The 102,304-nt window shown below is 40.7% G+C and overlaps 10 protein-coding genes and 2 long non-coding RNA genes across 36 annotated transcripts; 7 read left to right on the forward strand and 5 right to left on the reverse strand.

Annotated features, from left to right (window-relative positions):
* Positions 1–2,564: 2,564 nt before the first annotated feature.
* Positions 2,565–13,178, forward strand: LOC142965714 (uncharacterized). 2 transcript variants are annotated; one of them, XR_012957728.1, is made up of 3 exons: positions 2,565–2,629; positions 7,334–7,464; positions 7,598–13,178. It is a non-coding gene; the product is annotated as an uncharacterized LOC142965714 (long non-coding RNA). The 2 variants fall into 2 exon arrangements; XR_012957726.1 differs by lacking the exon at positions 2,565–2,629 and adding an exon at positions 2,999–3,437.
* A 666-nt stretch (positions 13,179–13,844) lies between these two features.
* On the reverse strand, positions 13,845–20,588 carry jam2b (junctional adhesion molecule 2b). The gene is made up of 10 exons (XM_076103168.1): positions 20,355–20,588; positions 17,756–17,821; positions 17,040–17,150; positions 16,723–16,872; positions 15,793–15,974; positions 15,580–15,688; positions 15,379–15,486; positions 14,175–14,193; positions 14,026–14,074; positions 13,845–13,883 (listed from the first exon to the last, which is right to left on the reverse strand). The coding sequence occupies exons 1-10, from the start codon at positions 20,404–20,406 to the stop codon at positions 13,845–13,847; spliced, it is 885 nt and encodes a 294-aa protein (XP_075959283.1). The 5' UTR covers positions 20,407–20,588.
* Positions 20,589–21,191: 603 nt separating this feature from the next.
* LOC142962597 (uncharacterized) lies at positions 21,192–26,483 on the forward strand. Its single transcript, XM_076103179.1, has 5 exons — positions 21,192–23,024; positions 23,845–25,548; positions 25,664–25,804; positions 25,978–26,089; positions 26,205–26,483. The coding sequence occupies exons 1-2, from the start codon at positions 22,988–22,990 to the stop codon at positions 25,317–25,319; spliced, it is 1,512 nt and encodes a 503-aa protein (XP_075959294.1). The 5' UTR covers positions 21,192–22,987; the 3' UTR covers positions 25,320–25,548; positions 25,664–25,804; positions 25,978–26,089; positions 26,205–26,483.
* On the forward strand, positions 25,327–26,272 carry LOC142971161 (lectin). The gene is made up of 5 exons (XM_076111801.1): positions 25,327–25,348; positions 25,466–25,548; positions 25,664–25,825; positions 25,978–26,089; positions 26,205–26,272. Exons 1-5 carry the CDS (start codon positions 25,327–25,329, stop codon positions 26,270–26,272), a joined length of 447 nt encoding a protein of 148 aa, XP_075967916.1.
* A 4,256-nt stretch (positions 26,484–30,739) lies between the features above and the next one.
* mettl21cb (methyltransferase 21C, AARS1 lysine b) lies at positions 30,740–33,248 on the forward strand. The gene is made up of 4 exons (XM_076106852.1): positions 30,740–30,860; positions 31,032–31,195; positions 31,273–31,390; positions 32,330–33,248. Exons 1-4 carry the CDS (start codon positions 30,740–30,742, stop codon positions 32,725–32,727), a joined length of 801 nt encoding a protein of 266 aa, XP_075962967.1. The 3' UTR covers positions 32,728–33,248.
* LOC142965722 (rhodopsin kinase GRK1-like) lies at positions 33,146–39,656 on the reverse strand. Its single transcript, XM_076106794.1, has 7 exons — positions 36,540–39,656; positions 35,647–35,774; positions 35,028–35,185; positions 34,851–34,934; positions 34,635–34,759; positions 34,326–34,527; positions 33,146–34,145 (listed from the first exon to the last, which is right to left on the reverse strand). Exons 1-7 carry the CDS (start codon positions 37,236–37,238, stop codon positions 33,856–33,858), a joined length of 1,686 nt encoding a protein of 561 aa, XP_075962909.1. The 5' UTR covers positions 37,239–39,656; the 3' UTR covers positions 33,146–33,855.
* A 143-nt stretch (positions 39,657–39,799) lies between these two features.
* Positions 39,800–53,338, reverse strand: tfdp1a (transcription factor Dp-1, a). Of its 3 annotated transcripts, none has more exons than XM_076106823.1 (12): positions 53,198–53,338; positions 48,116–48,202; positions 47,844–47,910; positions 47,296–47,417; positions 46,223–46,344; positions 45,899–46,064; positions 45,646–45,792; positions 45,465–45,533; positions 44,076–44,227; positions 42,044–42,210; positions 41,114–41,192; positions 39,800–41,017 (listed from the first exon to the last, which is right to left on the reverse strand). In XM_076106823.1, the coding sequence occupies exons 2-12, from the start codon at positions 48,125–48,127 to the stop codon at positions 40,879–40,881; spliced, it is 1,242 nt and encodes a 413-aa protein (XP_075962938.1). In that variant the 5' UTR covers positions 48,128–48,202; positions 53,198–53,338; the 3' UTR covers positions 39,800–40,878. The 3 variants fall into 3 exon arrangements, with proteins under 3 accessions (XP_075962938.1, XP_075962922.1, XP_075962931.1); XM_076106807.1 differs by lacking the exon at positions 53,198–53,338 and adding an exon at positions 50,209–50,362; XM_076106816.1 differs by lacking the exon at positions 53,198–53,338 and adding an exon at positions 48,996–49,052.
* Positions 52,614–57,578, forward strand: dcun1d2a (DCN1, defective in cullin neddylation 1, domain containing 2a). Of its 2 annotated transcripts, XM_076106841.1 has the most exons (7): positions 52,614–52,724; positions 54,170–54,386; positions 54,466–54,634; positions 54,978–55,108; positions 55,209–55,291; positions 55,778–55,874; positions 55,982–57,578. In XM_076106841.1, exons 1-7 carry the CDS (start codon positions 52,722–52,724, stop codon positions 56,059–56,061), a joined length of 780 nt encoding a protein of 259 aa, XP_075962956.1. In that variant the 5' UTR covers positions 52,614–52,721; the 3' UTR covers positions 56,062–57,578. The 2 variants fall into 2 exon arrangements, with proteins under 2 accessions (XP_075962956.1, XP_075962949.1); XM_076106834.1 differs by lacking the exon at positions 52,614–52,724 and having other exon boundaries at positions 53,881–54,386.
* A 1,268-nt stretch (positions 57,579–58,846) lies between these two features.
* LOC142965776 (growth hormone-regulated TBC protein 1-A-like) lies at positions 58,847–63,466 on the forward strand. The gene is made up of 8 exons (XM_076106862.1): positions 58,847–59,042; positions 59,478–59,623; positions 59,713–59,871; positions 60,218–60,342; positions 60,797–60,893; positions 61,949–62,121; positions 62,210–62,395; positions 63,010–63,466. Exons 1-8 carry the CDS (start codon positions 58,987–58,989, stop codon positions 63,109–63,111), a joined length of 1,044 nt encoding a protein of 347 aa, XP_075962977.1. The 5' UTR covers positions 58,847–58,986; the 3' UTR covers positions 63,112–63,466.
* A 592-nt stretch (positions 63,467–64,058) lies between these two features.
* Positions 64,059–70,995, reverse strand: lamp1b (lysosomal associated membrane protein 1b). 3 transcript variants are annotated; one of them, XM_076106874.1, is made up of 7 exons: positions 70,257–70,993; positions 69,988–70,069; positions 68,166–68,359; positions 67,929–68,057; positions 67,103–67,169; positions 66,081–66,248; positions 64,059–65,993 (listed from the first exon to the last, which is right to left on the reverse strand). In XM_076106874.1, exons 2-7 carry the CDS (start codon positions 70,046–70,048, stop codon positions 65,854–65,856), a joined length of 759 nt encoding a protein of 252 aa, XP_075962989.1. In that variant the 5' UTR covers positions 70,049–70,069; positions 70,257–70,993; the 3' UTR covers positions 64,059–65,853. The 3 variants fall into 3 exon arrangements, with proteins under 3 accessions (XP_075962989.1, XP_075962998.1, XP_075963002.1); XM_076106883.1 differs by lacking the exon at positions 70,257–70,993 and having other exon boundaries at positions 69,988–70,246; XM_076106887.1 differs by having other exon boundaries at positions 65,852–66,248; positions 70,257–70,995.
* Positions 70,996–78,339: 7,344 nt separating this feature from the next.
* LOC142965897 (uncharacterized) lies at positions 78,340–80,218 on the forward strand. The gene is made up of 3 exons (XR_012957815.1): positions 78,340–78,403; positions 78,488–78,520; positions 79,668–80,218. It is a non-coding gene; the product is annotated as an uncharacterized LOC142965897 (long non-coding RNA).
* Positions 80,219–86,202: 5,984 nt separating this feature from the next.
* LOC142965908 (POU domain, class 2, transcription factor 1-like) lies at positions 86,203–100,494 on the reverse strand. 19 transcript variants are annotated; one of them, XM_076106899.1, is made up of 17 exons: positions 100,426–100,494; positions 93,689–93,754; positions 92,953–93,044; positions 92,473–92,571; positions 92,132–92,227; positions 90,872–91,045; positions 90,417–90,479; positions 90,086–90,203; positions 89,895–89,983; positions 89,594–89,767; positions 89,329–89,470; positions 89,041–89,192; positions 88,702–88,887; positions 88,351–88,465; positions 87,942–88,239; positions 87,732–87,829; positions 86,203–86,858 (listed from the first exon to the last, which is right to left on the reverse strand). In XM_076106899.1, exons 1-17 carry the CDS (start codon positions 100,469–100,471, stop codon positions 86,614–86,616), a joined length of 2,253 nt encoding a protein of 750 aa, XP_075963014.1. In that variant the 5' UTR covers positions 100,472–100,494; the 3' UTR covers positions 86,203–86,613. The 19 variants fall into 19 exon arrangements, with proteins under 19 accessions (XP_075963014.1, XP_075963009.1, XP_075963016.1 ...); XM_076106894.1 differs by having other exon boundaries at positions 89,895–89,998; XM_076106901.1 differs by having other exon boundaries at positions 87,744–87,829; positions 89,041–89,183; positions 90,086–90,206.
* Positions 100,495–102,304: the final 1,810 nt, after the last annotated feature.

The raw sequence follows: 102,304 nt of genomic DNA on the forward strand, positions 1-102,304 counted from the left end.
CACGTTTTCTGGACGACGCTGTGGGTGGGAACAGCGCCATCAGCTGTAACCGCCATATGAGAGCAGTGCAGAGCGGCGGCCATTAACTAGCCAGTGGGGCACAACAGAGAGACTTGCAATAAAATGTACGTGCAACTGGCCCTGCTATGTCGTCAAAGCACAGAGAGGCTCAGATAACAACACACACAGAGATGGAGAGCGACTTCAATCTCTGCTCAGGTAGACATTACTCCACTAAATCTTTACATAGCAAAGAAGTGTTTGCTGCTATATTGATGCTCTGTATTATTTCAAATTTAGCGAAAACTTATTGAAACGTTTTATGCTGCCGTCCTGTCCCGGGCTCCCTTGCAAATTAGAATTTGAATCTCAATGGGAAAATATCCTGGTCAAGTAAAGATAGAAATAAACGAAAATGCAGCTGCATTTGACTTCACTTGAAGGTAACTTCTGCTCAGTTTTACGGATACAAAACCACATGGCCAACCATAAACTACTTTAAGTTACTCACTAATTGTACATGTTTTTGGTTGTGATAAAGCAATCAATCTGCTCACAGACAAAGGCCTCGACCAGAAGACACCGTCTCCTGTATTACATAAGTTCTCCTCAGCTTTTCCTTTGGCTTATAGATGTAACTGAAACACTTAAGAAAGACCTGGATACTCTGCTGCGTTTTGTGTCTGTGTTCTTTAACCTCAATGAAAAAAAAACTGTAGAACTCTGTAGGGATTCAGAGGTTGTAGCTGCTGAGATGAGTTAAGTCACATGAAAGAGCAGCTGGATGAAATGAACATTCCCTCAAGGCCTGGCTGCCGCTTCTGATACTTCTACAGACGCACCACAGGGAGACGGCTGAATAAGCATTATAGTGTGGTGAAAAACATGACCTTAAGGTCCAGCTCATCTGCAGCAGTGACCCCACCCAACCACAAGGCAGTGCACCACTGCCTGTGTGTGCTTTCTAACTCTAAAGCAGAGGTCCCCAACCTTTTTTGCGTCAAGGACCGGTTTCATGTAAGACAATATTTTCACGGACCGGCATTCAAGGTGTGGCGGATAAACACAACGAAATAAAATGATCTGACCGGCATGAAAACAAATATAAAATGCATAAAAAATACAACTCACAATAACGCTGAATCAGTGGGAGCCCTGAGCTTGTTTCTCTGCAACGGGACGGTCCCATCTGGGGGTAATGGGAGACAATGACACCCAAAGTCTGTTCCTTATGTCCAGTCTACTTCGTAATTTTGTTTTGATTGCTGTCACTGCAGAACATCCTGCTTCACAAAGATAGGATGTTGGAAATGGAAGCAGGGTTTTCAGTGCTTTAGTGGCGATCTCAGGATATTCAGCCTTGATTTTAATCCAAAACACCAGCAGAGTTGTTGTCTCAAACATACTTTTAAGGCCACCGTCATTTACAATCTCCAGCAGCTGATCTTCCTCTGTCGCCACATATTATGCAGAGCGGGCTTGGCGAGTGAGAATTACTCCTGATTTTTAATTAGACTCCTGATATTGTCTGTTAAATGAAGATTTCTTTTTCTTGGAAGTTGTAGGCTCTTCTTCTGTCTCCTTAGTGGGCCTTTGCAAAGAAGCTCTCCAAAAGTTTTTTACTCATTTTACTCATGTGAGCTTGCGGGCTTAATTTTTGAGGTAACGTATCACGTGACCGAGATAAGCGTCTTGACATGTGTCAAGAGCCACAGCGGATGAAATTGGGAGAGAATCCGGTCATTTTTCAAAATAAAACATCTTTCAGACTCTGATAATCAATAAAACGGAAATAATATAAGTTATTTATTCTTTCTGTGTGGCATCAAATGACCCACGGACCGGTACCGGTCCGCAGCCCGGTGGTTGGGGACCGCTGCTCTAAAGCATTTCCCTTTGGTCATTATCCCTACCACTCCAGTACATGTGTTTTTCTCTGTTTGCATGTAACCACGTTTTCACAGTCCATTAAGATTAAGATAACCCACTTTCAGTATTTTTCGAATCATTTCCTCGGCAGTATCACGTTCTCAATCTGAGAAGAATGTTTTTCATAACAAAAGATATGGAACTTCCTGTTCGGATAGGACACCGATCAGCAGAAAGTTTGCATAGCTCATCAAAAAAACTGCACGAGTGTGTGTTTGTGTCGGACTGCATCTTTTCACATGAACCAACACACAAGAGCTTTACTTTCTTACTTACTTAAAAGTACCATCGTGACAACAAAAATATTTGCTCAATTTCTCACTATAAAATAATTTTTGTTTAAAAAAATATTTTTCTCATAATAATGAGAAATTCATCATATGACTATTACCAACTATTTTACTTTTAGTGTGAAACTTACTTTTCTGGTAACAACGAATCAGGCAGTATAACTGTGATTTTAACCATTCATGTCATGTTTGCATATGTTGGCTCATATGGGGCATCTCCTCCAACCCAAAAATCACGTTGCTCTTTGCGGTTTCCTGTTTGAAGCATCTGTAAATGCACTTCCTGTGTGACTTCCTGTCATGAGAATCATTGACAAGGATTACAAATCTGTCCTGACTCCATGCCCTGAAGGCCGGAAGGGGGGCAGAACATGGTAAATGGCCTGGGGTGGCCGACTTGTGATGTATAGGTGAGTAAAAACTACCAAGTGGTTGCCAGAGGTCGCCAGACAAAGATCTGAATGTGTGGTGGAGTGATGGGTGAGAGGAGGGGGGGTGGAGCAGACTCAAAGGGAGCCGTGGAGCAAGTGAAAAGAGGGGACAGAGGGGGGTGTCACAGTCCTAAACGAAATGACAACAAAAAGGGAGAATGTTGGGGTGGTAAAGTGAGGAGAGGATGTGTGTGTGTGTGTGTGTGTGTGTGTGTGTGTGTGTGTGTGTGTGTGTGTGTGTGTGTGTGTGTGTGTGTGTGTGTGTGTGTGTGTGTGTGTGTGTGTGTGTGTGTGTGGCATGTTTACCTGTCTTGAGGGGACATAAATATGTTTACACTGTCACATTGTGGGGACTTGCCTTTCTTGTGGGGACAAAATGCGTTGCCATGAGGTAAATCATTATATTATAGGGTGAATACTTGGTTTAAGTTTTGGGTAAAGATAGGGTTAGGTTGAGGTGAGGATGTAATGTAACCAAGTGGAACTGACGGGGTGAAACTATTGGGTCCGGCGGACCAGTAATGAGGTGCACGGGCCTGATTAGGTGAAAGGATGCACCTGCTGGCAATTCGCGGCCGTTGTCTTTCTCTCCGCCGTCACGAGCGGCTGTGTGTGAATCTGCTCTGTCTCCGCCGCCACAAGCGGGGGTGCCGAGTCCAACTACTTCCTCTCCCACAACAAACATAGACGTAGCGTGACGCCGCATGAGAAGTTGCGTTGTTGGCGCAGTGCTGGGAGGCATCCGTTACGGAGGGGACAGCGTGTGTTCGGGGGATGGCTGACTCGGGTAAATATATTTAGAGTGGAAGGGTTTTTCTTTATGTATGTCGTATGCTGGGAAATTGGGTATAATTAAGAAAGATGTAATGTTGTGTGTTTTTTAGAGCTTCCTGAGCAGCTTCCAATGGTAGCTGGGGGGGAATCCAAGTGGGGGTGGTTGGGTTGCTGAACATTCGGTGGGTTGAATTACAATCTTTTTGGGTTTGTTTTCTGTTTATTGGCAGTTGTTTGTGATTACTTATGTTTTCGTTTTCATTTCTTTTCTAGTTAGTGGGACGCTGCCTTGGTTTGTTGTTTTGTTTGTTTTGCTTTAAATTGTTTGAGTCCGATCTTAGTGCACGGTCTGTGAACTCCTCCTGCCCGCTAAACCAGCTGTCACTGGTTGCTTCACACAGTTAGATTTGTACTAATAAAAGATTTATATTTTTATAACACTGCTTCCTGTGTGTACGTGCCTTTACGGTGTTTTGAACCGGATTTCTGTGGTAACGGGGTGCTACAGTAATGTCCCCAAAAGTCATGAAAAGATGTGTGTGTGAAGTCCAGGGGAGTATTGTCGTTGGCATGGTGGTAATAACAAACTGAAAATAGTATTATAGTATGGCCGTAGACTCTCAGTGTTGTTCACCATTTTATCACATTTTATAGATTAAAGATTGATTGATTAATCAAAAGTAAAGAATGATCATTGCAGGTCTCTCTGCACCACATGGAAATCTGTCCGTCATGAGAAGGACCACATTTATCCAAAACTGTCTTAGCATCAAAGTATTTTGTAAAACAATGCTGAAAACACAGATGAGTAACAATAACAATACAGAGAGAGCTCACACTAAAATGTGAAGGGAAAAGTGGGACAGCAGATACTGTACATGTGGAGTCAGAAGCAGTGAATGATAAATGTAGCGAGAAGGATATGACAGATGGAGAGAGGAGAAGAAGGAGAGTGTTTGATGACTTATACCCATCCGCAATGAAAGGAAGATAAATTGCTTCCATTTACAGTGGGAGCAAGACTTCCTTTTGAATGGCTTCCCTGTGGGTCTGAACATCTGCGGCCATTGCTTCTGTCCTCCCATAATCTCTATCCCTCTATCAGTCCTGTTCTTTTCCAATGTGTTAAAGGACAATATCAGTGGATATTGATATTGGACTAAGAACAAAAGGTATGTACTTTGCATTACAGACAAGCATTTCTAAAATGGATAATATTAGATTAGATTAGCCTCTATTATCTCCCTCATGAGAAATGTGTCTTGGGCATTTGAGAGAACACAAGTAAGGTAGCAGCATACAGCCTCTTCCTATACACAATACATCTGTGCGTGTAGAATCAAATTAAAGTTTACATTAAAACAGAACGGGACTTTCATTCAACTGTTTGTTTCCCGTGTGAAACAAAAGTAAACATTGGCATCTTGTTTCATCAGTCGTTAGTGTCGTTAGTCACTTCACTTACATGCGTGAGTCACTTACGTAGTCAAGTTAATGTTAACCGCGATCTTTTCCTAAACCTAACTAAGTGGTTTTGTGAAGGCGAAAGTTTATTTTGAAAAGATGCTATGCATGTAACGAGCCGTCACTGAGACGTGCAAATCTGACGCTAGAGGGGTACGAAGAGCGTCAAATTTGAAGCGTATTGCCACCGACCAAGCTGCATTATTCGACGTATTGGTGTGAGAATGCGTTGACTATCAACAGAAGGTTGTTGGTTGTTAAAAGGATATTCCAGGAAACAACCAATCAATGATCCGCGCTTTCCCCTCTACTAACTCAACAACCTGTAGACACACATTACAGCGTACTCTACATACACATCCTCTCTTTAAATAATATTCACTCACACATTGTTTTTGGTTATGTTTTTTTTTTTTTTTAAATCAGTCAGTCACAGTTCATCTGCAGCTTGCAGCTTGTGCACCGTGCAGCTGACAACATCGTACATGCGGTGATTCAGTGTCATATTCTCTGGGTAAATAGCAGGTACAGTGAGAGGGAAACAATGTATTTCCTCAGGGCAAACATTCATTTTCTCGCTCTCCTTTCTGCCTGTATCACGGTTTGTAGACATAACACACAGTTCTGATATTGTCCTCGGTTCGATGGATTCCTGCTTGTGCTGCAGAAGAATCATAAGTCTGGAAGTGCAATCAGCGAGACGGGCATGAGAGAGATGGGGGAAGAGAGGCACCAAATCTCCCTGAGATTCTTGGAGACAGTACCAAATGTTCAACTCAAGGGCTAGCTATCTATTCTCTACCCGTATGCTCTTATATTATGAGTGTGGGATAAGGGCTGCAAGCATGCACGGCAAGCTGAAAATAATATTAAATGCAGTCCCAAGGAGCACAAACCCCACATAAACAAAAAGACTATTGCCTGAAGAAATTCAGGTCTGGCATTGTACATGTAGCGTCAAGGTTTAGTACTTTGACAGGAAAGAATTTGCTTACTGTATTGATCTTTTTAAAAAGAACTGTACACTTTATAGTAAGGGTACAAAACACATGCATGAATCTCAATCAGATTCAGTTATTGCAGATTTAACTGTGAGGTCATTAATTGAATCATTAAGTGTTAACTAATCACATATACTCAGTGACTTTAGCATTTCTTAATAGTGAGCAACAAGAATTCATGATACTTTCTGAATTCATTCATGCATTCAATCATCATGAGTACCCAATCGTGTTGATACCTTATTATGAAGGTGTTTCTTAAAGGATCATAATAAACACATAGCTTTGAAACTTCTTCAGTTTTCATCTGCAACCAGATAACAACTGAACCATCTCACTATCTCTGGCTCTGTTGTTGTGCCAAGGTCACTCTGGCTGATGGGGAGGGAGAGGAAGACAACACCATTCACCGAGACAAGAGGTCGTAATCAGAGAAAGCGAAGCCATAATCAAACATAGGCCACTAGCAGAAAACAGACAAAGCGTGACAAAAGAAAAGCAAAAGAAAATCAAAGCGAGGGAGCGAGGAATTTCACAGAAATACATCTGAAGGAAACCTTTAATCATACAGGGAGAAAGGGACAAAAAGGGGAGCTATGCGGATGAGAATTTTAAATAAAAAAATAAGAGTACGGACAGACAGAAGGCAGGATGGTGGTGGTATTTCCAACATGCTCTAATCAGGGACAGCACATCAAACATGGCCTGTTTATCAGAGTGAAGAAATACCGAGAAAAGCTGGTGGATGCCAGAACAATTCTGTGGAAAGCCAGACTCAAATATGCTGTAGAGAGAAGGGGATTTGGTTTGTACAGCATACGGAAATTAGGACAGAATTGAGTAAATTCCTCCTTACGAAAATCTTTTCCGCATGAAAGGTTCTTCCTGTAGACTCGGAGGGTTTAATAAGCTCGGGGGGGGGGGATTGTTTCTCCCATCCTGTCTTCAGCCATCTCACTGGGCTGAGGAAAAAGGAAGAGATGAGTTGTTTCTGAAGGGCAGGGTGAGGACTAAGGGAGGATAATATCAGACCGTCTCTCTTCTTATATTTGCTTGTATTCTGGGAAGGTTCTGCAGGCCACTCTCCACTTTAAAATACTAGTGGCTGGGACTGTCAAACCTGTCTGTTATAATGAATCCCAGCACATTAGCAGAGACAATTATTCTAATCCAGGCGACACTCAACTAAAGCTGATGTTCTTTTTATTCACCAATCAGCTGCAGCATATGATGAAAGTGTGTCCTACCAGGGAGCGTTTCCAAACGACTTCATATCATTACAGTCCCCTGGTAGGCCGTGTGTTTGAATTACAGCATTGTTTTGAAAATGTGTCCAGGAGAGTTTTGCCATTTTGCCCGTTTTCTGTGATGAGCAAATTATTCCCTGCCTCTTTTCATGGCTTTGATAAATATTCATCTAGCTGACGCCTGCGTCCTGCTGCAGTGCAGTGTGTTACAGAGCTGAGCTGCGAGGGATGTTGATGAGCTGTGGGTCTGAGGATGCTCAAAGTGCACAGCTATCAGGCCTCATCATGTCTCCTCTGGCCGGGCAATCAGTGCAGGATTAACACTCAGGTACATCTTGCCTCCTTTTTTCTTTTTAAATAGGGCATGACATTATCCAGCCATTAGACAGGTAAAGCCACCGTTGTTTGGCATTTCACATACTGATGGGATGCATTGTGATGTTTTCTATGCTCTGTTCAAGGGACTGAAGTCTAATCCAACACAGAGGCGTTCAGTGGCATCCGGCAAGTGATGGGACAGTGGAGCCGCTTGTATGCAGTAACACACTTCCAGCCAGAGAAATCAGATGGGAGTGGGATTGAGCAAGCCTTTAAATGTGTCTTGGGGGCTGGATAGTGGCGGTGATTATCCAAAGAATCCTGACAGGAATTCAATAACAGGCTTTTGTCCTGTGAAATTTCACTCTTCCCATAAGGATCCTTCTGCTTTTGCCTCACTTTCCGCTCCCTCCTCTCTTCTCTATCCCTCTGCTCCTCTGGGGGGAATGAGTTAAAAGCATAATACTGAGAGTACTTGAGTGCTGAGGATACCTCTTGAATGCTAAACAGTCTTATCAAATAGCACACTGCAGCACAGGATCTTAGGTACTGATGGGCAGTGAGGAGCAGAGCAGTCATCTGACAAGTCTGCATACTTTATGTTATGCGTGGTCCATTGAAACTCAATCTACAGAAGGCTTCAAAACATTGAAATCATGAGCAAAGTGAGTTTCCTCTCTATGCAGAAGATAGATATTCTTGTATGTGAATTCTTATTGCTTGTAAATGTAAACCTATAAGATATTTGTCACATTAACATAACATCAAGTAACTATACAGAGAAACGTTCACTCATGGAGCTTAAAACAGCTCTGCAAAGCTTTTAGCAATTTAATATCTCACTGTTTTGGTTCTCTGGCTGCACATATAACTGTGGATGAGTGTGATGGCTTTCACATACCACATTATAAAGAATCCACAGTAGCTTAAAGACAGATCTAGTGAAAAGCTACATGTCAGTGGTAAAATGGGTGAAGGTAAACAAGTGTTCGTTAACACTTATTTTGCTGCTTTGCAACATAAAGGTTACATAGGATGGGAATCATGTGCAAATTATCAATCTGATAATTAGACTGAAATGCCGTTCTACTTCGATTCAAGCCTGAGGTGTGAAACCAGGCTCTAATGCAGCAGAAAAATGCAACATAATTCCTTGCAGACTCAACTGGTAAATGTATATCAGGCCGCAGTCTTTCTGCCCCCTAGTGGTTGGTATGTTTGTCCTGTAGCTTTAAACAAACAGAGAGGTTTGAGAATGTTGTTGGGTGCTGTGTTGCTTATTTGTCTCTTAAAATGAAAAACATTCTTAGTTTTTTTTACCAAGAGCACAGAAATATATGCATAGTTCATGAATTGTAAAAACAAAAATGTATTAAATGTATAAAATGTGTAAAGCGAAATGTTTGAAAAGCTATAAGTAAATGACAAAATGCACATTATGCTTATACATGGTGCTTGAGTTAGAAGGTACAGCTGTATCTCCAAAGCTTTCTTTGGCATCAATGGTAAATTGATGCCAAAGAAATGACTGATTATTATATTATATATTAGTAATTGTTTTAGCAAAAACGCCTACAAATCTCTCATTCCAGCCTCTAAAATGTTAATGTGTGCTTGTTTCATTAGTCTTCTGTCATAGAAAACTGAATTCCTTTTGGTTTTGGACTGTCGGTCTGACAAAACAAGAGATTTAGAGAGGAAACCTTCAATCATGATGTATCTACATCTTTCCCTATTTTCTAACATTTTTCTAAGATAAAATAGATTTATTGAGAAAATAAACTGGATTCTTTTCGATAATGAAAATAATAGATGACTGCAGCCCCAGTCAATGGAGTCCTCAATTCCTGTCAGAGACTTTGTGAGTTGAAGTGTATGTTTACAAATGTTTTTAATTGGGTATCGGATAAAAATCTGATCTGTTGATTCACCTGTTTGTTAATCATACTGTGTGAATACATCTACTATTAACACACCCACTTGGCATTCAGGGCACAGAAATCGTGAAATGCTTTGAAATTACAGTCCCTCTCACACATACACTCCCACATACACAGACACAACATTTCATCTGTATAACACTCTGCCTACACTGTTCCTTTTTGGGCTCAGATGAGAAGCACAGTGCGGCTGTGGGATGCTTGTGCAGGAGGATAGGACACTATGTGTGTGTGTGCGTGTGTGCGTACTGACAAAACCATTCCAATCCTCCAACTCTGCTGTAATTACACATAACAGTCTTTTCAGTGAGCAATGATAAATAACAGTTCAGACAGAAACAGAAGACAGAGAGCAGAAATAGCAAACTTTCTCTCGTGACTTCTCGCACACACACTCGCAAAAACACACACACACACACACACAGCATTGTAAGAGAACCTCAATATAAAGATTTAATGAAACTGTAGGGGATGTCGTCTGGTGGGCCTTAAATGTTTAAATGTTGCTATTTCTTACTACCGTGGGAAGAGAGAGTTTCCTGTGGTAATCCCTATGGCAGTGGTCTTCTTCCTGCTCCTTTTGCCACAACAATTCCCCTGAGGCATAAATACAAACATGTCTGTATAGTGTAAGCTGTGCATAACCCAAGAGCTACTAATGTGCAGAGCTATGGGAGCTGTAAATGTGCCAAAAACTGAGAGCGACGCATGAGCAACACCAGCAACCGGGGAAAAACACACCTCACAAATAAAAACTGGCAGAGACATATTTTTGTTGTTGTAACATATTGCAAAGACAACTTAAAGGGTGTTGTGCCATGTGCTGTGAGCATTGTGCCACCTGTTCAAAGATGAGTAGTGCTCCTGGGGGTTTGGGGGAGCTCAATGCACAGAGAGCATTTTAGGTATAGGGCTCCGTTGCAGCCAATTTGGTAAAAGGCAGCATGAGGAAGGAGACGTCTTGGACAAAACCTGGCTTGAAGCTTAATTTAACATTAATGGACAAAAATATTTAAATTAAAATCTCTCTCTCTCTCTCTCTCTCCTCTGTCGCTATCTGACAGATACACACACATTAACAAAACGTGATGTTCAAACCTGCAAGTGTGCATAAATAAAAAAAGACCCATTAAGAAGGTCAAAAGAAACCGCAAAAAATGACTGTAGCTGGCGGTCAAGCTGCACCATTAGCCAGCCACCAGATCTGTATGTTACAGAGTGTTCGTGGCACTCTGTGCGCCTGCAGGCCCATCTAACCGTTGAAAAGTACAACCAGGAACTCCAGTTGGCTGATTTGCATGTGTGACGTTTCTTGATGCATTCATACGGGTCGAAATAAACTCCCACGCTGTGTCCAGAGTTGTTCACTATTTACTGTGCTGTCAGTCTATAATGTGTTCCAGGGTCAGTACCAACAGGTGCTCACTGGAGAGAAATTAAGTACATTTACTTAAGTGCTTTACTGACAATGTTGAGGTAGTTCAACTTTACTGCTATTTAACGTTATTTTACTAATACTAACTACATATCAGAGGCAACTATTACTCCAACACATATATCTGACAGCTACCGTTACTTTGACTTCACATTGAAACACATTATCTACTTATAGAATATGATGCATTGTTATCGATTGAAGGCCCTGCATACCCATAAAGGTGTTTTCAGTTATTGTTGCTGAAAAGACCAGCTCAGGTGGGAGCTGTACAAAGTTACACTATATTAATAAGAATGATAAAGATGTAACTTGTCCTGCAACAAAGCAACAATAGACTGAGAGAGATCGCCCACACAGTCCTGACAAAAAGGCAAATAATAGAAAATACATTTGGACAACAGTACAAAACATTGTCTGCACAAACCATGCAGGATGAAATAAATGATCCGATTAGTGTCCCATTTTGGTTATGTTTCGTTTTATATTGTCAGATACACAGAAATGTCTAAGAGAGAGTACTGAGTAATAAATAAATCATGCTTTTTGTATTCAGTCATGATGGCTTATGAATACATCCCAAAAAACATTCTTCAAATTCAACTTGCATCGTCACTATGCTCAAAGTAACCAATGCAGCTCCCATTGAGGGTGCAGTTTTTACCACAGACTGTTGAAGAGCATTTGCATATTTTAGAGCTCGACTGATGTCCTTTCTGAGTGGTTGATCAGAAAGGTTTGAGCTACCAAACAGCCAGATCAATAAAAGGCTCTTAATGCAATCATTAGAGAGGGTTATGACCATGTACGAGAATAGATTTCTGTTACTGGTTCCTGACACTGTCTGTATTGTTGCAGTTACACATCATGCACAAGCCAGATGTAACAAAATTCAAATGTGTGGTCATTAACATGAACATGACAATGCATCTTTTTTTAAACCGCATGGAAGCTGCAGGATATCCGTGCTTTTCAAAAAATTTAATTTATGAGCGGCAGAATAAGGAAAACAACGAGAACAAAAGGAGGAAGGACAATAGTGCTACTGTTCATAGACAAATAATGGCTGGCATCGTGTAGCTGGAGGCCTGTGGACTGAGCTGGTATGAGCTGAGACAGTCAGTGCTTTGGTGCCATCTAGTGGTCAACAAAGAAACATCGATCACAACCAACTACATTGTTGTCTGGTCAAAGGGAAGCACTACATCTTTGTACATCCCAAAACTCTGCTTGATAGAAAGAAACAGACACAATTCAAAGGGAGTTAGATAAATAGGAGTGATGTCACTATCTTCTAGTAAAAGCTTCTTTCTCCAACACAGCTGTCTGTAACTGCCGCTAACAAAAGAAAACACCCACCATTTGTACATCTGTCGGTAAGAGCGGCATATATTCCATTAATAACATCCACTACTCCAACGTACTACTTTTTATAGTACAGTACTATATATGTATTTATAATTAACACTTAGCAATCGTATGCCCCTTAAGATGGAAACAGGAGAGCATAGTGAAGAATTTCTGTTGCTTTAACTATACACAAAAATGAAGAATGTATTGAGTAAATGTAATATGAATAAGCAATGAACAAGACCAAGAGTCGGTAGCCATGCTCAAGGCTCTGGTGGAGTTTACTTAGGCACAACAGTTTTGAGCTAGCATCAAATGCTAACATTGGCCTGCTAACATGCACGAGATATATATGTTTTATGCATGTAGATATCTATATAGGCCTATGTATCATCTCATAATACTTACATGGCTCACAAAGCACACATCCTTCAATCAGAGGATCGGTGGTTCGATCCCCGGCTCCGCTAGTCCACGTTGATGTGTCCTTGAGCAAGACACTTAACCCTAAATTGCTCCCACAGGCTGTTCCATCAGTGTATGAATGGGTGTGAATGGATCAATGACATGTAGTGTTAAAGCGCTATACGAGTACAAGTTCATTTACCCTGTTTACTATTTTCGTTCAGCATGTTAGCATGCTAACATTTGCTAATTAGTACTAAACATAAACAGCTGATGCTGATGGGAATGTTTTTGGTTTTGTAGGCTTCTAGTCATAAACCAAAATATTGGACTTATTCAAATGTTCACCAGATTAAAACTCTAGAACCAAGTTGCTAGTGTGGTTGCTAAAAATATGTTTTGATCAAGATTAAAGGACATGTAAAATACTGAGGAGGCTATGACACAAGCTAGGCCATGTATCCAAACAATGTATTTTTCATCTTGTGGATGGTTGTTGCTGTTTTTAATGACATTGATCAAATCCACATTACACTTCCTACTCCCTCTGCCTGGCTTTGTACCACCAATAAGCCAATAAACTCTGTTCTGGGATATTTTTGTTTCATCTTTCTTTACTGAACAAGACATAGACTCATCAAAAGAGTATAACATATTTTAAAAGCTTCCAAAGCACCGTTCAGTGTGTGCAGACACCCGTTCATCTGTCGCTCAAACAATTATGAGATCAACACAACAAGTATACAACAAAAATGACAAAGAGAAAAAACATGTCCTCATGTAAATCAACAACTCTGCATCTAAATATAAACGAAAGGCAATAAAAAGGATACAATCTATACAGTAGCTCAGTATTTGTCAAGTGTGGATGAATAACTGTTACTTGCATATAGGTGGCGTAAGAGAGCTAAAACGTATACTGAAGTGTTGAACTTGGCTCTGAAAGTCTGAGATAAGTTGAAAAAATACTCTAAAAAAAAGTTTTAAAAAGATTCTTAACATGTAATAGCATTAGAAAGAGCTGAGTAAACCCCATATTTACAGGACTGTAAGTTTGTAGTAGATATAAAAGTAGGAACCGTCTTCCAAACTATAAACCCATAAATGCCAGTGTTTAGGAAGCATCAATGTTTTAACAAAATTCAGTTTAACTCTTTGTTTTAGCTTAATATCTGAAGATCTGTCCGTCCCGGAAGGCAGCGAGCCGCCGTCCAAATGGTTCTGGGTGGTTTGAAGTCAAAGTGAGAGAGTGTTTCACCCTCAGATCATGAAGGAGTGAGTTTGTTTGTAGTGCTTGATCTGCAGAGAGTAGAAAGAAATACATTGAATCATTTCCTTTAATTAGCTAGGGACCAGCGTTATCATCAACTTAACAGAAGTCAATGGCAACCCAGTGAACAAAACAAGCCCCGGCACGATAATGATTCCTCTGATCACTCACATTGCGGATGGGAGGAGGAGGAGGAGGAGGAGGGTTGTAGGACTTGGTGCTGAAAGACAAAGGGAAGCGGTTCAGTCTGAGCTCATTACCAGCCAATAACACACAGCTGCAGGCAAAACAAGAATCAGACTGACAAGTGAAACCCTCACCTTTTTATTTTCTTGTCTTCTATTCAGAGAAACAACAAAGAAGAAAAGGTAACATTAATGATCACTATCATACTTGCCCAAAGAAGTTGTACATGTGTCTCTTAATCTGTTGCCAGTGGTGGATAGTAATTAGATCATTTACGCAAGTATGCATTAAGACTCTTGTTTCTGTCCACCTGACTAATGTAAGTCCAATACTCACTCTCTTGTATCTCTCCGGAATGTATTTGTTTAATGTCTGCTGTTTGGTGCTGAGCAGGTATTTGTACAGTGAATGTATCAGAGCTTTTTCACTGAAAACAAGGCTGACACGAGCAGTTAGACCACAACAGTAAAGTTCTCGTCAAACCAAAACGAGGAGAAACTAGAACACTCGCTGAAGCTGGAAACTGCACTGACGATTGAAACTTATCTGTGAGTTTGACCATTGTTTGTTATAAAAATACTGGTCAGTGCATTTTATACTCTTTTTTTTTTAAGAGTAAGATTTTGAATGTTAGACCTTAATTCGCATTGTATTATATTTACATTTTGGTATTTATACTTTTTTCTACTTTTGCTTCAGTAAATGATCTGAATACTTCCACCGTCTGCAGATTAGCACAGAGGTTCACAAACTGTTTTCCTTGAAGCGAACCATACTTTTCCCCCTTGAGGGGGCCCCGGGCCCCAGGTTGGGAACTACTGGCACACATTTAGTTGCAACCTCACTCATTCTTTGACTTTCAGTTAATAGTTTTACATTTAATATTTTTGACGAAAACCGTAGCAAAAAAACAGCATGCTGTGTTACTGAGGACATGTCTGTAATCCTCAAAGACAATCAACATCAAACTGATTACTAAATATTTTCGCTGCCGTAAAATGACCGAGCAGTTTTCCTTGTTTCACAAGATGCATCTTCAGACCTTGACTCAAACAAAGACGGAAGATTAAAAAAATTGAAATCATAACTTCGTAAGGGAATAAAAAGGGAATATTTAATGCAACTGCGCGACAGAGTTTTAGATTCCTGGATATGCTGTCCATTATTTTTATTAAATGACCTGCCAGGTTTTTACCTCTATTTTGTGAATATAATGCAAAAACGCTTCAAATGTAAAAGCAATGATTGCAAGACAGGCACAAACCGCTACCTCACACGCACATCCAAACATCTATACCGTCTATGAAACGGCCACACACGCAGCATCACACTACTCACTCCTGCAGCAGCCTCGGCGTCGGCAGACGCACACACAGATGCAGCAGAAAAGGACGAGCGTCACAAAACCTGCAGCAGCTGCTATCAAAATCGTCATATTCAAAGGATCTAGAAGGAGCGGAGAGAGAGAATTGCATCAGTCTGTGTTGAGTGGAGCGAAACATGGAAACTTCAAAGAGGAGTTCTACCAAAACCATTTACATTCAATAACTTTCAGTTGTTGGGCCACACAGCTCTTGGGCGCCCCAACGCTGTTGGAGGATTCACAGCGGTACATCCCTGTGTCTGTCTTGGACACACTCTTGAACTTCTGCTCCAAACAAACACAAGATGGGAGAGCAAGAGCATAATATAACATAACTTTTTTTGTATATGGGTGCATTTAAGTGTCTGTATAATTTAGTGTGTACTCACCAGTGTGCCCTTGTTTGTGTCGACGCTGTATAGAGAATCTTCCGTGGCCGTCAGAGCCTTGTTGTCTTTGTACCAGCAGTAGGTGGCAGGTGGCACGCTGAGTTTGTCCTTACAGAGAAGCTCCAGGCCTGAGCCCACAAACACAGAGCTCGGCACCTCGCAGGACGGGACGTGAGGAGGCACTAAGGAGGCAGGGAGGTAAAGCACCTTGATTTACAGAAAAAAGATATACAAAATATAGGATTTTTCATTTCTGTCCACCTTAAAACACTTAAAATATTACTTTTGTTGATGCATTTTGTTGTTTGGTTGATGTAGAGGGGTCTAATGATGAATTTGCTGCATCAAAGCTACAATTACAGCAATAATCAATCTACCAAAATTTAACTGGATTGAAATTACCCCCTCTGCCAGGACTGAGAGGTTGAACCTGGTACTGCCACTTTATTGTCACTACTGTTTTCCCATTCAAATGAAACAGTGGTTGAATATGTAGTGGAATTTCTGAAATTTGTCACATTTTAAATTAATTGTCAACTTAAAGTAGGAGTGAGCAATAAATCCTCCATATCTGAATAGATCATTTTAGGTTGTATAATCAATATATTTCATGATATTGCTCTTTGAAAAGCTATAACCAAATGGGGATTCGGCTAATCTAGCGAATTCTCTTCCCTCATTCATAAGCATGACACTGAAGTGCAGAAAACAAAAAAACAATTACCAGTTTTGAAAGGGTACCGTGGTGGTATGCAAGCTAGCAGAGCTATACGTTCATAATGAGGATTTCAGGCAGCAAAAACGTTGTTTACATTTCCAAGGGATGCCGTTGACGTCTGCTTCAGTCATTTAACCCTCATTTGTCTCACAGAAGTACACATACATTCACCCTAATACCTGCATAAAACGCATGCCTGTTTCCCGTCCTACCGAGCACATTGAGGGTTACAGTGGCTTCCCCGAGGTTGACGTGGTCCTCGCTGGCAGTCACCTCACAGCGGTATTCCCCCGAGTCTTTCTGAGTAACAGAGTGTATCGTCAGCGTCGCTCCTTCCATCTTTGCCCGTTCTGCATAAGACCCTATAGTGGAAGGTGATGGATGATGGACAAAGCTTAACTAATGGCTAAAAAAAAAATGATAAATCAAAAGGTAATAATGAAAGGATGATGGGGGAAAGCAGCAAAATATCAGCCATTTCAGCTCAGAGCAGTGAAAGGAATTCGTGCAGAAGAGGTCTTTCACTAACCCGTAAATTTGTGATTAAAGTACACAAATGTCACTTCCTTTCCTTTCTTCTTCCACTCAATTCGAGGGTTCGGATCTTTCTCTGTCCTGAACTCACAGGCGAGCACAGCATCTGAGGACAGAAAGCACAGCAGGAAAATGACTTTATGAATACAGTAGAGATACTTTTGCTTGAATTTCTTGTAATTTGTTGCCTTTTTGTCACAACTGTGCGCTCATGAATACTGGTCAGCATGAAGTACTGGATGTGTTCGGGTTTAAATGGCAGCTCAAATGTGCGTTGAAGGCTGTTTTTTTCCTGCTTTTTGTCGCATGAAATGAGATATCTTCTGTTTCCCCTTTATCTTAGCTACTTTTCCAAATTATTCTGAAACATATGATGTATCTGGTATTCTCACTAAAGAAGATAAGAGTAATTTAAGTTGCACCATTAACATAATTTATATTCACACCAATACTCCACTTCCACTCCCACTCATCTGATATTACAGTTCGGATACCTAAAACTTAAAGTGAACTTTTCTCTCGTTGTTGTTTTTTATTCCTATCATTTGGAATTGGGCGGCAAAATCCATTGGAAAATATGGTGAATTTGGTAAAACGGGGTCTTGTATTCCTATTTTAAAACATTAAAGAAAAGACAAATGTTTAATTATATTATGTTGTTCTTTAGAGTTATGGTCATTTTGAAGGATAAATAATACTGCACAGTCTCACCTGTGTGCTCGTGGACCTCCACTTTGGGTCTACTGCTGCTTACTGTCACTGACACGAAGACAGGACCTGCAGAGGAGAGAGGACCAACCAGTTGTTGTAAATAGTTGTTTTTATCATTTTTCTTCTGCTCACATAATTGACAAACAATTACATCTCGCTGTGTTTGTCAAGCTAAACATATCTGTAGATCCAGAAAGTGTTGGAGCTTTTTTGGACTGCAGTGCAATCAGACCTGAGACGTAAACAGGATAAAAAGCCCATGAGAATGAGTATCAGCCTACACATACCAGTCATGGAATCATATACAAAAAGTAATATAACCCACAATGCATATCTGCTCTCTCTTTGTGTGGATGCACACATGAACTCCCAGACACAGTAGTGTTTAGCTACATCCTGGTGGTACCAGGAGCGGTGGTGTGTAGGAATGCAGGTGATGGATGACTCTCTGACAAGCTGCTCTATCCCGACCTGATAACCTCTTTTAGTGAACTGTCCCTCCAGCACACACACACACACACACACACACACACACACACACACACACACACACACACACACGCACACACACACACACACCCTACATAACATTCCCCCACAAACATGCTGAAAAAGCCCAAAATCTTTAGAGTTCAGCAGCTGTAGTCAGCTTGAATTCCTTGATGATGGATTTCTATGGCAACAAGTTTTCACAGCAGCAAAAACTAAAACCCAGCTTTACCAAAATATAGTTAAATATGAATATATTTCAATTGATGTGAACGTTTTTTATGTATAGCAAACTTAAATCCAGCTGTTGCTCACTGTGAAGGACAAAACAACTTGTAACCAGACGACAAGGGAGAAAATGACTACGATAAATTATCATTTTTATTTGCAAAATATTAAAGCATACGTCTGGTTTGGCATTATGAAGTGAACATTTGGGGGTGGTGTGTGTGTGTGTGTGTGTGTGTGTGTGTGTGTGTGTGTGTGTGTGTGTGTGTGTGTGTGTGTGTGTGTGTGTGCGCCACACACATGGAAAGCATGCTTTTCTTTCGCAGACAAAGAAGCTCTTTGTGACAGTAACCTTACCCTTCTCAGCTGGCACAATAACACACACACCCAGATATCTCCGCAACACACTTGTGAGGCTCTTCACGGATTGAACCTTTAACCCTGACCCTCAGCCTGACCTAAACCTGCTTTAACCATTGAACTGAATTTTTGCCATGAACTAATGTTAAGCTACGGTATATCTAGTTCATGTTAAAGACATGAAGTCCATATTGACATTGAAGTTTTAAAAGGAATTCATCTGAAATGTCAACTGTTTACATGTTTTATGATTTTAAATTCAGCATTACCAATCATAATACCATGTATTAGCATTGACACTAAAAGAAAGAAAAAAAAATACAATTCTTCACCAGCCTTGTCCTAACTGAGGATGTCTGAATCTTTTAATCTCTGTGAGGAAATTTGATCCTCATGAGTAAATACAAGAAAGATCAAAACACGCGTCAAAGCTGCAACTTAAAGCGTGTTGTTTGGAAAGCAGCCTCTGCCCCGTAGAAATCCCACAACAACTTCAAATGCATTTGTCCAGATAGCGAGTGGTCGTTTTCATCTCAGTGCAATCAGCGACAGGGTCAGTCGGCGGCTATCTTCAAACTGAAACGTTGGGATCTCAGACTCCTCCGCGGGGCCACGAGATTTGTTTCATCACCCTGTGGATCTCGAGATTGATGTAAACAGGGAGCCCAACAGCAACCACTCCCTGCACAATGTCACCCTCTGATGCAGTCCCTGAACACATCACAGCTCCTCCACTGAACATGCACAAACTACATCTCACGAATTAAGGATCAATAAAACATAAACCAAAACAACAAACCAATCAGTCTGCTTCATGTTGAAATCATTAGTTGTCACAATATAAATCTAGCTAATCTGTTGCACACGGCCAAACATGCATCGCCTGAAGAAAATATTTCTTATCAAAACATTTTTCTTCAATTAAATAGTACATATTTTTTTTTAAATCACATAATAATCCCGCAATTCTGATGGACTACACAAAATATTTAGAAAGAAATGGAGGCCAGAAATGGAAGAGGGTTATCCCTTTTTCTTTGTGATGATTTTGATGATTTCTTTTAATTTTCCTTTGCAGATTTTTTAAAAAGTCAAACAAAACAATGATACCATTTTCATATTACGGTGAATTTGAAAAGTTATGGTACGCCATCATATTTGAGCTTTGCCTCTAATAAATGGTGAACTGAGTTGTATAGAGATATTGGGGTGATAGTATACCAGTCCAAAATACATTTTTAACAGTTTCTTCTATGCACATCTTTATAAATGTTTACCATTTTGAGATGATAATCTGAGCATCCTATTAAAAACACACCACAGACTAGCAGAAGCTCCTAAAACGTGCCTGCTAACATCATAAATTGGCCAACACTTAATCTGTTGAACAACCTAATTAATGCACTTCTTCCACTGAAAACTTCTAGCAATATATCTATTAGCCTATTGCAGCCTATTGTTATGTGATTAATAAGGCGTTATTGTTGAATAAATTGTTTATTAAAACCAGAAATAAACTCACTATTCATTAAAGTGACGAGAAGAGGCAGCGCCAGGATCTTCATGGTGTTCATGTCTAGTCACGGTGAGTTACAGATCCGTATGTGTCTGTTCAGTCTGGAGATGAGTTTTACTCCAAACTCTTGGCAGCTTCTTCAAGTTTCATCTGCAGCACGCGCGCATTCTCGCGGATCCAGGACAACTGACGGGGAGCGCGCACAGAAAGGGAGCGCTGCTGCTGCTGTCCTGAGACGTTCAGGGACACCACTGGTCTCTTAGCAGGCGGAGCCAGCGGGGGAATATGAGCTGCTTTTATTTTGGCAAGGGTCTGTTAACTTCAGAGAAAATCAGAGAATCCATTGAAAAATATTTGCTGTTTTTTTTCTGAATAAATAAGATCCCTCAAACCTGAAAGCTGGAGTTTTCTGTACGATGTGAGGGAGCAATTGCCTGATTGTCTCTTGAGTCACCACATGTCTTGAATGCACAAACTAGCAACAATATATTGCGTAAAGACACGAGTCCCCCTGATGTCCCAAACCAAAATAAATCTGGATTAAACTAAACTGGCAGGACATTATTTGCTTCCATGGAATTGAGCTTTAAAAAAAATGATCTTGGGATCTTGAGGTATCTGTTAACTCAGAAAAACAGAGCAGATTTTTTTTTCCATGAAAACTTTTCTCACAATTACCAAGATAATAATCTCGTTAATTCAGAAAAAAAACAGGGGAAATATTTTGTTCTCAAGTGAAAGCTTTACACCTAAATAGATCTTTGAACTGCCCTGTCAGTGACATAATTTCTTTAAAACAAGTAATTGTCCATCTGAACTTATTAACTTAACTTAGCATCACATGGTTAGAGTTGTGGGTGTAATAGGAGGTGCAGAGATGGGACAGCTGCTGGCTGAGCTACTGTGCCCTTGGCTATTAGGTTTCTCTCCACCAGCAGCCACACAACAGCTCATTGTCGCTCATTCTCGTTAATGTGCACACATGCTTACATTTGTGGCCATATGCACACACAAAGACTCACACACAAAGAGGCCATCCATGCAGACACGTGTGCATACGCATACGAGAGGAATACAAAGTCACAAAATCTCTGCTGCAGCACCTGTTCACAATCAGCAATCCCAGCTGCTCTGCTGTGAGCAGGATCCACTGCTGTCATGTTACACATGTCATCCATAACAACCCAGCTCAGCACCCGCTGCTCACTTTACACAAACATGGTTTACATCAACAAATCTGATAGTGAATCTTATATGAACAAAGGGGTGGCTGTAAATGTATTGTGATCGTTGGTAACAACCAGTGAGAGGAGCCATTTAAACAGCTGTCCTCCTCACACTCTACTGCACAAAGTTCAACCAAACACTGTGTACCTGGATTGATTCAAGGTCCCATTTGTATTCATCATTATCACATATATGTTTCTAATCAAAGTCTGCCAAACCAAGATGTTTAAATGTATAAGTAGTTTTGTTGTCTAACCAAAATTGTGTTTAGTTTCAGCTACAGTTTTGTTGCCGATCCACAATCCTCTGCGCACGAATGAGCAAGAGGGTCAACGTTCAAGGTGACGTGTTATAATGAAGTATTATATCCCAATTGAATGCATACTTCCTGCAACAGCGTGTACTTTGTAAGGGCAGCTGCAGTGCTAACAGTTAAAAGATAAAGAAGGAGATTAGGAACGCAGCTAGAGAAACACACAGGAAGCAGAAAACACAAGAAACACAATGATTAGAAACATTATGATAAACTATATTTATGTGGCAACTTTCATATACTTTACAATAAAGTGAAGACACGACAGAATGAGATGAAGGGTGACAGTTAGTTAAAATCAATGAAGAATGAATACGTTTTCAATTATCATTTTAAAATGTTCACGGAAACACAAGGAACCACTGGAGGCACGGCCATGGCCGAGGCAAATCCAGAGAATCTAATTTAAAGGTGGGAGCAACACCAAAACCTGAAGATGATGGTGAGGAAATATTAATTCTGATTTAGTGAACCCCTGAGAGGAAATACATTGACACACACTAAACCCATTAATAATCATGCTCATGCTCACAGTGTTCATGTTTTCATTGACAGACATGAAATGTATTACTAATAATACCACTGAATCACAGTTAATTATTGAACAGGTCATAGTCCAGATCTAGTGGACGGTTGTTGTGAGAATTACGTGTCAACTATTTCAACTTTGTGGCTGGTTTGTCAGCTAAATTGTCAAAATAGTTTGTTTTGTCAATCATTTCTTTGGTTGTTTTTACATGAGGTAACAGTTTAACTTTTGGCTCGAACCAACCTTCTCATGTAGCCATTTTCAGTTGAAGAATCAATAAATGACTTTCTACTTTTATGATGGACTGCATGCCAAGAGGAAACAAAAGAGAAAAAATAAGATCTTTTGATAAGATAAGGTAACGGGAAGGCCCTGGTTTATGGCTTACTGACAGAAGGTGGAATAAAAGAGGGCAGGACTAATAGCGTACATAAAGATTAACCAAACACAGATAAATAGCAGTCGCAAAGAGAAGAGCACATGAACAGCTGGTAATAACTTACGAGTACAAGGCACATTTATAAATCAAAGTCTTCAATCCTCAATACAGATTTGGCCAAACAGGTCAAGATGAAGACGCTGGCATTATTCTCACTGAGCCTAGCAGGTAAGAGATTTCATTTCAACATTGTTCTACAAGTGTGTTCTCTAAAAAAAGACTGATTTTATTGAAATTTACATTTTGCAATTTTGCGTTTGGGTTCTGTTAACATTTCTCAGTCACTAAAGCCTTTACGTTTAGTCTCAGTAAAGTTTCAGTCACTTCATTTCTGTGAAGACTGAAGTTAAAATGTATCTGCCTGTGATTTTTTGTCACGTCGTTAAAGCGAGTCTAATCATCTACGCCCTGTTTATCTCATCATATCGTACATATTGTACAAATCATTCTTGTGATTGGTTATTGGTTATTGTTCAGGATTTACAATGTAAACGCTTTATACGGCACATTCACCCATTCACACTTTAACTGCTTTTGGGAGAAATAAAACTATATATAAAAGTAAATACTATGAAAATATGAGGCAATGGTATTTTGGTTTGAATAAAAAGTAATTGGTTTTATATGTTATTCATGCTGTGTTCCACATGAACTGCATAACAGCATGTCTCTAGTCCTGCTTTATGTGATGATGAGTACATGGATGTAGAGCCTTGAAGTGATTCTTGATATTTCTTGCTGGAAAGTCCATCAAATTACTACAAAAATATGCAAAACGACCAAAGATAGACACAAAATCAATACAAGAAGATTATAAAAACTATAAAACTTCAAAACGACTACATGGAAACGCAACATGTCTAAACATGACTCAGCAGTTTGTCTCTTACAGTCTGAGGGGTCCATTGTCTTATAATTCCTCCATTGGGGCAGGTAAGGGAATCTGCCTTATTTCACCAGCAATTTAACTTTTATTTCGTCCTTGCAGTGACTCTGGGAATGCCGTTTGCTCCTGGTGTGGAACAAACCCCAGTGTTGACTGAACGAGAACAGAGCCCTCTGCTGGGAGACTGGGTTCCTGTGCAGGGTCATGTGGTGGTGGAAGATCCTGCGCCTCAAGTCAGGCCAAGATTGGAGGAGTTGAAGAAAGAATTGTCTCCGGTGCCAGTGGACATGAAGCAGAGCATAGTGGAACCAGAGATCAAGGTAAAGCCACAAGTTAGAGAGGAGCAAGAGGGGGAAGTAAAGACAGAGATTAAGAAGGAACCAGATGTTAAAGCAGAGCCAGATGTTAAGGAGGATCTAGAGGTTGATGTGGAGCAAGAAGTAAATCTGAATCCAGAAGTTACGGCTGAAGTAACTACGCCTGATGTGGAGCCAGAGGTTGAGATGAAGCCAGAGCTCAACGATGACCCAGAATTAAAGGTGAAATCAGAGGTTAAGGTAGAGCCAGATGTTCAAGAACAGTTTCAGGTGCAAACGAACCTCAAGGCAGAGATTGAAACGGGCCGAGAGATCGAAGAGAGGCACATCGACATGGAGGGAAAATATGAAATGGTGGGTGAGCCAATCATGGAGCTGGAGCCACTGGAGGACAACAACGCAGAGCTGTCAGAAGTGGAAAAGTCTTTGAGGGCCGCATTTCAGAATCATAATCCTGTCAATCAACCTCTGCCAGAGGAGGAGGAGGGGCTTATGAGTGAGAGGGACAATGGTTTAGATGAAGAACCAATCATGGAGCTGGAGCCACTGGAGGACGACAACACAGAGCTGTCAGAAGTGGAAAAGTCTTTGAGGGCGGCATTTCAGAATCAAAATCCAGTCAATCAACCTCTGCCAGAGGAGGAGGAGGGGCTTATGAGTGAGAGGGACAATGGTTTAGATGAAGAACCAATCATGGAGCTGGAGCCACTGGAGGACGACAACACAGAGCTGTCAGAAGTGGAAAAGTCTTTGAGGGCGGCATTTCAGAATCAAAATCCTGTCAATCAACCTCTGCCAGAGGAGGAGGAGGGGCTTATGAGTGAGATGGACAATGTTTCAGATGAAGAACCAATCATGGAGCTGGAGCCTGAAGACGAAGAATCTTTTTATCATCAGCAGGTCATGCCAGAGGCTGCTATCATGGAAGAAGGGCCCGCATTGGACATTATGGGGCAGCAGATCTCATCTTTAAGGGAATATTTCCCAAATGAAGAGGCTAGGATGGGCATGGACTATGGCACACATCAAGACTTTTTGACGGACTATGTGATGATGGAGGAGCCAGGGAGTGAGTTTGTCGGGGAGGAGAAGCAGTCTTCAATGGGGCTCCCAGAAATGGAAGACGGTCCTGATGGAGGAGTTCAGATTGGTGTGGCCCCTAAAAGAGAAAAACGGGCTTTAATGAGGCAGGGAGTTAAAAACCATGAAGAAACAAGATCATCACCAAATCAAGACAAGCAAGGTAAAGCATATGCATAAACACAGCATGGACAAGAGGGACGATCACAGTGAACAAAAAATCTTAGGTGCACGAGAGTTTTGTTTGTGATAGATTTGGAAAATGTGAACCTATCCTCTAAATTGAAATGAGATAGAGAATACTGTAATTTTACATTTGGCCACAGGGCGGAGCCATTGTCCTGGTGTGACACTCGAGGGGAGGTGTTACCAGTTCTTCAAAGGGCCGAAAACGGCTGCAGATGCAGAGGTATACATTGTGTTCTCCACTGTCTCATAGATTCACCATTACATCCTTATACATTTAGACTTCTTAAGCTACACACAGCCGTGCATAATACTCTGTCGTCTCCGTTTCATTGCAGTTCTTCTGCCAGGAACATGTGGCTGGGGGACACCTGGCCTCCATCACAGGCCAACACATCCACAGAGAGGTGATGAACATGATGCTGCGGCAAAACGGAGCACTTACTCGCAGCTGGATTGGAGGATTACGATATTTAAAGGTGTGCGTGCTCAGTCAGGGAGTAACGGGTATTAAATCTGTTAATGGTAATTTAGCCGACACTAATCACATCATGAGAGTGGTTTGTTTCATTGCTGTATTTGTATGTGGAAAATGAATTAAATTAACAACTCCATCTGATGTCCCATCAATTAACCCCCTGTTATCTGTCAGACCGGTCGCTTTATCTGGTTGGATGGATCCCACTGGAGCTACGCTGATTGGCTGTCAGGGGAGCCCAATAACACAGCAGATATTGAGGAATGTGTGGAAGTGCTGGCACATGGTAAGAGTCTGACAGTTGTAGCTGAACTGGAGGGACAAAAATACTTTTATATGTTACACCAAAGATGGATATCAACCAATGTGTCTCTGACTTTCTGATCTCCTGATCGTTTCAGGAAATGGAAAGTTCAATGACTTCACATGCTGGGAACCTCAGGCTTTCATCTGCTCCTACCCTCATTAGTGAATGGACCGCTTCTTTGTCTCATGCGATGCAGAGTTTGTTACTCCTTTCTTTTAAAATTACATTTTGGAAAGCAAATGGACTGACTAAAAGGCAATGCCTTAAACATGACGCATTTTATTGAATGCAACTGGAAGATCAGGACTTGTCATGTTTCACATTATATTCAAGTATGATTTTATCCTGTAAATAAAAAAAACATGCTATTTCTTCATGAGCTTGTTGTGAAAAAGAAGACATCATTCAAATGTGTACTTCGTATACAAGTGTGTTCAAGTGTGTCTATTAGTCTATTAAGTACCAAAAAGTGTATTTCAATATTTAGATAAAGCTAAAATAATTACATATATTGTATATTTCACTAATATAAATGTTGTTAAGAAATCAAAGGTGCACAAAACAATTTTCACAACATATCAATTGCCTCTCAACGGCTCTTTGTATGTCGACAGCGAGCTGGCTGTTCACAGCTAACGGTGCTAACAGCGCTAACAGTGAAAACAGTGAAAACAGTGCTAACAGCGCTAACAGTGTTTCCCTGAGAGGGAACCGGAGGGTGGGTGCTACTTTGTTACTCATATAACATGCACAGCCGGCCCGTTAGACATCTGCTCAGGTAGACATTACTCCATTATAACTTGACATAGTAAATAGTTGTTGCTGTATTGATGCTTTGAATATTGTACAGAGTTTGTGTGTCACAAATACAAATTTTAGGTTTAAGTTATGAACGTTTTCCAGGAAACAGTGACCCAACCATCAGTCTGTTGGGTTTATCTAAACCCCCAGTCCATCCAGGACCCATCAACGGTAATCCGTTCTGGTGCCAAAAATCTATCATGGCGATGAAAGCTGTTCACAATGAGATTTCAGATTTTATGTTTACTGTCTGCAACATTGCTGTGTGGATATCTATGTTTATGTTCTTCTGTCAGAGCGGCATCTAGACTCATTGAATTCCAATCCTCTCCTTCCCCTTTTAAATTACAGGAGCTTAGCGCCCATTAATGGTGGATATAACTGATGTATTCACACACTCACGCTGCACATGCAGCTACTGTAAAGCCTGCAGGGACTCACATGTTGCAGTGTGTGACTCTGACTCATTTTCCACTGGCCACACCTTTTCCTGCCCTTTGGACGTGGAGGTGAGGATTACCACCTCTAAAGTGCTGACTGGCAGCTCCTCATCTTTCTGTTTTAAGTGCTGACTACCCCGAATATATACATACACCCACCACCACACAAACACATTCACTTATATGAAAAATGTTACAATCCTACACAACATTATTCGTCCCATGTGAGCGTTGCAGATTCTCCATTGTTCCCCTACCTGGAAAAATGACCTTTGCTGGATTTAAGAGATCACAGTTGAATGTGCATACCCTGGCTTCGCTTAACATTGACAACATTACATAATCATATTTTTAGATTCTGTATGTAATCCGATCTCGTTCGTCATCATCAGGTGGGTATATTTACTACATTCAAAAAGATGAATAAGACAAAAATAAAACAGGAGCCATTTTGGCAAAAGAAGAACATTATGTGCATAACATCATTCCGCAACAATGATTGATGAATGATTGTTGATTCCTGGCGTCGAGATCCTGGTGCTCTGGAAATCCCCAAATAACTTGACTGCTTGTTGTATTGTTGCTGTTTAGAAGCGAGTGACTCAGTGTCGCTGCTTGCCGTCTGTCAGTTCAAGTCATTTTCTAGCTTCACAACCAGCTGTCTGCTGACTTGTTTGTGTTGACGCACCGAGGCTGTGAATCCTCCCCACTGAGCCCCACAGACAGGCTTACCAACACTGGGCATGCTGAATACTCCTGCATCTGTGCTCAGGCAAGAACGTTGTGGTACAGACTGGACCGGAGTCTGTGTTCACATCACAGACTTTTAGTACTAATATGTTGGTTTTGCTTCATGTCAGTGTACAAACAACACACAAAACAGTGTTTTGAGATGCTCTCACATAATTCCTCCACTCTGTGTAGTCAGATATTAGAAAAAAAATAGCTTTAGCTTATATCAAAGGTGGGATATACTTAAAAGGCCATGCCATTGTGTTCGAGTGAAAGTTTTAACCACAAATCAAGTAGACGTTATAATATTTCTAACCATATTTTGAATGCATTGTATGAATTTTAAGGTATTTTCTATACATGTTTGCCTCTGTACAGTTTCCATTAATTCCTGGATGGTTTAAAAAGACTCATAAAACGTTCGTGATTTGTGAAATCATCAGGTCTGCATTCATTTTTCGTCAATATAGTGAGGCAAGGCACTTGATTGATTTAAAAATTCCAATCTGTGTTACCTTATGACAATAGTGTATCTTGACGCAGACTTGATGTTCACTAGATTACACAGCTGTATACATGCATATGCAAACCAATGGTTGTTTGAATTTGATGATATTGTGTGTTAAAGCTTATTAATGTTTGCTAAAGGGCACATTTTAGACCATTTTCTACAAGTCATGTCGACTTTAAGTGACAGCTCAGTCTGCAAAGACTGTGTTTTAGAGGTTCAACATTGCTCGTGGAACAAGTTACAGTCAAATTGTTTTATTCGCAGCCTAACAACTCATGAAGTTATTTGTGAAAGTCATGTAAAATAGCCTAATAAGCTGTTATATTTTAGTTGTCTGCATCCCTTCTGGTGAATAAATCCGTGGTTGGCATGTTGTTTTTGTCACACTGAGGGACTGTACAAAAATATATTAGGGGGAGGAAATGGTTGGGTGCCTCGCCCTCTAGAACACATGGTGGGTATGGTACACAAACAATTGACAAGCATGGTTAGATTTATAGATCAGTGCAATATGGGGACAAATGGTGTGTTCTCACCCACTTTGTCACAATTATACTAACTCGATTTGTATCTTTGTTTATTCTGTCTCGGGGTTTTGCAGGTTTGCAACGTCTCTGGTTCAGATCTCGCTGGGGACTTTTGTTGCATCTCGCGCACTAATCTCTCCAGCATCGCTGTTTAATAAAGGCCTAAAATGCCCAAAAGTAATCTTGAAAAAAATATTGATGTTTATGTTGTGCGGAGGATGCTGCAGTCAAGAGGAGGGTTAAAAGAAAAGATTAATAACCCAACTCAAAATGAATTACCACCCCAATAATGTTTATATAGGCCCTAAAACAGTTCACAGCCTTTTCTTTTATGGTTAATTGTCTAATGGGACCTAGAGGGAGAAAGGAGAAGCCCTATTAAGAGATGGCACAGGGGGATGTGTCAGTTCCAGGCCAGGCCTTTGTAAACAGTTTGCTCACTCTCCTGCTGATTGTTTTAGAAATTAACCCTATTTTATGTGAAGCCTGGCAGGTGGCACACATCGATAACAAACCTCATACACATCTGCCTCCCAGGATAAACATAAATATGCAAATAAGTTGGCGCCGTGCAGTGTGAATACATGTTGTTCTCAAATATTTGCATGTCCCTACAGTCCTATATGAAACTCCTGCTTAAAACCAGATGTCTGCTTCATTAAGGATGAGAGGCAGTAACAATCAGAGGCGTTCTGCAGATGTTGTCAAAAATCTTCAGAGGATACAAAATGCTGGATCTGATTTTAAAGCCACAAAAGTGTTCAGTGATATAGGGAATATGCACACTGGCCACAAGAGTTGATGTTCAAGTTCTGGGAGGGGTCAGGTTTGCTCATCTCTCTGTCAGAGATTATAAATCTGTTTCTCTGCTTCTGTCTGCCCAAATATCCCAGCCTCGCTCAGGCGTATGTCACCAACGATGCTGCTTATATAAACACAAGAACACAGTGGACACAAGTTCACAAACAGAGAGGAAAGAGGAATAACAGACGATTGCTTCATACAGGTATGTTTCAGCAACATATTCTTTTTTTTACTTTCGGTGAATGGGAAGAAGAAGAAGAAGAAAATCAGTAAATCACTTTTACATACTTCTGACGATAATGTTTCTTTTTGAATTACATCAAACTGTGCCCTTTATGTTTGCATGGAGATCCAGCTGAATGGGATGTGCATCGACCCGATGCGTCCCCTGTATCCCCATGTGGAGCTTAAACCTGGGGGTTTAACCAGCTGTGTTTCTGGGCTCCAGACCGGAGTCTAATGACAGCCAAATAGACTAATGCACTATATCTAGTTTATTTTGAGCTTAAATAAATCACATTTTTAATTATGCACACTAAAGATAAAACACAACCAAGCAAGAGACACAATGCAAATGTTTCTTCATTTAATAATGAAAAACTACACTGTGATGGTATTTGTGTCACAAAAACGTTTGATTAAGCAGGAAAGATTGTGGCATTTTTTCAATTCTATGTATCTTAACTTAACTTGCTTTTATTTGTATTTTCTCTGTGTTTATTGTTATGCACCAAAACACCGAAGAAAATACCTTGTATGTGAAAACCTACTGAAACAATAAACCAGATTCTGACTGATTCTTGATTCAGTGGTCATGGAGAGATCGTCCACAGACAGCCAGCATGTCCGACAGCAGCAGCATCATGGAAAGAAAAAGGAGGTGGATGACAAACAGGATGGGGAACGACGGGTGGAGCAGGGGCCCACAGATGGGGGTAATTTTGGATTAAACACTGACGAGAATGTGTATCTCTGTAGTCGGCACTGCCATCACGAGTCTGGTGTCTGTGTTGCAGAGAAACAGATGGAAACAGATTGATTTGTTACACTGATAAGTCCCATAAATCTGCAGCATTGTCACCTTCGTGTAACACTCTCGTCTGCAGCGTTAACAGACCACAAAGTGATGGCAGGAGAGGCTGTGGACAGGAGGAACATCTGGGAGCCGAGTGTCTACTACGCGCTGGGGATGGAGACTTTTTATATCGCTGGTCATAACATCAGCATCCGCGAGTCTATGGATACTTATGGTGCTCTGATCTGGCCCGGGGTACGTCCTGTGTGCGTCTGCTCGTTCTCTGAACTCCTCTGTTGCTGCAAATGTGATAATGAGAATTTATTCTGTAGGCAATAGCTTTGAGCCAGTTCTTGGAGAATAACCAGCAACAGATGAACCTGATGGACAAAGCGGTGCTGGAGATTGGAGCTGGGACTGGCTTGCTCTCAACAGTGGCCAGTTTGCTTGGTAAGTCTATGAGAATAGAGTCACAATATGTAAAACAGTAACATCCAACAGTAAATCTCGACACTGAAGTAATAACATAACTCATAACAGGCCTTTTTCCGACTTTAATACAACAAAAACAGTTTTTATTTTTTTAATTATTTATCAAATTAGTGATAATAATGACACTTTTGTCTAACTTGTAGTTTTTAATTTCTTACCTAAGAACAGTGGTGGTACTCTTTGATCGTATACTGCTAGAGGGAACGCCATGAAGGGATTTATTGCATTAATATGCCCTGAATATCTGAAGGGTATCTGCTCATACATTACATTTTTACATTTTGGCTTTTTAGTGGAACTGTTGGTGGAACTCGAGGAAACATCAGCGGGTCACTTAAACACTGTGATTCATTGTCTGAGGAACATGAATACCCACCCACAACACATTTTTTGCGTTGCAAACATGCCAGCAGGCTGCAGCTGTAAAGAGATCTTGACAAACAGAGTGATTATCAGACTGATGTTGTGATCTTTTGGTCCCTCTATCAATCATGCACTGGAAACATAAGTATCATTTTATTCCATATTAAATACAACACCCATTCACACAAAGGGAATCATTGCCTTTCTGTGGTTGCCTCTGGTTTCTCCTCATTCCTTTGTCTCTATCAATAGACAATAAGATTCAAGACTTCTGAAAATAATATCTGTTATACATCCCACACATCAAGCATGGAGATAGTAATTTATAAGCTGTCCTTAAAGCAACTTTAAGGATCACCAAGTTATTACAATTCATCCTGAGGGGGACATGAATGTATAAACCATTTCATTGCAATCCATCCAATAGTTTCACTTAATACCACAAATGTCAACCTCGTGGTGCTAGAGGAAAAGCCAGCTGGGTTTTTTCTATCTGTACTTCAGCTGCTATTGTTTTTTGGTAATCTTTTCCAGGTGCTTGGGTGACAGCTACTGACTTGCCAGACATCTTGTCCAATCTGACCTTTAACCTTTTGCGGAACACCAAGGGCCGGTCTCGCTACACACCTCAGGTGGCTGCCCTTACCTGGGGTCAGGACCTGGGGCGAGACTTCCCCTACCCATCCTACCACTACGACTACGTGCTCGCAGCCGACGTGGTCTATCCCCACGGCTGCCTCGAAGAACTGCTGGAAACCATGCGGCACTTTTGCCGACCAGGAAGTCGAACAACGCTGCTGTGGGCCAACAAGATCCGGTTCCAGTCAGACTTGGGGTTCACAGAGTGCTTTAAGAGCAGTTTCAACAGCACGCTGGTACTTGAGCTCCCACTGCAGGAGGTGAGGATATACAAGGCCACAGCGAAGGAGTGATGGAGCGTCAGGAGGTGGAGATTCCTGAGATGTTGAAGGTTTTGTGTTCAAATTTTGAGGAAAAAAGCAAATTACATTTTACTCTTACTGATTTAAATTAACGTTGCACAGCAACATTGATCTACTGAAGAATAAATATTTGAAAGCAATACAGAATGCCTCGGGGGCTAATTGCGTTATATTGCATTTTATTTTGAATTGTCATCTGGTGTCAGAATTTTGTGTTTTCCTTTACATAAATAAAGACATTTCCATCATAAATTGGTGCATGAAAAATCCCCAGAATGCAGGAAATGAAGAGTTTGGTGCTCACCATTTTCTGGGGGTGGACCCCCAGACCCCCAATGACTATGTGTCCTGATGTTGAAAATGAAAAACACACATCCAAGCAGAAGGCAGAAATGACGCTCAATTCTCCATTTCAATAAGCTCTTTTATTTTGCCAGCACTTTCTTATACAGTTGATTTCTGACTTTATTCAACTTTTGCGCAACAATGTGTTTTTAAAATAAAAATGATGCTCTTGGTTTTTTCGTCGTCAATTATGGAACATCTGGTGCTGCAGCTTTTTGGTATTTCAACAGTAGAAGTTCCTTTAGCTGTTTATAATAAAAACTAGGGAGCGTAAAGAAATAAGCACTTTTCATTAAATGGCATTCACTCTATAGGCGCACATATGCAAGAGTTTAACATGGGCCTAACATCACTCAGCACCAAATACACTTTAGATATAATTTTTAATACAGATTTTTCAAAATGCATTTAAAATCTAAAAGCATTAAAATCATTTAACACCTGCACACACAAAGAGAAGAGAATGAGCAGATTGAGAGAGAGTCAAAGAAAGAGAAGATGAAGATGGATTGTGGGGAGGGGGGGGGGGGCAGAGGTCAATGAATTATTTTTTTTCTACTTTCTGCTAAATCTATGTTTAAGTCCACTCAAGGTTGAAAATCCACCTCCGTTCTGTTCTTGTTGTCATCCTGCGCTTACCAATAAAGTTTAGAGTCTCAAATGGTTTTAACTCTGCAATCAGAAAGTTCAGAAGAGACTTGTGTCCTGAGTATTTGAGTCTTCATGCTGCACAAGTCTGTATGCTTGATGTATTTTCAAGGTGTTTCAAAGACTCTACGATACGCAGCAGGTTGATGACTTTGGCTGCTCTAGTATCGACTCTCGGCGGAGGTCGTTCGGGACGCTGCCACGAGGACCCCAAACGTTGAGCTCTCCATAAATGCCCGTTTCGATCATCTCCTCTTGCCAGGGGATCGGGATGTTGCCTGAGGAAAACTCATCAAAAATGGTCCTGTCAGAGTCGTCCAAGCCCACTCCCTTCACCGAGGAGAAAACCCCGACGTCATCCAGACTTTTAGCGTACACCACTTTAGGGTCGGGGACGAAAGGAGGAGGCAGAATACCTGGAGAGGCGAGAAATGGAAAATCAAACTGTCAAAGGATTGAATCCATTCTTAGGGTACACACCTAAAATAGAAATAAGCTTTTTAGTTTGTGATCACTCATGCAAATGTTTATTTAAAGTTATAGAGGTTAAACACAACCCTGAACAAGACACAAAAGTATAGAAGATAGATAGATACCTGCATTCAGTTTCCTCCAGTTGATGTCACTGAAAAACGGGTGTGCTCTGATCTCATCACAGCATCCATTCTTAAAACCCATCCTCTGATCGACCTCTTTAGCCAGCAGCCCGTCACAGAGCAACTTTGCATGCTCACTGAAATTGTCCGGATAGGTCACCGTCAGGGTGAGCATACGCTCCTTCATCTCGTCACGTTCAACCTAAACATGAGACGAATATTCTTAATGATTGATCCTCTTATTTATTTCACAAAGCTAGCCATTCTGTGCACAGGGTGAAGCTCAGGGTTTAACGAAATGTGACTGACCTTCTCCCCCCTGTTTCTGAATGGGTTCTTAGCAGCGATGAACTCAAACAGCGTCACTCCCAGAGTGAAGTAGTCGACTGAAGTGTCATACTTCTCTCCTTTCAGCATCTCTGGAGCCATGTACCCTGCAAGAGATAAAGTCAAAAAAAATGTTTCGTACGTTCACAGAGAAAGAACGCCTCTCAATAGGACATTGTTGATACGGCTGAGACCCACCTGGTGTCCCAGCATATCCTTTGGTCACTGTTTTGCCTTCTTTTAGCTCCACAGCAAGACCCAGGTCAGATATACGCACATTCCCTGGTTGGACAACATGAATATATCTTAATTAGCTAGTATTTACACACCAACAAGGCCTTTTTTTTTTCGAGTGTCTAAATTGAAATGCATTACCATCGTTATCTAGAAGCACATTTTCTGGTTTGAGATCTCTGTAGATTATTCTTTTCTGGTGGAGGTGCTCCAAGCCTTGTATGATCTGAGCGATGTAAAAACAGGCTCTTGGCTCCTCAAACCCCGGGTTGTTCTCATCCACCAGGTAGATATGGTACCTTCAGGGAACAGGTGAGATGTGGCTCCATCATAAAGATATATCATCTGCATACAATTGCACTATTACAGCTTATATATATGTTGTTTTTTCATACTAGAATGCTGTTGTTCTCCTTATGTCTCATTTTGCAAACTAACAGTCAACACACATTAAAATCTGATTTTAAAGAAATAAAAGGATCCATTCAAAAAGAAGACAACTTGACGTGACTTTAAGTGGCTGGTGCTTTTTAAGGGACAACTCAGGGTTGTTTTTGTTATTTCTAGCCCCATGTCTCTTGGGAATAACAGCTAAAATTTGCATAACGCCTGCAGTTCAGTGTATCTAATACAGCTGGTCCTGAACAGGTACCTTTATTTCATGAATGTTAGTGAGATACTGTAACTAACACACATGCAGCTGCACCCATGTGCCTGTAGTTAGGAACCATCACTTTGAGACATGCGAGTGTGAAATTACTTGAGATCTCCTCCATTCATGATGGTCATGACCAGACAAAGTTCTTCCTTTGTCTGGAAGGCGTACGCCAATGACACAATGAAGCGACTGTGAACCTTCTCCAGAATCCTCTTCTCCACCATCGCCCCCTACAGGAGGGCATTAGAAAAGGCCATTTTTGAAAAACAATGGTACATTGACATTCTTTTTAAAAGAAAATGTAAAACTACAGACTTTTCTTCTATCGAGTTGAAGACTAACATGCCATTTGGAAAAAAAAGAGGTTCAAAAAAATGACCTCAGACGAGTCAAGGGCAAGATGTAACTGTGCCAAGAAGTTCCATTCAGGAGAGCTTTCCACTAAAGCTCCCAGTAATCACTCTATCCCCGTCTCAGTGTTTAATACTGCAGGATAAAGCCAAACGAGACAGAGGCAGGGACAAAGATGATTAACAGCATCCCATTCCGCTCAGCGCACTCTCTCTGAAACATGACGCCAGCAAAATGCCTTTATTATTCAAATCATTGCACGCATCGCAATTAAAAGAGCTTTGTGTTTCCCTGAAATCTATGTACGAGGAAATGCGACGATACTATTCTCATTTTGTGGCACGTATTTATTACTATTTGACTGATATTGAGATGATATTAATATTAGTAAAGGACCCAACATGCCACACACTGAAAAAGATTGCATTTCAAACTATAAAGTGCCCAAAACCTGCAGCATGTGTATAATTTGGACCTTTACCAGTCCTCCGTGTTAAACATGTTTGGGCAAAGTTGATCAGTATAAATGCACGCCCTGTTTTAAAACTATGCATTAGCCTTTTATTTAAATTAAAGGCTAACACAAAAGACCAACAATATAGTGAATAAAGGAGCATATTAGCAAGTTACAATTCTTCTCTCACCTCATAGCCTTTCCTCTTCTTCAGCCTCTTCTTGTTGAGTTTCTTACAGGCATACAATTTTCCTGTGGCTTTCATCTGACAGGCAGACACCTCCCCAAACCCACCTTTCCCCAGCACGCGGAAGTCCAGGAAACAGTCTGCATCCATGGGCTGCATCTCGAGCCACTTCCACTGCAGATACCGCTTCATATACAAGCTCTCCAGGAAGAAAGAGTAGGGGGCCTCACGCAGAAAGTCCAACGTTGAGGCCAATGCTGCAGCAAACAAATCATCGCTTGCAGCCTCCTGGCTTTCCTTCACCTTAGCTATGATGTCCTCAGACAGGAATGGGCAGTAGTGTTTGGCAGAGGGGTCCATGTAACGCTCAACAATCTTTGAGGCCTTCTTTGCCCTGTCTGAGTCCTCCGCCAGGTCATATCCCTCGATGTCTTTCCACAAACGGCAAGCCCCGTGATACTCTGTATTTGAATCCAAGAATTCCTTTAAGAGGCGTTTGCCGATAGGCTGTTCCACGCAGACTGTGTCAAAGGCCACATCCAGGGTGTCCCTCAGGTCCTCACACAGAGTGATGTGGGGCAGTTTGAGGCGAGAATGGTACTTCTTATCCCGAGCTGCTGCTGTACTGGTGCCATCAATGCTTCCACGAGCATTGATGTAAGCAGAATTAGCTACCACTGTGGTCAGTCCTCCGATATCCATGTCGCGGGTAGGTGACTGTTAGGCAACGCAAAGAGGAGACATTGCAAAGAGAGAAGGGGATAAATACTGCTTACTAATGTGCAGGGGTGAGGTGGTAAAAGGATGAAGCGAAGATGAGAAAACGTACACAGATCACAGAGTAGTGGGAGAGGCAGCATGGGAGAGAAACGGGAACATGAGACTGGTGTCTCAACTAGATCCCAGCACACTTTGAGCACTGCATCACCCTCATTCACACACACACACAGACACACACACACATGCACACACACCTGAGTCAACACCTTTCAGTAATCCATTAACACCCTAATGGCCCAGACAAAGTGTGCGAGCACATGCTGGAATAGAACACAGGCTGTATATGCAGCTGGAGTGTCTCCAGTCAGTCAACTGGCAAATCACAATTGGCAGCGGGACATTCATGTCGATTAACTGAGCAGTTGCTGGATGTTAAAGGCAAAGCGATCATGTTTGTGATTAACTCGGAAACTTACGGAACCAATCAAAAAACATTGGAATGTTTTTTTTTTCCCAATATACCAGATGGTGGTGTTAATGAAATAAATTATAACAAATTATAATTAAAATAAAATACTCTGAATTAGGACATATCAATGGTTAGAATAGTCAAAAGACATGCCAACATGTACAGTACATTGAAAGGATCATGACTGGCCCCTACAGCGCTGGTTTCTGGAGTCTGTATTGTGGTGGGGAGTAGTTGCATGTAACAGCATTACATAATCACATTGCAAAATGTATGTCATTGCAGTTTCGAGTACTGTGTATATTTCTGTCTGTCTTTCTTTGGACAGATGTCAACAGCATCGCAACCGTGCCAGATGCAGTCACAAGACTACACAGGTGTGTAGTTGAGATCTAAATGAAGGCCGAGTTGGAAGACAAGAGGACAGGAAGGGGCCTTCACATTGTAATAAGGTATATTACTTTCATGAAGTAATTAAAATAGTTAGATTAGTAATGACATTTTAACAGGTTAACTAGTAATCTGTAACCGATTACATTTAGTAAAAGGTCAAATTCTCAAAACTACTATAGCAGAAACTGCTGCAAAGTACTTTAAATACTTTTACAGCTGCTTATATGTCTGTGGACAGATTTTATTAAAGCGATAGCGTCACAAACTTGCAAGATGCAATTACTTTGCACCTGAAACTTTGCAGATGTGTAGTTGAGATCAAAATGGAGGCTAAGTTTGAAGATCGGAGCGGTCCGAGCAAGAGGGCCCGAAGTCCCCGGCCCAAGGTGGAATCAGGGCAGGTGTGATCCCATCGCATTATGGTCTCTAGTTGGTTGTTGCAATTGGTCCATCTGCCCGAACTGGCCACAAAGAGATCCAGTCCAACAAATTCAGTTATAATGATGGGGGACAACGTACGCAGTCCTAGTTCTGTGTAAAACTATCGTTGAGTTCAGCTCAAGCTTATACAAGACTTTCAAGGCGTTAAGCGAGAGAGCACCTTGTGCTGGATCACACCAGCCGAGACGGCAAATCAAGCCAGGAGGGTAAAGTAGGAAGACAAAGGCCCTTTCACAACTTCCTACCCTCCCTACTTCCGGCACCCTTGCTTGGACCACAACCATCTTCAAACTCCTTTTGATCAAAATCTAGTCGGTGACTCCAGGACCACGTTTTGCCACGACGACACACACAGAGACTCGAGGTAAAAACACCACCAGTGTAATCTTTATATTAAATCACTGCTTTGTGTCAGTATCCTTCTGCCACAGCTTAGCAAGGAAACTGCTTGTGAAAGCAAAAACATGGAATTTTGAGGATACCCACTTGTTTTCACCAACTCAGACTAATGCAGCGTAACATTAGCTTCAGCTGAACGTGATATAATTTTACAAAGTAAAAGTGTGTTTTGTCCCCCATCATGTACATTGAAACTGCTTTAGGAAGAGATTCTGTGCAGTCCAGTATGATCAGGAATGACAACAGCAAATAATAACTCCTTTAATGTGCATGTGCTTGCCTGTTTTAAGAAATGTGAGCTTTCCCTTTAAAGAGACACATTTTAGGGGGTAAAAGAGCTTAAACATCTGCACTGACACATCCTGCTGCCTTAGGACCAGACTTATTGAGCAGGTGCCCGACACTGAACAAAACGTTCAAACGATCCACTCCACGCAGCCTGTTCTCCATCTTGGCCCTCATCGATTCTCCATGTCAAAAACATTTGGCCACCTCGTTTTTTTTTCTTTTTAAAAAAAAAGGGCAGTCCTAAAGACAGCGAGCACTCTTGTAAATACAACCGTTTATTGACATTAAAAGCCGACGGTAGCATAATGCGAGTAAAGGAGAATATAATCAGTTGTTCTCACCTCACAGCTATCCTCTTGAGTGTCTAACACGTTTCCTGCGGCTGTCCTCCTCAAACCCTTCACCAGCACACTCAAGTCTGGGAACTGGTCTTCATCCATTGGCTCTTTTTAAAAAAGAACCACGTGCCTCAAATCAGTCGAGGGTCTTAAAAGCAGTTCACAGACAGAACAAACGCTCGAGGAACATAGCCCACAAATTATAGATACAAAAATTATTAAAACAATCTATATTTTAATTTGCAAACTTATATTAGATTACAGAAAAAGGTTTTTGGAAGAGTCAGTACATGTGTTGCTAAGTTTTAAAAGGGAGATCTTTGCAGGGAGTACATAAAGACCTATGCAACCAAACATTCCGTTACATCAATACTTTTTGAAGGTCTATCTTTACCACTGGCCTCTAAAGGATACTATAAGCTACAATCGTCGTAGGATTTATATACGTAATTCACAAACAAAGCTTATTTACCTATCAGGAGCCTGGGTTATAAAAAAGTCTTTACCTTGCTGGTGCCATTATTTTGTAAACACTACCAAGGCGTTGACGGAGAACTCCTCAACTCCAGAATACAAAAAAAACAATACTAGCAAACAAGATCAGGAAAAGCAGCTGTCTACAGAACAGAAGGAAGCCAGCCGAACACAACGGAGGTTAAGAAACTATTTCAAATTATTGCCGGGAACACAAAACAAAAAAAAGTATCAACACATCTGATGGAGCCCCATCCTGGGATGCCACGGTGACTGCATTCAGTCATTCATTGTTGCATCAACACAGCATGTTAAAGCAGACACGTTGGCCATCTCGGAACATTTTGATCATCATGTCTGCCGTATGTAATAGCAAAAATAATAGGAATAACTATTCAAACATGTACAGTATACATTCTCCAACAGCAGTAGGTTTTACAGAGGTTGTGTTATTTATTTTTAGTGGGATGGCTTATTGAGAAGTGGATTAAACATACAAAGACTTCAGCGTGGTGGCTGGGCCACAGACTACAGTTCCCTTGGACGACACCTGCCCCAAGGCCGCGTTGCAGTTGCACGTGATTCAGGAGCAGAAAAAAAAAAAGAAAAAAGAGAAAAAAAGAAAAAAAAGATGGTTGCAACGTACACCTCTGTTCTTTCAATATTCATCTACACCCCTGAGAAAGCCAGACAGAAATACAGGCATGGGAAACGAGAGGGGGGGTGAAGAAGCACACACAAAAGGGACTAAATTCCCACGGTGAAGGTGGTTTTGAAGGACTGTGCTTGTTGGGAGTGGCGAGACGAGGCGAGGACGGGTTTAGTCTTCGTCGTCGTTCTCGTCAAACTCGTCCTCGTCGTCGTCATCCCCCATATAAGACACTGGGGTCTCCACGCGAGACCCGCTGTAGTGAGAGTCATTCGAGCTGGAGGCCATGGTGCCGTCAGTGCAGCCGTCACTGCGAGAGGAGGAGTGAATTTAATCATTCGTTACAAGTTCATAAGGAGAGAGATCAGTCACCTTTATAGGTCGAGTTACAGGAAAGACGTCTCACCTGCTTGCAGGGTAACGGGTTCCATTTGCTGAGGACCCTCCAGTGATGTAGACGTTACTGATGGGACCCTTTGCCATCTCTGGGAAGAACAACAGTCAATCAAACCCTGGTCTCAGAGGATATTATCAGAGCAGATATGATATTTTAGCACGATGTCAAAAGCTAAACTACTACTAGATCCATCTGCTGATTATGAAATATGTTCAGGAAGCAATCGCTACTATTATTCATCATAACACAGGGTCAATTCGCAGCTTAACAAAACTAATAATGCTTATAAATCAGTTAATACCGGTCAGTCTTTATAACTTCATTTCTATTCCTCTCGGTTTGTTGTAAAAAACTCGTCCAGAACTAAAAGTGGAATCCAACAATGCCTTGCAAAATGAACACGGGAGGACTTTGAGTCAAGCGCACTGGATTTTCACTTTCACTTACAAAAAGATCGTATAACACTGACGGCTCTGCACAGTCGGTACAACAGTCAGCTGATGGACTGTTGTACTGACTGTGCAGAGCCGTCAGTGTTATGCGAGTCAGTCAGAGACAGTTAATGAAACGGTAGCAAAGTTGCTTGTTTGTTTGTTTAAATAAATGAAATGAAAACAGGAAGTGCTTTCCTTAAAGATAATGTCATTGCATCATCATACTCTGATATATGTAATTAATAGCACATTGAAACCCTGTCATTTTGTAGTGGATGAGATTAGCACCTCTATTGTATTAATTAAGAATTCAATAGACTGGGTGAGAGTCAAGATTAGCATTTACTCCTCATATGTCATACTTCCATGTACTGTATTTAGACACTTGCTGTGCCTACTGTGGGCATGATTTAAGTGGTTATCCACACAAAAAAGGGGGAGGCACAGCAAAAGCCTACCAACTCAACAAGTGAGCACGTCATACTCTGGGGACTGGGGCACTGACCTATAACGTAGGGCTCCAGAGCTTTGGGCACCAGGCTACGTGCCACCTTCAGATCCTCTGGAGAACACTTCCCCACCTCCAAACCACAGGCCATGCCCATACGCTTCAGCACCTCGATGTCATCGTGGATCTCAAACATGCTGTCAAAATTGAACAAATACTCGAACCTGCAGATGAGAAAGAGGAAGAAGAGGAGACATAAGAAGGGTGAGCAGCACAGCGCAGGATGGTGGCAATCGAGTATGGACGGCAAGAAATATAAATACACCGATGGCTGTCAAAAACTGCTAAAAGACAGCAAGAAACATTACAAAGATGTAGTGAGACTACTTGGATTCGACCCTAAATGACACGTTTGAAGTAAAGAGATTTTAAAGTATGTGGTACTCCTTCCGTTGGCTAAGAGTGAATTGTTAACTAATTGGTTCTCCAGACTTTGTGGGTCACCCTGAAACAATGAAAAGTCACACAAAGCCTCGAGGGTTACAACGTCCTCACATTGTAGGAACTACAGGACAAAGTGTGTCTGCTTGTTTATTTCACAGTTATTTAGGAGCTAAGCAGCCTTCTGTTCCTTTGCTCTCCTCTCCAGCACTGCAGCCATGAACAGGGATTGTTGTGTGAAGGGCCTTTCACACACAATCGCCAAGGGCCCGACTCTTTGAAAGCCGCTGGAGATAAAAAGGGTTTCAGAGCGCAGCGGCGCCGTTCTGTGTGGAAGGCCCTTTATGAGGTTGTTGCAGTGCATTAGAGCCTCTTAAAAGTGATTTGTTTTTTTATGCAGTTTATTTTGCATACATTCTTTAAATTTCCCACCAAAATAATTATTGTTCAACCAGCGGCCTGAAGGGTGGTGCTTTAAGTGTTTGTTGCAGATTACATTATGATTGTTTCGATAGGCTCCCACCCATGCTGAAAGGACTACTGCTTTAATCGCCATTCCCAAAACATAATATCATCCACTGAGCAGAGTCTAAATACCACTGCTCAAATGGTTTTAGCATTCTGTATCGCTTTCAAATATTTATTTTTCTCATTTAATGTCATCTCTGCGGAGTCTAAACACCTGTAGGCACTCTTTTCTCTTCCCTCCTCTTCGGTGTCTTTGACCTCTTTAAATCTGCATGTGGCACCTTTTCCTCAATAATAAATGATCATTTATAAACCTCTGGAGTTGGATAGCCCTTATCCAAAGACTTCTGCTCATGTTCAAAACTTTCATCACATTCAAAACACTTCCCACATATCTGTGTTTTCTGCGAAGTCAAGAATTAGTTTAAATATTTTGAGTAAAACATTGTAATATTACGACAAAGTAATAATATTTATATGAGCCATAACTATACCAACTTACAAGTTGGTGTAATTTGTAACTTCCCTTGTGAGCACCGTACAATTGTAAAAGTTATAAATAAACTCAAACCGTAAATGACATTTCCACTCAATATTTCATCAGTACCGTCTCACCATTACGTACCGGAGCACAGAGGAGAGCTGATGAAATGATCATCATCGGTTGTAGAAAAATAACATCAAGTAGCATTATGAATGGCACAACAGGGGACCAATCCTTTTAGATAATATATTTTAATACTGCGCAAATATTACCAAGTACGACTTTAGTTTTCATGTAGTTTTTGTGAGCAACATCGCGGCAGTGAACACAGATGTGCAGTCAGACGCACAGAGAAGGCGCCTTCTGTCCTCCAAAATATATCGGTAGGGACATGTCCACACCGTCCACACCCTCCACACCGTCCACATGCAAACCTACTCCCCTGTTTTCATCTTATATTAGCCTCAAATGTTTTAGATGCCAGAGGGAAGGTCTCACATTCAAAGTCAGCTGTTAAACAACAACAACATACTGAACTGTCATCTTCTCAAGAAACCGTCTGTTTATCGACCTCATCCTGACACACAACACCCCTCAAGATTTCACAATAACTTTTAGTTTAATTTGAGTCTTGAATGTAAACTTACAATGTGTCTCACAAAAGAGATGAAAGTGAAGACTAGCACGATCACATACTTGTCGTTGGAGATGCTGCAGTCGATGACCGTTTTCTTGCTGGTGTTGACGATGATGAAGGGGAGGTGGATGATGGAGTTGGGAGGTGGAGGTCTGTTTGCTTGCTGCTCCGTCTGTCTGTTCCGCTGAACCAGGTTCTTAAAAGCTATTTGCTGTAAGACGAGATCAACGAAAGATGAAAACTCTGAAGCAGTGCCAGAGTTTAGAATAACAGAACATTTATACGACTTCTTTCAGCAATGCTTCTGCTGGATTTATACCTCTGCATTGTTAAGAGGAGTCCTGCTGTAAACTGTTTCCAACAAAGCACCTGACTCTGTAGTTCAGCACAGAGTTCCTCTCGCTGATCGAACCCTCATAGAAGCACTAAATGGATGTGACGATCATCAAGCTGTGCATTCATCATTATCCCAAAGTAATAACACACTAATGCAATCCAACAGCTCTGCCAATGATTCTCACTTTACAAAAGTAATAATGTTCAGTATTGATTGACACGGTCAGAGTTATACATTTCACTATATGTTTATTATTGAGGTGATAGTTTGCAGTAGTGTTAAACTGGACTGCATCATAGTGAGAGGTGTTTGAATATGTTTCTCCTACCTATTTACATACATGAAGGGGCAGAATATTAGAAACCAGAGGTGCACCGACAGTGCACCTGCTGATTCTGATTTTTGCCGCTTCTAAATTTTCTTTCTAAGAACTGTGATTGACAGCAAGGCTCCAGACTAGTGAAAGATTAATGTGACCGTCCCAAAGTCGGTGTGTACCGTCAACAATTCTAAAGGTTTTACTTTGTGGCGTCATCTATAGTGGTTATTTACATGAAAACACACACAAAAATGAATCGGAAAAAAATGATTGCATTTCTATTTAAAAACTTGCATTGATTTTAAAAAATACAAACATCTTGGAATTATTAGTTTTAGTCTTATTCAAAGTTTATAAGTTAAGAGAGGTTATAATTCCATCTCTAATATCTATTTTATATTGATGTGAAAACATCTTCTTCAAACAACCGTATTCATTCATGTTTCTCGCCAAAAACTTCTAATACTCATTTTCACTGAATAGCTTGAACGTATCATAATGCGAGTCAATGCAATGTCTGTTAGAAACACCTCTTACTGAAATGCAGTCCAGTTCAGCTCCCTTGCAAGCTACAAACTGGTAAACTGAGCATATAATTCAATAAATACCTCTCTGAACTAAATGTTATTATGTTTGTGAGAGTAGAATTCATGGCAGCGTTGATGTGTTGGACTGCAGGTGTACAGAATAAAATGGCCACCGAGTGTTCATTCTTGCACTCTGAAATGCCACGAGGAGAGCAGACGTTGTAGCTTCAGAAGCAGCATGTGAATAAAGTCAGTTCATTCCCACCTGCAGAATGAGCTCCTGAAGCTGCGATTGTTTCTGCTTAATTCTCTCCAGTCGCCTTTGTCTCTCCACCTGCAGTTGAAATAAAGGAACAGCAACAAAGAATTATAACACGGGTAAAAAAAAAAGGCAGGACATCCCCGACACGAGCTGTCGTGAGAACAGTCTTCTCGGTGTTTCATACCTCGAGGTTTTGGCACTCTTGCGCCGAGTTGGTGGGAAGGCCAATCCATTTGATTTCCTTCTTTTCTTTCGAGATAATGTTCATGGCCATAAGCACATTAAGTGCATCGTACACACGCCGCCGAATGTTCTTCTGGTCGTACACATGCTACAATGGAAACAAACCAAGATTCAAAAGATTAGCAAAAACTTCTAGATTGTTAAAGGATAATCAAAAAAAATCATTCTGAAAATGTAACTGCAGCAGCACTCACTGCGTCATTGGGCGACATGTGGCTGTCTGCAGAGCTGAATTCTGCAACCAGTTCATCTGCCACTTCATTGTAGGTGGTGACTCCTTTCTTCTGCACCTTCTCACACACTTTCATGGAGAAATGCCTCAAGCCCTTCCCGTTCTTCTCCCCTTTCTTACCCCGTTTCCTGCAGACAGAATTAACAAAACCAACGCCACTCAGATTTTACACATCAAACACAATGATGAGCACGTTTGCGGTTTTTCCTTTTCCCCCTGATATCATACTCTAAATCCACAATGGTGTCCAAAGCTTTTAAACTCACGGTCTTTTCTGAAGACTTACCCTGATGACCACGGAGAGGCGTCTGATGGTTGACTCTGAGTGAGGAACTGGGAATTGGGAGTATGTGGACTGTTTACCAAAATGGTATTGGATACCGTAGGCCTCTGAGGTGTTCCTATCACCTACAATATAAAAAAAAAAAAAACATAAGAAAACATTAAAGCATAGTGATTATCCACTTGTAGCTCGTTGGTGCTAAGAGAATAAGAGTCACTGGTTGTGTGAACACCAAGGATTTTGTTTGATTTTGACCCTCTCTGGAACCACTGGTGTGCAGTTAGTGTGAAGTCTACAGTTATCTCTTATGTCTTGTTGACATTATGAGACAAGTTGTTGTCCTTGACTCACATTTTTTGGTATGGGCTACAGACACTATTTGCTGCTACATGGATGGCTTGAGCTCATAATGGGAAGGCTGCATGTAATTACTCTCAATACAAACTACAATTATTGTTGATTCCTTTGAATTTGTTGATCCGTTTGTTGAATAATGACAAGTGAGGCAGAAGCATCAACGTTTCACATTCATATAATTTATGTTTCAAATGCACAATAAAGTTGGATTGTTCTGCAAATAGACGAATTGTTTATATAAAGTTTTAATGAAGAAAGAACACATTTAGTATTTTTAGACATCTTTATTTTATAAATCAAGTATTGGTTATGAACATGGTCAATGAATCACTGAAAGAAATTGTTTAAAAGTGTCATCCTTAATATTAAATAGTAATATGAGGCATCTAGGAGAGGTGATATATTCCTTCACTAAGGTGATATCTAAGCTGATTTCCGTTATATATACATTCCATGTATATAATGGGATGATGGGTGTAATCCTGCTGACTGTAGAGTTGATAAGCTTAGGATCAACTGCCTCCATCTACCTGCCGCCCGGTCACCTCACTATGATAATGGAGGGGCTTACACAACAGTAAGACACGGCAAAGACAATCTATACACAAATGCATCTGCATATTTATTATATATTATATCTATTGAGAGGTTCTCATACAAATGTGGTGTGTAATTATAAAACCATATAGTGTGGTAGCTGTGTGTGCAGCATCACTTACCATGTGTGGCACATGTTGCATGTGTGCGGCAATGTTCACATTGGATGGCCCAAGAGTTTTGGGTAGTAGCTGTTTGGCCACGGGGACAGCTGTAGGGTGGACAGTAACCAAAGATAGGACGCCTAATAGAAGACAGGAGAAGCAATGAGTAGAGCTCCTGATTGAGACCGCATTGCCCCCCGTCGTCCAATAACAAGCGCATACGCCGACACCTAAAGAAACATTGTTTCCTTTGAGGGACACGCAATCAATTAAACTAGACGGTAACATCCGCTTGTTGGACACATCCAATGTGATGGGTGGCTGAATCTGGACTAAATCTAAATTGACAGTATAGCTGCCTTTTGCCCTTCTCTGTAAAGACAAACCTAGAGTAAATGACTCAAACGATATTCAGTTAGACAGGTACGTTGAGACTTTATTTTTGCACCATTAAGATATTAGTGGTTAAAGTGACAGAGTCAGGACACAGTGACGTTAATGTAAAGGGAATAATGTTCACTGTGTGCAACTGCTGTATTAAAAAGGCAATTACTAGTAATATATACCTTTGCTTGGGCTCAGATTCTGATCGATGAAAACCTTCAGCTCCCCGTTTGTTTCTATCAGACCAACCTGCAAAGGACAAAGACTTAAGACACTGAAAAATCACAACAATAAAGACACTGCACGAGTCCAGGAGAGGATATGTGAGGTTACGGGGCATCTCTTCATTTATAGTATCTTAACACATAGACCATCTAGCATCAGCTACAGTGCCTACAAGGTGGCACATAAACAAAACTGTTTTCCAGTAAATTAATAAAATGTAGTTACTTACATCTTTAGCCATGATCCCAAAGGACCCGAGGAGTTGAGCTTCAGGTTAAAAAAGAAAATGTTCTTCTGTTTGTCACTTTTCAGACCCCTGAGGACAGAAAGAAGGCAGACTAAATGTTAATGGTATGTTACCATACTATTTTCCATATTACTGAATAGTTTTCAATATTTCTTTTGTGTTTAATTTAACTTAAGTCCATGTTGAGGCCCATTTGGACTGCTTGCTTCCAGCACACTGTACAAAGCTACAGCACCAACGTTAGCTTAGAGTTACCCGGTATTGTTCTTACAGGACAGAAATTGGCGGAAAATGTTCATATTTCCGAACAATCTCGATTGCATGAACCCTTGAGGGATTTTTTTGGATACACTATGTATGCAGAAAAGCACATTAGACCACCCATTGATGCTCACAACTTTTACTACGCCAAGTGTGCACAAGGCCTACTTCAGGTACCGAGCACGTCCGGAGGAGAGGCATCGGAGAACTTCTGCTACAGGTCACGCAACCGTGCTAACTTTAGCTAACACCAGCGCTAAACTAACAATGTGACTAAAGTAAAAGCACCACATGGTTACAGATATCACTGCTGCATGCGGTAGAAACATCATTCATTCCATACAAGGATAGCAATGAACAATCTTCTTTTGAATGCAGCTAGCTAACTGTGACTGCTACCAGTTAGCGGTGGAATCAGCCTGCTGGCGTTAGCTAGCTAGTTAGCTCGTGCACGTTTCTGAAAGGATTCACGTACAATTTAGCGATTATTTCGGTTCCGTGCAGCAGATTATAGAGGAAGTTGACTGTGGGCTAACATTTAAGAGACGTGTGAGCATTTCGCACGGTGAGCGAAGTTAATATAATGATTGTGTGCACTTACGAGTGCACTCTCCTGTTTCTTCGACGGCTGTTGTTGTTGGCATTTCAGAATGGAGGAAGAGGAGGTCTAAATCCTTCCAAACAGGAAACTAACTAAGCAATGTCGAACTACTTTGTGATCATTATGTGCTTAATTACACACACAAAAATATGTATTAATGAGGAGTGTTTCACCCCTGAGTTTATTATTTTCTTTAACTTTCTGTATGTTGCCGTTATACAGTTAGCAAAGCCAGGTTTAGCCTCTTTGGTCCAGTAATGGAGCTGTATCAAAAAGTGATCGTTTTCATCTGAAGAAAGACGAACCACTGAACAAATTAAACAGAGGCAAGATGTGTTTAATTCCGACTGTAAATGTAATGAAACATTTAAAACTTAAGCCCAAAATATTCCGCCACAACTTCTGATATACATTACTTTCCGGGGATTAGATTATTGATGTTTAATCGTGGTTTATTGACAGTCTTGGGTCTCTTATTGTCAGATACAGAAACTAACATTAACAGTGAGATTGTCCCGAAGTTGATTCAGAAATATTTATTTGAATTTAAAATGTATTAAACTATAAACCTAGGCTGATTATTTTTTACTGTGAATAAAATATCGAGTTTAAGATGAACAACTTTGGCTAACTTAATATACTGGTGTGAGCGTTTTAAACGTTTGTTTTTGTGATGTTTCAGGACACAGACGTTCAGATTAACTTTTTATTATTTTTAAAGTTACCTTTTAATAATCACAGACGACTAAAGTCTGGTAACCAATTCATCACAACTACCGTGAGTCGTTATGTTAAACTAACCGAAGCCCTGCTACTGATGTTACGATAAATTCGCGACTTGCCAGAGGATGCGCTAAAATGAAAGCGTAAAGTACAGTGACGACTAGTATTGTGCTAGTTAGCAACGTCTGCGGAGTATTTTAGCAACGAGCTAAATCGCGATTGCGTTCGTAAAGACAGGGCTAGCTACCGGTGCTTTGTTAGCCAACTGTCGATCCCCTAGCTTGTAGCTAGCGGGCGAGCTAACCCACAGCTGTCTTCCACAACACTGCCAGAATCACCTGCACTTTTACTATGTTAGCTTTGTGTCTGTTGGCAGTATACTTTAAAAGGCTTTTAAAAACACAATAACAGATAAAGCAGACATTTAACATCAATAACTTTCTTTTGCGGCCGCTGGGTAGCGAGCCACAAGTCGATAAATACTTCTTACCGGTGCACTTCACAAGTTAGCAAATTGTTTGTTAGCCCTTTATGTCCTCTCTCTGCTAGCCGTGCTACAGCAACAAAGTCTCACAATCTGATCTTGGCGGTGTCTCGTTTTAGCGACGTCTGATTGGACAGCATCGATGAGACGAAAGCAGAGCAGTCGGTGTAGTTCATGCCCACAACCTACTTCTGGTGGATACCAACCAGCTTCAAAAATACATATAACGCCATCTGCTGTACAGGAGTATGAGGATGCATGTTACTCCTGAACTTCTCATCAACCCTGTTTCTCTAAAGACTGCACTGAACAACCACCTTGTTAACTCTGTAGTGTGTATCATAACAAAACTCACAAATCCAGCTATGCAGTCAATATAGAGGTCTGAGAATATTCCTGCAGCATAGTACAAAAAAACAATCACCCACATCTACCATTGTGACCATCTGGCAGCAGTCATAGTTTATTATAGTCAACATCAAATGTGAGCTGGAAGGCAGAGTTCAGTCACAAGCGGTGACAATCTGATGTCGTGTGAATTGCTGTCCATCTCAACTATCTGATGAAGACAAAAATCTAAGAAAGTCTCAAGGGTCAAAGATCCTTTCAAAACAAAAAAAAATGATACACTTGTGTGGAACTCTCTGCACCAAACACTCCATTACCCAACTGTGTGTCAGATCCATCAATCAACCCTAAATGATCCAAATGATTCACTGCTCCACATAACCTCTTCCCCGCCCAAACAGGTGATCAACCACCCTCTTCCCAACTGTCATATTCGACTCGACAAGTTTTGAATATTCTGTTTTAGTACTTTTGGTCAGATCTTATTCGTTGTAGTTACTAGTAAATTAATTGTAATTACCATATAATTGAAAGTAAACAACTGTAATTGAAGTAAAAAAACGTTACCTTCATGAAGGTTATACTGTTATGGTGCTGTTGAACTGTATAGCCTTATACTGAGAAGTGTTTCTATTATTTTACTCAACCCTCATTCATACAAGTGGGCTGGACATAATCACCTCTGTGTCATGCAATACAGTTCACCAAAACAACAAGACGTCATCCTCCAAAATGGCCATGAATTTGAATAAACACCTCTCTAAAACAGCAAAAACAACAAAAGTTGAACCTTATACACTAAAACTAATGCAGTCTAATACAACAGCCCTAAAACAAATTCTACTTTATAGCGTTCAGTTTTGTTTTGTTGTGAGGTTTTGATTCAACTATAATATTGTATGATGTATTTTGTGGGGATGTTGAATTGTATAGAGTTTTTTTCTATTTGAGGGTAGACACACCTCTCAGTATAACAAAATACAATTTCCTGAGTATGATTAGTGTAATGCCCATGAATGTGTTTTACAGCTAATATGAATGACAAGAGTTTTCCCTCTACATAAATGTAACTTGATGCTGCATCCTGTGACCAACTCTGAAGTTAGTGTCCCCAAATCAGCCATTCATGTGTCTTCACTGTAAAACAACAACAAAAAGGAAGACTGACATCCACAGATACTTTATCAGTTATCTATACACCCTTCACATTTGTTGAAGGGTGTATTCATTTTCTCATGAGATAAAACTCAGCTGAGCCCGAGTCCACCCAACAGTGTCAATATTTTTTTCGCTTGTTACATGGGGACTCAAAATCCTCATTGTTCAACAAATATCACTCTACAGTGAAGGGGACAATTACTGGGCAGCTGGGTCCCCATTAACCCCCTGTCCTTTATACTCTGTGTAAATAGTACACTTGTTGTATGCCTTAATACTGCCTTGCCCTAGATACACTGTGTGTGGTCATTTGATTAAACACGTTCATTTAGGAATATGAATCATATTAGTACAAATCTAAAACAAAAAAGGTCCCAATACTAGATTTGACACAGGGACCCACTTCAAGGCAGGGCCTCAAGATTACTTGACATAGTAGGACCCATCTTCAGGCCTTTATCATGCCAGTTGATATTGTGCATTAGCATGAGCCAGTTGACACAGAAAATCTGAAAGTGTGGGGCCCCTGGATACCCACAATGCTTTAGTGATTTGTTGTGTGTCTGAGGGGGATTCACTTCCACTTTTTGATGATATCGACCTCTTGATCCTATTGTGTTCATTGTGTGTCATGTTATTAGGACACGTTATGTGGAGTGAAGAGAGTACCTATTACAGATGAAGTGTCTTAACGTGTTTGGATTTTAGCAGTCAGAGAGTGTTTGTAGGAGTGAGGGATGAAGGTGTTTTGGGGAGTTTTCCTGTGGTGTGCATTGTAGCCTATAACTGTAAAAACCTCACTTTATCTCTCTCTCTCTCACACACACACAAGCACAAAGATTAATTTTGGCAAATAATTATAAAAAGCTAAATAACAGCAGTTACTGTAATGCCTCATCTTTCTTCTAAAACCATGGATGGCTGGAACCTACAATAGCTGCTAGACTACTTCCGCGCAGGCGCAGAATGAGCGACAGTCGGACTACCAAACTGGTCAAACAGCGGGTGTGAAAATGGTAGGTAACCAAAATAAACACAAACCCAGGCATTGGCTGTGGCGCCACTAAAGCTTACATTGAAGAAATATATGCTCGTAGTATTAAACTGCGAGCCTTCAATGATTAGTTACTCGTGTTCGCTGCTATTACAGAGAAGGTCAGTGGATGTTTTGAGAGCAGCTAGCTAGCTACTCGTCTCTGTCTGGTAACTTCGGCTGTGATCAGCTCAGTCGTTAGACCCCAAAGACACACACACACACACGGGGTCGTTTGACTTAAAACCCGGCACATCCATAACCACACTGACAGTCTATTCACGTGATCCTGTCCCCATCGGTGATACATTTAGGCTAACTTAGCTAGCATTAGCCAGTATAAGTTACTAGCTGGTGGAATGTAGACAATGCTAACCTGTCGTCACCCTTCTGGTCGCACAGTGATCCGTGCAGACTGAACAGACCTTTGCCTTCATGTGGTTGTTAATAACATACGTTGGTAACCGGCTGGTGGAGTCAATAGCAGCTTGATGCACTCGCAGAGCTTCAGTCTCCGGTTTCAGGAAATGCTACTCTTCAGCATAGTGCAAGTGCTCCGATAGTGCAGCCGGTGTGAGGAGGTGGCGTGGTGATTTGTGATTTATCTATCAGGGTTGTCGATCGTTAGTTAAATAGTAAACAAGTGCTCATCACAGTTTCCCAGAGCCCAATGCGATGTCTTCAAATAGTTGGTTTTGTCCAATCGACAGTCCAAACTTCAGAGATATTCATTTGACTGTCATTGAAGACTAAGAAAAGAACCAAATCCTAACATTTTGAGCAGCTGTTGTCAATCAAGTAATTGAATCAACTAAGCATAACATCTATATAGTGTTAGGAAACTAGAAATCGTCTTGAGTGAGGTTAAAGTATGACTATAACTTTATAGCTAACTGTTGTTTCTGGTCTTTAATAGCTGCGTTACAGTTTAATGATACTATATTCAGAATATGCTTAAATTTTAATATTATATTAATATTGCTGTGTATTTCTGGCATGGTGCTTGTGTTCCACTCCGGACTCGTTGCACATCTCGGTCCGGGTGATGGCATCCCGTTTCCCTACTCATGTTACATCTATGACTGTAGTTATCTGAGGGGCCCTCCTGGGTACAGCATGTGCTCTGAGAATCCACAACATCCCCCTTCAGAAAAGCCCATGTTGCTTTTTGGATAGGACATAATTACCAGCACTGCATCTTGGCTCGGCACCGATAATGTGTGTGTGTGTCAGTGTGACGGACTAACCTTTTGATATATGAGTGTTTCTGAGTGTCTCGCAGTCTTTGCTGTCGCCTGAATGCCTGTAGATGTGTGCGTCTCGCTGTGTGTTGTTGTCTGTGTTTCGGTCTGTGTTTGCGTGTTGTTGTCTGTGTTCCCCGGTCTGATCGCACCCGTGTCTGACAGCCCTTGTCCTGTACTTACACAGCATAAGCTGAAGTCTTCGCAGAGGGACAAGGTACGGCAGTTCATGTCCTTCACACAGGCTGGGGAGAAGACAGCTGTGTACTGCCTCACACAGAATGATTGGAAACTAGAAGTTGCGACCGACAACTACTTTCAGAATCCAGACCTCTACTGTAAGGAATCCATGAAAACGTCAGTAGACCGGAAAAGGCTGGAGCAGCTCTACAATCGCTACAAAGGTAAGTGGGACTCTTGTGCCGTATCATGAAATATTTACTAGAATAGAGTTGCTTCCCCCTGTTATTTCCACCTTAATAGATCCCCAGGATGAAAATAAGATTGGCATTGATGGGATCCAGCAGTTTTGTGATGACCTCTTACTGGATCCGGCCAGTATCAGCGTGCTCGTCGTTGCGTGGAAGTTTCGTGCTGCCACTCAGTGCGAGTTCAGCAAGAAGGAGTTTCTGGATGGAATGACGGAGTTGGGGTGAGTGTTGACAACAACAGCGTGAGACACGGTCCAAAGTGGGACACAAACACTGTGCCCGAAGTATCTTCGCATGGTGGTTCTGTTAGCGTTGCTCCAGGGAGGGAAGGTTGTCTATATATAGAGCCACTCAACCACGGCTTGAGTATTCTGTGTCTTCGTGGAATGACTCGGTGGAAGAGTTGCTGTGTTTTAACTTTTAAAGGTTCATGTGTCAAAGTTAACTTTAGCCAATTTGTCACGAGCATAAAGAAAAACATGTTGCAACTGGTTGGGTCGCTTGTGTTTATTCAATTAGAGTTTGTGTTGTTTATTTATTGCTTGAATTGTCTAAATTCTCTAGGTGTGACAGCCCAGAAAAGCTGAAGGCCCTCTTGTCGAGATTAGAGCAGGAGCTCAAAGATAGTGGGAAGTTCAAGGACTTCTACCAGTTCACCTTTAACTTTGCCAAAAATCCTGGACAGAAGGGTCTAGGTAAGAAGAGTGACAAAAACGACAACAACAGCTTGCTGAACGGTGTGACTGAATTACAAACGGTTGGAATGAAGTGTTGTGCTTTTTTGTCTGTGTGCAGATTTGGAGATGGCTGTAGCCTACTGGAACCTGGTTCTGTCGGGACGGTTTAAGTTCCTTGATCTTTGGAACAGATTCCTTTTTGTGAGTCAAATTCAAATTAGGATTTCTTCATTAGTTACATCCATGGAGTCATCTCAGACCATGGTTTTTATGGCCGCAGTAATCCCTAGCTTCATGGTACCTTACAAACAAGCAAGACCAATGAGTTCTGCACAGTTAGGAATACAGAGTTTAAATTGGGGGGGGGGGCAAATATCTTTATTTGAAAAGTTGCATTGGTGCATCCCTCATTGAAATGTATTTGGCCCGGTGACGGGGAACTTGGCTGAGACTGTGTGCCGGCTTTTATTACATCTTGATGACTCGGTCAGCGAGTGTAAACAAATGGTGTTTGGTTGGAATTAAAACCTGCAAGACTCCAGAACCAGAATCAGTGATTCACACTATGGCGATATATAATGGCCAGAAATGTCTACAGTGTTTGGTTTTAGAGATAGAAAACAATTAACACAAGCTGCATAAAACCATGTATGTACCAATATGTTGACCAGCGCTCGTCCATTACAGGAACACCATAAACGATCCATCCCAAAGGACACATGGAACCTATTGCTGGACTTTGGGAACATGATTGCAGACGATATGTCAAACTATGATGAGGAAGGTGAGTTTTGGATGACGGATGAGCCGCTTTCTCTGTAATGCTGTGAATATGAACTTTCCTATTCAAATCAATGTGTCACTCATGATATCTTGCTGTTTCTTTCTCAGGGGCATGGCCAGTCCTTATAGATGATTTTGTGGAATTCGCCCGACCAATTGTGACAGGATCGAAACGCAAAACTCTCTAAATCCAATCCCAACTCTGGAAAGCCAGAACCTTGTTTCTTTTACACTGACTTCATAGTTTTTTTTAAAAGACTTGTACAAAGAGAAACAGTGAACATTGTAGACTTCAGAGAGAAAACAGAAGCACTTGAAACTGTCAGGACACCACCTTTCAGGGAGCCGAGTAAAAACTATGAGAACAAGTGGCCGCATTTTTTTTGAGGCGTCATACGGACATCGCCGGTTTCACCGTTGTCTCTCCTGTCGGATTCTCAGCATCCTGGACGTCCCTCTGCTCTGCTCCAGGAGGAGCAGCACCAGGATGGACACGGCACTGAGAGGAGGCTCACTGGCTGTGTGCGCTCTAAAGGGACTGAAGAGGCAAAAAAAACTGTGTTTTAAGACTCTCCCTCGTCAGCTTTGTTTTATTATATGAAGCTCTGAGTGACCGTGCAAAGATCCCATGTCTTACTCTAACTCCGGGACAGAGTGCTCACGACACCAGCACCAGCAGAACTGTTGCAGTTTTTACTGTACATACTGTATCTATTGGGACAGTTTACAAAGAGAGCTATAAGAAGAATAATATAAATACATTCAATTTATAAATGCAGAAGATGATTCTTTCATGTACAGTAAATGCTAAAATAGTGGATGATATGCTGTTGGTTTAATTGTTAGGTGGATCTGTCAAATCATGGAATTGTGAGCTTCTCATAGAAAGCATGTTAAAGACTTTTTACGTCCCCTCGGGCTGGTTTCACAAATCCATTATCACTAAAGTAAAGGCAGTGTTTTAATTTAGAAAAATGATGTCGGTTGGTGGTATTCATTTGTCAGGTTGAACTCAGTTGGGAGTTGGTCTTGAATCCTACAAGTGACGGAGTCCACAGCGCCACAATTATGCTTTTCAAAAGATCATTTCTTTCGAACTGTTGAGGACAGAGTTGTTGTCCCTCTGCGACATAAATGTGACAATTCAGCGGCATTTAAATGAAATTGAAAGTGAAGGAATTACAGAGCCGTAGGATTGCATGACACATATCTGTATGTTCTGGCAGTGCGAAGCCTTAAGTTCAGAAGCCAGGACACTAAAGAGGGCAACAACCGGACGAAAAAGTAAGCCTTAAGAATAAATATCTGTCTGTTCAATATTTATATTTCATACAAGCCCATCTGTCCAGTGTTACTGAAGGTAGTGAAAGTTAGAATATATTGTTAATGCATCATGTAAGCAGCCTAAGTATATTGTTCATTTAAGAAAGATGAATAAAGCATGAGTTTTTCCATAATCATACACGCAAATTGTTGTTTTGTTGATCAGCTAGCTGAGGGACATTTTCCATCAGTTACAGAACAGAATAGCTGCTCAGACCAGAGTGTGTTTGTAAAGCAGAGTTGTGGTTGCCAGAGTGTAAAAAAGATGTATGCCCATACTGATCTGAATGTGTTCAAGAAAGCTTTAATATTTCTTCCTTTTTTTTCCCAGAATATCCCTCCATGTTGTTGATTGTTAATAATAAAAGAATATTTAACAAGATGTTTTTTTAGTACTTACATGTGGTATTCTGGTCAATTTGATAACTTTTGTTTGGACAACAAACACCATGAACAGTTACACATGGTTCACTATGTTGTTAGTTCCCTGTTTTGCAACTTTACAATGTCACATATCAGAGGTACTGTATTGGACGATGATGAGCCGATCAAGATGTCTCTACAGTCACAATGGTGGTGTAACATGTTCATTCCTCATCCTACTTCCTAACACAATGCAGGTCAAGTGATATTTGTGCCACTATGTATCTACATGCTGTGACATCCTCTGAAAAAGACCACGACTACTTGTAGCCAGTATAAAAGTTTATTTTAGGAGTTAAGACCCCAATCATGAACCACAACATTCTCAATTTCAAAAAGATGACGACCTTTGTTTGTTTTTTCTTTCTTTAGTTTCCTTTAATCTCTCCATTATTGCCATCAAATGAAGGCGCAAAAAAATACTTTAAAAACAGATTTTATGTTGTGTATATACCATTGAGAATGACAGAAAAAGAGGGAGAACTGCAGCTTCCATTTAAAGAATATTTTTTTCTTGAGTCTTAAAAAACAAAGGTTAGTGTCCCAAGGACCCATCCCTTGCACTAGAAGCACATTCGCCAGGTTTCTTTAATGGCCAGTGTGAACAGAGGGAATAATTACAACAAGCTAAACCTGTTTCAGTGTACATATCAGCTCTTTACTATTATTCTCAAAGACAAACATGAAACACGTGGCCATATCCTTTACGGACAACAAAAGCATGTCCTCAGTATCCTCTCTGGGAATCTGGTGGATATAACAATCTGACAGTAAGTTTATATTCTACAGTTTCAATGTTTTTAGGGGGGGTTGTCTGATTTTCAGCCACTTGGGGGCAGCAAAAAAATGGATTTTAAATTATAATTATAAAATGGATTTTTTTTTTTTACTTTTTGATAATATTACTGACAATGTGGAGACGGATTTCAAATACCATTTTGATCACGTGAGATGAAACGTACAGAAAATATGTTTAATATGCTGAACAAATAGGTATTCTTTTAATAGTTACATATTTCTCAAGTGGGATTGAAGAGAGGAGGGATTTGTTCTCTGTTTCTAAAATCCTGACAAGGAAATAATGTTTCACCATCTACATAAATCATGGACAGTAATATGCAAGGGGACATATACAATCAAACATTACCGTTTCTGTTCCTCCGATTGTTTTGCATGCAAATGAAGCCCATACCTGTGGATCTCACCTGGGTGTTGCTTCAACTAGCCCCTCCTCTCAGAGAAGTCTGTAAGGTGAGTTATTTACCTTGACAGCAGCCAGATCCTTTCCAAGGAAACAAAATGAAATAATCTCCTCTGTGCCGGTTGTTTATCGCCTCGGTGGACTACTACCTGCAGCACAACACACAATGGAAATGAAAGGAAAGACTTCTGAACCTCTTACATGTAATAATGCCAGTGAAAGGTGAGCTTCATGTTGATGTGGTGAACACTCTGACTGTATATGTCTTTCTTTTAGTAATGGTTGTTAAATGCATTCTTGACTATCAGTTATTTACATCAGCTTCTTTCCTCGTCAACATAGCTAAGAGTTGTTTTGTGGAAAATACATTTTGTGAGGTTATTTATTTTGAGCTTGAATGTTGCTCCTTGTCACTAATCTCACTTGAAAGTAATTTAAAACGGAGTATTCATCCAGCTGGGGCATTTGATCTCCCCACTACAGAAACCCAACCCCTTGGAGTCTGTTGTAGTGTCTGTCATCAGGGAATAGGAGCGGGAGAGAAGGGTGGGGAGGAAAGTGACCCCAGCTGTCAGCTGCTTCTTCACAGTTGTGCTTTGTGCATAGTAGTCATTCATTTGTACATTGGTACTGGACTGTGTTGATTTGCCTCAGCAGGATCGACCCCTATGGCTTTGAGAGACGTCACGATTTCGAACCCTACAAGGAGATGATGAATGAGTATGTAGCTGTCCTCAACAGGCGGTCCATGAGATGGGCCAAGCTCCTTCAGGAGAAACCACATGTTGAGAAGAACTTGACAGGTACAAGCAGCAAACATACCTTAGTTTCTGGTGCCTTTGTGGCGCTCTCTCTAGTTATGTGATGTTAATTATAAAATCTGTTCTGGAAGTGAAAAGGTACGTGCGTAAAGGCGTGCCCAATGAGCACCGTGCCAGGATTTGGATGGCAGCCAGTGGCGCACAGGACCGACTGGAGAGCAACCCGGGTTATTACCAGTCTGTGCTGGCCATGGAGCACGACACCAAGCTGAAGGAGACCATTCACACAGGTGCAACAACAGGCATTTTACACAGAAGACATTTTGTCAACAAGTCAAATTAATGATGACTAAGTTCCATTCAGCTGCTTCAGTTTCAGGGTCCTGGTGTTGTGCATGCTGGCTCACCGTCACACTGTCACTGTCAGTACGGAGACACTTGAATACAACAGTCATCATGAATGTTATTAATAGCAGCTGTAAGTTTCCTTCCATGAAAAGTCAGGATGTCTGCTGTGAAAAAAAAGCCTCAGCCCGTCTCCCCGCCCCCACTACAATCTACATTCACACCTTAACTTGTATCAACACACAGGTTCATAGCATAGTAGAACAATTCTTGTCTTGTTATTTTTGGCAGACATGCATAGGACCTTTCCTGACAACGTCCTCTTCCAAAGCAGAGCAGAACCGAGCCTGCAGAGGGCTCTGTACAATGTGCTGCTGGCCTACGGACACCATAATACGGAAGTGGGATACTGTCAGGTGAACAAAACACTTTCTTTTCCCCACCCTTAACATAGCATCTGTTTGCTTAAAGAACAGGACTGGCTAGTCCACTTATTCATTCAAACACATGTGAAGGGTTTTCTCTGAATGGATCAATATTCACTATTCCCTGTGAGAGTCCTGTACAGCAAACCTAATCATTCAATTTCAATTGAAAGTCATATTTTGCAACCTCTTTGAACCAAATAAAGGCAGAGGATGTCAATGGTTTTACTAATTGTAAAAATGAAAGGTGTACAGTTACACGTTTTCTCAGACATGCAAGTATGTCATTACAACTATTTTGACAATATATTGGTGACAAAATGACATCCTTTATTCAACTTTTCGAAATATGTTGCTGGATATATTCTGTCATGTCTTTGCATACCTACAGTAACTTATGCCAGCAGGCTCACAGTTAGATCACCGCTGTCTCTGTTCATGTCAGGGCATGAACTTCATTGCAGGCTACCTCATGATCATCACCAAAGATGAAGAGAAGTCCTTCTGGCTCATGGATGCATTGTTGGGCAGAATGCTCCCAGGTAGAGTTTTTTTTTTTAAGTGCTCACATACACAATTAAGGGCCCTGCACACCCATACAGGTGTTTCTTAGTTAGTCTGTGATTAGAGGTCTGCTCAGGTTGAAGGCAGGCGTGTCTATGGAATTACAAGGTAACCAAAGTCAATGTACCAATAAAAATGGTACAGGTGTGTGTTGTCCAGCACTCACAGCTGCAACAGAACATGAGGGAGATGTCAAGCAAAGTCCTGAGAAGAGACAATGTAAGTGAAAACAGCTGTGTTGGTGAACCAAGGTGGTGCAGGGCCTTTCTTCAATCAAAACTATAGAAAAAAGGTAAATTAAAGCAATAAAACAAAGACTTAGACATTGAAAAAATGGAAATATACTAAAATATAAAATATGTACGACAAAATAATGCAGCAGTGCTCAGTTACAGAGGGTGAGCAAGAAAGTTGATGGGCTCACCCAGAGGCATAATTTGGCAGCATGATGAGCAGTGATGCGTTTTTTTGCTTTGCTCCAATTAAAGCTCAGGCATCAGCATACTGAACGCATGCACTTTTAGGCAGAACTGAGAGCGGTGCAATGCACTCATTTAAGCCACCTGCAACAACTGTTTGCATACATTCCTGTTTATAAGGGGAAGAAAGATCTTATCTCAGCTAAATCACTCTTTATTCAAATGTAACCTATTTGCTTTTGCTGTAAAGTGATCCTTTTGTTACTTCTTTGAACCAAAAGCTGCATTTTATTATGGTCCACTTGGACCAGGGTGTGGGTCATTGATGTCTTAAATAGATATTAAGGTAGTTAAGGCAGTTACAATATTTGTAATAATGACTATAATTGTGCTTGCTCATTAAAACCTCTAGTTGTAATATAAAAGACTAGTCTAGTGGACACACATTGAAGCCTTCTGGCACTCCACATAGAAAATTCATTCTTGCAAAAAGTTCTGGACAAACACAGCAATGTGAAACATTTAAATTTGATCTTCAGAGATACAAAAAAAACAAGTTCACAGCAAGTATCACTACTGCACTCATAAACTCATCTACTCTGTGGATATTGTAGACTTCTACAGCCCAAACATGATGGGCCTGAAGACGGACCAGGAGGTTCTCGGGGAGCTGGTGAAGGCTAAAGCTCCTGCAATAGGACAGCTCATGGCCCAGTTTCCCGGCATATGGACACTGGTGGTGTCACGTTGGTTCATCTGCCTCTACATTGACATACTCCCAATAGAGGTGTGGAAAAGTTGGGGTTTAATGGTAGATTCAAGGGAGGAGTTAATAATGTTTTTCAGACATCTATTTTGTTTCTTGTTTCTTGCAGACAGTTTTGCGAGTTTGGGATTGTCTTTTCTACGAGGGCTCCAAGGTTCTTTTCCGTGCTGCTCTGACTCTTATTATTCACCACCAGCCAGAGATCCTTAGAGCTCGCTCTTTGACTGACGTGTGCGAGTGCTTCAAACAAATCACCAGTGGAGCTTTCACTCTGGACTGCCACACCTTCATGCAGGTGCGAGGAGAAAGGAAAGCAACCTTTGCAAAAAGGTCAACCTGCATTTAAGCACCGTAGGGCTGCAACTGAGTTTTTTCATTATAGATTTTTCAGCCAGATATTTCATAATGTAAACCCAAATACATAGTTTACTATCATTACAAGACAAAAAGCAAGGAATCTACATTTGATAGTCTGGAATCAACACATTTCAGTCATTTTTTCTTTGAAAAATTACTTAAAGGATTAATCGTTAAGGTTATTAAATCGATAAACTTGATAATTCATTGACAGTTTTTTTCCTAAAATGTCAAAATACAGTGATAGAAAATGCTCCTTAACAGAAGAGTGGAGCATCTTTTCATGAAAAAAATCTTTGACAGTTTGCACAGAGAAGAATATTTACCAAAGAATACAGATTTGAATATACTGTCATTTTTGCAGATTATGACAGATTCAACCCACCCCTGGAATAGTATCCTCATTTATAAAGAGCCAGTTTATCATGGATGAGGTGTTTACGTGAAGCTTATTCTGAGTTCTAGCTTGGCGTGTAGCTGTGTAAATGTCTTAAGAGGGATAATCCTGAACCTTCATCAGTTTGGTGACATTCTCTCAAACTCTGTTTACAGAAAATCTTTACAGAACCTGGGAGCCTGTCAATGGCAACGATTGATAAACTCAGAGAGAAACATCGACAACGAATACTGGAGGAAGAATCTGGAAGGCCATAAAGTTTTGGATCCACCATTTGACTGGCAGCGTTCATAGTGTAAGACAGTAACAACTGTTACTATCGTGAACAATAATCTACTACCAGGTGGACTGCTGCTGGCTTGATTTGCTTGTGTTGTCATTTTCAGATAGTTCACTGTAAAGGATGTTTTACCATGTCTTTTGCTCTGGAGAAAATGTCAGCTGCTATAGATAAAGATCATAAAACCTGATACTTTCTCAAATATATTTAAATCCACCACGTTTTTATGACTTGCACTATAGAAGTATTACTTTGCAGTAGTATGGGAGTGAAGCAATTAGTTTTTAAATTCCGTTTTATGGAGGGGAAAAAGGGAATTGATACATCTCGTAGTGAAAATGTTCAAACCTTCCATTTATCTTTCTCAAGTAAAATCAGAAGTTCTAATTTACAGAACTTTGTTTCACTTTTTATAGTTTACAGAAACCTAATACTTTGGTCTAATCTATACTCTGATCTAGCTTACCTCAAAACTGCATCTGCCAAACAAATTTCAATGTTACATTCTGGGGACGATGGGGCCCCACGCAAGCCAAGATCCTTCACAGTCAAACACCTTTGGACAACCTTCCCTCACGCTGCTTTTACAGACAAACTGATGAGCAGAGATGTGATAAAACTACAGTGATAAATAAGCTGTCCCGCGCTGGCTTTCATTTCAGTCATTAAATTAAAGAGTGATTTACATCTGGAGGATGTAAAACCCGTCATAATAAAAGTGTATCTACTATTTCAAAAAAAGTGTATTTATTCTATATTAATGTTATTAAGTATTTGATACATGAATAAAATAATCTGAATTTACAATGCATTTCCAGAATTCAATAATCAATTATTCTAAAATAGTGTACCTATACTTCCAAGACGTCCAAACAAACCAGGAAGAGGTTTGCCAGCTGATGAACTGTGTGACGGCAAAACAAGTCTCGTTCATTCACTTTTATTGACCTCTCCTTTAGAAAACAGCTCAAACAAATCAATTAAAATCACTACATGGACATTTAGATCACAGAGGATAAAAACATAACATAAAATAAACAAAAACACATTTGCACTTTCTGCTACAATATCAAACAATGCAAATGTATGGTAGTAACAGTACATGAAGGCTATGTGAGACACAAAGACAGCATCCCAGGCATGGCAGCACACAGCGTCAGTGAGCGAGTACCTCTGTGGTATTGGCTTTACTTTAATCCCATCTATGCAGCTGGGAAGGCACTGACCACATTATTTTGGCCACTTTAGTCCTTACTGGGGGCTATTTGAGATAACTTTACTGCAACTTCTTCCCCTTCTGCAAGACAAAATCCCAAGTGGGGCCATATTCAGGAAAAAAAAAAAAAAAAAAAAAAAAAAAAAAAAAAAACAGTGGACTTGAACACTTCTAGATTATTACACTCGTACAGAGATGTCCTGAGCTTTTTTTCATCCACCAAAGCAAACTGAAGTGTTTTTCAGATTGTTTGATTGCAACTCCTGTTTTGTGGGACCATTGTAACAGACAGACTCCAAAAGAGTGGCTACTATCCCTCATCAAATAGTTTGACATGTTGGGAAATCCACATTTGTGCCCAGAGTTAGATAAGATTCAAGCCACTCATGTCTGAAAATAGAGCCAGGAGACAGTTATCTTAGCATAAAGACTGGAAACATGGCAACAAGCTAGCATGGCTCTGTCAAAGGTAAAATAAAAAAAATAAAATAAAAAAATATGCCCACCAGCACCTCCTGAAGCTCACCAATAAAACACATTAAAGCTAGTTTGCAAACATGTTGCCTTGTTGTTTTCTGGGGGGTTACATGCCCAACGTTTTAAACGCGTCATTTTTAGAGCTGCTGGCAGGCTGATTTCTTTTATCTTTCCAGTCTTTGTGCTAAGCTAAGATAGCGGTCAGCTGACTGTAGCTTAAGCGTGGCATTTATCTTCTCATCCAACTCAGAAAGAAATCGAATGAGCCCATTTCACAAAGCGTTAAATTATTCTTTTAAATTAAGTAAAAAAAAAAAAAAGAAAGAAAAAAAGCCAAAACACAGTTATCGTACAAAGCTGAAAACTTTAGCTTGTGCAGTCTCCATACAAAACAAGTTGTGTACCTTTAAGAGTGAAATAACGGGACATGTTATCAGTAATCTAAGGAACAAAATAAATTGAAAAATGCATCTCAACTACTCCTCGCATGTCCTGTTTAAGATTAGGTTACTGTGATTTTAGTATGTTAACATAAAATCTGCGAACTTGGGCTAAATGTTGAGTTGCCTGAATAAAAGAAAAACACTGTCTGAAGTGGATTAAGTGACAGCCAAAAATATTCCCTTTATAAATAAACCTCATTTCGGGGAAGATCACAAAAAAATGGCCGCCCCAAAGCAGATGAACAGTAAGAAAAGCTACAGTAGCTTTTCCCTCAAAATCACACAATCCCTCAAAATTCCTTTGACAGAAATCATAAATAGTACAACACAATGTGAGAACTCTCATGGACCCTCTGCTCAACATCCATCCCCTGCCTCACGTCGTACCGGTAGGTTTTTCTTTCATCAGTTCAGAAAGAGCACATCAACCTCCACAAAGTGATAGACTAGTGTTACTGATGAGGGCAAAGAACAGCACACACAGACACAGGGAGGATGACGGGATAGAGGGGGGGTTAAGTCTCATAAAACAGTGGTTAATCTTAAGGATAGCACGCTCTGGCCTCTGGGAACATGAGTGACCTCAGATGGTCTGGTAGCCAGCGTGGCTCCTCTTCCTGCCAATGAGGTAAGCCAACAGCACGATGAGGACGAGACCGGCTAAAGCGGCACCGACTATGATGGGGATCAGCATGTCATCTTGATCCAACTGGCATTCCTCAGCTGAGGGAGCAAAAACACCAGAGGGGACAAATTAAAGCGAGACGGCAGATTCACTTTCTATCAATTCTACTAGACCGGAGTGTTTACCTGCTCCAAACTGATCTCCGGTGAGGCCGAAGGGCTGCACCTGCAACTGGAAGGTGTTGATGGAGAAATCCGGGGCCACACTCAGAGTTTGCTCCTCGTGGCACATGTACGAGAACCCAAAGGTGCCCCGCAGGTAGTCCAGACTGCGGTTATTGGCCGATAGAGGTTCTGTAGCAGGGGAGTGATTACAGGAGGAAGAGAAGTCAAGTAAAAGTAACACAGACGAGGTACAAAATGAGAAGAGAACAGATTTAAATGGATAAAGATTTTTTTTTTTAACTTTAGAGAAGGATGCCGGTAGACAGGATTAAATAAAGATTTCACCACACTGCATAGATAATTTAAAGGCAGCTGCTTTGTTCAAGACATGATGATCCCAACAGCAATTGCATCCATTAATAAAAATAAAAAAAATAAAAAATGACTAGAAGAATCACTACAAAAGAGCTAATTGAAAACAGAGCAATGCAATACTCTAGCTAATTAGCATAACCAATAAAAGAATGAAATTCATGTTGTGAGCAAAATGCTGTAAAATGTTAACGTTTTAGAGACAGAACAAAGTACTGCAGCAGGAGACTAAAGACTGAGGAAGAGTTACAGAGTGTTTCCTACTGAATGTGTCTGTATCAGAACAGGAACTAAACATTTAGCAGCCTCTGAAAGCCGTATTGTGCTCGTTTACATGCGCCACTATCAATTACATCTTCGTTTGCTCAGTTAACTGGAATTGTCATCTAGTGAAGTCAATTTAAATATTCATCAACACAACCCTGTAGCTCAGGGGTTAAAACAGTGACAATGTTACACCTCTTGTTTCCTGAAAGGCACTAAAAATAAAAGTAATTTATTACTCACTGACACGGTAGAGTGAGTATGCGTTTGTATACGTGTTGCCAAACAATAAAAACACAGATTACACTACAAACACTGAGGCGCATCACAGGATCAGTTGGACACGTGCTCATTCAACCTGATTAAAGGGTAGTTACCATAGAAACGGGCAGGTCAAACGCACTCACCTTTCATGTCAGGCCAGTCTGCCGACAGAGACACTTCACTCAGGTGGTACTTGTTGGACGTGACATTCTGGAGAGAAACAGCAAGACGTCAGTCAGTTACGTTGCAGTAAAGCGAGGTTACCGCGAGCGCCAGCTGCCATCTAGAGGCAACTTCATGAAGTACATGAGGGGGGAGCGAAGGAGGCGAGGGAGAGACTAGAGGAGGCGAGGAAACAGATTTAACAAATGAGACATCCTCGCCTCAGACCTTCATTTTAAACTACAAATGTTTGTATGAAAAGTACAGTACACATTAAGAGCGACACATCTTATATATGAATTATTGATATATATTATATACACAAACAGTCCTGTCTATACAACAACTACAAATAAATTAGTGCCGAATTTAAGAGAATGTTATTGTTGACACAATTTCACGTTCGGAGCTTTTTGCACCTGTAATCATCACATCAGGATTATAGCAGTTGAAGTGGATGAAGCTACATTCAGTATAAAAACATAAGTATCAGGTGAATGGCGTATTTGATCATCTTAAAATAAATACGATTTATGATTACAAAAAGGAAACGTTGCATTTGTAGAGTCCAGCCGGGGTTTGAGATCATTACCTCTGTGTGTGTGTGTCACGCCTCTTGTTTGTTTACATGTACCGAAAACACTTGCGCAAAGGATACACCGGTGTTTCCTCGCTCATAGCTCCTCCGACAAGCCTCCTCGGTCCTCTCTCATCTCGCTCCCCCGAGATGCATTTTAGAAATGCGCTAAGATCGGAGGAGCGAGGAATTGAGGTGGCCCGAAATGAGAAAGCAGTACAGTAACTTACCAGAGTGAAGATGAAGGTGAGGTTGGTCTTCTCTGCATCAGTCGTGAGCAGCAGGGAGGCTCTGTCCGAGTCACATGATCCAGAGGGCTTCGTCATGTTGGGCTGAAGGTTCACAACCTCCTGCACAGTCTGTAAACAAAGAGGAGCTAACATTTAGCATTTCAAACTTGTTAATGTGTCTGTATTTATAGCTCCAACTGAATTCAGACAACTGTTTGCGGGTTTATATTTAGGCACCTTATTTTGGGAGACAGAGTTGAAGGTGATGTTGAGCTGGAGACCCATGGATGCCAGTAAACAGGCACTGCCGTTGCTTCTGGTGACCACGTAGTTTCCTTTCTCGGGTCTGCCAGGGTCTTTGTGCGGCGCAGCAGTGGGCGGGGCAGTTGTGGGCGGGGCTACTGTAGCTAAACCCTGGTGCAGGACAGCAGCTGCAAAAAGTGTTCAGTTGTGAGTCTAGTATTACAGAGATGCAAGGTGGTCAATATCAAATACATACGAGTTTAACCAACAAAAATAAACTTCTGAATTGTCAAAGTAGTAAATGGTTTAGGCACATCAGGTTGTGATCTGTGGGACGGGCCAATTTTGATTACAAGATGTCATCACAAAAGTGATGACATTTTAATTCAACATTAAGATTTCTTTCCATTTGCATCTAAAAATGTTTATTTACTTACTCTAGATCTGGTTAAGATGAGACTACATTAATCAGGTGAAACAAGTATTCAGAGCATTAACACAAGTGTAAAAATACTCTAGCAAGTCATGTTATATCCGACACCAGAGCTTTGAGGCTTGCAGTCACCAGGCTTGTGACTGGTGTTTTTTTCGAAGTAGTTTACTGCTTTATTATCACACGACTATGGCTTACTTCTTCCTTATCAAACACGCACACAGGAAGTGACAGGAAGCACATTAAACCAGTGATCCTTTATCTGAGAGCCATACAACACACCAGGACTCTGCAGATAATTTTTCTGTCAATCAACTAATAAAACAAATAGTTACAAGTTTTATCAAGTATAATATTTGCCACAAAAATCTAAAGGACGTTGCAGCAGCAATAAAGACCCCAAAAACTAGTTTCCTTTTTGTACTTCACTTGAGTGTTTGTTTCACTGTGCAGAATAATGTGTGCAGAGTTTGATACTAGAAGAATGTGTTCACCTTCATCTCCTGAAGCTTTCCCTGTAATCACCTTAACTCTGAGTTTTTGAATTTTGAGGTCAATTAATGGTCCAATATGAAACTTACACAAGAATGATTTGGAAACTGGAACCTCCGGCTCACATACACCGAGAATACATTTGTCAGTGATGTAGAAGACATTTTGTCTCCAACCGTTGAACTGAACTATACTTATTCATAGATTCTGGAGGTTTCAATGAGGGGGAAGGAGTAGATGTTATTTATTATAATAATCAATGAGGTTGTTGAACTTTTGTATGTAAAAACGTGGACACAAATCAAGTCGCTACTCAAAATCGGAGTAAACAGTCAACATGTGGTTTTATACAGCTTAAGACCTGTCTTTAAAATACTTAAAGTACAATTACCTCAACACTGTATTTACATACATTACTTGAGTTTTATGCATTTATTACATTCCACCAGTAGCAATAACACACCTCAAGTTTGCAAATAGATAATAGAAACAGACTCAAACATCCTCTTATTTCTCTACTAACGTTACATTCTTCCCCCTGGTCTCTCCCACTAAGACAGGTAGTGATGGAGGAAAGTGAGATGTTTCCTCTGAGGAACCTCAGTTTGATTGACGCTAAATTGCGCGGAGACACGTGAGGGCAGCATGTTAATGACCAAACAACCCAAACTCACAAGTTAAACGAGTGTATGTCTGACATGCAAACTTCTACAATAACCTACATTCAAGTGGAGTCACAACAGATTGAATCGTCAGAAAACACAGGAAATGTCGTTTTTATACTAACGGTGCAGGCGTTGTACCGTTAGTCGAGGGCAGGTCATCTGTGACCTTCGGTAACGTTATAGTGGTTAATGTTCAGATAAAGCGTAAAACCGGAAGGATACTCACCTAAAATGAGGTGCAACGTTACTCCCAGGCACCACGGCTGGACACCACGGATCTGCGTCATGTTGCTCCGGTTGGTCTCCGGCTGCTCGTGAGGGTTTAAATCACAGCAAAAAGAGACGCGGTCAGTTAGCTAACGCTAGCTTAGTTATGCTAGCGCGGCTAACGTTAGCGTAACAACAACAAGCAGAGAAGAAAAGTCATGCGCACTGATTTGTTGAGATGACAAAGCACAGTTATCCAAAAAAAAAAAAAAAAAAAAAAAAACTTACGTTTCTGGTGACAAGTTTAGACTCGTGTTCGCATATGCTAGCTGTGAGGTTTAATTTAGCTCTCCTTCTCACACTTTATCACCGCCGCTACAGAAAGAAGACTAACGTCTGGATCATGTGACCGAGGCTTTAAGAAACACCCAGGAAGTCACGTGACGAGCAGCAGACACGCCCTGCTCATTAACGCATGCATTTAAGAGTTAAATGATAAAATCACGTTTAAACACGACACTGACGTGCCTTTATCCAGTGATGTCACAGTACACGATGTTTGTCATGTACTGTACTTAAGAATATCATTTAGAGGTACATTACTTGAGTACTTGTGCTAATGTATACTTCTACTCCACTCAAATCAGTTATTAACATCAGACTAGTAGTCAATAATTTCCTTTCAGATAAAGATTTTTCATTAAAAAGACATCTGATGAGCGAATGATATACAAAACATTGTTAAATCTTTGCACTACTGATTAGTTAGTTAATTTAATATTATTATTATATTTCATTGTATATATTGTGCATTTTTTACATTTAGCATGTTTAACTCTGTTATGTTTATTGTATATATTGTGCATTTTTATACTCAACATTTTATATTTTTACTCTGTTACTTTGATTGCTTACCTGTATCATAATGCTGCTGCAGCGAACAAATTCCCCTTGTGGGATTAATAAAGTATCTATCTATCTATCTATCTATCTATCTATCTATCTAAACATTAAATCAGTGGCTCCCAAAAAGTGTTGCCTTGCTATTAATAATTAGTTGTGTTTCTTTGTCACGTTTCAGATGTTTAGTAGTTGTTAGCAGCTCTGCCAAACACTGTAAACATCTCACATGGTGTCATTTAGATAATTGTTCGAGACCTAAAGAGGCTAAAATTATCTAATATTTCACAAAAGAGCAACAGTTTCAAAGTCCAGAAAATTAAAATAGATTTCTGTATCAGAACTTTGCTTTTATATATTTTGTCACCCATTAATCAGAAACAGATTTATCTGGGGACAAAACTGACAAATTGTAGCCTATATGTGAAGAAATAAAAACTATAGCTCCACCTCGACCAGCAGTAAAATACTGCTCACACTGATGCATCAGTTTTAACAATCTAATAATGTCACACATGATTAAATGTCAGTCACACGTGTCACTTTACTAGAATGGGTACTCTTACTTTTTATAGGCTGTATTAAGTATTGTATTTGTATTTAAAGGTGTCGTGTGTAGGTTTTGGTGACATCTAGCGGTGAGGTTGAAGATTGCAACCAAGTGAAACATCTGAAGATTGTCTTGAGATCCAAAATTTTGCCATTGAGGCTTTCAGGAGGTCTGAAGTGTCAATCAAGAGGTCTCGGCCCCCCGAAATTTTGCACACTGGGACCATCATTCTATGGTACATTTTCAGTAAAATATACGCAAAAGAAAACATACTTTATTAATTTTTTATTCCATTTCTGTCAATAGATCCCCCTAAATGCTACACGCTGTTCCTTTAAGTAAGATTTTTAATTCTGATAATTCTACAAGCAATACAATAGAAATGTGTTGTATCCATATCGTTTATCTGTTAGTTTCAAGTTAGTTTCGTCACCTTGTGTCCCTCACAGGACAATGATACCCTCTTGGTTTGTCTGATTTACAGTCCTTGAATGTGGGCGTCTAATTAAAGGCCCCAGAGGTCAGACCTCAGACAGAAGCCCCTGAACATTTTACACGCCAATGTCAAAATAAAGTCTTCTCCCTGCAACTTTACCTGACTTCACTTACCTCAAATTCAATAGTCTCTGTGAGTGTGTCACAGATCAGTGTGATTATGCAACTTGAGACACCACTCTTTGGAAAGTGCAGAGGTCTCATTTTGATAACCTCTTCCTTTACACAGACACACACTAACATTTAAGTATCATAGGCTCAATTTATCTTACAGTTACAGTTACTTAAACAGACTCTAACCGGCTGCAAATGTCAAATCAATCTTTCTGCAGCCTGCCGATGAACTCTTTATATTTCTCAAATCATTCACCAACAGGCGCATTTTTGTACTTTACGACTTACACAATCTGATTTCTACTCTCCACGTGATAACCTGTGGTTTAGTCTTTCTGCCACATTTTTCGATACAGGCCTGTGACATAATGCTGCATTTCTAAAGTTTGTTCATCCCTGCAAGTACCTTGTAAAACTGATGCAATGTACCTCTAAACGTTTAGGGTTGTAAAGGAACAAAATTCACCTGAAGTTAGATTACTTTGTCATCTATTACATAAGTTCTAAAACGTCTAATGTTATCATTTGTAATACAAGCTATTGTGATAAGAAATAATTTTAACCCCCTATAAAGAATTTATAACCAGTTTATTTAAAAAAATTACAAGACGCTATAATGTAGCTGTAAGCAGATATAAGGACATTAATGTGTGTTTACTTTTGTTTTCGTAAACAGCCAAAATGTATATGAAGAAAATGTGTAGTGTAAGCTTGATAACACAGCATAAAACAGCTGTAATGTTGCATAATGAACAGTATATTATAAAACATGTATTAGTACATTTGTTTTGCAATTGCCACAGTCACAAAAGGCATCCCAGAAAAGATAGTAAATGTTTAAAAAGGTATCAGCACTCATGAGGAAACACTTAAATGGTGTCTTGTAAATGCTTATAACTATACATTACTGTGTTACAATCATTTAGTAATTGATTTATACTGCATGTTGAAGAGGGGGAATAACTATGTGGGTATATTTAATACATTGTGAGCTGATTGTATATATAAACTTGTTGTAATCTAGAGGAATATCAGAGTCAGAGGAGTTTGATGTGACGTTCAGATTAGCCTGGAAGGACGGATTTTGTCACATTTGGGGGAAAAGTTGAACACGACTCAGTCAGTTGAAGGTTGTACGGTGCTTTGAAGTTCACACAGCCAACGTCTCAGTCCATTGGCAGGTAGTCAGTCTCGCCACTTCCTCTGATCACGGAAAATGAAAAGTGAAGCAACCAGAAGCAATCTGTAGAGAACGGCAGAAAGAAAAGCGTGATTTTTACAGAACAGACAGAAATAGATCGAGGAGGGAGAGTCATGGACGCACTGAGGACAAGTGTGTTTGTGCTGTTTGTGCTCCTGGTGCCCGTTTCCTCTGATGGTAAGTGATTTTCTTGACTTTATAATTGAGTTTGGGCTGACACGTTTGTATATGGGATGAAGGACACCCATCTAACCTGGCTGGCATTGGAAGAGAGTCATGTTTTTAAGAGAGTGATGGTGAATTAGTTTGAAACTAAACTCTAATGCATTTTGTATTCACAACCTGCTGCAAAAATCTTTGTTAACTTCCGTAACACAGGCCTCCTCTGAAACAGAGAACAGGCTGCACCCTGTGAATAACTTTATACCACCTGTTCACTCACTTTTTGGAGAAACCAATAGCGAGCAGCAAATATCTGATGTCTGTACTGTTGAGAGACACAGACAAGATTAGAGGAGATAACTTCTTCACACATCATTATCTGACGGAAAAAGTAACTGTTTGAGGTTTTGTTACAAGTAAAGGAAATTAAGACATGAGAGAGTAATCACATCTTCCATTTAATGTTATGAGAATAGTGTCTGTTTATGGAACACTGGGAAATAAAATACAATTATACACAATCATGGTATCCATTGATGAAGCAAACATTTAAATAAAGATTATGTTTATTGCTCTTGAATTGTATGTACTGCAGAGGGATGTTGGTTATTTTATTTCTCTTACTCATCCTTTCATAAACTGCGTCCTACAATCATATGTCGCTGTAAATAAATCTAGATCTGTCTATAATCCAGCACTGTCAACATAAAGTACAGAAAAATGTACTGCGTTTCTTTCCTTTGGGTTTAACTGGAGAAGTTCTCATGAGGAGAAGTTTGTGTGCATTTGATGTTTCCCAGACTTTCCCTTTTATGTCGTAGTAAGGGAGGGTTGAGAATAAAAATATGTTCAAAATGATCCAAAAACACTTTTAAGTCTTGTCATGCATTTCAGTCAGACTTATCATGATGAAAGAAAGCGTGCATGAATAAATAATCTCCCTCCAGACACTAGACTGAGCGCGAAAACACTAAAGGTGAATTTCGGCTGTTAGTTCTCCGAAGCAACTTGTGAAGATAAAACAAAACTCCCTCAGCAGAAAAACTCACCATATATATTGTAAAGGAGGGTCGCTGCCATAAAAAAATGAATATATATACGTTACTACTTAGCTGCAGAGGCTACCTGTAACCTTTGACCGTTTGAACACAAGAATAGCTTCATTTCTCAATTCCTACTCGCTGATGATATTTTGCTTTATGTCGAGAAATGTCAAAATACTTTATTATGTTCACCAGTAAAAAAAAAAAAACAATCACAAAAAAATGATCAGGTGGTTAGAGCGATTAAATCCAGCACATATTTACAAGAAATAACGTCCTCGACCCCGTGACACAGAGCTCCTTTTGTTTCACCTTTAGGGTGGAAAGATTATCTTACCTGTCTGTCTGTTTCAGCTCTTTATTAAAGCTATATGATGTTTTACACTGAATAAAATATTCAGACCACAAAATGATTTCAGAAAATGAAAGTATTTTAAATGTGTTGTGTATCATTTTACAAACGTTTCCTCAAATGACATGTTGATGTTTGAAATTCAATTTTGTGAGATTAGCCGGTTCTGTCCAAAGGTAACAAATTCACCCCAGCACCTCACTACATAACATATCTCATTTGTTTAATTCATACAAAAACTGAGGTGCTGGTGGGAAGAGTCAGGCTTTTTGTTTCCCCCTTTTGTTGTTTACAGTCTTTATGCTAAGCTAACTGGCTGCTTCACATTTAGCGGACAGACATGAGAAATCTATCTGCTCCACTTATCTAGCTTACTGTAAGGAAGCATACAATTCAAGAACAAAACTCTCACATTCAACTGGAGATAAAGTATATATAGGCCTATATATGTATATATATATATATATATATATATATATATATATATATATATATATATATATATATATATATATCAGGCTGAATATTTGGGGAAATTCACAACAAATCCTGACTACTTTATTTTATGAAATGGTGCAGCCCTAAAAAAAAGTGGAGACTTGGGTTCATGTTCAAGTTAAGTTAACCAGCTGCTGTATGCTTTATCTTTAACATTCAGACACGAGAGTGGTAATAATCATATTATCTAACTCTCTGTTAGAAAGCATATTTCTAAAGTGTATTTCCCTGAAACTTCAAACAACTCTGTTTGTCTGTCTGTCCGCTGAAGTTATAAACAGCAGCCGGTTAGCGTAGCCTAGCAGAAACACTGTGCACAACAACAAGGGGAAACAGCTAGCGTGGCTCAGTTAGTCGGTCCTCAGGTCAAATAAAATCTGTGTGTTTTAATTAGTGAGTTTAAGAGGTGCTGGTTTTGTTACCTGTGGACAGAGCCATGCTCACTGTTTACACTGTTTCCAGCCTGTATGCTATAAGCTAAGCTACAGTAGCAGTGTCTGCAGCTCCATATTTAGCCTATAGACATGAGAGTTGTATCAAGAATACATAGTTAGCTTATTTCACAAAATGTTGAAATATTTCATCATAGCATTTATAATAAGATTAACAAAGGTTTTTTTTAAAGTTTTTTTGTGACGTTTTGAGAACTTTGACCAGTCGGATTGCTCATCTTAACCTTCCCAAGTTAATTTTCTTTTTGAAGTATTTAAATAATGTAAGACTAAAAGAAGTCCTGAAGCAACTTTAGAAGATCAAGATCTGATGAAGATTATAGCTTAAATTAATCACCACCACTGGCGAAGTTTTGAAAACATGACTTCTGTTCCAACCGCACAGCGAGATAAACAGTTCTCACTAAAACCTCAGAGCAGCCCATCGAACTGAGAGGAAGACGTTTGATCTACCGAACTGCAGATATGTACTTTCTTATTTCCTGTTTCAGGGGGTCTTACTCAATTCTCGCATGCCCCATGTTGTGCCTCATGTTGCTATTTTCCATCTCATGTTGCAGAATGGATATCCTGTATGTCTTGTTACAGTTTACACACACACACAAACACACACAAACACACGCACACGCACACACACACACACACACATTCACACAAACACACACAAACACACGCACACGCACACACATACACACAAACACACACAAACACACGCACACACACACTGGTGGCCTTATGTCCTACTATTATAGTTTCTGAAGTCAGAATTGAATGACTTACATTAATTTACAGTAATAATGTCCCAAGTAAAACTTACTGCATTTAAAACATTTTACATGAAGCAAGTTAAAGTAATAAAACCAGAACAAATATTAAATACTCCAATGGAAGGTGTTTCATTTTTCTTCATTGAGATCCATTTAAGATACATGTTACCCGACACCAGAGATATTTGTGAGATGTTAAATATTGTTATTATTATATTAATAAATTGTTATTCATATACGTATACACCCAGTGGTGGAAGAAGTGTTCATAGATGCATTTTACCCACTGCAAGTGAAAATAATAATAATATCATTAATATATAAGAAATATTCCATTGGATGGCATTATATTACATTTTAATGTATTACATTATTATTATTCATGTGTTGTATCTTATATTGTAAAATTCAGTGCATCACAATATTCATTTTTATTTATATTATCATATATAAGAATCCTTGTTTTACATATTTACATAGATTTGCATTCATTAGACATACATATATTCCCACATTTATGTATGTGTACATAAACGCCATGCTACTTGTTTCTACATATGCATTTGCATGAATATTGATACAACACAATGATATAGTCAGCATATAGTATATAGTAGCATATTTCTACTAAAGGTTGCACTCCTTACTTCTGTACATATATAGGCTAATCACGCAAATATTTGTACAATTAGTGGAACAATATAATCCAAGGTATTATAAAGTATAAAATGTTTTAAGCTCTTGTTACAATGCCATTTACTTCATTTGTTTTAACTCACTTCCCCCCTCGGGCTGTATTTGTGCTGCAGTGATGGGAATTTTCCTGCTGGGGAGTCTTATCTGATAATAAAATTAAAAATAAGGATCTGCAAGCTAAAGCAAATGGTACATCCATCAGACAAAAGTGGAAACATTTCCTCTGAAATGTATTCAGTGGATGAAATATCTCACAAATAAAAAAATATTGAAACCCCGCAGAAATAAAATCGATACTATTTCTCTCCTTTAGAGATTCTTTTCACCGATCCGGTCGTCTGCTACTTCCTGGACTCGATACTGATTGTTTACTGCATTATTGCCACGGTATTCTTCTTCAGAGAAAAGGTGAGTTACAGCACAGGAAGTACCGGCTTCAGGTTCACCACACTGGTTACAATAACAATCAGTCAATTTTGACTGACAGAAAGCTAATTGATGAGTTTTAATAACTGAGGATTTATTCATTTAATACCTTAAAACTTCTGGTTTATCAGATGTAAACATCTTTTGTCTTTATCAATTAATCTGAGTTATTTTTGGGATATTCGATTAAATATTTTTACAATGTCATAAAATATTAAAACTAAAATGCCCATTATAATTTCTCACAGCAGAGCATAACATCTTCAAAATATTTTTTTTGTCCGACCAACAGCCTAGTTTGAAGGCATACGATTGGACTATGTTTTGATTAAACTATTATGTTTAATCAGCGATTTAAACAATTTAAAAATTCAGCGAGGTGCCGACCTGTTCTTTGATATATTCATTTATAAAATGCTTGTTTAATTTTTTCTTCCTCTCTATGTAGTTTTACATCCCACCTGTTGGACGGCCTGTAAGTATCTATGTTTTCCATTTCTCCACTGTTTACTTATTGATGTAAACTGTTTCTATTCATGAGTGCATGTGTATCTGCTGAATATGTGCATTCCCCTTTTTTTTTGTGCACCTGACTAAACAGGAAGATAACTGCATTTACCAGGTAAGGAGAACTCTCAAACCACTTGATGACCAGACGATGTTTAACATTGCTGCTCTGCTGTAAAGCAGTTGTTCATAATTTCACATTTCCTCTCCAGGAGCTTCAGAGAGCAAAGGATACTGATCCTTACCAGGAGCTTGAACTATCAAAAGTAAACGTAAGTAAAACTTTTAAAGGTCACATGCTCGCCTGTTCTGGCGCCCAAGCATTCAATCATTATGTTGTATTTGATCTCTTCTAGAAAAAAGCTGCCAAGAAAAAAAACAAATCTGGGGTAAGGTTGTTTCCTCACTCACATGGTCTCTTACAATCAAAACTGTTCAGCAATATAAAATGTCTACAATTGTAGGATAAGGTCAAAAGCAAAGGAAACATGTGGGTGAAACGGCTCTTTTAAAAAAAAAGTTTGTTAGTTGCAAAAGTTCAAATGTTTTGTCCCACATTTTAAGCAAAAGTTCCCTAATGTTTATTACATTCAATCATTCTGCATAGAGTAAAAATAACACTAATAATCTCAAACAATTACAATTGGAAATCTCACACGGGCCATTGCCACAGCAGACATGTTCACTTTTCATCAAATCACAGGTAATAACATTAACGATGGCTCTGTTGTATTTCAGTGTCATGACAGTGTGACAGAGAGCCAGCGTGAAAAAAAACCAGGACCCTGAAACTGAAGTCGCTAAATGAAATTGAGCCATCATTAGTGTTATTTCTTACACCTGTGATTATCCCGCTGTGACACGTCAACATGTCCTCAGTGAAAACGGCCTATTAAAGGGAAGCGTGACACTAAATTGCAAGATGTTATGGCTTGATTTGGATTTGAACAAGTTTCTCCTGAAGCTGAGTAGACATGTTCAGATGTAATAATCCAAAATCTAAATATCCACTAATCCAGTCACCAAGGACCAACTCCAAAAGTTACAATGTTTACCTAGATGCTCTGATTTTATTTGATATTGATTATTGGAATAACACAATATGATAATAATGATCATCTTTCATCACTGTGATCATTGTGCATTTAAATTCAAAACACTCTTTAAACAGCTTAAGTGTTGTGATGCACAATGGTTTACTATTTCTGGAGATTAGACATGTTTCTTTTGATTTTGGTCATATCCAACTCATCGGGGGTCAAAAGTCTGCCGGCTTTCATTACAAACAAAATCTACTGTTTATTAACGAGCAGAAACTAACAGTCATCTGCAGTGTTGTATATTGGAAGAGGGCCACTAACACACAGACATGTAATACACTTTTATGAAATATAACATTTCATAAAAGGCTAATTGTATTATGTGTGTTATTAACAGGATGTGGGTGGTTCATCACCTCTGCTTTACACTTTGGTTAGCGGTAAAGTTGCTGGTCTAATCAATACAGATCTTAAACTCCGTCTCTCTCCTCTACAGTCGGCCCAGGATGTGGTGAGGGATCCAGATCCCTTTGAGTCCCTGGTCCCTAGTGGCACCGCTCCACCTCCTCTGTCTCCCCACTGAAGCCCAGCATGGTCCAGAGACAGCATTGCTATAATTTGATCTGGAACGTTTCGCTGAATAAGTCATCCAAATAGGAAAAGTATTTTGATGACCAATTCATTATTAATATATCAAGCAAGAATGAGAAACATTCTCTGGATAAAGCTTCTCAAAAATGACAATTTGCTGCTTTTCCTCTGTTGTGATAAGTGAAGTCAAATGACCTCACTATGTATATATCATAATGGGCTTTTTTTATGTCATTTTATAAAATCAAATTACACAGATGTCAAATGAATTACTGTTATCTCTTCTGCCAGAGTGTAAACTCTTACTTTTTGCAATTTCCATATCCAACAGATATATCCAACAGCCACACTGTTAGCGTGGCTAACAGTTGTGGCTTCCAGCTGCTGTAAAATATCACCAGTATGCTTCACTTGTGTAACTGAATGCCAATAAAAGTCAAAGCACATGTCAAAACACTTGGAAAATGTTTTAATGATGTTTACAACAAAAGAGAACTGTACAGTTACAGTAAAAGATTATTTTTATATGTGTATAAAAACAAAACCAACAAAAATACAGCAGACAAATGCATCAAAATCTACTATGTATCCTGATTCACATACTTAAAATTCCTACACAACCTTTCAGTTCTACGCCGCCATGACTGGAGGCAGTTCTTTAGTTTCGGTTTTTGTTCCCCTTGTCGTCAAATCGGAGCAGTGTGCCTCAGTGATTTGTCCACGATGGAAACCAGGACTCTTTACGCTAAGAGTCCTGGAGAGACAATGATCGTAAGACTGCAGAATAAGAAAAGGGGAAATAAATCGGGGACACATTCCTTTAGATGACCCCAAGCTTTCCACGCGAGTAGTAAATGTTTTACAGAATGCAGTTTTTGAGATACACAGACGAAATATGTACATGGTTGGCGTTTCCTTTTTTTTTTTTTTCTCATTTTTCCTTGTTGAAAGCCATGGTCACTTAGGCTGTGAACTGATAATCTCACACACACACACACACACACACACACACACACACACACGACAAATCCCAAAACATACAAAAATACTATATCTTTAACCTACCAAGAGTAAGACAGTTCTGCAATTAGTTCCATGCTGTGACAGAAAAAAAGAGATTACAACAAACAAACGAGAAACAGACGCTTTCCACGCAAGTTTTTCTCGGAAATATACCAAAATATACATCTAGCTTTGGAATTACTGAGGCTAGGACTAAAGCCAGTGCTGGGTTTGTCTCTTAATAATACACATGCTGCAGGGTGGAAGGGAGAAAAAACAGAGAAAGACACAGGACAGAGAGATATCTTTGGTATCTGCATTTGTCAAAAGTTAAATATTTGGATTTTTGCTTTGGGATAGCGCTTGTGAGGTCCTACAACCTCACCTGGAGTAAAGCATTAAACAAAGTGTCACTGAAGCCCGTCGGCCAGAGGTCTGAGCCGGAAGGGACACAGTCCATGCAGAGTGAAGGACCATGATGCATAGTGTCACAGCTGATAAAGAGTCTGTAGTGAGGAGACGATGGTAAAGGAGAGAGCAGAAGGTGGGAAGAGGGACACAGCAGTGAGATTCAAAATCGACCGCAGGATGTGTATTCCTGGAGACAACAGGGTAAATGTTCTGGACTATACAGTGTACAGAGGACGAGAAAGAGACGGACACACTGTGAGAGGCAGGAACAGCATTATTCACCACAGTCAGAGAGAGAGCGAGAGCGAGAGCGAGAGAGAGAGAGAAACAGCGCTCAAGACAGGCAACACATACAGAGTCCTGAGCATGTACAGTGTGCACAGGATTAAACCCTCAGTGTGTATTAACAAACATCACCCAGCCACCACCAGATTGGCTCGTGTCGGTCAGAGAAGCCCGCTCAGCCCCTGGTCACTCCCTTTAATCCCCGCCCACAGGCACTGAAACCGCCGCGACCGAACAGGACGCCGGAGTGTTTTCCGGGGGGCGGATACACATTCGCATGCAATTAAAAATGCAAACTCTTTACAGATGAATCGAGGACTCGGGTGAGAGCGTGCGGCCGGGAATTGATGCTTGAGCGTTGAGGCGGGGGAAGAGCCGAGACGGGGGCGTCGTTCATATACAATCAAGTTAGAAGTCTTTGGTTAACGTTGGTACCACGTGGAGAGCGAGAGACTGGGCGTGCGACAGCGCACCGTCAAGTGGGAAGACATGTTACATACCAGTGCCTGGTCAGAGAGCAAAACAACAACAAGGATTGTCAAACTTAAAGTGTTCAAACATGGAGGGGTCGTCTATTCGTATCACAAAAAAAAAGTAACTTTGAACAGACAGTAAAGGAATACAATACACTAAAATATACTTAAATCTCAAGTTACAACAAATCATTGCTGAAAAATACATCAGTGTGCAGCATAAAAACACCAAATCGTGAAAGAAGAACAGCAGACATTCATGAGTACTGGTATGTATTGTGTCTCCCCCTTGTGGTGGCATGTTCCACAACCCTTCACAAAGTACAGGTATGAACGGGCTTCTCCACTGAAGTGTGGGTATTTATTTGTGTTTTTTTATTTTTATTTTATATATTTCAGAAGTAGATTAAAGCAGGTTTCACTCAGTCTTGAGTTAGAAATGAGGTATACAACAGCTCCTTTTGCCTGAACTGGTGCTGCACACTTCCTTTTGTCAACCTTAAAAACCAGCAAACCAGCAAACCAGTGTGGTGGGCTGACAAACTACAACTCCATTCATGGCTGATCCGCAGGAGCATCATCACATCTCCGGATCGCGCAGTGAAACCAAAGCACTCAAAGCAAAACCAGCGGCAGAAAGACCGTCAGTTGACAGTTAATAAGATCATTAGTAGAGATTAAACAGTCCAACTAGGACCACAAGCTGGACTTTGACCCATGAACTGGCTTGCTTTAGGCTTTAGTTAATCAGTAGCGACCTCCCCCGCAGGACAAAAACTAAATAAGTACTCTGATGTCTCAACATGTTTTTAAAAATCACTCTCAAACACCCGTTGAAAGATGGAAATGCACCATAATGGTTTGTAGACTGCCCTCCCTATTCTCTCTTTATAAGACACACTCTCTCTCTCACACACACACACACACACATGCATCCACCTGCTGGAATTATTAGTAAAGCTTTTCTCACAGGTATCCTCAACCTGTCTGAGTCACACCTAAAAACATAGGTAGCAACATAATCATCCCACGCTCCAAAATGCCCAAAGTACACGGTTTTGTTTCAGTGAAAACAATGCACCAGGTGAGCTCAACGCTCAAGCTCACTCTCTCTCACACACACACACACACACACACACAAAACAATGCTACAATGCTCATGTCTTCTACGTAACAATAAGGCATAAATGATAATGTTAATCTTCTTTGTCAAACTAAGAAAGCCAGTGATCTTGCCCTCTCACACTATACAAAACAATTAAAGGCATAAAGTAATATTTAAAAAAAAATATTAAAATGATTGTTAAAGACAGCACAACAAATCAAGTCCACAACGACTAAAAGTGAAAAAAAAAAAAATCTATTAAAAGATTAAGATCAGATGCTTCAGAGTCAGGAGCGCCTGAACAAACACTTCCTGTTGAAAAGACCTCGCAGGTGTCAGCGACTCACGCACCACCGAGGCGTGGTCTCACGTTTCTTCTCTTAGTTTTTGGTCATCAGTTTTCAAAAAAAAAAAAAAAAAAAAAAAAAAGAATTTGCTAAAGATTTTAGGGGAGTTTTTTTTTTTTTTTTTTCGAGTAAGCATGATAAACACTACATTCAGTCTTGATAACATACTGGTTCAAATATAAAATATGAATATCTTACACGTGTTTATATATATATATTTATATGTATAGAATTAAGAAAAGATCGTTTCTCTAATTCAGATAAATATTTCAGTAACATCCTACGGTGCCGATGGCAACTGGTTTATCTTGCGAGCACATGTTCAGCTCTTTAGTCACTACAAACAGGACCGAGTCCTCGAGGCCCGTTGTGGCCTTAAAGACGGGGGAAACCAGCAACATGAGCAGCCAGACACCCGCCTAGCTGCAAAGAGAAAGGCTTTTACTTTGGCAAGAAGGATCTCAAAATAATAATTAAACCTGGAAATACCCCATAAATAGTAGTACTAGAAAATAGCAGTAGTAGTAGTAGGTTGTCCTTTTATGTGTGTTTCATCGGTATGAACTTAGAATGGCGAGCCAGACGGTAATTATACATTCTACACTGTTCTATACACAGAAATGCCTAAAGGTGAACCTTATGTTTAAGTGCTGCTGAGGTATATTCAGTCAAAATAATTCAACAACAGAAAAGAAGTACACTGGAGGATAACACGGACAGATTACACTGCTTGCGGTCTCAGGGATTTTATCATCACGGTGGTGGTTTATTGGTTTTTTTTGGGAAGCAGCAGAACAGTGTTTCTTTTTGTGTGTGGTTTGGTTGAATGTGTAGCACATAACAGGACTAGTCAACGGACAGATTTAGGGAGCAGGATTATTTGTTTTCATAGCATGCTGGTTCAAAATGGCGGCGCTGAGAGGAGGTGTGGTATGTTTGTTCTCTGCGTTTTTAATAAGCAAGCCCTCCAGACGGGAGGTCTACACCGTGAGGCCTGGTTTTCACATAAAGCTATCGGCATGCAGGCCTCTCAACAGCAGGTTGATAAAGCTAAGTTTCTGTGACCCTCATCCAGCAGCACCAAATCAGGAATATCCGGTATTGACCGCGGTGGGAGAAGAGGGGAAAATAATTTATCAGCAGTGTGGGGGGGGAGTCGAGATCGTGTGAACGTCAACTTGCGTGCTCGGACAGGTACAGAAACTACTGAGGAAAACCACTTTGGTTTAAGCTGTTGTTTTATGGCTGAATATTAGTACAAAACCATAAAAACCAAACCCTTCCATTACGCTTCAGAAAAGTCCAAAACTGCTACCAAAAAAAAGCCAAAACAGATGAAAAGGAAAACAAAGCCATCAAATGGCTGAGAGATAACCAGGATCAGGCTTTAGGGGCGAGGCCCCGGTGATCAAAAGACAAATTAAAGATCCAAAAAAGGGAACTACTTTCTCGTGCCCCAACCCGCCAATGAACCCTCTTTTTGGTTAGTTGTGCTGCCAATGAAAAAGTTGAGCGATGAGACACTTTTGTCAAATAATAAAAAAAAAGGTCATCTTTGGAAAATGATCATCAAAATATTGCATTTCTATATTCTGTTGACAATGAAGAGAGATTTTTGTACTCATAAATATATTGACTAGACTAAGCTACACCGACTACACACAGCAATTATTTGAACAAATATTTTTGGTATATCTTAAAGTACGTGAGCCAGTCGAACGACTGCAGACAAATAAAAGACAGAATTTCATTCCTCCCAAAGACAGGCAGACTGCAGCTCATCAATCCAGTTTTTTGGTACAGATACTGTGCACAAGTAGATACGACGGTACTACTATCAAAACAAAAATGAAACAAAAACACAATACAATAACCCCATCTAGCCAATGCCACCATACATTTGGTATAATGAGCGTACCCCCCTGACTAGTCCTCCCCAGCCTGGTGGATCATGCAGTTTACTGAACTCTCAGCATCTGCCTGAGCTGTAGACAACACATGCAGACGTTTCTACCTCGGAATCCAAACTCAATGTACAGCTATCCAATAGACCACCATCCCCAACACAAAATCACCCACAATCACCCCACAGGACTACATGTCTGCAGCTGTTTATAAAGCTCTCAAAGCAATGTTTTCAGTCATTTTCTATCAGTGTCTAGAATCCGCAGCGAGACCGTCGTTTTACAAAAGCACAGGGGCCACTTTGCCACCGCAGCTAAGTGTAAAACTCAGTGTTTCCAGAAAGAGAGGCTCAGAGAGACGCGTCTCGTCCCTCCGACCCTTAAAGCAATGATAACCTTTATATCGGCCACTTATTACTCGTTTTTAAAGCCTTATAACCACGATTAAAAAGTGATAGTTAACTCTTAACTTAATATTAGACTTACAAAGTTCTGAAAATGTTTAAAAAAAAAAAAAAAAAAAAAAAAAGTCTACAATATAACTTTGATTTGATTTACGTCAAGGCCTGTCCAAAATACCCAAAAGAGTTAATTAAAGATGGGGCGACACACAAATCCCCATTAGTGATGATGAATATAGTGAAATTAGTAGTAAATCGTTTAGTTTGAATGTTAAAAGAGCAAAATCCTAAAGTTTTTGGTTAGAAGTATTTCAGACAAAATTCTGACCTGGAAATAGGAGGATATATATCGTGTGTATATATATATATATATATATATATATATATATATATATATATATATATATATATATATATATATATATATATATATATATATATATATATATATATATATATATATATATATATATATATATATATATATATATATATATATATATATATATATATATATATATATATATGTGTATATATATATATATATACAAAATGTGAACAGCTTCATGGTGCCGAGGATATTATTTTTTCCCGGACACTTTTCAAGGCTCATGAGGAGCGGCAGGCCAACAACAGTGTCCATCTGGCTACTGTTTGTAGGAAAAACAACATCCAAGAATCATAAAAGGAAACAACAGGAAACAAACTAAAAAAATAAAAAGTCAACCTCAACCTCATTTGAGGTTATTTTCTTTTTGGTGGCAGCAAAAGGATTAAATAATGATAGATACAGTGGAAAGAATGCGGGGTGGTTAGTGAAGCGCAGAGCCTATATCAAACGACCTCCCTGTTCCCTACATGGTGTGAAAGTAGTGCACGACGTAAGAGATGGGGCGTCAATTCAGGATGCAGCCCGACTGGCTTCACTGAGCCTTGGAGGCAGTGGTAATGGTCGAGGCTTGCACAGGCACAGCGGCCGCGGTGGCTTGATGATGAGCATCGGCGGTGACCTGCAGCCCCCCCGGCCCGGCCGACACCAGGTTGAGGGGGGAGCCGGTGAGCAGCGACAGGTTCTGGGGGGTCAGGAAGATCGGCGTGGTGCCCGCAGAAGTGTTGGCGAACAGCAGGTTGCTGCCGTCCAGAGAAGTGAGGCCACTCGAAGCCAGAGCTGTGGAGGAGAGAGGGGAGGGGAGGGGGGGGTGAGAGTGAGGATCAGTTTCAATGAGGACGTAAAGAAAATTGTGTTTAAAATGTATTATAATAGACGTTCTTTCTTTTTTGTTTCATCAGCTAACTTTATTATCTCTCAGCAGGATCCTCACAGAAGTGATTTTGTCTCAGCACCATTAACCTCGTGGGCTTGGCCTGCAAATGGTTTTGGCCTCACTTTTCCTCTAATTAAACAAATTATGCAAACAATGTGTTATCTACATAATCCCATGATGGATTTTCTCTCTTTTTTTATCATTTTCTTTGTACATTTCATAGATATGTTATTTTTGTAAACTGAATTTCATTCTATTCATGGATTCATTTATTCGTCTGTTTCCTAATTTGTCAGGTTTGGTAAAATACCTTTGAACTTGTTAGAGTTTGTGCGGCATGTTCCCTCCTCACTTCCTGCCATACTAGAAACGATTATACTGGTTTTAAATTAACGTGGTTCAACCGTACGTGATGTAACCAGTCCGTCATCACCAACCTCATTACAGCATTCAGCAGTACATACAATCTGTGGGAGAACACTACCTGAACGTGGCTGAGAAGTCTATCTGTATTCTTTGAGTTCAATAAGTAACCATTGTGAAATGCTCTACGGAGTAAACAATTGGCTTCTAGATCAGTTTCTACGCCCGCTCTCTCTCGTCTTTTCTGTTTCTGCAGAGACAAACCACCCAAACCCCAGTCAGCCAATCTGCAACAGAACTGTCAATACACAGAAAGGTTGGGAACCCCGCCTCCATATATAATGCCATAAAACTGGGACTGTATCGAGTGTGTATATAGTAAGGAAATGTTTTGAAGAATTTAAAATACATACATTGATACACACCTTGGATGGTAGCCAAGGTGCTGTTGCTCATGAGGGCAGGACTCAGCCCGCCGCCAAGGCCGCCAGTCAGACTGAGCAGGGCCCCCCTGGACACACAGACAAGACCATTTAAAATCAATAGAGAAGACACCCGAACACTTGAGTCAACACCACAGTAGTAGTAATCAGAGGCCTTATTTGGACATAGCCTATACTAACCCCGGAGTGAACTGGGAGGACCCCATCAGTCCTGAGTTGAGCCCAGCAGCGGCAGCCATTGCAGCAAAGCTGCTGGGTAACTGTGCGCCCTGCAGCGCCGCAGACAGACCCGACGCCGACACCATCAGCTGACCCGTCCCTAAAGCGGTGGCTATGGACGTTGGGACCTGGTTGATGATGGTGTGCATCTTGCTCTCCGAGTTACTGGACTGAATGGTCGTCGGCGAGGGACTTAAAGACGGAGAGCCGGCTGTAGTAATGATAGGTGCAGTGGAGATGACGGATGCAGTGTTTGTGCCTTTGAGGCAGCGCAGGGGAGACAAAAAGAAAAAACACAAGTTAACATTCAATTCTATCATTTTGTGTGATCAGACTCGCGCTTACATGTCGAGCACATCTGTACACACACCTGTGAAAGACAGATTGGAGACGCTGGTGCTGGTGAGAGGCATCACTGGGTTTACAGTCAGAGTGGTGGGTGTGTTAATATTTGGACTGCTCACAAGGCTTGCTGTGCTGGCCACCTGCGCAACACAACGAGAGGACTGAATGAGCTACTGTGTTAAGAGTGACACAAACATAATGAATCTTTTGGCATTGTAGCAAATTCTAGGGAACAATTAACAAAAATCCATATGTCACGATAAACCTGCAAATGAAAGTGTAACAGATCTTCAAATTGATCCTGAAACAGAACAGACCAACAATCTAGAAAACGGTCCTTGAAGAAACACTTGAGTGGGAATGTGTCCCTCCTTACCAGAGGGCTACTGGGGGTAAAGATTTTGATGGGGGTGCTGCCTACTCCGCTTAAGCAGCTGCTGGGGGGGTTAATCCTCTTCTCTTTCTGCCGGCGATTGCAGAACCAGACCCGAATCACCTCCTTCTCCATGTTGAGCTGGTCAGCGATCATGGTGATCTCTTCAGAGGTAGGTTTTTGGTTCTGCTTGAAGAGGGCAAAAAAGCCAGAGATGCCCTGTGAGCACTGAGGAGCCTATAGTCTGTACATATTCTACTCACTGAACACTTCATGGTGAGCTTAAACTAGATTTTCCTGCTTAGATCAATATTGTTTTATTCAGGAAAATGAGTTTCGAACCTCCAGAAAGCTCTTTTCTAAGGCCACTCGGATGTTGGTCTCAATACTGGTCCTCTTCTTCCGTCTGCGGTTGATCCCCTCTATGCCCATGCCCGGGGAGCCCAGGGCACTGGGGCTGGACAGGGACTGGTCGGTCAGGGTCTCTGCACAAACAGCACCGACACAAAGGAAGGGAGGAGAGGTAAAGACAAGGCACTGGAAAGACACATCTCTCTGAGGAGAGCAAAGAATCCCCACGCAAGCAATCAAAGCGTTCTGGCCTTCGTTCAGGTGGGTGCAGGGACAAACCTGCATCGTTGAGCCACTTCTCCAGCAATGGCTTGAGTTTGCACATGTTCTTAAAGCTCAGATTCAAGGCCTCAAAGCGAGAGATGGTAGTTTGGCTGAAGTCGTTTCCATACAGCTTCCCCATGGCCAGGCCAACATCCCCCTGGTGAGAAGGAGGGAAACGGAGCGAGACAGAGAAAAAGAAAGCTTTTAGCCGAGACCCACCTATAGTACAAGTTCATTATTGCTCTATACACTCAATCTATTCAGTGTTACACACACGCACCTGTGTGAAGCCCAGTTTGATGCGCCTCTGTTTGAAGGTCTTGGCAAACTGTTCCAGTTCCTCCAGATCGCTGGGCTCCTCCATAGTGGGCGTGTCCAACCGTTTGGGTGTTGTCTGACTGTGGGACATGGACTGGATAGGTGTGGATGCTGTTGTGCGGGTTGGAGTGGCAGGCTGCAGCAAAACATAGGGTGGACTTGTTATTGAGGTTAAGAAGAAGTCGAAAAATGCAAGTGGTAAAAAGAAAATGCACCAAGCAAATATATAAACGGTGGCTTTGTCATGCGATTGTATTACAAACCTGAGTTGCAAGGGTGAGGCTTTGTTGAGTCGGCAGGAGGTTAGCTTGGCTTTGAGGTAGATTTAGAAGACTCTGGGCTTGCAATATGCCTACAGAGTGAAAGGCTGCTTTGATAACAATGAATTATATATGACATATGTCCCTTATCTTAATTCTGCATGCAAATAAAAACACGGCAGTGTTTGACTCACCCTGTTGGGCCTGCGTCGGCTGTGAGATGATGAACTGAGTGGGCTGCTGTAGTGTGGCGATCGGGTGGCCGGGCTGCAGCAGAACAAACTGAGGCAGACTTAGATTCTGCGGCTGCAGCTGCTGCGAGAAAACAAAAAAAACAATCATCAGCACGGTTTATTGTAACAGTAACAGACATGAGTTATGTATATATTTTATTATAATTTCCATATAATCCACATTTCAGTGAGTGAAATGTTTCCAGAAAGACAGTCAGCAGCTGATTCAAGTAACAACAAAACATAATCAGTACCAGTATGAAAGAAACATTCATGAAGTTAAATAAATTACATATAGTCCAAGTCCCGTATCGCTTGGAAAATGGCGCCATGTTTCCACGGCTTTGTCTTGTGTCTGTAATGGTGTATAATAAACATAGTGTTACACAGACATGTTAGCAAAACATGCTGTCAAACTTTTCACTCACAAAAATGTATAAATAGAGCTATTTCAATTCTAATTAGCTTTTTCTCAATTTTATAATAACTTTCTGCGACACACGTCCGAAATCTGACACAAATCTTAAACTTAAAACGGAAACATATCGGAGATCACAGGAGGACGGCCCATTGAGACGAATGGCATATGTGCACAGAGCTATGTCGAAAACAAAATCATTTGACTAAAACAGAACGCAACTATCGGCTCATTCAAAACCTTTCAGGGCTGGGAGAGTTTTGTCCAGATACACATTAAGGATTTGCATGAACGCTGCAGAAACAGAAACATGGGCGATGGTGTCTTACAGAGGCGATCTGGATGGGCTGTGACAGCTGGCTGATGGGCGTGGCTGCGGAGGCCGAGATGCTTGCCCCGGTGGTGCTGTTCTGCTGGTTGGCTGAATGCTGCACGGCCGCAGCCAGGAGCTGAGCCTGGGCCTGCTGGATCAACATCTGCTGCTGCGCCGGGGTCAGGGTCAACTGAGGATTCGAGAGAGAGAGAGAGAGAGAGAGAGAGAGAGAGAGAGAGAGAGAGAGAGAGGCGTAGAGAAAGGTGGGCAGGCAGACGTAGAGAGAGAGAGACAGACAGAGGGACACGGTCGTGATGGGAGGTCAGAAAGACAGAAGGGGACAAAGAAAGATAAGAGAATTCAAGTAGCGGTTAAGGAAACCACTTTTATGTTATATTAGAGATCGGATGAGTCAGTGTTGTCACAATACTTGAGTTTTGGCTTTGATACCCATGAAAGGTTTAATATTTGACTTAAAGATAACTATAATACCACTATGGGATATTACAAAAAGATCTGTGTGTCGCATAAAAGATTCGTGACACATTCACACATGATGGCAAGAATCCATCTCCATCAATAAGATCAATCCTTAATGTTTCCCTGCTTTACTCCAACAGGTGGATTGTATTGTTTGACGCTGTTGCCAACGGTTGTTTAAATGAACTAGAACTCAGCCTGGTCTACTCCAGTTCCTCCTCTACTTTAGCAATGAAGTAGATTCACCATCATGCTATTAGGTCAATGTTCAGACTATTTATCTACACTTTTCTATTGAACTTTACTTTTCATAAAAAAGGTATCAAAGTTGTGCTAAAACTGTCGTTATCGTGGCAACACCAGTATGAGCCCAGACAGGCAAAATGGAGAAGAAGACTCATGCAGCTGAAAAAAAAAAAAGCACAAGCATGTCGACGTCCTGGTCAAACTCTCATCCACATGCACAGTAAACATTCACTCCAGCATAGCGTAAAGAGCATTCAACACGGCCGGTCCTCTCAACTACAGCATGCTCGGACCGTGAGTGCACAGACACATCAAGGCCATGTCCAAACCCATCCCTCCATTTTCTGTGACGAAAGGATTTGGACGTAGAGCCTATAAACAATCACTGGGATGAACAGGCAGACACCAAAGCCACAGCATCCGGGGCAATTTTCATCGCCCAATCTTTTTTTAGCAAAAAAGGTTGATTATGTTGAGGTGTGGCCCCCCCCCCTCCCCCCAGATGCAAGTTTTTTAACTCAAAGCAACATGAGGCAACAGGGCCACTTACTCCTGCAATCTGTCCCCCGGCCAACATTAGCTGGGTTTGAGGCAATACGCTCTGCTGGACGGAGGTCGGAAGAGCGCTCGAGTCTTCCGACTTAGACTAGTGGAGGTGAAGCAAAGAGGGAGGCTTAGGAGAAATCTTCCTACAGGGTAGGTCACTGAGAAGTGTTGACAGCATGATAGGTCTGGTCAAACAAGCCACAGCTTTTTTTTATCATAAATAACAACAAGATCCAAAATGTTTTCACTGAAAGCAGTTTGAAAGGTTGATTAATTCACACCGAAAAGGAGCCGTGTAAATAAAATAAGCACAACACTATAAAACATGAACTCTCTGTGTGCTACCTGAGCGGCTCTCTGAGGATGAGCCTTCAGTCTTTGAGCAGGGAGAGGAATTTGAATTAAAAACGAAGTGAGAGAGGGGGCATTTAAATGTGCTGCAGCCTTCAGAGACCAGGAAAGTGAGTGGGAAGGGGAGGGGAGGGGGAGGGGGGGAGAGAGTTGAGATGCTAATTAAAATAACTGTTATGCAGTGCATGTAAATTCTGCATAGATTTGCATATTCTCTGCCATCTGTTTCCGAGCAACCGCAGAGCAGCTAATTAGCATACAGGGTTTGATTAATCTGCCGTGTTGCCAGGCGACACGAGGAGAGCCTGGCTCATTTAAATTAACTCTTTCCTGCTCGTGCAGATGAGCAGACCTCTGTTTAAACTTCAGACCTGAAAACTACAGCTAAGATGCGGCATTACACCAAAACGGTATCCGTTAGACTCACAAACAAAAGTGACTCGTGGTGGAGTGTGCGATGGCGTGGTGCGTTACCTGTTGGAGGAGGGCTTGTGCGTGTGCATTAGTGAGCGCACTTGTGGTCGGCACCGTCTGCCTCTGAAAGTCAAACCCATTGATTTGGATTCCTGAGGATAGAAATACAAGTTAATGAAAAACGTGCCGTCAGAGGAGCAGAGGAGATGCTTTTCATTGTGGTTTAATTGGCATAACATAATTTACGCTCTTTGTTATTTTAAACACAAAACAAAATGAGGAACAAAACACTAGAAGCCCACAATGAAGCTGTGGCAGCTTCAGTAGAACACGCTGCTGTCAGGTGGAAGGAAGACGTTTTTTTTTTTTAAGTGACAGCAGCTGTGACGCTGATCCAGAGTCGTTACACAGATGCATTGATTTGGTGGGTGAATCGTCACAGAATTTTAAAATATTGACACTTAAAAATGCAAGCATTAATATTGACGTCATTCGGCAGTATACACGGTAGGAATATAAAGATGCATCTACTATAGTTTGTATCACAGAATCACTGACAGAGCAAATGAGTGTTCAATAGGCACGAGTGAGGGAAACTCGAGGAGGACTGCTAATAAGGATTTGGGAAAGCTGCCATGTCTTTTTTATTAATGAGTCAATAACACATTAGTGATTATTTTCTGATTTGTACTGCAGACATTTTTGAATTTGCAACCTGTTGACTGAGGAGGTAAAACTCTGATTTCCGTCCCGTTAAAAGGAAAAAAGAAAAAAGAAAAAGCTGGAGGTCACTCACCGGTGTTCCCGTCACCACTTTCCATTGCACATTTAGTAGTTTCTGACTGATTATTCACTTTAGCATCTGGAAGAGCCAGACAGAGACAGATAGTGAGACAAACTCACACCTACCGCCGGTTAAAAACACAACAAGCCTGTCTCTGTGACTTGAGGAGCACTCTCAATGAGGAGCACGACATTCCTATCCTGCAGTTACATTTCTGTCACATTCACCAACTCAAAGCGGCGAACATTAATGAGCAAAATTACAAACCGACTGTCATTTGCAGCGAGAATGACATAATAACTGCCACATTAACACAACGAACGCAACATTTACCGCGATGGCCGGATCAACCTTTGTGCCAAAGTCATGCAGGGACGCCGAAACAACAACGAACTCCAGCTGAGCTCCATCACAAGCTCACCCAAAACTCACCCACTAGCGCTCCAACTGCGTTTTCCAGCATGGCTGCAGAAACTATCATGGAAAATTTGCCTCGACCGGGCAAACCCACCGACGGGGCGTCCGGCACTCCGTTTCCTCCTCCCACACTCTCCCTCTCTCTTCACTCTCCACCGGTCAGCAGCGAGCAGAGTTCAATACAAGCAGAGCTGCACACACAGACACAGTGGCACTGTCCACCACACGGTCCACTGAGCAACACTGGGAGACGCACACTGGGAAAGCCAACAGGATTTAGGCAAACAGCGCTCCTTCTCTCTCTCTCTCTCTACTCTTTTCTTTCCTTATAGCTCTGCTGTCCCTCTCCCTCTTACAGTGCCTACTTTGCACTCCCTCCTCCCCCCCCCTCTCTCTCTCTCTCTCTCTCTCTCTCTCTCTCTCTCTCTCTCTCTCTCTCTCTCTCTCTCTCTCTCTCTCTCTCTCTCTCTCTCTCTCTCTCTCTCTCTCTCTCTCTCTCTCTCTCTCTCTCTCTCTCTCTCTCTCTCTCTCTCTCTCTCTCTCTCTCTCTCTCTCTCTCGCGCCAAGATTGTCTGTACTTCTGAAAAAGTTCAACCTCTCTTGCTGGAATGAAACAAACGACAAGTGCAGCTGGCGGCCTCCTCCAATTCCCCCCCATCTCCAACTCTATAATGAAGCATAATCAGTATTCAGCTGATTAAAGCCATATGCAAATCTGCCCCTACCTCGTTAGCAATGCAAAGGCTTTGAAGTCCTGCGAGCGACGCATTTCACACCGGGCTCTGAGAGCTTTCTGCATAATTTAAACCCCTATAAATATTTATCAGCTCATTAGCATATTAATTGGATGGCTTTTGGAGGACGATAAAAAAAACAGGGGAATAAGGACGACACAGAGACGAGGGGGGGGACGGGGGAGAAAAAAAGTGCTCAAACTAGCACTTGGCGCAGAACAGGGAGGGGAGGCGGCATCACAAGACCAATTATTGTGTGCACGGCTAAAAAAGTAATTAGCTAAGAGCAGGTAAAGGGCGGAAGATATCCCAGAATGCAGTGTGAGGCCTGTCGGCGGTGGTCTGGACATGGAGGACCGCATTAATAGGACGTCTCAGGCTGCTCGTTGGAAGTATCTCCAGGAGTCATGGAGACCGGGCCTAACTGCTAAGGGGGGGGGGGGGGGGGGGGTCCGGGATACAAGTGGGAGGGGGGACTCGCTCAATCGGAAATAAATAACTCCACATTAATCCACCACAAGCCTGTCATTACTGCTGGACCCCCTGTGGCTAAAGCATTCCTCAGCGAGCGACTACACAGAGTGGGTGGCGGGCTGTTGCCGGCCATGTTTATGAAGTGTTTGGGGGATTAGCATATTTAGATTAGCTTTACATTCCATTAGTATTTCATTTCGGAGCCCTTTTAAATTCATTTTCCAGCATGCTCAGAGTGGTAATACAGCAGGGGAACTGGTGCCCGGTGAATCACAATGACTAGACAGTAAAGCGTGGCTGTATGGTGGTCTACAGGAGGAGGAAGCTTACCAACTAAATCCACAACAACGGCTCCTGCATAAAGCTCCAATCTACTTCTTCACTTGTGCCACTGCCTGACGAAATGGATTTACATACTAGCTGACCAGATCACACAACGCCGAGAGGGCCCGGTGGCGCCAACACACTGAAAAACAAACACGGCCTTTATCAGCACGGTGAGAAGACGAGGGCAAGTGTGCCGTCACTAAGCAATGCTGGCAGCTGCATGCTGATATGAAGCACAGCTACAGACCTAGAACCAGTGGTGGTTCCCCACATTTTTTTCCCCTGAAATGCTCAGATGAGTTCAAGTTAGGGGGGGGGGGGGGGGTCAAATAGTCCAAAACCCAAAGATGTTGGGTTTATTATGATAAACGTCACAGAAAAGTAGAAGATTCTCACAATTGAGACTAGAATCGATGGATATTTTTGCGAGAAAAAATTACAAAACTAGTTGCCGATTAATTTTCTGTTCATCATCTACATGGTCAATAATTTCAAGGATAATATTGATTAAATAAAAGTGAATGTTGTGACATATTATTTTATACTAGATATCATAATCCCTGTTGATTATGATTGAGGTTTGACTACCACGTGAACTAGATGTTTCAACTATCTTCTCATTACTGTATTTCTAATTTTCTGCTCGCATGCTACCTCGGTTTCACAAATTAGTGGTGCTAAAGTGTGATTGGGTTATTGAAGAAACATACTAAAGATCAGCCTAACACCAATATGTAATCTTATTTATGTGTATATAACTACCAATTTATTAAATATTTAAGTAATTCCCCTGAATATCTCTTTTTTGGACTATCCGTTAAGGCTATGACATATAAAAAAGGTGACACCAACGTCTTGTTTTGTTTGAAGAAGGGTCTATTACTTCAAAGTAAAGTAGCCTAATCCTCACATTTTAAGTTACAACTAAAACATGTGAAGTATTCTCTACCTGCAGAAGTACTCCTGTTTTGAAATAACTGTCTTAACCCTAAACAAACGCCACATTACTAAAACTCTCACTGTTGATCTCTTCAAACAACGCAGTGTTTGGTTTAAGCTCCAGACTGCCGTTTAACAAGATGGCCACTTTACGACCCGTACAGATGCCACAGCCGTGTGAAGCATCTGGACTGGGGTCCATCTTTCTGACCTCTTCAACAATCACATCACGCAAACAAATTAATAAACAAAAAGGAGAAGTGGATGCAAAGGGCGATGCTCGGCGGTGCACTTCCAACACATGTACAGTTACTCGGTTGATCCGTTTGCAAAAAAGCCTGCTGCGGAACAATGCATTTACACAAATATCCTGCCAAGAGAATTTTAAATAGATCTCTCATTAGCGCTGTAATGTGGGAAAGGCTGGCTGAATACTGCAGAGCCGTTAATGTGAGGGGAGATTCAACATGAGACGGAGCTGAACTTAATGAGTACATCTCCACATTCTGCCCTGCTGCCTATATTCTTCATCCTAAAACACAGAATGCATCAAGACCACTTCTCCTTAAAACAGGGAAACAGTCTGAGCACTCGGAGATTTTGGGACGGTCACGCGAGATCATCGTATTAATTAATAACCAAACAACGGTACGCTTCCTGGTTAAAGCAGAATCAACATGAATACCCAACGTATTTCAAATTGCCTTTAATATTCATATCAAACAGACACAATCTGACAACAGACGGCACAAACAGCAGCGCTGGACTGAGGCCAAGAATGAACAGAATACAGTGCGCTGTAATGTGATGAGGGCTAATGCGGCTAACACCACTGTAAGCTACGGTGGTATCTCCTGGGTGGTCATTAGCCGGACGTCTCTAGGCCAGCTGGAAAATTCAATCCAGCTAAATTAAAGTGAAGTTTCTCGGGAGTGGAGAGAGTAGGAATATTTCAAGTACTTCATAACAGCACAAGCGGAAGTTAGCCACGATTCACTGCTACAGTTTGATGGTGCAGGCAGTCTGAATACACACATAAAACCCCCGTCTAGGTAGCTGATACAAGCAATCGCTGCTGGTTATTATCGCTGCTGGTTATTAATGTGGTGTGCGTTTCACTTTCTTGCAACTGCAAGTAACTTTGTTTCACATTTTACCAGACTCCCTGGCTGTTTACCGCAAAACTCTCCCACTTTCGCCTCGTTTCTATAAAGAGGACACACGATTACAACTGCAGAACAACATTTTTGTGAGACTGAATGTTTGAAACGCTTTTCATGAAATTCTGGCAAATGTTTATTAGTGATCTTAATAGTGGCAGACACAAGAGAGTCATAGGGGGACAACATGCCAAATGGCAACAACCAATCATAAGCCCCTCTGGGTCTACTTTTCGTGAAGGCCTTCCATTATGTTGATCATCTCACTTGTTATACCTATAAATGAGTTTCCATATTTGTGCCCCTTCCAAATGCTTAACATATATATGATACAACCCAACAATTTAGTTGTTATTTGTGTTAAATAAACCCTGTTTTTTTGGAGATAATGGCCGATCTTCAGCCAGTTGCTTCATTCCTAAAAGGTCATTCTGGACTACAGATCAGCAGAAACAAGTGGTTATCTGTTCGGAGCGCGGCACACAGCTCTGATTAGTTATGATACTTTCCTCCACATCGCTCGTCTGACTGGAGCCTTCATGGAGGCCGTCTCCGTACTTTGAGATGCCATGTCCTGAATTTATTACTGCGCGTGATGCATTATTCATAGCAACTGTGTTTACAGTAATGAATATTCATGATGGAACTACAAGGCTGGAATGAGAGTGGAACTGAAAAAAACTGATTAAATGAGAAAGTAGCCTAAGTGTGAGGATGACCAAATTACTTCTCGTCTCTTCTTTTAAGAAGCCCAGTTTAATACGTTAACTATGTATTTTTTTACATTTATTTCCATAAGCTGTATGTCACAATACGCTAACTAACTCCTTTTGCTCGGCTCATGATATGGGAAATCATTCAGTGTCACGTCTCTCTTGGAAACATTATTACCGGTGATGTGATTCTCTCGTTACTGTGGGTAAAGTTACCCTGTGATCCTCAGAACACTGCAGGGAGGGTATAAATACATGCGTTTGTATCACAAGGAATACAATCTAAATCCACAGTGGGGCCCAAGGCACGAAGCAGAATTTTATTGTGAAAAATAAAACAAGCAAAGAAACACTGGACACTGCAGATCCATTCAATATTCTACTTTGACATGCAAAGACAGATATGTCACAGGAACATAAGCCCTCTACGGCAAACAATGCAAAAGATTTTAAAAATCAATTTACTCTTACGTTTAAGGACAGTTCTTTGATTGTCTTTTGTGTAAAAAGCAACTTGAACTGTGAAGTAAAAAGATTATAAAACTCATCATCTGTTGAGTTACTACAACACACTGGTTATTTTTAAATAAACTAAACGACACACTGAAGAGTAAAGAGAGGCATCAAGCTGTGTCTTGCCCGGCCATGCAGCCACACAGTGAGGAGAATGCCCTGCCTGTTATTATTGTCTTTCCGGAAGTGGGCCTCACTACCTCCTCCCTGCGCCTCGGGGGGATTCACAGGTACGATCTTTGTATTCAGACTCCATCAAAACTCAACGACGACGACCTTTACGGGTTCAAACCAAGTTTTTAAAAAAGTGCTCAGTCAATTAAAAGTTGTAGGAATAAATTAAATATTCTAATGAGATGGATTAACAGTTCGCTATCAGCACCAGACGACTCCCACTTATAGTTAAAGAAAGTGCTCAACATAACTTCAATCAAACTGTAGTAACGTTATAACTTGAACACTGGCGACGAGAGAAACACAACACTATTTTCATATGTTTTAACAGCCACAATCCTGTCTGTATGTTTAGCTCAGTTAAAATGAACGTAAAGTTTAGCGTCTGAACGAGTGGACCAAGTTAGAGGAGGCGAGTTAGCCGGTTAGCCAGTCGGAGGACAACCGTGTAACGTGTGAACAGACGAGGGCACTTTTTCTTTACACTTGAGTCAATATACACGTCAAATGTTGTGTTGACAGGCAGGTATTGTGTCGCTCCAGCTCCTGGTCGGTCGATGATATGCTGAACCCCGCACAGGCCCGCATGAATAACACAACAGTGTATCTGAGGCTCCACCGAGCACAAAAGGCTGAGGGGGAAAACGCTCTGCTGTAACACAAAAAAAAAAAAAAAAAAAAAAAAAAAAAAAAAAGCAGCAGGTCGAGCCGAAGCACGCCGAGCTGACACCGTGTATTTAACAAAAATACAGGTGTGCTCCATTTTGTTTTATTCCCTCCAAATAGCATTTGAAAAAAACAACAACAAAACAAGCGCAGCCACTGCCCCGGCTCTCCGAAATGAATATGCAAACCTCGTCCAAAACGCTCCAGTGTTGTGCATCAACACAAAGCCACAGCGCTAGCAGCGGAGCTAACGCTAGCTCGGCTAGCATCCTCATTTCAATCAGATTGCGTTAGCGAAATATCTAAATGTGTCACATATGAACCACAGTCACGTCGCGATTACTAATAAAATATGCTAAACTGTATTTGTCGACAGAGGTATGAATATGTAGCGGCGTACGGCCGTGTAATCACACAAAGGGGGGAGGCATGTTTCCATGTAATTTGTGCCATCGCACCGCAATAGCTCGTTTCCTCCTCTGTCAAAGTGCAGCTGCTAGCCGAGTGTAAACAACAGAATATCATCCTCATCTGTGAGTCCATCTGCGGCTCATCTGCTCTCAGTTTACCATAATCTGCGAGTAAGACAGTTTGAATATGAGTATGAATATGTAAAATGCTGTAATCATTACCTGGTCCTGAACTCTCATCTTGACTCGCTGCTCCTCCGTCCGCCATTTTGAATATTTAACCCAAAATCCCAGCCCTGAGCCTACCAGTGCCACACACACACACACACACACACACACACACACACACACACACACACACACACACACACACATGCATACATACACACGCATACTCGCTGAGTTGAGTGTGTGCGGGTTGTTGTTCTCTGTGGTTTTATTTTACACACTTAAATAATCAGCTAACTTTTCTTACACTGTGGATTTGGACTGAAAGGGGCTTGAGTGGATCCCAAAGACCTATAAAGATCAAAGCCAGCGCACAGGTACGCTGTTCTGGTCTTTGACAATATAACCGAGTAATACAAACTACAACATACTACAACCTCTGATACAGAGTATTAAGTGACTCCCTACTCAGAGACTAGTAGTCATTTAAAGTCAAATGTATTTACACAGACGGAACAAACATCTAAAACTGTGTTTCTGCACAACAATGACCCTCAATCTTTAGGTTATGTGTCATTATCACTATTATCTCTATCTGTGATTCTGACACAGACATTTAGACATCAATAACAAAGCAGTTATGAGCTAATTGTACCCAAAAAAAGAATGCAGTATTATTACTCCAGATGTGTAACACTGACAGGAGTTTTACTTTTGGCAATAAATCTAGGTGCTGCGACATTTTGCTTGTTGTTGGACAGACATTTTGATTATATTTAAAGACGTAAAGTTTTTTAAACAAAGCATGAAGCTTTGTGGAATAATTGCTGTTGGCTGATGAAAGTTGTGTTTTTCTTTTTTATGTTGTTTAGTTGAAATTTGTAATCTTAGGTACTTCTATTTAGCCTATATACTAAGGAAAAAATATGCTTGCTGCGTAGTTGCACATTCTCAAATAAGTCCAGAAATCAATTAATATAATTTTACATCCATCCTGCAAAAAGAAAAAAAACACAAATGAGACAAATTGTCGGTTGACCTCGCCTTAACCAGAGAAAGGAAATTTCACTTCTCTAATATGAAGGGATGGGAAGTGGGGACACGTTTCCTTTTATCCCAGCCACTTCCTACATTTTGCTCATTAATCTGCACTGTTTATACCAAGATAGCCCATTACATTACATCCACATTCAGGTGTTTTCTGAAGTCGAGAATGAATCTTGAAGCTCTATGTGCGTTTTGAGCGTATCTATAAATTATTTTAAACCTACCTTTGAATGATCTGCAGAAATAGTAAATGTTTTATGAGACTATAAGGATTTGTTCTGGCATTACAGCTGTTTTACTGTGTTATCAGTCATTTATTTGCTGCTTAAATACATCAGTTGTTATGAAAACATAAATACATTTTATTATTTAATAATAATAATACTTATAATTCTATGTACTCGCATCTGCTTACAACTACATTGTAGTGTGTTATAAACCACTACAGTGTGTTATAAACCAAACAGTATAAACAGCGTTTGTATACCTTTTATAACTGCATGTGTGTTTCATGTTTTAATAAGTTGTGCACACATCTCAGTCAACATCAAAGTTGCAATAACTTTTTGTGAAAGTAATTTTTTCAAGGTAATGCAATACAGTATTATAAAACCAACCTGCACTTCAGCTGCACAACCATGCAACAACAGTGTAACACAACACAAATGAGTCCAGACTTGATCTTTCATATTGAACCCACAACATGAGGCTTGATTACCAACCAGTTAGGCCCACGTCCACTGCATGCCACTTGGTTTTGGTAATTTGATTAATAGCAAATTTGCACCATAAATGTTCCAAATCAATTAATAGTCCTTAATGATGTAGCCCTGTCTTGTGATGGTGCCTTGTATCCAAATTTAGTTTAATACCCTTATTTTTCTGT

This window comes from Anarhichas minor, unplaced genomic scaffold, assembly GCF_050575085.1.
Source record: "Anarhichas minor isolate MPS153535 unplaced genomic scaffold, ASM5057508v1 ptg000004l, whole genome shotgun sequence".
Lineage (NCBI taxonomy): Eukaryota > Metazoa > Chordata > Actinopteri > Perciformes > Anarhichadidae > Anarhichas > Anarhichas minor.

Coding starts and splice junctions, on each gene's coding strand:
- LOC142962597 (XM_076103179.1), top strand. CDS start 22,988: ATGAAGACGCTGGCATTATTCTCACTGAGCCTAGCAG. Junction 23,025..23,844: donor ATTCTCACTGAGCCTAGCAG/GTAAGAGATTTC, acceptor TCGTCCTTGCAG/TGACTCTGGGAATGCCGTTT.
- LOC142965776 (XM_076106862.1), top strand. CDS start 58,987: ATGGAAATGAAAGGAAAGACTTCTGAACCTCTTACATGTAATAATGCC. Junction 59,043..59,477: donor TGTAATAATGCCAGTGAAAG/GTGAGCTTCATG, acceptor TTGCCTCAGCAG/GATCGACCCCTATGGCTTTG. Junction 60,894..61,948: donor GTTGGGCAGAATGCTCCCAG/GTAGAGTTTTTT, acceptor TGGATATTGTAG/ACTTCTACAGCCCAAACATG.
- mettl21cb (XM_076106852.1), top strand. CDS start 30,740: ATGGAGAGATCGTCCACAGACAGCCAGCATGTCCGACAGCAGCAGCAT. Junction 30,861..31,031: donor GCAGGGGCCCACAGATGGGG/GTAATTTTGGAT, acceptor TCTCGTCTGCAG/CGTTAACAGACCACAAAGTG. Junction 31,196..31,272: donor GTGCTCTGATCTGGCCCGGG/GTACGTCCTGTG, acceptor TTTATTCTGTAG/GCAATAGCTTTGAGCCAGTT.
- lamp1b (XM_076106874.1), bottom strand. CDS start 70,048: ATGACGCAGATCCGTGGTGTCCAGCCGTGGTGCCTGGGAGTAACGTTG. Junction 66,249..67,102: donor AGACTGGCCTGACATGAAAG/GTGAGTGCGTTT, acceptor CCCCTGCTACAG/AACCTCTATCGGCCAATAAC. Junction 65,994..66,080: donor CGGAGATCAGTTTGGAGCAG/GTAAACACTCCG, acceptor TTGCTCCCTCAG/CTGAGGAATGCCAGTTGGAT.
- tfdp1a (XM_076106823.1), bottom strand. Junction 46,345..47,295: donor TGCAACATGTGCCACACATG/GTAAGTGATGCT, acceptor TTTATATTGTAG/GTGATAGGAACACCTCAGAG. Junction 42,211..44,075: donor TGCAGCATCTCCAACGACAA/GTATGTGATCGT, acceptor TCTCATCTGCAG/GTTCGAGTATTTGTTCAATT.
- LOC142965722 (XM_076106794.1), bottom strand. CDS start 37,238: ATGGATATCGGAGGACTGACCACAGTGGTAGCTAATTCTGCTTACATC. Junction 34,935..35,027: donor TGTGCTTCTAGATAACGATG/GTAATGCATTTC, acceptor TTGTCCAACCAG/GGAATGTGCGTATATCTGAC. Junction 34,760..34,850: donor AGGATATGCTGGGACACCAG/GTGGGTCTCAGC, acceptor TATCTCTTGCAG/GGTACATGGCTCCAGAGATG.
- dcun1d2a (XM_076106834.1), top strand. CDS start 54,041: ATGCCTGTAGATGTGTGCGTCTCGCTGTGTGTTGTTGTCTGTGTTTCG. Junction 54,387..54,465: donor GCTCTACAATCGCTACAAAG/GTAAGTGGGACT, acceptor CCACCTTAATAG/ATCCCCAGGATGAAAATAAG. Junction 55,109..55,208: donor TCCTGGACAGAAGGGTCTAG/GTAAGAAGAGTG, acceptor GTCTGTGTGCAG/ATTTGGAGATGGCTGTAGCC.
- jam2b (XM_076103168.1), bottom strand. CDS start 20,406: ATGAACACCATGAAGATCCTGGCGCTGCCTCTTCTCGTCACTTTAATG. Junction 17,822..20,354: donor TCTCGTCACTTTAATGAATA/GTGAGTTTATTT, acceptor TCTCCTCTGCAG/GTCCTGTCTTCGTGTCAGTG. Junction 15,487..15,579: donor ACAACTGAAAGTTATTGAAT/GTAAATGGTTTT, acceptor CGCTCCTTCTAG/ATCCTTTGAATATGACGATT.
- LOC142971161 (XM_076111801.1), top strand. CDS start 25,327: ATGGACAAGAGGGACGATCACA. Junction 25,349..25,465: donor GGACAAGAGGGACGATCACA/GTGAACAAAAAA, acceptor ATTTGGCCACAG/GGCGGAGCCATTGTCCTGGT. Junction 26,090..26,204: donor TGTGGAAGTGCTGGCACATG/GTAAGAGTCTGA, acceptor TGATCGTTTCAG/GAAATGGAAAGTTCAATGAC.
- LOC142965908 (XM_076106893.1), bottom strand. CDS start 100,471: ATGGCGGACGGAGGAGCAGCGAGTCAAGATGAGAGTTCAGGACCAG. Junction 93,755..100,425: donor AGATGAGAGTTCAGGACCAG/GTAATGATTACA, acceptor TGGCTCTTCCAG/ATGCTAAAGTGAATAATCAG. Junction 87,830..87,941: donor TCCTCCCAGTTCACTCCGGG/GTTAGTATAGGC, acceptor CTGTGTGTCCAG/GGGGGCCCTGCTCAGTCTGA.